Here is a 144,179-nt window from a genome sequence, read left to right as displayed (position 1 = left end):
TCCCTGTCTAGGGGCGGTGCGTCTGCCGGGAGCGAATATAAGGAGAGCTCCGGCAGCGCGCCAGCAGTCTTCTTTTACTTGTTACTATGTAAATAAAGTTGTTACATGTATCGAGCTGGTCACGTCTTCTGTTCCTGCGCCTGATCCAACAGTAGAGATATGGTTTTCTTTCACTGGGGTATTGTTTTCTGCCTGATGGTTTGTCTGGTGTTAATCCCTGCTTATCTGGCTGCTGGTAAGGATATGTTTGGGTCTTTTTGTTTTCTTCTTAGCTTTTTTATTGACTTTTTTGAATAGTGTGTAAATAAAAATGGTGTTTAAATATCTGTAAGCACACCAATCTTAGAGTACTAAGGATTCCACAGTTCAACCGTAAGTCACATATATTATCTTCTATTAGTGTTGTTGTTAGTCGTGAAGTCATGTCCGACCCATTGCAACCCCATGGATAACGTTCCTCCAGGCCTTCCTGTCCTCTACCATCTCCCGGAGTCCATTTAAGCTGACGCCAACTGCTTCAGTGACTCCATCCAGCCACTTCATTTTCTATCGTCCCCTTCTTCTTTTGCCCTCAATCGTTCCCAGCATTAGGCTCTTCTCCAGTGAGTCCTTCCTTCTCATTAGGTGTCCAAAGTATTTGAGTTTCATCTTCAGGATCTGGCCTTCTAAAGAGCAGTCAGGGTTGATCTCCTCTAGGACTGACCGGTTTGATTGCCTTGCAGTCCAAGGGACTTACAGGAGTCTTCTCCAGCACCATAGTTCAAAGGCCTCAATTCTTTGGCCTCAGCCTTCCTTATGGTATTATTAGTAGGAGCCTCCTATAAGAAGTAGGAAGTTGAAAAGCCCATATTTGGGTCCTTGGCATCTATCACTGGAAAGAATTGGAACATTAAGGTACCTAGATTTTAGGAAAGTTGAAGGTAATTGGAAATGGAGATATTCCAAAAGGAGGGAAACTATCCCATCATTTTTATCCCATCAAATCGGGAGGGAAGAGACCAACTTTCATTAAGGTCTTGCACTTGCAGACAAGGCAAAATTTCTTTTTTAAAAAATATATTCTCTTTTAAATTCCAAAACTATAGCTGAGGCCTCTCTGTCTTTGCCTTGCTGCACACACCCTTTGGCATACAAATAAAGGCTTTTGCACATTACTTGTACATAGGTAACCTTTACATTAGTAAGACAATATAAAACCAAGGAAAAGAAATCATAGAAACAACGACAGAGGGAACCTCCTGATGAGGTCAAAAGGTTGAGTTATTCATAGCAATCAGGGACATGGCTGGATTCAACGCCAAATACTTATTGAGATATAGGCACTTAACAAAAGCCTTGAGGAATGTAAATAGAAGAATAGGTACACCTGGTCAGGCAAAGGTCAGTCTTCGCTGAACTCCATCGGAGAGGCTCAATCTCTTTGGTGGCAGGGAAAAGATTTAGTAAGACTGAGGCTGCATTGAAATGTCTTTGGAAAAGCAGGGAGGGAAAATGAAGGAGAGAGGAGTAAGAGGAAAGAAAATATGGAAATAAAGTTGTCTGTTTCTAAAACCCAAGTTGGCCATGAGCAAAACAAGGGGAAATGAGGTCGAGTCTTGTCTCTTAAAGCTGCAATAGCAAAATGTAATAGATCGTAACAGAGTGAAATAGAAATATAAAATTGTCATAGTATGAGTAAAGGAGATAAAAGATAAAACATTCAAGTTAAGGAATTCAAACTAAGGAGCCAGTTTGGCCTAGTGGTGAAAGCACCAGGTTAGAAACTAGGAGACTGTGAGTTCTAGTCCTATCTTAGGCATGATAGGTGGCTGGATGACTTTGGGCCAATCATTCTCTCTCAGCTCAACTCACCTCACAGGGTTGTTTTTGTGGGGAAAATATAAACGACAAGAAGTATTTTGTATGTTCGCCAGCTTCAGTTACTCATAAAGTAATAAAGTATGATAACACTCTAATAAAACAAATAAACTCTGCATTGGGAAAGGAATAATAATTTCAGGACTAACTAGTGGACACTGTGAGAAAAACAGAGCTATCTAGGAATTCCATTGTCTTGATGACGGACCAAAGCTCAGTGAGCTTTCCCAATTGAGGTCTCAGTTCACAAAGTCACAATTATTCATCGCCCACCTGCATGCACCACACTTCACCTGGTAGACAAAGCTGCTGATCTGGAATGTCCATAGAAGAGCAGTCCAGATGGCAAAAAGCCAACGAACCTCAGGATGGCCTTTGCAGCCGTTACTGAAGCCCAAGGTGCAAAGCTGCTGCTGTCATTCATTCCCCCACTCCCAAGGAGGCTTCTGCTATCATCTTTCCTCAGGCAGATAGTTCACTTTTAAGCCTAGGGGTGGGGAGAGGGGGTTGTATCCAGCCGAGAAGCAGTATATTTCTTTGGACCTGCTATTGTGGCCTGTTGGCCGCTGGCCCCTCCAGCAGCTGAATCAGATGGTGAGAGTCAGGGTCAGCATCAAGGCAGCCTGAGAGCTCCGAGCGGGAAGAGGGAATGGAGCTGGTAGAGAGAGAGAGAGAGAGACAGAGGTGGAGCCTGGCTCGTCCATCAACCCTCAGATAGAGGGTCAACAGCTCCCAGGTCTGGAGATGGCTGATGAGGAAGAAGAGGAACAGCTGGGCCCAGTGCCTGACATGCGGATGTGGAGAAGAGAGCAGGAGAAGGGAGGAGACCAGTGGAAATCTGTCGGCTGATCCTTGGGATGGAAGAGCCACCACTGCTAGCGAAGTCCCACCCTAGCTCTGGGGATAAAAGGCATGGGGCAGAGATGAATAGCTGTAGCAGACAACTACAGCTACAACTACTATTCATCTCCCTGCCAGACAGACTTGTTAGTCTGCATTGAGAGAGAAACTTTTTGCCGGGGCTGCTGGCGCTCCTAATAAAGGAATCATTGATTTAAATACAGAGGGTTTGTCGTGTTTGGGGAGCTGGGTCAGAACACCTGCTCAGAGTTAGCTGGATTGTTTGCAGAGAAAGATACAACCATCAGGCTGCTGTTTGCTCTTTCCCGGTTGTGTTGTTTCTTGATTTATATTGTATTAACATTCTGGGACTACCTTTATTCTAGTTTATCTTTTTTTCAGACATTTTGAGGGCTATTTTTGGCAGAAAGCAAGGTGATAAGTTCAATAAGTAAATAACACAGTTTCCAAAACAATTGCCAACTAGCCAGCCATCAGTGGAGAAGTGCTCCTTTCAAATTGTGCTATGCCTGCAGTTGCTTACAATCATTTTGCTCTGCAATTAGTGGCCAAACAATCCTAAATTAGCAATTCACCAGCAATTTCAAGGGTTTAATCTTCAATGGTTTACATCTCGACTGATGCTGGATTCATAGAGCTCATTAACTGCCATTTGATCTTACATGCAAATGAGCTTCTAATACATTTCTTTTAGAGTAACTGAAAATAATGATGCCTATATGCTAGTAGCCTTACGCCATAAACGTGTGTTTGTAATGTCAAGACCAAGAAGAAAAATCTTAGAAATATTTTTTCCAGTATCCTTTTTTCCCCCAGTCACACGCAAGATACCTTGTGTTCCTTTAAAGACACCCACATATTTCTTCAAAGTCAGACTGATCTGTTCCTCAAGCTGCAGAAAGATAACAAGAATTGTCAAAGATCTGACGAGAAGTAATACTGTATGAAAAATTACTTGGAAAATCTCACAATTTTAATTGCAACTCTCCTGGGAATGCAACAGTTTCTATGTAGACATTCTATGAGTAGGTACCTTTGGCTATTACAGAAGAGGAATAAATGCAGATGCGTGATATATGGCATGTATATTTCCAAGCGCTTTTCAAGATCAGGCCAATGAATGAATGAATTGCATACATTCAGTCAATTAATGATAGGATAAATACGACATAATTAACAGAAGCACATACCAATGGCAGAGAAAACAATAGCAATAGCACTTATATACCACTTCATAGTGCTTTACAGCTCTCTCTAAGCGGTTTACAGAGTCAGCATATTATCACCCCCACAACCAACCTCGGAAGAATGGAAGGCTGAGTCAACCCTGAGCCACTTAGAATCAAACTCCTGGAGTGAGCTAATAGGTCTTGTACTTAAAAATTCTTTTCAAAATGGATTGCTGGAGCAATGAATGATGATGGGTGTTGACATAGCAACCGATATGCAGTAGATAGGTCCTGAATGATCTATCTTCAATCTGATACTTCCAGTTGGGTGTCACTTGACAACTCAAGTGACACCCAAGCAGGGGTCAAATCTTAGCAAACCACATTTTGTACCTTTAAAATTGCAAGATTCTGTTAAGGTAACCTTACAATAAATTAGCTCATCTAGTTGTGTTTCTGATCTGGTTTACCTGGGATGGCCAACATCAATTTTGAAAGTATGAAAATACAGACTTCCCACCGACATTTTTAAACTGCTTTATCTATCCTTCTTATATTTTATTCTCTGACTGTGGGAAAGAAAGCACCTGGGGGTCCCTGCCTTTCTTCTCTGATTGTTTCCTAGAGTGCAATTCTTCCCCCTCTTTCCCCAGGATCATCCACAGAGTCCATCACACCTGGGAACTCTCCTGACTTGCCTGGTGACAAAGCATGCAATGTCTGATTAGCCCATCACTGTACTCTCCATTGTCTACGACAGAGGTCTTCAAACTTGGCAGCTTTAAGACTTGTGGACTTCAACTCCCAGAATTCTCCAATCAGCATAGCATAGCATAACTGGCTGGAGAATTCTGGGAGTTGAAGTCTACAAGTCTTAAAGCTGCCAAGTTTGAAAACCTCTGGTCTACGGGCTATTGCTCTTTCAGCCAGTGGCAGAAAACAGAACTTCTCCACCTGCCTTCTCCACTGGCTCGGTCCTATTTTCACGTTCTTCAGCAGGGCCTGGTGAGCTCCCTTTGGCAGATGAAATTCTGCTGTCTTGCCATGTTCACCAGATGATCCCAGGGTTGTGTTCTGACCCAGAACCCCCAATCCTGGGCCAGTGGCAGAAGGAAGAAGATGGTGAAAGTCTTCATGGTATGGGAAGGGTAAGCAGTGGAGTGCAGGATGGGCAAAAAGACAGACAAGGGAGTGGGGGACTAAGTAGAGACAGTTTTCCCAGGGCAGGAGAAGAATGAGGTCCTTGCTTAATAATGACTCTGCAGCCCTTGTAATTTGAGACTACCAGAACTGTTATTTCTAAGTGGCATGGTCACGCTATGTTTCACTTAATGACTGCTTTGCTTAGTGACAGAAATCCTAGTCCCAACTAGCGTTATAACCCAAGGACTGCCTGGAGCAATCAAAATCACTGGCTAGAGACTTTGCATAGTTAAGTATTGCCAAATAAATACTTGAATCGTGAACATTGTTTCATTTCTGTGAACACATCAAACCACATACAATTACTCCCCCCTCCTGAGTAATTAAAGAAAAGGATTCTCCCCCCCCAATTCAATATTTCCCATTTGTAATTAATTTCTTGAAATCCCTTCTGCAATCATTCCATTTTAAATGAGCATTTGCATTAGCATAAAACCAAAATTGTTTAATTAGGTGATAATCTATTCAAATAACAGATGAATATATTTGGGGTGGGGGTGGGGATAACTTTATAATCTTCATGGGAAACAAACACCTTTTGAGATGTACATTTGAGGAAAAGGATTTGGGAAAGAAGTCTATGGTGTTAACAGAGCCAGTGATGAAGAAAGCAGACAGAAGAGGGTCAGGATGTCATGGAGGAGTCTAGGGGGTGCAAAAGCTTTGGGGAAGAAAGCTGCAGGCACCAAGGGAGGTCAGGATAATGATGCTTTGTGTTGGACTTCCAAAAAAGCAAAGAAACCAAATGCTCCAGAAGGCAAATCAGTCGTGTCTACCAGCTGAGCTTTGAAAAAGAGGAATGGGCCAGGAGAATTACTGCAGCTCTCCCAGAAAGAACATTGGTGGTGACCGAGAGACCAAACCTCAGGAGAACTTGACTGGGTGATTTGACAAAAGGAAGGGAAGCATCGAAAGAGCCACCAAATTTAGACTGGTGCCAGCAACAGGATACTGAGCCAAATGGGAAAGGGCTCGTTGATGATGCTGACCAGGAATAATACCCAAATAAGGAAGAAGGTGAAGATGTCCAGCTAAGAAGAGTTTCAACAGCCATTTAGCCCAGGCCATCCATCCCATCCCATCCATCCCGTCCCGTCCCGTCCCGTCCCGTCCCGTCCCGTCCCGTCCCATCCCATCCCATGCCACGCCACGCCACGCCACGCCACGCCACGCCAAGCCAAGCCAAGCCAAGCCAAGCCAAGCCAAGCCAAGCCAAGCCAAGCCAAGCCCAACCCAGCCCAAGTCTCTACCTTTACTACTTACCTCTACACGTTAGTAAACAAGAGTGTAAATTGGTTTCAGGATCCAATCTGGATTGGTCACCAGGACCAGAAGTTTAGTTCTGAGGATGAGCTCCAGCACGAGTCCAAAAGCTCAGAAAACAAAGCCTCTGGCCCTTTGACCAACCCAGATTGGATCCTGCAACATTATTCTGGGGACATGTATATTTGCCTTCATTTGTGAGAGTAAGTTGATTTATTCATTTATTGATTGGAGTTGTTATGGTTGTCCAACTCCAAGAAGACCCTGAGTATCTACAATAGACCCAAAGAAATTTCAGCATGTGATCTAGAACATGGAGACATCCCAGATGTGATAGAAAGTGGGAGTCTCTGTTTCCATAGGATATTGGGGGAGGGGGGGAGACAAGAAAATAAATTTGTGATATTTAAGCACTGCCTAACATTTTTGTTTTAATATTGGGCAAGGTAAAATGACCCTTCCTATCTATCGCTCTCCTGTTATATCTTTTTAGACTTTCAAGAATCCTAGTAAATATCTTATACTGAAAGGCATCAAGAGACAACCAAGAATATTTTTGGAGTCAAATCACCTGAAGAACAGTCAAGAACATGGCTGCGGGATTTTTAAGGATCATAAGCACATCCAGCTTTGTGTATAAAGTTCTGGAAAACGCTAGGTAGATTTATTTTTTTTAGCTGACGCGTCTCTGCTACTTTCTGAATATCCTTCAACAAAAATAAGTGATGACTAGGGACTCATATTATGCTACATATGTATATACTTCATACATATGTATGATATGAAAATGATGTCCCAGATGATATGATATTATATTAGTCTTGAAAAGGTTTTTTGTTGTAGCTTTGGTTGAGAGAGCACTGGGTAAAAGAGCTGTGATTAGATATTCTTAAGATCATTGAGGACTTTGTATAATCTTGGCCTACAGCATGCGTTAGTATTTGAGAAGAACCAGTATTTGCTGTAGATCACAAACACTGAAAAGCACCAAGAACAATATTTTAAAGGGGTTCGTTCAAATCCACCAAACCACATTTCAGATTTCAGGCATTTCTAAGTTTAGGAGCATTTATTTTTAAAATTTGGTTTGGAGGCATCCAAAATTGTATGGATGCTGAGAAGAAGCGAAATGGAGGTAGAATGCTGCCAAGGCAATATTGCCAGGGTCTTTCTCTTCTATTTTGGTAGAAATTAATGTCTGGAAGATCTTATGCAAACTTTTTGCGCTCTTTACTGTACTCCACATGGCAGCTTGTATAAATACACATACACAATACACACACATGCATGGACACCCACACCCTCAGTTATTACATAGATGAGTATTTCAGTCTCGTTTGCTGTTTCCTTTCTGAAATTGGCATAATACTTTATTTTTAACAAGAATTGCATCATGAAGGAAAGCAGGAAGAACAAGAATGGAGGCTTTCCTTTCTTTCCCCCTTCCGCCTGCCACCTGCTGCCTTCCCTTCCCTTCCCTTCCCTTCCCTTCCCTTCCCTTCCCTTCCCTTCCCTTCCCTTCTTTTGATCCTCTGGGACAAACTTTCCAGATAATATCCTTCCCTTCCCTTCCCTTCCCTTCCCTTCCCTTCCCTTCCCTTCCCTTCCCTTCCCTTCCCTTCCCTTCCCTTCCCTTCTTTTGATCCTCTGGGACAAACCTTCCAGATAATATCCTTCCCTTCCTTTCCCTTCCCTTCCCTTCCCTTCCCTTCCCTTCCCTTCCCTTCCCTTCCCTTCCCTTCTTTTGATCCTCTGGGACAAACCTTCCAGATAATATCCTTCCCTTCCTTTCCCTTCCCTTCCCTTCCCTTCCCTTCCCTTCCCTTCCCTTCCCTTCCCTTCCCTTCCCTTCCCTTCCCTTCCCTTCCCTTCTTTTGATCCTCTGGGACAAACCTTCCAGATAATATCCTTCCCTTCCCTTCCCTTCCCTTCCCTTCCCTTCCCTTCCCTTCCCTTCCCTTCCCTTCCCTTCCCTTCCCTTCCCTTCTTTTGATCCTCTGGGACAAACCTTCCAGATAATATCCTTTTTTTAAAAAAAACAGTTTATTTTTAACTGCAGGGAATCCCTACCAGATCCCGTAAATATGTAACTCAAGAATTAAATTAGCCAGCAGCTATCTTAAGCAAATAACCTACAAGGAAAATTGTGTTTTCAACCTGGCCAGCTGATGGCTGGTTTTCTCCAGCCTTAAGAGAGAAATTAAGGAGAGGACCATGCATTACTCTCTCATTTCAAATCCTCTGAAGCAGATAAACATTATCATGAAACTGGCCAAGGATGAAATTTAAATAAGTAGTGATTGGAAATGATGACAGGAAGAATTCCCGACCCACAAAAACAGACAAATTAGTTTAATTAACTGCAAATCTTGGAGTACAAAGATATGGGGGAGTTATTTAGTTTGTGCAAAGCATTCTCAATATTTCTGTAAAGAGATTAGGCAAAAAACACTGCCATATAATTACTCTTTTTTAAAAAAATATGAAGGGAAAAAAATAAGTTAGCATTACCACACATTTTTTCTCATTTTGAGCTTCTGTCACTTTATAATTCCACTGCAGTTTACAGAGTTATTCCATTTGTCTTGTGCTGGCTAGCAGTGGTAAATCTTTCTCTGCTGAACTTCTTTAGAGCAAAATTCTGCTTGCAGCAAAATCTCATACGTGACAGCCATGTGTACAAAATTATGAACTTGCATTGGGCATATAATCCAGTCTTTGAGATTTCTTCTGTGCAAAAAGAATGCTGTTTATAGACATTATAACACAGACGAAACATGTGAAAAGAGCATTTCCTAGTATATTTGCTAGAAATTTATTGTACAACTGTAAAATTTAAATCTCGTTGTTCCTTGCAAGACTCTTCCAGTTAGCCTTTTATTAACTTGAGGTCACCTTTTGCTTTTTCCTGGTTTCCTGAAATATACCCTGTTTTCCCCAAAATAAGACATCCCCTGATAATAAGCCCAATCGGGCTTTTGAGCGCATGGCAATAAGGCCAAGCGCTTATTTCAGGGTTCAAAAAAATATAAGACAGGGTCTTATTTTTGGGGAAACACGGTACTCAGAAAGTTGCTAGTTTAGTTCTGCATCTTTCTGGTGTAGCTATAAAGGTCATATTGGAAAGGTTGAAAGTGAAGGGTGACAAGAACATTTGACCCATATTCTGTGTTACTGAGGGATGTAAGTAGAAGAGATGAGGAATGTGTAGTTTTCCTGAAATTGCTCTAAACTACGATTCTCAGTATTCTTCCTCACCAGGGTTACTGGGGCTGCTACAAGTTGCTGTTCACCAATGTTCCATCACTCTTTCGTTCTCATAGCATCCAGTAATCACGATCCCTATAGCAACAACGGTAAACAAGAATCGCCTATGTAACATCCAGTTCTCCATACTTATCTTCACAGAGGAATAATAAAACATGTTTATTGTAATAAAGGAGGCTGTTTTTGTTTTTATTATATTTTATTCATTTCAGGCTCAAATAAAAGGAAAAATTAAGGATTAAAACAATTGCAAATTCTTTCCAGTCATGGATAGAGCAAGCTAAGGAACATTTAACTTCAGTGCCATGTATGCAATAATGTATAGGTAATCCTCAACTTACAACAGTTCATTTAGTGACCATTTGGAGTTATAACGGCACTGAAAAAAGTAACTTATGACCAGAGGTGAAATCCAGCAGGTTCTGGAGAACCGGTAGCGGAAATTTTGAGTAGTTCGGAGAACCAGCAAATACCACCTCTGGCTGGCCCCAGAGTGGGGTGGGAATGGAGATTTTGCAATATCCTTCCTCCAGGAGTGGGGAGGGAATGGGGATTTTGCAGTATCCTTTCCTTGCCATGCCTACCAAGCCACGCCATACCCACTAAGCCATGCCCACAGAACAGTAGTAAAAATATGGATTTCACCACTGCTTATGACCATTTTTCACACTTACAACCGTTGCAGCATTCCTATGGCCATGTGATCAAAATTCAGACACTTGGCAATTGGTTCATATTTATGACGATTCCAGTGTCCTGGGGTCATGTGTTTCCCTTTGGTGACCTCCTGAGAAGCAAAGTCAATGGGGGAAGTCAGGTTCACTTAACAATCAGATTACTAATTTAACAGCTGCAGTGATACACTTAACAACCGTGGCAAGAAAGGTTGTAAAATGGGGCAAAATTGACTTAACAAACGTTTCACTTAGCAACAGAAATTAGGAGCTCAGTTGTGGTCGTAGTTTGAGGGCTACCTGTGATCTGCAGATTCACAGAATGAAACATCATGCATTTATACTTTCAGCTCGTTTTTGAGCCTAATCTTCATCTGCAGATTGGAGCTGATGTCAACATTTTATAACCTATACAAGTTTTTATATTTATTGCCCTTAATAGGGATGGTGATTTCAATTTTGCATTTATTGAACAGAAATTCATTTCTGCCCTCATTTGATGTAGCAGGCTATAAATGTTTAGGAATGTGTACAGTTGGCTCTAAATTGTGCATTGTGATATTTTGATGCAGCAGCATTATCAACCTGTGTAAACTTAAAAAGATTTCACTTTTATTTTCTTGTGGAATTTTCTGTAACATACATGTTTGGTTTGTAGCTTTTGAGGCACAATTTGGAAAGCTGCATTTGAATCTTCTAGACTGAGAAGTACCAACTAGCTTTAAAAAAAAAAATTGGAGCTTGAACAAAATTATCTCACATGCTGTTCATTGTACTGCAATAAGTATTTGTAATTGTAAATGTTATTCTGCAATTTCATATTGTCCTAAAGTTGACAAAAATATTGAGAAGATTGAATGTCTCACTAGCACATAACTTTCTACTCAGATTCATTTTCCCAGTGACACCAAATTAAGATATCACTTCTCTTCTTATCACTCACAGTTAGACCTCTTGCCTTTGGATAGTGAGTGACAGATTTCTTGAATTTATTGTTATGTATTCATTCAGAAGTATTCATTAGCCTGTTTCTAGGTTAAACTTTCTTTGCACATTTTTCAATAAATAATTGAATAGCGTCTTCTCAGGGAATTCAAAGATCTAGACCTATTTTATCTCAGAGTAATTTCACAATAACATTGACTTGATTTCTGAGCTGAGAACAAATACCAAATTTGGAGAAGTGAAGAATCTCAAGGCCAATGTCATTCTGACCCCCATGTTATTCGAAAGACACAGATTAGGTCATTCTTTCAGAAAAGCAAACTGAATGAAAGTTGGTTTGAATTTTTTTTCTTTATATATAATGGTCAAGTAATTTGTAAAGTTTATAAAATATTTATTGAAGGGGAATTTTGAAGTACGTATGTTAAAAGGAAACTTAAAAAGTAAAGTAAAAAAAGCTGTATTAGAACTTTAGAAATGTTTTTAAAGAAAAGTTTAGTTTTAAAATTTAGAAAAAGTGTTTTTTTTCCCCCTTTTAGGTTAAAAAGTCTGAAAGCATGTAGTGAATTTTGTTAATATAAATAATGACAGTCTATAAAGATTAATGAACAAACAGAAATATATAATATTTCCCACAGCAAGCAAGAGCAGAGATGGTTAAATTGATTCCTTTATCCAAAGAAAAGTATATATTTAATTTTGTTTCTATTTGGAAATCGCTTCCAGATTTTGTGCTTGTGATGGAAATAAGATGAAACTTTGATTTTGTTTTTGCTTTTTTGCTTAGGGCTTAGTTTGGGGACTGAAAGTTTTCCATTTTATGCCTACCGGGATGAAACTCTACTGTGGAAGAAATCTTTTCACCAGCAGCAAAATCCTCTGTCCTAGCAGCTGTAAAAACTTGCTCATTGTTTATTCCACCAGACTTGATCAAGGTATCTTCAAAAAAAATAAGAGAGCTCGTGGTTAAGGTTAAAAAGTCGGAGGCCATAAATTCTAGTTCTGCCTTAGCCATAAAAGCCAGCTGGGTGACCTTGGGCCGGTCACTCTGTCTCACCCCAATCCTCTTTATGGGGTTCCTGCTGCGGGAAAAACAGGAAGAGGGAAGAGTGTCGGAAATATTCCACCCCCTAAAGGCAGCATACATACATATATATGTACAAAGAAATAATTATCTCAGTTAGGCTATTATAGAAAGGCAATTGAGAGAACTACACTGGGTAGGATCTTTGAAGTTATAAAATGCTGTTAATGTACTCTACCTGGGTAGCCTACACACCTCCAGTGAGATAGCTGCTGAGGACAACTTTTCTAGGTGGTTCCTATGATGCAATCACAGCCTGTTTTGTTGATAAGTTTTCTTTCAAAGGCCTCAACTCACTGCATAAAGCTGCACCCCAACAAAGATCATGGCCATACTGGTGGGTTACATTTGTTTAAATGCCCCATTGAGTGTTGATGTCTCTCTCCCACTCCCTCTGACTCCCTCCGGCAGATTATGTTAATGTCACATTGGGCTGGAATATTACAGTGATGGTGATGAGGGCTTTGGGCCTCAATAAGGCATTTGAACTCTTTTCTTCTTTCAACCGACTGTTGATTATTAAAATGTTGCAAATCCCAGTGCGGGATGGTCTCATTGTGCTGAACTGCTAAAGGCCAAATTGGACTTCTCTAATGGTGGGTGACAAAAAAGAAGGCAAAAGAATTCACCGTAGCCGTTTCTCTTATTTGGTCCCACTTCCATTTGTTTTCACACTGTGCAAAGAAACGATGCAGGAAGCTCGAAGAAATCCTTGCTTGAGGCTGATGCTGCAGTTTTACGTCCGCGTGGAGGGATACGCTGAAGCCTTCCGGATGATGTGGAGCTCCCCGGTGTCCAGATGCTGCTCAAGCAGAGTGCGCCAGCTGTCTTCCCAACTGGTGATCGAGGATCTCCTGGATAAAGGCAATCGGATGCAAATCTGCCGTGAAAATGAAAAGCTGGCCGTGTGCAGCCACCTTTCTCCAATTACTTTCTCAGCTGATGGGTGGCTGAGGCTTCCAGCAGGGATCAGGAAAAATGCACCGGGGAAGTCCTGTTGCCAACCCAAAACCCTCCCAAGGAGAGTTTTCCTTTCCCTTCTAGGCTAATTGAACAGCATCTTCATGGTCTAGAAAATGTGCAGCATTCTCCTACTATTTTTTTTTTTTTAAAAAATGAGAACAAGTGGCAAATCAGGATGAGATTTTTTGCTTGATTAGAAGGGAAATGGGGGTTCCTCGCTGCCTATTTATTTGAAAAGTTTTATTATTTTTGCTTGTGTCGATGTTCTGACCTATGCATTAACTTTTGTTTTACAGTTGTAGCATCTACGTGACATCCGACGTGTGATGAAACACACATATGAGCTGGAAGACACCAAAGTTTGTAATTTTTAAAACTTTCAAAGACAAATATAATGTGTCTGTTTCTCTAATATTTGAGAAGCTTTGTGTTTTTTCTCCCCAAGAGGCAGGCAGATAGTCTTCTCAAGTTTGCTATAATCTGAAGCCTGCTGAATTGCACATCAGCTTTTATGTAGCACGTAGCATGCAGTCTGCTACACTGAATTGGACTGCAAATCCATAATCCCCTCCTATTCTGATGAATACTGGGATTTATAGTCTAACACTGTGTCACCCAACTTCAGCAGCTTTGAGACGTGTGGACTTCAGTTTGTGTTTTTAAAATGAGTGGGTGATAGCACCAGTCTTTTAAATTAATACATAAATATATTTCTAGAATACTTAGCAATGACTATGTTGGCTGGGGAATTCTGGGAACTGAAGTCCACACATTCCAAAATTGCCAAGGTCTAAAATATTTGAAAGATCCCTAGCTGGAAGAAGGCTGGCTTAGGTTTTCAACTTTCTTAATTTCTAAAGTGGAAACAGCTATCAGTAGCAGCAGCTTCTATTTATCCTACAATCTGTTTAGTAAGAAGTATGGAGGTTTACTTCATGTCAGCGTACAGGACCATGATGAAACCTGACATTTCTTAGGATTTTATGAGTGCATTTTGGGGGGAAAAATCACAGTGCAAGGGTTCTGCTGTAGTCAACAAATATGGAGGAAGTATTTGCAGCCAGGTCACTGAGGAATGAGGAAAGTTGCTTGGTTTAGCCACAGCATTTGGCCATCTAGATCAATGCTTATGTACTGATTGAAGTTCTTTCAGATGAAAGTCTTTTTCAGCCATCCCTATAGATGCCAGGGAAGTGGCCAGGTGGGCTTTTTATCAGGTTCGCCTGATACGCCAGTTGCGCCCCTTTCTGGACCGGGACTCCCTATGCATGGTCACTCAAGCACTCGTCACCTCTAGTCTGGACTATTGTAACGCTCTCTATATGGGGCTCCCCTTGGGGTACACCCGGAGGCTCCAACTGGTGCAGAATGCGGCCGCGCGGGGGATTATGGGAGCGACGGGGTGCTTCCATGTGACTCCTCTCCTGCGCGAGCTGCACTGGATTCCAGTGGACTTCCGGGTGCACTTCAAGGTGTTGGTGATCACCTTTAAAGCGCTCCATGGCTTAGGGCCGGGGTACTTACGGGACCGTCTTCTGCCACCAATAGCCTCCCACCGGCCGTTCGCTCCCACAGAGAGGGCCTCCTCAGGGTGCCGTCGGCCAGACAATGTCAGCTGGCGACCCCCAGGAGGAGAGCCTTCTCTGTGGTGGCACCTACCCTTTGGAACAATCTACCCCCAGAGATACGAGTGATCTCCGACCTCCGGACTTTTCGTCGGGCCCTAAAAACTTACTTTTTTCAGTTAGCCGGTCTGTCTTGATTTTAGGGTTGGTTTTAAAACTTTGATACTGATTTTAAATTGACAAGTTTTAAATTACGGGCCAAATTTATTAATTATTTTAAATCTATTTTTAATTGTAATGTTATGTATAAATGTTTTTATTTTGGCTGTTCACCGCCCTGAGTCCGAAAGGACGAGGGCGGTATAGAAGTTTGAATAATAAATAAATAATAAATAAACATCTCTTGAGCCTTGAATAATGGGTCTTCTACTATTTGTCCCTAACTGAGGATCATGGCCCAGATGATGGTCGCAAAATTTTATGCTTTTGCAAATATCAACATAGTGAGAATCAAAAATGTAGGCCAGCTTGTTGTATTTTTCTTTCTTTCAAGGAACAGGGCAAGACCATCACCCAAAATTTGGTGGAGGAAAAGTTGATAAGAAGCTTAAATCTTTTTGCATTTAAAAAAAAAAAAACCCAACCTCTCTGAATGCCTTGCTAATAATATGCCAGATTTACCAGCAACATTCTATCCCAAGGAACCCTTTGGGCTGCTTTGGAAACCAAACTGCCAAAGAAACAATAATAATGGGGTTCTTTAAAAAAGGGTGTGCATCAGAGGTGGCATTCGCTTATCTTTGCTACCGGTTCGCAAATGTGAGCGCGTGTGTGTGCATGTTGGCTTCGCTCGCATGTGCCACCTCCGTGCGTGCGCAGGGACTTCCGTGCATGCGAAGATCGCCAAAAATGGGACGTGATGACGTCCGGGTAGGTGGGCGGAGCCTGCTGAATTCCACCACTGGTGTGTATGAGCATAAAAAATAAATAAAAGAAAAAAAAGAAATATGCAGTCATACAGTATTATATTTGAATGTAAGACCTTTTCCCCCTCTGCCCCCCGGTGTTATGTGTACATTTCACCAATCTCCTCTAAAATGCTTGAAATTCTTGTTCTGTACAAAAGTGTGCGGGGGGGGAGGGAGAGAGCGAGAGAGAGCGCAAAAAGGACCCAAATGATTTAAATTAGCTTCTATCATAAATTGGGACAGGAAGACCTAGGAGTCAACCCTGAAAGAACCACCGTAAAAATTAAGCCAGCCCTTGCTAGTGTCTTCCTCATTATTATTTTTTTCTTATAAATGTCAGAAGCATACCTTAATTAATACTGAATTGCTATTAGTGCTTTGCCAAGGGTCAAGTGGGATTTTAAAGGTTTTGACATTCAACAGTTTCCAGTCTCATTCATGTCCTCATTCTCCTATTTCATTCACCATTGATCCTTGCGACCTTAACTTATTCTCCTGGTTGTTTGTTTCCAGTTTTAGCTCTGTCCCTTTTTAAAGAGGTTTCCTCCTGGCCAGTGATAAAATCAACGTACAGTAGTTATGATTTGGTGGGAAATAGAAGTCGAGGGAAGCTACTGTTTCATATTATAGTATGATGTGGGAGCATAGACCTTCAATATGAGTTATTGGGGTGACAATCTATCCCACTTCTCAAAGCAACTGTTTACATATTTCATTCAACTTTATAATTCTGTGTTATAGATAATGTGACACTGAAAAATAATGCAGAAATCAGGATTGTATAAGTAGAAACAGATTTATGATATTAGATTCTGAAAGAGAACTGGGAATGTTACCCAAGTCCAAGTTATGTATAGCCTCAAATGTATAGCCTCAATTTAACAGACCCCCACATTTAGTAGACTTCAAACACAACAGACATTTATGTGAGACTAGACAACCTGCAACCCGTTGGATCATTGTTTCAGAGAGAGTTCCTTACCAGATTCTTCAATGCTTTCAGCAGTGGCAGAGCTTCTAATATGCTGGAAAAGTTCTTAAAAAATCAGAGTGATATTCAAAGATGTATCTGCCTTGAAAATAGCCCAGGTCGAACTGCATAGCAGTTGACTGCAGGAAGTCTTCTATGATATTATTATTATTATTATTATTATTATTATTATTATTATTATTATTATTATTATTATTATTATTATTATTTTATTTATTTATTTGTATCCTACATTTATTATTTTTTTTTACAAATAATTCAATGCAGCAAACATACCTAATACTCCTTCCTGCTCCTATTTTCCCCACAAAAACAACCCTGTGAGGTCGGTTGGTCCAAGAGAGAATGACTGGCCCAAGATCGCCCAGCTGGCTTTCATGGCTAAGCTGGGAATTGAACTCAGTCTCTCAGTTACTAGCTTGGTGCCTTAACCATTATTCCAAATGGGCTCTCTCATCTTACATACATCACCCCCAAATAGAGAGAGAAAGAGAGAGATCACTAGTAGCCCTGAGGATATCTGCTCCAGCTTATTCAGAATTGAAGAGAAGGCAGAAAATGCCCAAGCCTTGGCCAAATGGTTTTCCTTCTTTCCTTCAGTAGTTGGGGGACCAACTAGCCTTCAAACTAACTAGGCTCATCTGCAGGGATATGAGAAGAAAAGCCAAGATGGTGGTTGGGTCTGTGCCATTGAAACCCTGCCTACTTTAAGGTGTGTTGTACATAAAGAGAGCAGGATCTTAATCATGTATTTCTTCTGACCACTATCTTGTCTTTTTGTCTCATGGGCCTGAAGATAATCCTGAAACCAGCCTTTTTTTTACGAAAAGCTGGGAAGAAAGTCTGAAGTGTTGATTTCCTTCCCCTAAAGGAATGGAACCACAATGTCCACAACTCCTCCGTGAGCTGCACTGGCTCCCGGTGGTCTTCCGGGTGTGCTTCAAGGTTTTGGTCACCACCTTTAGAGCGCTCCATGGCTTAGGACCTGGTTATTTACGGGATCACCTACTACCACAAGCAGCCTCTCACCGGCCGGTACGCTCTCATAGAGAGGGGCTCCTCTGGGTGCCGTCAGCTAAACAATATCGACTGGTGGCCCCCAGGGGGAGGGCCTTCTCTGTGGGGGCACCCACTATCTGGAACGAGCTCCCCCCAGAGATACGGAGGATCCCGGATCTGTGCACTTTCCGCCGTGCTCTTAAGACTCTCCTATTCCAGCAAGCCAGCCTGGCCTAATTTTCTCCCCTGTTTTAAAATTCTTTTAAATTGAAATTTTAATCTGTTTTAAATTATTGGGATTTTTTAATTGTCTCGGGCTAAATTATTTAATCTGGTTTTAATTATGTCTTTTAACTTTTGTATCTATGTATTTTATTTTGTGTCTGTTCACCGCCCTGAGTCCTTCAGGAGTAGGGCGGTATATAAATCTAATAAAACAAACAAACAAACAAACAAACAACAACAAAAAACATTTACATAAAACAAAACAAGGCAAACACATAGCAAACTAGTTTTGTCATAGCTTCACAATGCTGCAGTGGAGAAGGATCAATCAGCGCAGCTCCTCAGCATTGTAAGAAATGTCAAAGTCCAGAGCTCATTCCAAATGTAGATGTGTCCTTCATTTGTAACTCCTATCTGCCACCGGAATATGCAATTTTCACTGTCACTTTGTCTTCCAGTATATGCACTAAGTGGATCTCCAGAGACTTAGTGCATATTATAATGCTGGTAAACAGTGGAAGGCAACTACTAGTTTAGCTTTTGCATTCCCTAACTGTTCTGCCCCAGCTATGGACCCCAAAGAATGCAGCACACACGAACTCTATACACAGCTTATTTACTCAAAATAACTTGGTCTTTATCATTCAAAGGCTGTTAATGAACTGTCTTAACAGCCTACCAGAATTCTAAGATAAGGTAATCACAGTCTTACTAGAGTTCACAGAAAGCCCAGAAGCAGTTTTGCAGACACGAAAGAGAGTGAACTAAAGTTGTTCTCTACAGCTTGTTGCAAGCGGCATTCCTCCTTAAATAGGCTAAGGGAGTGGCCAATTAGCCCCAAGCCTTACTCTCGAGGAGACCTCATTCTGAGGAGCCACTCCTGCCTTTTGGCAGCTCTGCGTGCCCGTGCATTGAGAAGAGGCTCCTCCTCTTTGTCCTCTTCACTTAAAGGAGCTTCTGGAGGTTCTGAAGGTCCTGGCTGAATCCTTGCCTCTGGCACCACATCTTCTCCAGCCTCCTCATTGTCCAACTCGAGCGCCAGCTGCACAGGCTGCTGGTGCAGCACCACACCAGTCTCCTCGTTGTCGGAATCAGCTAAAATCTGCACAGGCCGCTGATGGGCCACAGCACTAACAGAAGAATATTGAGGATACTAAGCCCACCGCGCACATTTGTGCAACCTGTCAGCAATTTTTTTTTTTAAAAAATGAATCAATTCACCACCACACTGAAAGACACCCTGATAAGTTCCTCTACATCTTACTGGCACTGCCAGCTCTAGCACTGCCCCAACTCTACAAATTGTGTATTAGCCTATTCGGAACATCCATTTCTATTTTCAGAACTTGCACTAGTCAGCTTGAGACTTATTTTGGTCTAGTGTTTAATGCAGTAGTGGGGAATGATGGTCCTTTTATGACTTGTGGACATGATTCACTTAACAACTATGGCAAGACAGATCGTAAAATGGAGCAAAACAACTGTCTTACTTAACAACAGAAATTTTGGGCTCAGTTGTGGTCATAAACTGAGGACTACCTGTATATGACATCTTCCTTAGATGCGATGCCTGCATATTACCCCCCACCCCTTCTCTCTCTCTTCTCTCTCTGCGTCTATATGTGTGTTTGGGTGTTTTGGGTGGTGTGACTCCATTGTGGATCAGTGGTGGGTTGCCCCCGGTTCGCACCCGTTCTATAGAACTGGTAGTAAAACCGGTGGGAGGCTCTGCCCACCGACCCTGATGTCATCAAAACGCTTCTGCGCATGCACAGAAGATTGCATATGCGTGTGAGCGAAGCTGGCGCATGCACGGCCTCGCTGTGAACCGGTAGTAAGGGTAAGTAGAACCCACCCCTGTTGTGGATCCTCACAAAAGAGGATCACATGAACCTGAGACACTGCAACTGTATATAAATATGAATTAGTTGCCAAGCATCTGAATTTTGATCATGTGCCTAGGGAATGCTGCGACAGCCGTGTGAAAAATGTTCATAAGTCACTTTTTTCAATGGTGTTGTAACTTTGAATGGTCACTAAACGAATGGTTGTAAGTCGAGGACTACTTGTAATTAGAAAATATCTTTTCCTAGAGATGAATCGAATTGCATTTGGCAGGTCTTGCTTCAGAGTAACCTTTCCGAAAACCTCTCTTAGTCATTGCAGCAAACTCATTCAAAAGGCTCCAGGTATTTTGAAGGCAGACACACCAGAAAGTCCAGGATTTGCAGAATCTTCTCACGGGACATCTGGACATCTAAAAGCTTTTATTGGAAGTATAGGGAGATTGACAAAAAGAGAGTTGCGTAAAGGCTTTCTTTAATCTTGCATCATAATTAGGTTTAGAAGAGGGCAGTTCCCCACTGATCTGCCCTTACAGAAACCTGTCTCCTCTTAACCATCAAACACTTAAACTATTACAGTAGGTGGGAATTCTTAGAAGCAAAAATGCATACAAGCAAGGGGGTTGGATTCAAATACCCTGAGGAAACAACTCTTTACATCAACCGGTTTTGCATCTGCTTTGTGCAAAAGATGTAGCATTTTATTTTTTTTCAAGGACAAACCAACCTTAAAAGTGCAGAATTATAGCTAAGATGGATGCATGCACAGTATTGATAAACTGCTGTTATCAATAAAACTACCTTCACCAAGAAAACAATAACTATTTGTATAAGTTAAAAAAAATCAAAATCAAACAAAAATTTGCCCTCACAAACCACACTCATGACTTGATTACCCTAAATTTAAGATCTTTACTTGTCGTGGTGACCAAAATTTGGTCCTGAGCATGTATCAGACATATGTAAATTATTCCAGTGACTGAAACAACAGCTTGTTAATTTGAGCTAGTTGAAGTCTACCTTTTTCAGATCAAAGTTCAACAGTAACATCTGCCCACTTCCCAGAACACATCAGGAATATGCAAATTAACCCAATGAGCAAAGTACAGTATCAAATTTAGAAGTATAGCAGGGAGGAGCTATTTAAATGCCTTCCACTGGCATCATTACCTGACTGAAATGTTCACTATGGTGGATCTTGTTCAGTCAAACCAATGAGATAATTTTGGAGGATAAAATCAGAATTCTGTAGACTGTTGTGGACACACATCATTCAGAAGACATTTGGGACATAAATTTCATTCCCTACTAGCTAAAAAGTAAATTGTAGGAATCCACAGTGGTCCAATCTGAACAACTTTGAGACCTGTGGATATCAACTCCCAGAATGTGAATTCCACTAGCATGGCTGGCTGGGGAATTCTGGGAGTTGAAGTCCACAGTGCCAAGGTTGGACACCTTGTATTGGGAGGCTTTAGTTCCCCGCCTCCCTAAAAATCTGTAATACATTATGAAAGCAACTCCATAAACATAATAAATTCCTTTTTCTTTTATGCAAACATGTTGTGGTAGGAGAGCAAATAGTACTTTCCTTTCAATCACTTCCTTATATCAAATCTATTTTTGTAGGCAGGACAGAGAGATTAAGGATTATTTCCTCACGCTAAACAACTCTGTCATTGTGTATATCCGGTTAGTTCACAATAATAGGCCACATTTGAACCTGGTTTGGTCAAATAATAGGAAGAAGAGCAGCATATTTCAAAACTGGGCATAATGAGAAATCATGGTTCCTTCAAAACATGATCTTGTTTAAACCTCTGTCTTTCTTAAACAAAAGGAAAAGGGAAAAAAAAGGAAACCAGAACAATGACATGAAAACTCTTAAATCCAGACCTGTTCTTTTTGTTTTCTGTGTATAAAACAAACTGGAGCTAAGGTGTGTGTGTGTGTGGGCAGGGACGGAGGACGGGGACGAAGAGATTAGAACATATGAAATTCCATTACTGATGCTAATATTTCATAGTTTGTTCAATTACAGTTAGCAAAGATACGTGTTTCCTCGCCAAACAAGATGACACTGGAAACCTCTCCCCCCCTTAATTGTTTTTTTAATCAGAAAAATTTCAAGAAGCATTCGTTTCCACTTTTGTCTAGGTACATCACTACTAAATAAATAATAAGCAGCTTTGAGCTTTTTGAGATAGCATTAATGCATTAATTGCTTAGTTTAGCACTGCATATTTATGACTCTGCTCCATCGGCGCCTGCATCAGACTGCAGAATTAGCTCATATCAGCTGTGCAAAGCCCCCGTTTATTTAAATTGCTCGTTTTTGTTTCCTTCTGAAAAGGATTGGCACCAAATGAAAGTGACTGCATGAAGTTGCCTGCCCTTGTGGGGGGATTTCTTTATTTTATTTTGGGAAGGCCATTCCGTAGCCATTCTTGATTTAAAGCCATGAGAGAAAAGCAATTAGAAGTTTGTGCTCCTAATTATGTTCTAATTAGAAAGTTTAATGGAAGTATCTAAATGAAGATATATGAGGCCTTTAAATGAAAGAACTGATGACCAAGTAGCTAGTTAAAAAAGAAAAAAGATAATCCTTAATATTTTATGCAAGCGTGGTAAGAAACTAGACCTTTAAAAAAGAAGATGTGGCAATTTTCCAAATGAATCTATTCTGGGGAATAATTCTCAAATTCTGACTGTGTTTCTAACCTGCATCAGTATACGCCATGCCCTATCCTAAGTGTCAATACTTCCATGTGGAAAACATTTACTCTAAAGTCCAATAAAAAGATAATACTAATACTAATAACAATAACAATAAACACCACAATCGCCTCTACACAATGGAATGTTTGTTAGTCAGACATAACTGCTTGAAGGTAGAATATCGTTTCTGCCATATGAATAATATAATCCAGTTTGACAAATCTTATCTTCCAGTTCAGCACCAGTTTATATTTCTCTAACAGCTTTTATATCCCATTTCTGATATGAAATTCTTCTTCCTTTCGTGAGCTTGCCACAATTTAGCTCTCACAGTTGGGCGCCGTCATTGCCTATGTGAAATTATTATTGGAGTCAATTAGCTTTCAACTAGCTACGACTCCGTGAATGTTGCCCTGAAGTGAAGGAGGTAATAAGTTATTTCCAGGAATCTGCCTAAAAATCTGTGAGGCTGATTTACATATCAGATGTTCTGCTATTGGGTTTGGCTCTGATGAGGTGAAAAGGTAATGGCTGAATGCGGCATGATACGGAAGCAGTGTTTTCAGATCTTGGAATCTTCGGAAAAGTGTATCATAGAAAAACAAGGTCATTGCATCAATACAATTAGCCTTTTCACAATAGACTATTCTGACATTGATTGTATTCCACAAGGGACAATGGAAAGGATTGGGAATAGTTATATAGGACAAAAGAAGAAAAAGAGACCAACTAACTGTCTTTAAATATCTCAAAAGCTGCCATGCAGAAGACAGAACAGCTGTTGCTCTCTAGGTTTTCAAGGAGAAATGCAATTACTAATACTTTAAGAAAGCAGATTTTGGCTAAATGGTATAGACATTTTCAAACTGATAAGGCTTTCCTTATGATCCAGTGATTTCCTAAAGTCCCGGCCGTGAGAAATAGACTGGATTAAATTTACACCAGGTCCAAAATTCAATCAAGACTACCTTCTCTTTCTAAAACCCTATAACTCTGGATATGCCCTATTTAGAAAAATAAGTGAAATAAATCAATAAAAATAAAATGCATTAAGACTGAAGAACTATATTAAAATGATTATTCCTTGCGTTTCTGCCCTTTATGTCTCCTGTTGTTGTGGGGAAGGGGAAAAGCCCACTTAAATAAGCCTTCAGAGAGAGATACAAACAGGTATCTCTTATTGGCATGCAGAACTAAAGTGATCTCTGGGCTCCTGGCCAAAAGAATGCCGAAGAGCCTCAAACTCATCAAGGTTACTGACTTTATACTGTACAAAATGTTGCATCGGAATGGTAAAAAACAACAACAAACCACAGTGTAAATCATACTGTGACTTTTATAACCAGAACATAATAACTGAGAATACTACGGGGTGACCTTACTAAGGCCATCAAAACACCTTTCCATTATAGGGGCAGATATTGGACTTAATATTTGCCATGATTTCAGATGGTAGTTGACATAATAACATTTATTGTGCCCATATAGTGCTTCCTTTCATTCTGAAAGGAAGTCAATGGTCTGGTTTGTATTACTCAGAATAATCAATCAGAATAGAGCTGGAAGGGACCTTGGAGGTCTTCTAGTCCAACCCCCTGCTCAAGCAGGAGACCCTGTGATGAAGCACCCACAACTTCTGAAGGCAAGCTGTTCCACTGGTTAATTGTCTTCACCGTTAGGAAATGTCAAATTAGTTCCAGGTTGCTTCTCTCCTTGACTACTTTCCCTCCATTGTTCCTTTTCTTGCCTACAGGTAAATAGGTTGATCCTCTCCACCTTGTGGTAACCTCTCAAATACTGGAATAGATGTGTCCTGTCCCTCCAGAGACATCGGTGGTTTTGATTTGCTTGCTCCATGTTCTTCAGTGTTTTCCCTCAAGCTTATGCTATGTACAAGTCATCATATATGACATTAACCCTCCCATTCTGCCATTTCTCCCCCTCCCTTCAGATAGGATGGAGGGAGGCTGGTTTGGTAATATGCAGACCAGCCTGGGAGGTGTTGGTCTACAGTAACTGGTCAACATGGCTTGCAACAGGAATTGCAAAAAGAACAAGCAGCCTCATAGCAGGAGGGTTCACATATTACACAGGCATAGAGTAGCTTCCTGATGACAAAACCAATAGTCCAAGGAGAAGGAGATCTTTCATCTTCCATCCATGTCCATATGGAGGAGACGTTATGTGTATTTGATAGAAGATCAAGACTATTTTCTAAACCCTGAACTTTTGCTATTTTCCTCTAAGTTGTGTGTCTGCTTATGGATCAGTGTAAGCTCAGTTTCAATACGAAGATGCTGATTGCCCCAAACACAACAGGAGTTCACTAACTTAAATGGTTTATGTGATGCTAGGGAATTGTGATGGGTTAAGTCAACTACAAGAGTGCAGCTTCCCTTGAAATTACCAGTTAGAGTTATATAAGCATGTTTTCATTTTTGTTGCCATGTATTTTGAGAGCCAGCAAAGTCTACAGAGTAGTCTGGCTGCCAGCAGTTGCAGCCGTTGTGTTATCTAGGATGTACCATGAAGAGATAAACTAGCTTCACATCCACAAGTACCCACAAGTAAACAAGTATCTATCTTCAAATACCCACATTGCAGTTGTGAAATCCAAATTCTTTTACTACTAGTTCTCTGGGTGTGGCTTGGTGGGTGTGGTGTGGCTTGGTGGGTGTGGTAGGGGAAGGATACTGCAAAATCTCCATTCCCTCCCCACTCCTGGGGGAAGGATATTGCAAAATCTCCACCCCCACCCCACTCTGGGGCCAGCCAGAAGTGGTATTTGCCAGTTCTCTGAACTACTCAAAATTTCCGCTACCGGTTCTCTGAACTGCTCAAAATTTCCGCTACCGGTTCTCCAGAACCTGTCTGGACCTGCTGGATTTCACCCCTGACACATTGGTATTCGAAGATATATCTCTTTAACATTTATATTTTATTGTGTTTCTTCTGATCTAGATGAAATGTTGATATATATTGCTAAGTCCATGTGTGATATGCCAAAAGCTAAATAAATAAATAAATAAATAAATAAATAAGCATGTTCTCCACAGATGCAGAAGGAGCATTATTTTAATCTTACATAATACTTAGGATGATGATCTGGAAATCTATCTGGGCCCTTCTGGAGGCAATCGCTTTGTTATTTGTTTTATTTGTTGCCACCCTGGTTATATCAATTTGATCTGGAAACAATATTCATTTAAAAAATAGTAACAATTCCTTATCTTCTGAATCACATGATTATAACATTGCAGTGGTGTGGAGACCAGACCCTTCTTGAATTATTTTCTTGACACAGATCCAGATGCAATGTAGGCAATTCAAACACAGCATTACTAATCGTAGAAAAGTGCAAAGATGTACTGACATCACAAATGATGCAATCACAGGCATTATTGTCCTTACAAACAATTAAAGGGTTGGACTGAGATGGGGAGAGTTGGAGGTGAACAATAGGAAGGAGGACTGCAGTGAGCAACAGGGAAGCTGAAAAGAAATATGAGAGCAATTCAGATGAGAGAATCTTTTAAATTATTGGAGATAAAGAGGAACACAAATATGAGCGGTAACTGTATATTCAAGAAATAGTTTTGTGGTTGCCTTATATTCAGCAGTGGGATGGATTACTTGTGTATTAGGAATCCCAGTTTGCCTTCCGGCTTTGTAAATTTGTCTTTTTAGAGCAGAAAACTAGACTCAAAAGTATCAGCTTGTATTTTGGCAGCCATTTTGTGAATGGCCACCTCCATTGTATCTACCTTGTAATGGCAATCACGATGCTTTATCAATATTCAGATTTTGCACTAGCTCTTAAGTATGCTCCTTATCACGATACTACTTGTGTAATAGTATCATTCAGATGTGAATTTTTAAATTTAAATTTATTTATTTCTTGCCTTTATTATTATTTTTTTTTACATATAATTCAAGGTGGTGAACATATCCGAAACACTTGCCTCCTTCTATTTTCCACACAACAACAACCCTGTGAGGTGGACTGAACTGAGAGAGAGTGACTGATCCCATCTAGCTTTCATGGGAAAGGTAAGAGTAGGACTCATGGTTTTCCGCCCTCTAACCTGGCCCATCACATTGTTATCTTTCAGAAAAATTGTAAAAATCTGAATTTTCGACAGGCCAGAGACCAAGATGATTTCTGATTCTGTCTGGGGAATGATGGGTGAATGGTATTTAATAATATATTCTCCCAATGTGCTAAATTTGTGTAGGTGGTCTTATATAGCATTGTTATGCTCTTCTGATCTGGCATGCCACCTAAAGTCTTTGATTTGGCGGCTGATAAATCTAAATAAAAAATAATCCTTGAACTCCTTTACATATCCGTATTTCCCCCCCTCTCTCACATGAAAAACTTTTGTACAAAAGAAACTCTTTTTTTTTATGCTCTGGCAGTTTGTTCCGCAGCTTGTATCGCTGTGGGCACCACTTCAAATCCTCTTTAATGCTTCCAATTACTTAATTTGTTCTGCTTTGATTGGCCACTAAATAAATTCAGACAGGCCCATCTATACAAGAGCTGAACAGTTTATGCCATCAATCAAGGGTTGTGGGGGAGGTGGTTGTGTGTTTCCATTTTATGGGATACTCCCTACTGGTCACTACTTGGTAGCTCCATCCATGATTGCACACATATTGGATGGTGGATTCAACTAGTTAACAGGCTAGATAGATTATCAACATTAACACAACTGGGTTTTTTTTTTCCTCAAGCACTGAACAGAATCAAAGTCATTCATTATACAAAACAATTAAGCTCATTCTTTCAGCTTAAACTTTGCTAGGTTTTTTCCTCCTTCTTTCTTTCTTCTAGTAGAAAAAAAGGTGATTTTTTTAATTGAAGCATTTGTCTTTTCCCAAGAGGGTAATACCAACACAGAACACTGTTCCGGCATTTTTTACCAATATAGGTCTAGTAAAATAGTCATTGTGGCTAAATGTGGGAAATTCCTACAGAGAAGATATTATATAATAAAATAACTTAGACTGTCTTTTTTGGTTAAGCCTTTACTAACAGCTTCCATCATTTAAGAATCCCAGTAAAAATAAGACCACCACAAAACATAACAAACTCAACAGCAATGTAAAGGCAGAAGCCAAGCGGTCATAAGAACCAATAGTAAGGACACCGCAGCAAAACACCCAATAGCTGTCAATAGCACTGTCTGAAGTCCAACAGCGTACAAACAATGTGATACTCTTATTTATTACAAGAGCCTACTGTCATTTCCCCCCTGCAATCTCCCGATCTTCTCAAAATCTTCTCCAATGAATGGAAGGTCCTTGGGGAGAAGGCATCAACATGCCCTCTAAGTTTCATGAATGGAACAATTTGCTCAATTAAACGAGTGGTTCATTTTCACCCAGTATTATTGAAATTAAATACAATAATTCATCACTGAATAAATGTTTTTGTAAAAATGTCTTAATTTCTCAAATCTGGGACTAGCATGACTAATCTTAACTTTCAATATGGTCTCTCTCTCTCTCTTTCTCTCTCTCCCCTTTGTCCTTCTTTCTTGCTTATGTAATTCATACTGCAAATGCTTGTTAACAAAGAGTTAAGATCTCTTGCACATGATATACGTGACTTTGTTCCTCTTTATTCTGTGTTGGGGGAATTATAATCTTGGTGAACAACGTATTATTATATATGTCCTTTTCCTCTTAACAATCAACTAAAGAGATAAAATTGCATGCTCAGTTATCCTGTAATTTCTCAAAATCATTTTAGGCTGATGTTTTTGAAGGACTTGGAAATATATTTAAATAGAATTGACTAATTGCTTAAAATATCAGGTGACATGCTTTAATCAATTGGAATCCCTTTTAATTACCCGTCACGTTTTAGATGTTCTTGGCCTTTCATAAAAATCACCTGCTGGATTTCTTTTACAGATTTGCTGCTCCTATTCACGTATCTTTGCAAGTGTCTTTACATTAGTTGGACCCAAGAGATTCTTTGCAACATAATCCAACAGACTATAGTGCTGGCTTGTTCTTCATCAATCTTCTTGCTTTTATTCTCTCTCTCTCTTTTTTTGAAACTCCCCAAGGCAAGTTAATGTCTTGCTTTTTGCAGAAAGAATAATTGCAACCAGCCTCCCTTCCATAGAAGGGAGTCTGGTTGCGCGGGTCAGAGGAAGGCTGAGAAGTTACCTGCAGAGTGCAGACCCCTCACATCCTGAACACAAACTGTTTCAACTCCTTCCCTTGGGATGGCACTATAGAGTATTGTATGCTAAGACAACTAGACATAGGGACAGTTTTTCCTTTGTGCCATCATGCTGCTGAACACAGCTAATTTTCACAGTTGACAACCTATAGGGACTACTAAATTCTGTATAATGTGTGTGTGTATTAACCCATAGGGTGTGGCTGTAGTATTATTTATCCTTTTTATTACCTATTTCCTCCTACTATTGGTTGCACACTTTTAGTATTATTCTTATTTCTCTGTTTTGCAAGTACAGAATGTTTCCATATGTTACCATAATCCAGAATGATCTGTTTCCATTTAAAACGTCTGGATTCTCCTGTTTGTCCATTATCCAAATGTTCTCTTGCCCTTCTTCACTACAACATCTAAGCTTGGGTAATGTTTGGGTTCCTTTCCCTAGGTGAGTCTGGTCAGCCATTTCTTTGGGTTGTTTAAATTTAAATGTTGAACTGAACAGTGTTAGAGTTGATGGCCTAAATGGTCCCTAACCTTCTTCTTTTGCTAAATTTTTAATTTCTTAGACTCCATACCTACACATCACATTTTACCCACATTTTCTGTTGGATATGAACCACTACTATTGGTCCTTTTTGATCTCAAGTCTGCCACTTGTAGAGGCCTGGTGGATTGGTCCAGTATTTAACTTCTAGACTATATGTTGGTTTTGTTTTTCAATTATATCTGACACTTGTTGGGAAACTAAAGCTAATACTATACTGAATATTTTTTACATGTTTTCTTGATTATCCTCACTGAATCCTCACTGAATCTGGTGGAAAACATATTGCTGTAGAAATATTTTTCAAAGAAGGAAAAAATAGGTGAGATGGTCATGGCTTGGTTGCATTGAATTTAATGACGAGATGGCCAAGGTAAGTGTGCGATGACCTGTCTTACATTGTATGATTTTCTTTCCAGCCTTGGTGACTTCTCATACTTTGAGTAATTAAAAAAAAATTATTAGAAAATTTATATTGCCACCTATTTGCACATGGTGACTCAAGGCAGCTTACAGGGATATAAAAACAAGAATAAGAAATTAGTCAAATAATATAATAGCCCCCCAACCCTCACCTGGCAACAACACATCACACCAGCCATTTAATGGGCCTCATCCCGCTCTGGGTTCCCCAGGCCCGCTGGCAGGACCAGGTCTTCAGCGCCTTCTGGAAAAGTGTTAGGGTGGGGGCCGTTCTAATCTCTGGGGGAAGATGTTCCAGAGAGAGGGAGCCACCATGGAGAAGGCCCTTCTTCTGGGTCCCACCAGGTGTATCTCCCTAAGGGATGGGACCTGCAACATTCCTTGCCTCCCTGCTCTGGTGGGTTGAAGAAGAAATTGAAGATGGTATCATGAATGAATGTCATACATGGGACTTTTTTGAATCAGGAAATGTGATCAGGCCAAAAAAAAAAAAAAAAGCAGAGATTCATGTTTGTTTTTCAACAGCAATCAGAGTCCATCAAAAGAAGAAAACAAAACAAAACCCTCCAAACACCTAGATTATATTGAAACTGAGATGGAGAAACAGAAGCTACTTTCAACAAAGAAAGAAAATCTTGGGCAACGTGAAGAACAGTTGAACTTGGCACTACAATAATTCAAACATTTGAGAAAAGCAGATTGTGGTGAATTCCTTCAAGTGGTTCCCATTTCCCATAGACAGTGCATCATCTGTCTTAGTGCATAGAGCAGTAAAGCAGATATTATTGAATGCAGATTCTGTTCCTGTGTTTGGGAAATGAATGCTTACTAAAGGCTTGAATTGAAGTGAGACTTTTTACTCTCTGAGGCTAGAATGTATCTTGTACATTCTTACATCAACATCTCTTTTTTTCCCCTTTTCTGAAAGGCTAAGGTCCAAGCAGCTTTAGAAAAATATTAATCTGTTGGCAATTTCTCAGAACTACTGTGACTTAGTCTGCTAGGACTGCCTTGTTGAAATCATCCATCTATTTTTTCATTCTATCTTTTTATCCCACCTATATTACTAAGCAACTCAAGGTGCTAAATAGACATAATACTCCTCCCTTCCCCTATTTTCTCCACAACAACAACTCTGTGAGGTAAGTTGGGCTGAGAGAGTGGCAGGCCCAATGTTCACTAGAACTCACCGTCTCTTGGTTTCTAGGCCAACATCTTAACCACTACACCAAACTGATTCTCAATGTTTAGTACTGAAAAGCAACAGGAATCTAAAATAAAATTCAAATAAAACAAGTAACATGTTGAAACATGAGACCAGATCATTCACTTTCTTCCATTTACAAATGAAGTGTGTGTGTGTGGGGGGGAAATTACTGGACATCCATGAATATTTTCCCCCAAAGACTTGCATAAATCTTTGGATTTGGGAGCCTTGCTTGGGGGACAATTGTTTGTCGAAGCACACAACAAGTTGCTTTTGGGAGACAAAGTAGCTCGAGCCGGTTCGTTCTTTGACTTTGATTGTTCTTTGACTTGGTTGTATGAAAGCTTTTCCATGGCTCCTTTGGGGCTCTCTGCACCAGCCATCACTTTCGTCTTGGAAAATAACAAGTGGAACCGCAGAGCCGCTTATTCTGCACTGACAAAATGTCAAGAAAATATAAACAGATGTTTTGAATGGTCCCCATTGGACCAAGGGAAAGGACGCAGAGTTCAGTAATCAGTTTTTCCCAACCTTCTCCCTGTCCACTTACAATATGAAACAGGGGCGCTATTGTTGACTTGTTTCATTCTGCTTTATTGACTCTGCCAGGGAGATCTCTGTTCCACTGCTGACAGGAAGATGATGGAGAATCTGAAAATTATTTCAGGCAGAGCCATGCTGGGTTGTATGCCATGATAAGCTAAGTATACATTTAGAAATAGTAGTGAGAATTCTTTCCCTTTCTATCGGCTGTTGATAAAACAATGGCACACCAGGGCACAATGAGCTGCGTTATTACATTCTTTATTGCACCAAGTTAGTCGGTAGATTTGGGCTGTCAATACACAGCTTTTATGCTAATTTTCAAAGTTCTTACTTGGAATACAATGATTTAATTGGCCCCGCAGAGTAAGGGCATGGACGCTAGTGAGATTTTACCATTAAATATAATAATTTCATGTGTGAAGGGATGGAGAATGATCAAAGATGCTCAATTGAAGGAGAATCTCTATAGAACAGAAGTGCAGAGTTTCCTTATGTGGTGGTCTGTGACAGAGCCGGATTTAGGTATCCACTAAGCAAACTACAGCTTAGGATCTCACAGTCTGAAGGAATCTCTCAATATTTTAGATTCCCCCCCCCATTTGTTATACTTTGGTTATTAGTTCATATATGAACATCGCCATAAATTAAGCCCTCCTCGCTAAATTACCATATTTTTCAGAGTATAAGACGCACCTTTCCCCCCCCCAAAAAAGAGGGTAAAAATCTCAGTGCATTTTATACTCTGAATGTAACCCCACCCAGCCTTTCCAATGGAGGTTTCAGAGGCTTAAAAAAGCCTCAGAAATGAAGCTTCAGAAAAAAAGCCTCCAAAAAGAGATTCAGAAAAAAGGCCTCCAAACCAGGGGTGAAATGCTCTGGTTCGGACCGGATCGCCTGATCCGGTAGCGATGGCGGCAGGTGGTTTGGAGAACCAGTAGCAAAAATCCCTGCGCCCCCCCCACCATGTCCAGCTGAGCCGCAGGATCATCAGAGGCTTTTTTTTTTAACTTTTAAAAGCATTTTTTCTACAACTTCTTCCACCAAAAAAATGCTTTTAAAAGTAAAAAAAAAAGCCTCTGCAACCTCTTCCAGGGAAGAAGTGGTTAAAAAAATGCTTTAAAAGTTTCTCTGATGATCCCACCTGAGTTGCCTGATAGTCAGAGAGACTTTTCAAAGCATTTTTTAAAATGATCAGGCAACTCAGCTGGGATCATCAGAGAGACTTTTAAAGCATTTTTTCCTGCAACCTCTTCAGCGGAAGAGGTGGTTAAAAAAATGCTTTGAAAAGGCCCTGATGATCCCAGCTGTGTTCCTAATCGGCAGAGGCTTTTCAAAGCATTTTTTTGCATTTGCAGAAAAAATGCTTTGAAAAGTTAAAATAAAAAAAAAGTTGGCCACATCCACCCAGTCACATTACCCCCTCATCAAGCCACGCCCACAGAACCGGTAGTAACAAGTTTTACATTTCACCCCTGCTCCAAACAGAGCCTCAGAAAAAAAGCTTCAGAAAAAAAGCCTCCAAACAGAGCTTTAGAAAAAAAAAAAAGCTCTGAAGCTTTTCGGAGACTTTCTGAGAAAGAGAAAAAAGTTTTTTTTTCTGAAATGGAGTTTCAGAAGTTTCAGAGACTGAAAAAAAGCAAGGCACAGAGCTCACAATCAACAAACCTGTTGCTAAAATTCACCTCTAGAAACAGCTGATTGGGGGTATTCCAGGAGGCTGATCCACCCGCCAATCAGCTTTTTTCTTATTTTCCTCCCCGAAAACTAATGTGCGTTTTATACTCCGGTGTGTCTTATACTCTGAAAAAAACGGTAAGCTTGAATGTCCTTCATTAGTTGGTTAAAATATGCTTTTGTTTCTGCTGTGTATTCACGTCCTTCTCTACCCCATCATGGTCTCATTACTCATGTTGGGCATGTTTTTGCCAAATTTAGTTACTGTATGATTTTATTTTGGGTTAAATTTTGCCTGATAGAGGCTTCCAGCAGTTTAAGGCCACACCATGTCTGAACCCAGCTCTATCTTCAGCCCTCTTAATTATCTTGGACCTCAGTTAACACTTTAAACTGTAAGCCTATAATGAGGCATATCCCAGTCCAATTATATATATATAAAACCCTCTTCCACAAAATCCATGTGATGTACCTCTATCCATTTTGAAACCTTCACAATTCAGGTAGCCATCAATTTACAACCATTCATTTAGGGACTGTCTGAAGTTACAATCCCCCTGAAAAAAGTGACTTATCATTTTTCCACATTACGATTGTTGTAGCATCCTTGGGCCACATGATTAAAGTTGGGATGCTTGGTAATTGGTATGTATTTATGACGGTTGCAGTGTCCTGGGGTCATGTGATCAGCTTTTGAGAAATTCTAACAAACAAAGTCAATGGGGAAGCTAGACTGACTGACCCGTGTTACTAATTTAACAACTAGAGCAGTGGTTCCCAACCTTTTTTTGGCCATGCCCCACCTAAGCATCTTTAAAATGCTTAGAGGGTAGAACAAGAAGCAATGGGTGGAAACTAATCAAGGAGAGAAGCAATTTTGAACTAAGGAGAAATTTCCTGACAGTTAGAACAATTAATAAGTGAAACAACTGGCCTGCAGAAGTTGTGAATGCTCCAACACTGGAAATTTTAAAGAAGATGTTGGATAACCATTTGTCTGAAGTGGTGCCTGGGCAGGGGGTTGGACTAGAAGACTTCCAAGGTCCCTTCCAATTCTATTCTATTCTATTCTATTCTATTCTATTCTATTCTATTCTATTCTATTCTATTCTATTCTATTCTATTCTATTCTATTCTATTCTATTCTATTCTATTCTATTCTAAAATCCTGATTCCCCCACCCCCAAGACATATAATTCTTACTATTCAAAAAGTGAACTCCTACTAACATGGAGGAAGTCTAAAAGGCCATTAACTTGGTTTAAACAAGGTTCCAACTGTCCCCATTAAAAATCAAATCCCCCCCCCCTTGTGGGGCATGGGCCCCACTTTGGGAACCACTGAACCAGAGTGATTCATTTAACAACTGTGGCAAGAAAGATCGTAAAATGGAGCAGAACTCACTCTTGCTAAGCGATGGAAATTTTGGGCTTAATTGTGATTGTAAGTTGAGGACCGCCTGTAGCCATTGGCTATCAAAAATTTGCCAGAGTAATTTTCTTCTCCTGCTTAGCCTGGGAATTAATACCCTGAAAATGCTACTATTCCTCTTTTGCTAAAATCTTTACTGCAGAACTAGCTTTATTTTTCAGTAGGTGTCAGAAACCCTGTTCTTTCGAGAGGCTTAATTTGCCTGGTACAAAGAAGATTATGCTTCCAGAAGTGGGGAAAACATGATACAAAGCAGTAAAGAGAAAGGACTTTCTTTCTTCTGTTTCAGCTGTATCTGAACCTTGTTTGATGGCTCTGTGCTGCATTTGTTTTGCCCAGTAATAATCCCCTCTTTGATGTTGAAAGGCAATCACAAAAACATTATTTTTAAGTGGATGAGGTGATTGCAATCAGATCCATTTCAGATATATAGAGCTTCTTTTACTAGTTTCTGGCTTTGGTGATGTATGATTGCTTTTCCATTTGCCTCAAATTGGTCAGCAGTTTGATTGACTTAATTGAACTTATGACTAACCTCAAACGCTTTATTCCAGCATTTTCTTTAAGGCCTTTGGTACTCAGTCTGCTCTGGTGCAAGTGTGACCAGCAGTAAGCAGTGAATGGAAAACACAATAGAAATCAGACTGAGATCAAACCATGGGTATGGTGACTGATCCAAGGCAGAACTCAAAAGAAAGTCTGGCGCAAGGGTATCCAATTCTGGCAACTTTAAGACTTGGGAACTTCAACTCCCAGAATTCCCCAGCCAACATGGATGACTAGGGAATTCTAGGAGTTAAAGTCCTCAAGTCTTGCCAAGGTTGAACACCCCTACTCTAGAGGTAGCCTAAGCAGAGCAACAGGGAGTCCAGAGAAGAAGAATCAGGAGCCCAGGCCAATCTCAATTCATCCATATTGTTCCATAATTTTAAAATAGACTTCTGAAGCAACTTCTCAAACCCATCAGTGAACAAACCAGGTCCTCCTGGCAAGTCAACTGTCATTCTGATATACTATCTCCTCATAAGGAGGTCTGTTTCTCAGACAAGTATTTTGTTATGGATCCTAAATGGACAACTGTCCCTGTTCCATGAAGTTAGCTGGCCTTTTGGCCTTAATCTTCTGATTTAGCTGTAGGGCTATGAGGTTTGCAAAAAGCTAAGATTTTCTAATTCATTGTTGGGTCTTCTCGGAGCCAACCATTTCTTTGAAATATCTAAATTTGAGGTTTAGGGTTTATCCTCAACCATGAATCTCTCAATGAAGACATGACACCATCTCTCAACTAAGTGTGCCACTGCCATTTATTGCTACCAGAAAAACTAAAATGCTCCACTTAAATAAAGCATCAGCGTGAGAGTATAAAATGTATCCACTGGATGATTTGCTTTTTCCTGACAGGGAGGAATGCACCCAAAGTTAGATAAAGTGGCTGAGCTGCTGATGGCTTTTAACTCCCAGAAATCACATTTAGGAAGAAATAATATTTTATACACTTTCTGCTAAGACTACCCAAAGGCAACAGGCAAAAATAAGAAATCAGCTGGTATAAAAATAAAAAAGAAAACCCTTTTTCATTACTGTAGCATCCCATTTCGCCAGGTGGGTCTGTTATTTGAGATGACATATGTGGCCTGCAAAAATCTGTATAGCCACTAGGTGACAGCATCTAGCAATTTATCACTATCTGGTAAGCGTCCAGATTTTTGGAATCAAAGTACAATAGCCCTAGTAGTATAGTTCTGAAGATAATGGATTCCCAGTTTGGGAGCAGCATTATATTCTGTATTATTTCTTTCATGTGGAAAAGCCAGTGCAAATTGAAAAAGCAACATGTGCTATGTTATTGGAGTTTAGATACTTTGCTTTGCATAGGGCCATTGATTTCTGAAATGTCCTAATGGCCAGCAGGCATAGTCTTCAAATAAAAGCCAATGATTAAACTACCGGTAGTACCCTCTAAGTCTACAATACGTTTGACGGTAACAATTGAGTTGCCAAATCACAGTCATTATCTGGAACCAAATGATCACTTGGTCTCATTTCTTTGGAAGTAAACATCATAGAACTCAATAGAAAGTAAACTCTATTCATAGTTACTATACAGGAAGTGAAAGGGGAGGGAGTAAACCCAGCTCCCTCTCACCTGTACCTGACCATTTCAGGTTGTACTTCTTGGGAGAATATATATATTTCTGGGAGCATGGGCCACTGTGGGAAAACGATCCTTTGACTTGTATTTTTTTAACCTATTGGACCACGAGAGGCCCTGAGACTAGAGATAATAAGCAAAGAACTTCCATATTGTTCTTTTTGTCTCTGCTCTGATTTCCACTGATTGGAAGATTGATGTTTCCCTTGCATTCTGCTTCCCATAGAAGGAATTCCTTCCTTCCTTCCTTCCTTCCTTCCTTCCTTCCTTCCTTCCTTCCTTCCTTCCTTCCTTCCTTCCTTCCTTCCTTCCTTCCTTCCTTCCTCCCTCCCTCCCTCCCTCCCTCCCTCCCTCCCTCCCTCCCCTCTGTTTCTGGATAACTCCCAAGTGATAAACACACTTCTGCTCTGCTAAATATGGTTCCCACTGAATGAACTGGAGGATTCCAGTCAGGATTATTCCTGTCTTTTCCTACAGTCACATTCCTACCCACTGTGGGAAGAAAAATCCAGTCTGATTCCAAGCCGGAAGAAAATAACTGGAAATAAAATGGAGGCTGGTTACAAGGAAAGAAGGTCTCTGTTTATTTGGTTTCCAGAAACTTCAGTGACAACAGCATGTTTCTGGGGTGGCTGACAAAATGGCTGATTGAGTGGATGGATTTTTATAGGGTTCTGGGGTTTGGTGACTGAGATGCTCCAGGGGGTTGTGCAATGTAGTGAGCCTTGTGTCTTTTACTATTTCAATGGTGTTGGGTTAATCCTATTATGTCCTAAAGGTCATGTCCTGTCTTTAGAATTTGGGTGGGTGAATGTAAATTTTTAATCCCATCAGCTCCAGCCTTCTGTTGGAGCTGTGGCTGAAGGCATTTTGTTTATGAATAGATTGGCCCAGTCTTTCTGAATGGATTCAAAATCTGCATTCCCAAAGACCAGTCTCTTCCACTTGAGGCTGTTTTCCTATGGCAGGAAGGCTGGGGCTATTTTCTGCCTTTGTTAAGATTTTTCTCCATTTCTCCTTTGGGTGAATATAATATTCTGTCTCTTTTAATACTCCCAGAAATATTTCATTCTCTGGGGCAGGGGTGGGAGGGGTTCCCACACCACTGTGCCCAAGACAAAGTGTGCTTATATTTTTATCCTTTCAGAGAGAAGTATCTTAAGGGAGCAGCAGGTAGTTAAGAAGACATTTTTGAGCGTTTCAATTGTTTAGCTAGACATTGAAGTTTTCTAAAACGTAGAAAGGAAGCTCCATGATTTGGAGGGCATGGACCAGCTGCCTCTTTTATGATCCTCACCCTTTTTGTGCAAGAACAGCTGGAGCATTGCGTAACTTCTCAGTAAAAATGCTTACAATGGATCAAGGTAGAAGTAGGTGTGCAGATCAGAGGGCCAGGCCAGGTTTGAAGAGGCACTGGACAATGTTCCTGTTATACAACTGCTTCTTTGCATTGTGGTCTAATTGCTGTTTATTGTCAGCAGTGGGGGAGATTTACCTGGATTTGGCTATTCCTTACATTTCTCATATGCAATGGAATTAATTACATTTATTTATTGCATGGAAATCTTACTTTGCCTCTAGAAGCTCAACATGACACTCTGCCTTTTTTTCTCCATCACAGCCCTACAAAGCAGCTTGGGACAAGACAGAAGGAGCAGACTCAAGTTATTCAGGAGCTCCAAGGTTAGTGAGGGCTTGAACCTGAGTGTCACGAGTTTACTACCTTAAACACTGCACTGCCCCAGCATCCAAAGACAGTTTAGTATGTAGAGGAAGATACAGTATTTATAGTTCAGTGATGGCTAACCTTTTTCTCGTCATGTGCTGAAAGTGCGTGCAAGCACGCGCAACAGCACACACATGTGCTGGCACCCATAATGCAATGCACGCCCCCTGTGCATGCACACACGTTCCCCCCAACCCCGCTCATTCACACGCGACTCCCCCTGCCCCTCATTTTGGGCCTAGCAGGCCTCCCTGCAGCCTCCTGGGCCCAAAAGTGGCCCGTGGGGGATTTAGGGTTATCACTCCCCTCACCCCCTTGCATGCATGCGCAACCTTTCCTGCACATGTGTGCGCATCTCTCACATGCACCCTTCCCCTCGCACAGCTGGGTGGAGGGAGGTACACGCACGCATGCGCGGTGGAGATGAGCTGGGTGATGGCTCGCATGCCCGCAGAGAGGTCTCTGCATGCCAGCCACACGTGCCATAGGTTCGCCATCACGGCTATAGTCTATCCTAAAATGCTGTATGTGGGTCCAAATTCTCCCAGAGGTACTTTTGTTTCACCGCTCCTTCTTCTACCAGGAATGGATGAAAGATTGAGGATTCTTGATCATTCCCAAATTTCCTCCCCTAAAGGTGGTGAGAGCTTTTGAGTCCCTTCTTCCTTTTCTTCAAACAACACTTCCTCAGGGGAAGAGTTGTCATTATTAAATTCGTTTAAGCCTGTAATGTGGACACACAAGAGAGCTCGGGGAATGTTGGGTTTGGAAGTGATCAAACAGTTAAAATCATCGGTGAGAAAGTTGAGGCGTAAGCACATTCCTTAATTGTTTTTTCCTGCCGGATCAATAAGGGCTGGGGGATCCTTGATGTAAAGCCTCCCTGGGCTTGGAATAAAATGTAGGTATATCGACGAAAGGAGTAAAGGGCTAGAGCGTACATGCAGCTTGTCGGGCTACCATATCTCATCCTTTGACTTAGTGTACATTCAGACAGCTTGATTTCAAGGGGCTTCTGCTTGAACTGAAGCATAACTTTGGCTGTCTGCAAGCTTCACTCGCTTGACAAACCTGTTCTTCTTGTGAGTTTAGCCCCCCCCCCAGGCACCTGCTAGGAAAATAAAGTGATTTAAAGGAAAGAGTGTCAGGATTGCTCAGTCATTGTGCCTGAATTTGGATCCCAGTTATTGAAAAATGGTCTGACTAAGGTTTTAGGGAGGACTTATAAAAAATCACGCCGCTTGGACTGATAGGTTATCCTGTCAAGTGAGACTTCTTTTGAAAATCCAGCTGCAAGGTTGGGATGTCTCGCTTTTGTGTCTTGAACAGTTTTAATTTGTCTGAGGCACAACTCGCCATTGTTTTGAGTGTTGCTGTTTCTGCCTATGGAATTTGAAGAGAAAAGGTAGAAGGGAACGGAGGGAGGGAGAAGACTTACTCCATCTGCAGTCTCCTTAATTAATAATTCTCCTTAGAAGTTGATTTGGAGTGGCTCAAAGAACATTAGCTGGTAAGAAATTAGATGGAAGAATATAAATTGAAAGAAAGGTGACTAGGGATTTTCTGTTTTTTTTTAATACCTGTAGATGCACCAGTCACCTGGGAAATGACAATTATTCACACAAAGCAGAAATAAGCGGTTTCCCCAGACTAATCATCACTGGTTGACTAATTTAGGGCCCCAAGAAATTAAGGGAAAGTATGTTTTACTAAGGTAGATTTTTAATATACCTAATCACATTTAAATGCACTTACCACTTGCTTCAACTGCTTTGCATTAATAGTTATAATACCAACCTGAATAGAAAGCTGGGTAGTCACATCATGCATGTGAATGCATGGATGTCTTTAAAAGTGTCATAACTGGTGGTAGACATCTGTGTACAAGTAGCCATTGCTACTACCACCTTTTGATTTTTATGCCGAACAGTAGTACCTAACAAGTCTGGCATAAACTTTAGTATTGTCTTTAAAAACTACCAACTGTCCTGTTTCAGATTTCAAATACAAACTCACACATAGTTGCTATGGTAACTCATAGTTCACTCAAGGTCAAAGAAATAACCAAAGTTAAAGCATCCAAACCATAACAAAGTCCCTGACAGGCTTGAATGATTTACTTTGAAAAGGAATATGCAGAAGAATAGTCCAAAATCAGTCCAAAGCCGAGTGCCAGGTCAGGATTGTCAGCCAGTCTAAAGATTTCTTACATGAACAGGAGTCCTAGGAATATCATTGTTTTCAGCAAAGGGAAGGTGAGTCAGGGTTGCTTCTTAAATCAGGCTGCAGCCAACTGTCACTAATCAAGATATTTACTCCCTTGCTTTGTAAGGTGCGTTAAAGAACATCTCTGCTCTCCTTTCTACTTGTCAGGCATGGGAACTATAGGGCTTATGTCATCTTCATTTGACTGTTCCAGCTGTCTGTTTTTTTTACCAGCTGCCTATGATTCTTGGCTTGGTGTCTTTTGAGACTGCCATTCCACAGGTTCAGCTGAAGCAGCTTCCTCAGAATCAGATTCAGAGGCTGAGTCCTGGGCCTGGACCATGATACCGACAAAGATATTGATGGTCTGTCTGTCTATCATATTGGCCTTCAGATCCTTCTCCTTCTTCTCCTTCTCCTCTGCTCCCCCTCCTTTTTTAACACTTTGGGTGCTGAGGGAGATGTCAGTCATAGATTGGCTTGTGATATTCACAATAAGACACTGAGATAATATGTCAATGGTCTTTTCTGAACTTAGACTGAAATCATAAACACACTTCTCAATAATATACTAAGACAATTTTCTTAGAATGAAAGACAAAAAAAAATGGACAAGTAGAGATAAACACCAACATACACATATAAATACATATGTATACATAAACACACTAAGATACAATTTAAAAACGTGGATTACAGCTAGTAAAATCCCTGTATGAATTATCGGAATTAAAATGAACAGAATTTAAATGTCACTGTTTTACTGATGTTAGGATCCAAACCAAGAATAGCACATGGCAATTCTTCCAAGCTGAGTTCTTTATTGTTTCACACTTATTTACAGAAAAAAAATCTTGACAGATCGAGAACTGCATCTCTTTATCTATCTGCATCTAGATTGCAAACTATTAGGAAGGCCCTGTCTTCACCCTCTTTCTCTCACATCCAGACTGAGTTGCCTCTTACTTCTCTGGAATGCAACCCCCCCCCCCGGCATCTACCTCCTTACTGCATTCCATCACATCTGCTAAAAATCTTGAATATTTCTAGCTAGCCATGAAGTCTACCACACATGGGGAAAACCCTAATTCTGTAACATGACCCCCCCAGGGGTGGGTTCCACTTACCTTTACTTCTAGAATGTCCATGATGATGTCCGGCGGGTGGGCGGAGCCTCCTGCCGCCATTACTACCGGTTCGCAAGAACCGGACCGAACCAGGAGCAACCCACCACTGCCTCCCCCACAATTAAAGTCCCATTTAACCTTTATGAACCAGATTTGGGGATGCCTGAAAAGATGTTCCTATATATTTGCTTGCATTTGTCCCCTTTCTCTGGTTTGCATTTCTCACTGTAGATCCACCTGGCTAACCATGAAACCAATCTCTCCCTTCCTTAGAAATTCTCTAATGTGGCTGCAACTTGGTCCACGAAAGAACATAATAAAATTGGAAATTGGGGCTAGTGAAGACAAAACCCCAAGCAAGGTGGGGTTTAGGTGAGTCAGGGATACCTGACACAATGATTTGTAATGTGCAAAGCTTGTGCTGCAGCTATGTAAAATGTGTGGCCTCACCTGTCTTCCCTGCTCAAACAAAACAAAACAAAACAAAACAAAACAAAACAAAACAAAACAAAACAAAACAAAACAAAACAAAACAAAACCCCAAAACAATTGAAAATATCAAATGTGAACAGAATAGATTTTCTTGGAAAATTATAGAGACATTTTGCTGCCTTATATTGTCTTTAAACAAAGTGTTTACTTTTGACTAGATTGTGCCATTATTTCTGATTTATGGTGCCCTATGGATCAGTGGTGGGTTACTCCTGGTTCTGTCCAGTTCTTTAGAACCGGTAGTAAAAGCGTAGGGAGGCTCCGCCCACCCGCCTGGATGTCATCATTGACGATCTGTGCATGCGCAGAAGCGTGCACGCGTGTGCAGTCCCATTGAAAACCGGTAGTAAAGGTAAGTAGAACCCACCCCTGCTATGGATCCATGGAATTGCCTTCTTATATATTTATATGTGAGTATTAAAAGTTTAAACCTCACTGAGTCAAATTGGAATAATACAAATGTGAGATTCTGATATTAGGACGGGGAGCGAGGCGCCTGCTTTGCATTCCTTGTTGAATCAGAGCTATTGAGTCTTCTTCTGATGTGAAATAGAAATACTACCATTTTTATACAAAGGTCGGAAAGGTGACTAAGTGGAACTGAAAAGGCATTATGTTCTGTCAATTTCTGCCACCCACTTGTGGAACACCTGACATGGAGAGCTGACCCCTTTCTGCAGGGGAAAGCAGAGAAAAATTCATTTCTCTGTGACTGCTTTAAGGACAGGTGTTCAGGCAATATGTTTAAAGTTGTAGCGTGATACGTTTTGCTTGTTGAATGCTGCTGTGGGAAAGGCTGCACTGTTTGAGCATAGAGAGAAATTCCACTTGTGGAATTGCCTAAGAGGTATTTACAAGTGCTTCAGGGACAAGATTGCCATGTGAAACTTCTTAGGAAATGGCGCTAAAGAAACAGAAGAAACATACCGATGATGTCCCGAGCATCACTCATCTCCCCACTCTGTGGAAAACATTTCCTTCCTTCCTTCCTTCCTTCCTTCCTTCCTTCCTTCCTTCCTTCCTTCCTTCCTTCCTTCCTTCCTCCCTCCCTCCCTCCCTCCCTCCCTCCCTCCCTCCCTCCCTCCCTTCCCAGGTGCTGGCAGAAAACAATTGGTTGTACCTGCAAATCCACAGGAAGAAGATTGAGTTTTCTTTTTAAGTTATATACATGGCCATATTTGGATACAATGCAATAGCCCAAAACATGTGGCTCCTCAATCATCAATTACTTCCTGAATATTGCTTACCACATCCTACTAAACAATAATTGTGTTATGGAAAACTGATTATACACAACATGTCTTGTGTGTGTGAATGATATTTAGGTGATAAGTAGAATTATGAACTATTCCTTCCTTTGAATCACAAAATTCCTCTTCTTTCATATTTCCTAAGATGCCATGATCTGCTCCTTATCCTATCATGGCTGACAACGCATATATGTTGAATGGTAGAATATTCAGATGTTGCATGGCATGTTTCCATCACCAACTATCTATTTATCCTTACAGAGAATAACAGAGTGAATAATCTGTTTCTGTGCCTTCAGAATAAACTGCTCTTTCTTTTTGTGTACAGATGTGTTCCCTAATAATGTCCTAAAGTAATCTTACAGCTCTTACTTTGAACTCTATTCCTATTGTTATTATCATTCTCAAAGAGTTTGTTCTTGTACTCATGTCTAAGTAAATTAACATCTACGTTCCTTCACATATCCCCCTGGGCCATTCCTATCCTTAATCTTATTGATTATCCTGCTTTGTTACATTAGACCTGTTTGTCTTTCATTTTCAATTTCCTACTGTACTTGTTTTTTCAAAGAGGGGAAAGAGGGAGAAGAGAAAACCAGGAAGGCCTACTGATTATTTAATTTACTGGAAACTACCATTCCCTTCTTAACCATCATCCTGGAAAAGAAGCATCTTGACCACTTTTTTCGGCTCTGTTTCTTTGGGGCCAGGGCCGTCTTTTCAATGGGACGACTACTTGGTTTCTACATCATTTGGCTTGCTTCTCCTTCACACCTTCCAGATGCTGCAAGAATCCCCCCTCTTTGCTATTGAGTTGGGAGGCTGCTGTGGCACACCATTTTCTGGAAATTCCTCATATTCTTCCACTCCACTTTCCCCCCCCATGTCTTCCATTGTTCTACATTTCATGAAAAATGGACAATAGTTGCAGAAGACTTAGGACCTGGCCCTTTTGAAGTCTTGGCTGCACATGAAGATATACATGCTTCCCTGCAGAAGATCTAGCCAGGATCTTTTCAGATGTGGCCACCTATGTCTGTATGTCTGGCAGTCATATCTAAGGGGAAAAAAACTAACTGGCATGGAGAGAGAGAGAGAGGGAGTAGGAGGGAGGGGGAGAGAGCGAGCGAGCGAGAGGCAGAGAGAGAGACACACACACAGAGAGAAAGACACACACAGAGAGAGACAGAGAGAGACACAGAGAGAGAGAGAGACAGAGAGAGAGAAAGAGAGAGAGAGACAGAGAGAGAGAGAGAGCAGAGCGAGCAAGCGAGCAAGCGAGCAAGAGACAGACACAGAGACAGACACAGACACAGACACAGAGAGACAGAGAAAACCCTACAGTCTCAATCATGGCAGTTCATCCTGCCAGAGATATCTTCTGAAAATCAGTTACTGATAATTTGTTTCTCTTTCCTTTCCGGATGTGTTCTCAGAGGTAAATCCTTCACTTCAAATCCTTCATCCTGTTTACTTCTGCATTTCAAAGGGATTGGTATTGGCTTATTGTTACTCTGCAAATAAATACAATGATGCAAGCTAGTGGAGGACTCTAATCTTTTTTTAACCCAAAAATGCTTGCTATGTGTGACAATGACATGTTTCATTTAGAAAAATTGTACAAACCAATCATGATTTATGTGAATGTAGTAATATATACATGTGACTGAGGAGCCGAAAAGGAGAAAGACGTACAAATCAGGTTTTCAGGATATTTTCAGTCTTTTCTTGTTGAAACTCGATCTTCCTTCCTTCCTTCCTTCCTTCCTTCCTTCCTTCCTTCCTTCCTTCCTTCCTTCCTTCCTTCCTTCCTCCCTCCCTCCCTCCCTCCCTCCCTTCCTCCCTCCCTCCCTTTCCTGCTTCCCTCCCTCCCTCCCTTCCACCATTTTGTTAGATTGTTCATTCAATACTGGAGCAGTCTTCTTGCAATTTCACTAGTGGCTTCATGCATGAGTTTATTACTGCTTATAGAAAATGAGACTCCTTCTTTAATGGTGCTTTACTCCATTATAGGATAAGAGGCATTTAACTGCTTACATCACGACAGAAACGTTGCTATAAAGTGGCCCGTGAAAAATACTGTTTGACCTGGACAAAATTGCAACAAAAGTGTTTTGAGAATTTGTTATACTTAGAAATGAGACTTGATTAGCATCCCCTAAGAGAGCGAAAAATAATCAACTGTGGGAACACTCTTGAGCAGCAAAAGGCCAGATAGAAAGTGCAAGTGGTAGAAAACTGTAATGAATACGATTGAATACAAATGAGAATCATTACTGAATCTATTGCATGATAATGAGCTCCATTACCTGTGTCTCCAAACGTCACACCTACAGGCACCAATGAGTAAATGAAGGTGATCTACAAGATCCCAATCTACCTAAAATGCAATTAAGAAGCACTACATGGAGACAGCTTCAAAAGAAAACAGGGGAAACAGCTTGACTGGATCTAAGCCAATTACCGGAATTTCTTTATCTCCACCGAGAAACAAGTTCTTAGCATTTTTAGAAAGAGGACATTGCATATGCACTATTGCCAGAGACCAAAGAAAGCTTCTTTTAAAAAATATTCTGGAGTCTTGTGTTTGGATAGAGGATGGCTGTCTATTACATTTCTGCCAATGGAGGGCACCACATTTTAACTTAATATCAAAACTTTGATTGGAAGCAGTGATACAGACATTTTCTCCATCACTAAGTTTCAGATCATTTCACTGTAATTTGCATGGATAAAATTTGGGTTTTAAATTGATTAACATCTCAGTTTAGTCCACGAGATATACATCTTTGTTTGAATTATGAATTTTCTTTCAGTTTTCCTCTAATTCTGAAATGGAATTAACCCCACATATTGCAGAAGTCAGTGAAATCCTTCCTCTGCCCCAGAGTTAAGCTGTAAAATAGCCAGCACATCAATTATGTCTGTAAACTTCTTCCATTTTGCAATCATCACCTCCTGGTATCATTCTTTCCTCTTCTTCTACTGGCCCCATCAAGAGGGGAAAAAAATAGTATGTGTAATGCTCCAGTTACATTTATTTAGGATTAGAATGAAACAGTTTTCAATTTGTGGTGTTGGCAAGTACTTTTGGTTTTCAAAGCTGACAATGTCAGACATGAGTCAATTTAAGGATGATGGATGATTACAGGTAGTTTCTGCCACACTAGCTAAAGTAAAAAAAAAAAAGAGAACTTAACTCCTCATTCTGTATTCCAAAACAGTCTGATGATATTGCAGCAGCTGGATCAAAAAAAAAAAAAAAAAAAAAAAAAAGAAAGGAAAAAAAAAAAAAGGAAGGCTAGAAAGCAAGCTATTAATAAGTGTCAGAGAAAGTTAGTGAAGCATTTTTATAACAGGCTGTTTCTGTAGTTTGGTTGATCTTTTAAGATCAAAAAAAGTAATTTTTAAAAAGGAGCATTAAGAGCAGGAGGCCTTGCCCCAACATGTGACAAGCTACATCTAAATCATCAATTTTTTCCTTAAGGCCTCCTTGAGGCGTTTGTTTTGTGGAACATAAAAAGACACCTCCCTCCAATCAAGATGGCAGGGCTAGTTGGATGATGTTCTGGGTGATCAAACTATTGATGGGGCAGATGCAGGGGTGAAATGCAAACCGGTAGTAAAAAATACTTTAAAAAGGTAAAAAAAAGGTTTCAACGCTGTGCTGCGCGATCCTCAGAACCTTTTAAAAAACTTTTTAAAAGCATTTTTTATTATCTATTTGCTGGAACCAGTAGTAAAAAAATGCTTTAAAAAAGAAAAAAAGGTTCCGAGAATCGCGAGGCACAGCTGATTGACACAGCTGTGCTGCACGATCGTCGGAACATTTTTTTTCTTTTTTAAAGCATTTTTTTACTACCAGTTCCAGCAAATAGGTAGTAAAAAAATGCTTTAAAAAAGTTTTTAAAAGGTTCCGACAATTGTGCGGCACAGCTGTGATGGTCTGAACCTTTTTTTCCTTTTTAAAAGCATTTTTACCACCTATTCACCTGAACCGGTAGTAAAAAAAATGCTTTAAAAAAGTAAAAAAAAAAGAAGTTGGCCACGCCCACCCAGTCACATGACCCCTGACCAAGCCACACCCACCAAGCCACACCCACAGAACTGGTAGCAACAAATTTTACATTTCACCCCTGGGCGGATGTCCAGATTTATTAAACAGATAAGCCAAACTTGGTTATCTCAGGGCCAGGTAGAGAAGTGGATACAAAAGCTGAGTTTAGTGTAAAAAACAAGCAAACCATACAAAGAAGCATGCCAATGCTCCAAAAATAATATAGGTAGTCAGCACCAAGGGTGCTTATTTCAAGAGGCAACTGGACTTCCTTGCTTTTCTCTTTTTCCTTTGAAGACGCTTTACTTCTCATCCAAGAAGCTTATTTGGCTCAGACCTGATGGTGGGGAATGGAAGGATTTATGGAAGGTTTAGCAAAGGGGGAAAAAAGTCCCTATACATCATATGACGCTGCCATGACGACACAGGTTTGACACCCCTGTACTAGAGAGTATCCTGCAGGAGGGTCCTATCTGAAAAACAGATGTTTTGTAAGTGGCGAAATCTCCTGTGAAAGTGATTCTTTGATTGGGGGAATCTTCTCATAGCCTACAACTTCTTTCAAAACTTGCAAAAATGTCCATCAACCCCAAAGGGAATTTAATATATCGCAAGGAATCTTGTAGCCTGTGCTATTTAATAAGCTTATGCATGATTGAGATGGCATAGTGAAATAAATAAATAAGATTCTAAGCTGCTTCAAGATTGGCAGGAACACAAAGGTAAAGATCTCTTTAAAAGTGTGGTCCTGAAAACATATGCACTAGTGGTGGGTTACCACCGGTTCTCTTCACGGACGTGCTTTGCAAGTGCATTAGGTTTCTGCCCAGCTGAGGTACGGCAATCCACTCTGCTGTGCCTATTGGCTGGGCTAAAAAACGAGAAATAAAGGTAGGAATAACGCGGGGGCTGGCGGGAGGGCTCCCAGTCAAAGAGAACCGGTTCGGTGACGTCACATCATCACCACTACCGGTTCGCCCGAACTGGCCCGAACCGGGAGCAACCCATCACTGATATGCACCCTGTTTCAAGGAGTCACATTAAAGATATAGCTACTTTAATGAGCCAACTCCTTAAAGCAGGGGTCCTTTCCCTCCCACCAAACTAGTTCAGAGGCCTGAAAAAAGGGCCTGCTGGTTTAAAGAGGTGAGGTGCACATACGTAGCGTTGTCAAGTATTCTATCCAATTTCTCTTTGAAATGATAGAAGTAGCATTGAGTTGGCAAATCTCTCCCTTTTGTAAATGTATGTGACATCTTAGTGCATCTACTGCAAAAAAGAGTCACAACCTCTCTTCCCCTTGCCAAATGCTGCTGAGCTGCATTAAATTGCTGCAGAGATAATTTGGCACTTTGGAAGGGGGGGGGCGCCATATAATACCAAAGAAGCAATTGGTTCTGTTAACACGGATGATCTCAGAGACCATTTTTCTGTAACAAAACTATGAAGCTAGAGATGCCCTTCTAAAGATGCTTTTGCGCTCAGGGGAGCATTTATTTGGCACGCAAGAGAGGATTTTACCTTGTATTACTGCAGGCCATGGAGTGCCCTCCCTGAGGAGTTCCCTCTACTCTCCCTCTCTTAAACAGAATGCCGAAAATGAATTTCCTTCGGCAGATTTTTAATTGTTCATTCATGCTATACAGTATACAGTGTGTGTGTGTTTGTGTGCGTGTGTGCAAACTTTTTAATTTATATTTGCATTTTAGTTGGAGCTAGTGGCCCTGAGCACTGTACCTGATTGACCAGAAACATACATGGGAATGAAATAAATGAAATGAAATGAAGTCACTTTTATTCTGCCCATTTGCAAAAAGCCTCTTTAATTCTGGCTATATAATATAGAGAAGAAATTGAATCAAGGCTGGATTTCTGGAAGAGAGCTGAGAATGTATGCAGTCAGAAGATGCAACATTTGGGCTGTCAAACTCCTGGTCCGCGGGCCAGATGCATCATACACTGGCCACACCCACATCCCGTTTAGTGAAGGGAAATAAGTCACGACACATCACGTGACGATGCTGTGACGATGCAAGTTTGACACCCTGTGCAACATGATTTCCAAAAGTGGGTAATCGCTAGTATTCCTGCTACCTGCACTTTAAGATTCCAATAAAATTGAAACACATTATTACATGAAACACATGTAAAGGATACTGAGTGCCAGGGATTCCTTGCTCAGCAGATACAGTTAGTCCTTGATTTACGATCATAATGGAGCCCATGATTTCTGTTGTAAATTAAGACACCCACATGACCAAACCAGATTATGCAACTTTTTTTGCAGCAGCAGTTGTTAAGCAAATCAATCAGCCATGGTAGCGCAGTGGTTAGACTGCAGTACTTCAGGCTATTTCTGCTGACTGCCAGCTGCCCGCAGTTTGAGTCTGACCGGCTGAAGGTTGACTCAGCCTTCCATCCTTCCAAGGTGGGTAAAACGAGGGCCCAAATTGTTGGGGGCAATATGCTGACTCTGTAAACCAGAGAGGGCTGTAAAGCACTGTGAAGCAGTATATAAATCTAATGCTATTGCTATTGCTATTGCTATTCCTATGAGAGGTTTTTTTTTTGTCAGTAACTGGCTGAAAACGCTGTAAAATGGCAAATAGATCATAAATCCCTGGTGGCACAGCAGACTAAAGCACTGTTATTAACATCAGCTGCCTGCAATTACTGCAAGTTCAAATCTCACCAGGCTCAAGGTTGACTCAACCTTCCATCCTTTCTAAGGTAGGTAAAATGAGGACCCAGACTGTGGGGGCAATAAGCTGACTTTGTATAAAATATACAAAAGTATGAAGGCTATTGCTTAACACATTGTAAGCCACCCTGAGTCTCCGGAGAAGGGTGGCATATAAATCAAACAAACAAACAAACAAAAAAAATATCCAGATCATCAGACTGCAGGATGCTACAATGGGCCATAAAATTGCCAAACACCCAAAACATAGTTAATATGACTATAGGTGTGGGTGTGTAGCCATCAGGACTGCAGAACTGGGTGGTAAGTAGATATTTTTTTGGGAAGGGAGTCTGTTGAAACTTTGAATGATCTTTAAGCAATCATTTGCTTAACAAGGACTACCTGTATCTGAGTTTAGAAAGTATAGCTCAGCCTTCCCCTCTACGGAAGCATTAGTTGTGTTGGACACTCTTCCTCAAATTCCCCCACCCTTTTGGCTGAGAAGTAGGGAAATCACATCTTATGCCTTATCCCAAGAGACCAACATGTTAAGGAGGGCTGATGTAGAGGGGCCATTCTCTTCACTGCTGCAGATTAAGTGTCATTCAGGGGTATAGACCAGGCTAACTAATGTTGTGTTACCTGACTATGGATATTCTCAGTCATCCAGGTCATTGTTGCCCCAAAGGTGCTTTTCCAAAGGCCAACATGGTTGGACTTTCTTGGGTTTTTTTCATTGAAAATGTTTTGCTTTTCATTCAAGAAGCTTCTTCAGTTGGTTGGTAACTTGTATTATCTGCTAAAACCGCAGTTGAAATGTTTGGCTGAATGTTTTCAGGAGAGTTTTTATTAAGTCAGAAGCTGAGCTTTAATGCACAGATGCAAACAGCCAACTCTTAAGACTGCTGCATTGCGTCGTGCTTTCTGGCTACCCAAGTAAACTTCCCTTTTCTTCCATCAATTATCTTGGCAAAAGAGTTTCCTGAAGTTCTATATCTTTCAAATAAATATTGAGCTCTGTCTTCTTCCCGCTACCACTGACTCCTTGAACTAGACCCCATCTCCAATTCTCAAAGTGCCCGAATTAGAGTAGAAAGCATTAAAGAGTACAAATTTGGAGGAAATAATTCAACTTCTAAAGCTGCCCTGAGTTGGTTTATTTGAAAAGAATTTATTTGGATTTTCTGGGAATGTGAGATTTGTGTGACTGCATTATCTTCTTTCCCACCTTCAGGTTTTCCTTAGAGCAAATTTGGATTATTTGCAATGTAAAGCCTTAAATACAGACCAACAACTTCCCTGCAGAATTTGATAGCAGATTTTTTTTTTTAAAAAAATCTGTTTGAAAGACATAGGCACGTGATTAAAAGTGATCTGGAAACAACTCAGCTTTTCGAAAGCAAAAGTGTTTCAGGTTATTAGGAAAGAAAGGGACAATTTTGCTTGATGATGGCAGATTTGACAAAGCAAGTTTCACAGCAAAGATTTCCCCTAGGCCCGTGATGGCGAACCTATGGCACGCATGCCACAGATGGCACATGGAGCCATATCAATGGGCACACGAGCTCAGCTCTGGCGTGCATGCCTGCGCCGGCCAGCTGATTTTTGGCTTTTTGGACCCACCGGAAGTCAGGAAAAAGGCTGTTTCTGGCCTCCGGAGGGCCTCTGGGGGAGTGGGGAAGGCCATTTTTGCCCTCCCCAGCCTCCTAGAAAGGGTCTGGAGCCTGGGGAGAATGAAAAACAGGCCTACCTTACCATCGCATACCAAAAGTGGGGGGAGCACGGGGGGTCGCATATGCATGCGCGGGGGGCGGGTGCATAGAATTATGGGTGTAGGCACACGCACAAGCGATCTCCCCCGCACTCCCCCCACTTTTGGCATGTGATGGCAAAAAGGTTAGCCATCACTGCCCTAGGCTAACAAATATTAGTACAGGTAGTCCTCGACTTACGTCCACAATTGAGGCCAAAATGTTTGTTACTAAGTGAGACATTTGTTAAGTGAGTTTTGTCCCACTTTATGACCTTTCTTGCCACAGTTGTTAAGTGAATCACTGCAGTTGTTAAATTAGTAACATAGTTGTTAAGTGAATCTGGCTTTCACCATTGACTTTGCTTGTCAGAAGGTCACAAAAGGCGCTGGGACACTGCAACCATCATAATCGTGAGTCAGTTGCCTAGCATCTGAATTTTGATCATGTGATCATGGGGATGCTGCAATGGTCGTGTGAAAAATGGTCATAAGTCACTTTCTTCAGTGCCATGTAACTTTGAATGGTCATTAAATGAACTGTTGTAACTTGAGGACTACCCGTAGTAAAAGAGGCTTCAACTAATACAATACAAGTCTAGATCCACCAAGCAGAAAAACAACATACAAGTTACCCAGAGGACTGAAACATTTTATAGATGTTTTATCATAGACATTATGGAAAAACTATGTCAGATTGGATACATTTACAGTAACAGGCAATATTGCGATGAGTTAAAGAATAAGGTAATAGAAACATAAGTTTGAATGACTTTGACGAGCAGGAAACAGGAGAAATGGTGGACATGACAAGGAAAGTCTGAAAAAAAGAAAAACTGATCTTAGTCATTTTCTTCTCCAAAACCCAATTTCTATTTCCAGAAATGTAATGGAAAAATAATTACTTTTTAAAAAGATAACTAAACAACCAGCAATAGAGGAGCTTGTGTCTAAAATACAAAATTATTGAATATTAGAAGTAAAACATATTCTGTAATGGCATTTCGGTATTTAATGGGATTTCGGTGTCCTTCAACGTTTTTCAAAAGGCCTTTGGATCAGCTTTCAAGCAGATGCTGCTAAGTGACATAAAAGTTTTTGAAAGTCCGTAACCAAGGGCAAACAGCATGGTTTCACATTAAGCAGCATGATAAGGTATCTTTTTATTTAATGTATGGCATGACTGGTCTTGAAAGAGCTGGGAAATAAGAATGTAAGAAAATTAAAAATTAAGTTTGAAATCCAAGATGTTGCAAGTAACAATGAAGTAAAATAAATGCAGTGACCAGAATCTAAGGACATGAACGATGTTATTAAGGAGTGAAAATAAACAACACCCCCCCACACACTCTCCAGTATTGTTTTATTTTCTAGTCCTGCATGTGGACTTAATGAAAAGAAAGCAAGGAATTATGGGAGATGATGGCCAGAATATATATAAATATAAATATATATTTAAAAAAAACACGTTACATTTTTTAAAAATAAATTTTTTTGGGTGGTGGTGTGGGAGCCATATCCAACTTGAAAGTGTAGGAAGGAAAACAGGGAGTCATTAGGTTGCTTGATCATAAAAAAAGGGACTTTGTAACATCTCAGGTGATATTTGTGGTTCTGAATCCAGAGATTCAGGACATGAGGAAATGAACTTAGGTTTACAAGCTGTATTGACAATTGAATCAAAATCATCAGTCAGTCACAGTCAGTCAGTCAGTCAGTCAGTCAGTCAGTCAGTCAGTCAGTCAGTCTCATGCATGCAACTCAAAATCTAACCGCTGAGGTAAATTTTAAATTCCAGAAAAATCAATCAGGTTATTATCATATGTGGCAACTTGTTCCCCATTCACTGTTATAACTTCCAATAAGAGTTGGGAACCTCTGTTCTATCTCTTTTTGAAGACAAGAATCTTCATTCTTGTATCTTCTCATGTCTTCAAATAGGCATATCCTAGAGCAACCCTTCTGCATTTATGACCTGCTTTGTAGGAGTCCCATGTACTCCATTTTCATACGTACACATCCAATCCACACCTTCATACAAATGCATATCGCAAAATTACATAGGGAAACCATAGTTTATCATGTAATGAACATTTTGGGAGCAGTATACTGGCATTGCGAGTATAGCATACATATTTAACTACATGAGAACGTCTTTAAGTTTGGGATTTGGGCAGCTTCAGTCACTTTTATTAGCTACCAAGTATTTCCCTTTATTTTGCATTATAAGGAACTCTTTCTACTTAGTTTGTTATTCTTTTTCTACCTGGAAATGAGTTTAGTAAATTGCAAGTGGAATTAGTATGACTCTGAGGCCACCTCTTAAAGAATTCAGGGATTGAATGCGAGGCTGTTTTTTTTTTTAAGTGCCACGAAATAACTAGTTTTTTATTCAATGGAACTCACGAGTGCTAGCTTGTGTCAGGTTGATGAATTATGTAAAACCCGATTTCCTTGTGTATTATTAATCACCCCAAACAAATGAAGGCATTCTAATTAATTTCTGATTTTTTTTATACTCACAAAGCTGAAGGCAAGTTACCCAAACTAAAGCAGGAATAAATAAATTCTCCACAGGCAAATGCAGGGCTAGTGTTAGCAAACCATTGGTCAAATGAAAATAAACAAACCAAACATATGTACACATTCCCTCTCAGGAATATTTAGCTTATCTTTGCCAGAATGCTGTTCAGAGACATTTGGCTGAGACAAAGCCTAAATTTGATAATTTGCATTTATTGTAGTCACCATCTAAATTCCCTCCTCTCTTCCACTTTTCTTCTTTCTTACCTTCCATTCTCATCCTTGCATTAGTGGTTTTTTTTAAAAAAAATTATCTAGTCACAATATTGTTGCCTGTCACATCTGCGTGCCAGAGGTGGACTTCTTCCTGATGCCAAGGCTCCAACTAACGAATTCAAGCAAATCAGAACCCTGAGACTTCTCAAAGGTCTTCTTTAATGAGTACATCATATCGGCACAGCTTCAATGGAAAACCAAATCTAAATCTTTCCTGTGGTTTCAGTATAATTAAACTAGGAAAAACCCGATTCCCAAGTGTCACAGGTCACGTTGGGCAATTGGGTTAATTGGGGGGCTCTTCAGGCACTCCTTTCCCAACTTTATCTGTTGCCAGTAGAGATAACTTCAGTGTTGTGGTCCGCCAGCAGCCTGCGGAGCTGGCAGCGGAGTCGGACAGTGAGGAGGTTGGGGAGGAACATGGGCCAGTCCTGGAGTCTGGGGAAGGCCCGGATGAGGGCTCTGTGTCGGAGGCAGAGATGGGGCCAGGGCCATCTGGGAGTGATGCTCTGGAGCTTCCAGAGTTGGACAGCAGAGAGGCAGAGGAACAGGAGGAGCTTGTTCCTAGTGCACGCATGCGCAGAGCTGCCAGAAGGCACGAACAGTTAAAACAAAAGGGACAACTCGGGAGTAAGGCCTGGAGATGATTGGCCCCTCCCATAAGGCTTAAAAGAGGAGCAAAGGCAAGTGGCACTTTGCAGGAAAGCAACATTGTTAATTCTGTTCCGTCGGCATCTCTGTTTGAGTCTGGAATCCGTGTGGCTTTGCCAAGTAGGTCTTTGGCAGAGTGTCAAGGGAGATAAAGGTTGGTGATTATCCTGAAGGACTTCTCCTGAAGGACTTTTTGCAACTAATTGGGACTAAGCTATGAAAGAACATAATTCACAGCTGTTGCAATAAAAGAGGTTTTTGGGACTACTTGTGTGTTTTAATGACTCAGGAAGCCTAGGTCACAACATTTGGTTCTCATGAGAAAGCTCTTTGTTGTATCTAATAAGGCATTCCAACTTCCTTCTCCCCTGTGTGGCAACTGCAGAACAGAGTGTGGCCAGGTTCAGCTGGAAGTTGACACCTGAATCATCTGACACACTTGGACATCTGAGAAGATGTAGGAGATATTCCCTTCAAACAGCTGCCAGAGTGCTACAACTAGCCATAAAATACCGACTTACTGTGCGGGTGGACCAGCTGGGAGGATCATAGAGACACAACCTGGATTGCAATACAAGCATGACTGCTTTGCTACTTATGTTGTGATGTTGCACTATGGCCCAAAGGGGTGGAACCTGCGCACTGTCACAATGCTGTTTTTTGTCATGCCGATGAAAAGCAACAAGAACCTCTGCTCATTGCTGCTTATTTATCCAAAAGCAACCAGGGAGCTCTCTTTCATGCCAGTTTATCTTCCAAGTAAAATGCAATTTACCTTTGCATTTTGGTAAATGCTTGTGGAGTTGTGGGGGCCTAGAGGCATCCTTGAAAGTACAGACTATGCTGGAGTTGGTGCCTGCCTCTGTTTGCACCTAGGCCCACTTCCCACTTCCTGAAATGTAGTTACTTATTTTTAAATTAAAGGCTATTAAAAGCCAATTAAAAGATGGGTCGGAGGGCTCAGGCTGCTGATCCCTGCAAATCACAGAGGGAGAAGTCACAATGGAATTTATAACCCGTTGCTGCAAAATCAGTTAAGAGCTTCTTAAATGGCACTTAGCAAACCACAAACAACACAAGTCACAGCAGGTCATTCGGTGCCTCCTTGCTTCACTCCTTCTGCCAACACTGCCAGGGACCATGAACATAGCAACAGCCAGCTTCTCTTCTCACCCAACAAAATGACGCTGTGTGTTGGCATTGAACTTGCAAACTTCCTTAGCCCATTGTTAATTCAAGCTTCATGTCCATGCTGCATTTCTAGGTAAACTTTATTTAACTCTGCATCCCTCATCCTCATCCCGAATGAATGCCTTCCACGAAAAGATGTACCATGTGATTCTGCCAATCAGATAAAATGGATTACAAACATGAAAATCATGAAAAGCTTGCTTTGATACAGGCAATTAAAAGACTTGATTAGAACAGCCATTTCGATATTCTTTGAAATATCAAAGGGAATTATTGAGAAAAAAATGTGCCAAGGATTACAGGCATAGTGATAATGCATCCTACCCTGTTTAGTCAGGATGAAAACTCTTAATGATGCTCTCTTCTTGCCCATTTCCTCAATGATATTTTTATTTTTATTTTTTCTTTCTGAGTCTACATGGCTACCTTGTCGGAATTTAAAGCCTACATGGCTTGGAACTTGGTTACTTGAGGGGCCATCTTTTTCCAAGATTGCCTACCCATCCAATTCAATCTAGCAGATTGACCACGCTGCAGATCCCATCAGCCAAAGAGTGTGTTGACTGGTGGGATCTACAAGACGGGCCTTCTCTTGCTGCAGCCAAGTCACCATGGCCAATTTACAGTGGCCAACTCACTACGGCCGACTTGCTGCAGGACAACTCGCCCTGGCCAACTCGCTGCAGACCAGCTGGCTGCAGGATAAGAGTTACACTAATATCAAAGAAAGGGTGGAATAGAATCATGAAAGAAAGGGGGGGCAGGATGAAATGTGAATGACAAAAATTAAAATATTTTATTTAAATTGCTTAACGCATTGTAAGCTGCCCTGAGTCTCCGGAGAAGGGCGGCATATAAATCAAATTAAAAAAAAAAATTAAATAGGATTGTTAAATTGTCCTGCAGCTAGTCGGCCACGGCGAGTTGATTGCAGCAAGTTGTCCCATTCCTCTCTGCTGTAGCCCCTGAAGTGTGTAATATTCTCTCCTTGGAGACTAGAAAGGCCCCAAACCCTGTTGGCCTTTTGTAAGGCTTTAAAAATTTGGCTGTGCCTGTGGGTCTGGGGCTTGGAATGTATTAAGGGCTCTCTTTCTTGGCTTTACTCTTAGATAGTTAAGTATCTCAGCTGCTGTATGTATTTATTTTTTGGACTTTTTTCGTTTTTAATCTTTTTAACTGCTTCATCGTTTTTAGCATTGTAAACCACCTAGAGTTATTTGGCGGAGATTGGCAGCTATATAAACTGAATGAATAAATAAATAAACCCAAGTAACATCAGGTTTTTATCAGCACTGCTGAAATAAAAATGTATAACAAATAAAACATGTAACAGATAACAAATAAAAGTATAGTGGTTGGAACCTTTATTCCTCACAGAAAACTGGCTTAAAACCCGGCAGTAAAGTATTTTTAATTCTAGCCTGGAGTAAATAGAGATTATTAGAAATTTCCCAGCCTCATTTATAATGCATTAATGAAGTTAGAGTTTTGTGGAATATTTTGGAATGTTTTTTGCCAATTCTTTTTTTTTTTATTTGGGTGAAGTTACTGTTATAGGTTTTCAACTGACTTGCCCTTGTTTATGTCTGTGTTCTCAGATGTGGCCAGGCTGTCTGAGATCTGGGGGTGAAACCCTCTTTCTCAAGTGAGCGCAAAACATAGTAAACCCTTGGAGTTATTTACTTTTTTCAAAAAAGTCCAGAGGTAACAAACTAAGTAAAAATTGTAATGAAAAAAGCAAACAGTTCATAGGGTTTCAAACTTAGTAACTTTCTGTATTCTAAAAAAAGCCTTAACCACTATGCTATTTTAGTATTGCTACCAGTAGTAAAAGGGCTTACCACGCAAAACTCAAAAGAAGCCAAGACCAAGGTGACTCTAACCTATACATCGACTACTGTGCTGGCTGCATAAAAAGTAAGACCCACAATCTATTCCCTAACATCCAACCCTCCATCACCCAAAACATCCAACCATCCATCATCCAAAACTAGGTATGCACGCCCCTTACTTCCTCAATACCAACTACTACTGACCTTAAATGCAAACTAATAAACGCAAGAAGCATCGTAAACAAAATGCCCAGACTCCTCCTCTTATTAAATCCTGTTATATTTGACATTATATTTGTCAGTGAAACATGGCTAAATGCATCCCTCCCTGACTCCATTATCACAGTAAGAGACTATCACGTTTACTGGTCTGGTCGCGAAACCTGAAGAGGGGATGGAGTAGCTATCTTGTACAAAAAGTCACTAAACCTAAAAAATATTCAGGTTGCACATGAACTCGTTCTTCCGGAAACTATTGTCTGTGAACTGTCCTTAAACACCACATCTCGCTTCTTACTATGTTACAGAGCCCCTGACTATAACATCGCCCATGCGAACAAGTTAACTTCACTACTAAGGTGGGTAGCCTCCTGCCCATACCCTCTCATCTTTCTTGGTGACCTCCTATTAATTGGCCAATAAATGAATGTACAACTGAACCCATCCATATAACCCTATACAATGCTGTTACTAATCTAGGTCTAGATCAACTAGTAACTAACAACATTAGACTCAATAACTGCCTCGACCTCATCTTCTGCAACAGCTTAAACTCAATTTATGGACTACAAATAAAAGAACCCTTTTCCAACAGTGACCACAGCATGACTGACTTTTGTCTCAATATACGCCCTTACAAAAATCACTATAATAATGGGTTACCCAACTACAACTTCAAAAAAGCCAACTATGACCTCTCATCTCTTGATTGGCAAATTCTATTCTCTGGCTGTAACACTGCTGAAGACCGTTATAACATTTTCTTGCTTGAAGTCAATAGAGTTATTAAACTATATGTACCACTAATCACCACCAAAACCAGGAAAAACAAATTACCTATATCAATAAGAAAGCTCCAATCCAATAAAAAAATCTCTCTGGCGAAAAAACAAAACTGACTATGTAGCTAACTTTAAAAGCCGCTACAAAACTATATGCCACCAAATAAAGAATGAATGCACCAATTACCACATCAAACAAGAAGAAAAACTTCTGTGCACAAAATCCAACCACGTCTTCTATAATTTTGTAAACAATAAATTTAAAGTCTCAAGATCCATCCCACCCCTAAAAGGACCTAACAGTAAAGAATGCAATGATGAAGCAGTTAAAGCAAACCTCTTTAACACATTCTTCGGCTCAGCCTTTGTAAACAGCAATGGCTCATGCCCAACATTCCCTAGTCATACCACAAATAATTACAACGATCTAACACAAATAGATTTCACAGAAGATAACATTGAAAAGGCACTATGCAGACTAAAACCATCTCTATCTATCGGACCTGATGGGCTATGTGCATACTTCTTAAAAAAGCTGTCCATTGCTATAGCAGAACCCCTAACAATAATCTCTGAAAAATCTTTCAGGACCAGCTCCCTACCCAACCTATGGTCACTAGCCACGGTCATCCTTATCTTCAAAAAGGGAGATCCCAGCCTAATTGAAAATTACACATCAATCTCTTTATGCTGCGTCACCTGCAAAGTCATGGACTTTGCAATGGAATTAACCAATCCATTAACCTCCACCTAGAAACAAACAACCTACTCTCTAACAAACAATTTGTTAGAGAGGTTTCAGAAAAAAATTATCCTGTAATCTCCAACTTCTACACTGCAAAAACATATGGACTACAGTCTCGATCAGGGCAAAGCAATAGACGCAATTTACATAGACTTCTGTAAAACCTTTGATTCAGTGATACATGACAAACTACTTCTAAAACTAAATCCTATGGCATCTCCAGACCCCTACATAAGTGGATAACCGTGTTCCTGACAAGTGGTCAAAATAGGGAGCACCCTATCAAATCCTGCACCTGTTAGTAGCGGTGTCCCACAAGGCAGTGTTCTAGGACCAACACTCTTTATACTATACATAAATGACCTTTGCGATCATATTATAAGCAACTGTGTTCTCTTTGCCGATGATGTAAAACTATTTAACACCACCAAAATGCTGCTACACTTCAAAAAGACCTTGATTTTGTGTCGGAATGGTCAAACAATTGGCAACTCCAAATCTCAACCAACAAATGCTCTGTCTTACACATTGGCAAAAAGAACTAGAACACAAAATACAAGCTGAGTGGACACGATGTTGTAGATAACCATCGCTCTGTCAAGGACTTTGGAGTACTCATATCTAATAATCTAAGTGCCAAATGCCACTGTAACAACATCACCCAAAAGGCATTAAGAGTTGTAAACCTAATCTTGTGTAGCTTCTTCTATGGTAATATTACATTACTAACCAGAGCATACAAAACATTTGCTAGACGAATTCTCGAATACAGCTCATCTGTCTGGGACCCACACTGCATATCGGACATTAATACAATTGAGTGTGTCCAGAAATATTTCACAAGAAGAGTCCTCCACTCCTCTGCTCGCAACAAAATACCTTATGCCACCAGACTTGAAATTCCAGGCTTAGAAAACTTAGAACTACACTGCCTTTGGTATGACCTAAGTGTAGCTCATAAAATTATCTGCTATAAAATCCTACCTGTCAGTGACTACTTCAACTTCAACCACAACAATACACGAGCACACAATAAATACAAACTTAAAATGAACCACTCCAAACTCGATTGTAGAAAATATGACTTCAGCAATAGGGTAGGAGTGGTCAATGCCTGGAGTGCACTACCTGACTCTGTGGTTTCATCCCAACCCCCCCAAAATTTTAACCTAAGACTGTCTACTGTTGACCTCACCCCATTCCTAAGAGGTCTGTAAGGGGCGTGCATAAGAGCACCAGCATGCCTACTGTCCCTGTCCTAATATTCTCTTTATTTGTATTCACTTTATGTATTCAGTTCATGCTTATACTTATATATATTATCTAATACATACTTGACAAAATAAAATAAAATAAAATAATAAATATTATTGTGCAGAAGAAGCATTGACTCAGTTAAAGGCGTTGTCTTTCCCTTGCAACAAACTGAAGCACTCACATTCAAATAGACAGGACCACTCAAAGCAACATTGCAAGGAAAAATGGACTTCTGAAGTGGAGCAGAGACACATGCCTTGAGGTCTCTTCGTAGGTGAGCAAGGGATTAATACAGGGCAACATTATCACCTTCTGCCCTCCAGAAATAGTTGCCTCTCTATTCTGGCAACAGGGCAATCAGGTAGAGCAGATAAACCGTGTATCTTGCCTGAGTAAAATTTCAGTTTATTCAGTCAACCATGAGAACAATTGAGTTATTATAAGATGGACTTTTACTATTCTGCCATTGAGTTTCTGAAAATGTTATTTATCATAACATTTAAACATTATCTTTTACCTCTCTCAGTTAGAGAGATCCAGATAATGGCCTTTGTTTGTACAACTTGTTAGGCTATTTTTTCCCCCTAGTTTATGCACTTAAACAGGTGGCTTAATTTAGAATTTAATGAGTTCAGTAAATTCAGAAGATTGGATTAGTTAAATACTAACCCTGTATTAACATATTGTATAAATGCAGTCGTAAAGCAGTAGATCTTATATCCTCAACGATCCAGATTTGCTTCTGTGTGTCTGAATTTTCACAAAAAACAGACTAATATCCATCCCCTTTTTCTGGAAACATTTGTAGGTGAGTTTTACAAGGTTGGGAAAATAACTGGAATTCCTTTAAAAAATTTGGAACGTTAACCAGAATTGTGCTTCTATATTTTTCTACCCAAACCAGTATTGATCAGTGTAAATCTAATGTGAATAACAGACCCATTTTAATTCTAATAAAATTAGGAATGTATGTATTTATTTATTTAGTCAAATTTATATGGCTGCCCATCTCACACAAAGTGACTCTGGGTGGCGTACAATAAAACCAGGAATTAAAACATTTTAGAAGCCTTTTAAAACAATAAGAATAGATCAGAGGTCAACTTTAAGACTTGTGGACTTTAACTCCCCGAATTCCCCAGCCAGCATTCTGGGAGTTGAAGTCCAAAAGTCTTAAAGTTGCCAAATTTGGAGTCCCCTGGAATAGATAAAGCAAGATCACGAGAAGGAAAATATTACATATAATACAACTGCATGACAATTAAAGATTTCATGCATGCTTAATTTCTCTTTGAAGTCAGCTATGAAGTATTGTGGCAAAAAACTCCCCAAAAGTATTTGTAGAAGAAACTTCAGATGACAGAAGCAGGAAAGCGCAGGGTTTTTTTAAAACTACATTGTAAGGAATGGAATTTTGCACACACATACACATAAAACAACTGTACACACATTATTCACTAATTATTCCACCCGATATGCTGATGAACATTTGTTTCTTGTATTTTGAAAATTTCAAAATCTATTTGATCCTGTTTTTTTCTGCCTGGAGTGGTAAGATTGAGTCTATGGATTAAAGCTGGGTCCTATCTGCCCCTCCTCTCCTAAAAGTCCCTCTAAAGTAGCTGATGTGGACTCCCATCTGAGAGGTCCTAATAGGTGGAATTCAGCTTTGGCTTACTAAAAAGCCTCTCTCTATAAAGCCATGTAAGCCCAAAGACCACATCTTTGTAATTCCACCGAGGGTCATTAGGAAGATAGGCTTAATCTCTGGATAACTTCTGACTTGCTGGCTAGACCCGGGATGTTATAAACCAGAGGTCTTCAAACTTGGCAACTTTAAGACTTGTGGACTTCAACTCCCAGAATTCTCCAGCCAGCATAGCTTCTGGGAGTTAAGGAATTCTGGGAGTTGAAGTTCACAAGTCTTAAAGTTGCCAAGGTTGGAGACCCCTGGTCTAGATTACCTGTACTGGGGAACTCTAGGAAGGAAGGGTCTTCAAGAACGATTAAAATTATCCCCCCTACTGTGTTGTAATAAAAAGCTAGAAAGTAATAGCAGGCACAAAGAACAAACTTGGTAATTCATTATTTTATGGTTGATGGAGTATGTACGGACAATAGAAGTTTGTCTAGTGCAACTTTTTTTGAAGCTTCTCCTGGCATGTTAGTGACGGCCAATTATCTAGATTTCAGATTTCATATTCCAGTCCCAAATGCCTATTTATGCCCATTTGCAATCTGTTCTTTATCACACAGCTCCAATAAAGGCAACGGGACCATGCTAATTATTTTAATTGCAAAAGATCTTTTATAGCTTATTTGGTGATAAAGCTCGCTATACATAGCAGGCATACTTTTTGATCTATCTGCTGACACTGTTGTCTGTTAAGATAATTTAAGTGAACAGCAGTGATATTTCAAGAACTCTTACAGTCTCAAAATAAAACAGGTCACAGAAGCGCCTAAAGCAGAAGACACCTGGTTTGGGCACGGAGGAAATTGCTGTTTGGGATTTGAAATAACCCTTTTGAACTCTTCCAGTTACGCTAATTTCTTTGCAGGCTTGACTTCACATGCCCCTTGAAGTGGCTTGCCACTTTCAAGGATAGGTTTAAAAATAGTAGTTACCAATCCATAAAATGCTTTCAATGTTTGCCTATTTCTGTTTAGGTGTAACAAATTTAATCATTATCTCTGCTGCTGGAAGGTTATCTATCTCTCTATCTCCCATCCATTCATCTATTCATCCATCTATCTATCTATCTATCTATTGTCCTTATTATTTCTACAAACAACTCAATGCGGGAAACATATCCAGCACATCTTCCTCCTCCTTCTTTTCCCTGCAACAACCCTGTGAGGTGGAGTTGGGCTGACAGGGAGTGACTGGCCCAAAGTCACCCAGCTGGCTTTCATGGCTAAGGCAGGACTTGAATTCATGGTCTCTTGAATTCTACGAAACCATAATCAGTTTATTTTAACAGTCAGTAAACAGTCTACTATTTTACATTCAGTTTGGGTTGCCATGATATAAAAAAGATGTTGAAACTCTGGGAAGAGTGCAGAGAAGAGCAACAAAGATGATTAGGGGACTGGAGACTAAAACATATGAAGAAAGATTGCAGGAACTGGACTAATGAAGAGAAGGACTAGTGGTGACATGATAGTAGTGTTCCAATATCTAAGGGGCTGCCCCAAAGAAGGAGGGGGTTTAACCTATTCTCCAAAGCACTTGAAGGTGAGGCAAGAAACAATGGATGGAAATTAATCAAGGAAAGAAGCAACCTAGAACTAAGGAGAAATTTCCCGCCAGTTAGAACAATCAGTCAGTGGAATGGCTTGCCTTCAGAAGTTGTGGGTGCTCCATCACTGGATATTTTTAAGAAGAGATTGAACAGCCATTTGTCTGAAATAGTATAGGGTCCCCTGCTTGAGTAGGGAGATAGATTAGAAGACCTCCAAGGTTCCTTCCAACTCCGTTATTCTATTCTATTCTATTCTATTCTATTCTATTCTATTCTATTCTATTCTATTCTATTCTATTCTATTCTATTCTATTCTATTCTATTCTATTCTATTCTATTCCATTCTTCTGAGAAACGTGTTCATAAGTCTACATAGGGCTGCTTTCCAGAAGCTTTAGTATGTACAGAATACTGTGGCCTGACTGTTGACCAACAGCTATTTTTATTTATTTTTTTATAAAATTTGTATGCCACCCTATCTCCGAGGACTCAGGGTGACTCACAATGACAATCGACCAAGCGACTGTTAAAACCAACAAATATACATAAAAAATCAAAAAAGTATTTTAAAAAATTAAAAAATACCACCCTATCAGTCCAAGCCGGGGGACATAAATAGCTAGGTTTTTAATTCACGGCGGAAGGTACGAAGGTCAGGGGCCAACCGGAGCTCCAAGGGAAGTTGATTCCAAAGGGTGGGGGCGCTCACAGAAAAGGCTCTGCCCCTGGGTGTCGCCAGCCGACATTGTCTAGCCGACGGCACCCTGAGTAGGCCCTCTCTGTGAGAGCGTACCAGGCGATGGGAAGTTGACGCTGGTTGCAGGTGGTCCGACAAATAGCCTGGACCTAAGACATGAAGGGCTTTATAGGTTAACACCAGCACCTTGAATCTCACCCGGAGGGCAACTGGCAACCAATGCAAGCCGCGCAGGAGTGGTGTAATATGGGAGTATCGGGTCCCTCCCGCAACAACCTGCGCGGCTGCATTCTGCACCAGCTGAATGGGGGCATGTGAACAACTGTAGTATGAACCAGCACAGCTTGCTGATTAGCAATTTTAAGTATTGTGCTAACCCATACAAATTAGTGCCCAAGTAGTTGTACGACCAAATCTCTTTCTTCAGAAGTTGGACTGATCATGGTGACTATGCTGTGGGAAGCAGCTGATTTTCCCCCACATTGGAAAGATCAGGAAGACCAACACTTCTTGATGGTACCAATCCTTTGGAGTGTCATTCGGCTTGAGATTATATCTGCTCCTACCTTAGCCACTTGTAAAAGTTCTTCCAGAAGGATTTGGGTGCCTCTTTGCTTGGAATTGTATCATTTTTAGTCCTTTTCTATATTTCTGGATTTATATATAATACATATATATATATACACATACACATCCATATATTTGTAAATTGATGATAATCAGTGGGGATGTGAGGCTTCACCAATGGTACTTTGCTGTAAAGCCCATGCAGTTTTTGCCAAAGGCCAATTGCTTTTCCATTTTGTCTCCCTTGAAATAACACATTTCCGATATTTGATACAGAATACAGCTCAGATAATACATGTTTCTGAGCACAAGAAAATAAGTCAGTTTGCAAAGTCTATATAGAGTAATGTACAAATACATTTTACCTACATTATATCCAGTGGATATAATGTAGGTAAAATGTAGGTAATATTCACACACATAAAGGCAGATAAACAGAGATGTAGATCTGCACAAGATGGATCAGTTAGATATCTAGCTAAATGCTAGGCCCAGCTCATTGCTCAGAGCCTCTATTTATTGTGAAACTTAGCATTTGTATGTATAAGAAAGATTGTCTAAGGCAATTCCATAGCCTTAAATTCAGTGGTGGGATTCAGCCAGTTTGCACCACTTTGGGAGAACCGGTTGTTAACTTTCTGAGCAGTTTGGTGAACTGGTTGTTGGAAGAAATCTTTAGGGCAGAGAACCCGTTGTTAAATTGTTTGAGCTGTCATGCATACATTTGAATAGAAGGTGGGGGGCTAGATGGGGCTGATAATGTATTGACAGTAAGGTATAAAACTAGAAATGCAGTGCACATACAAAAACATCTAAGGTCTACACAATATATCCAAAGGCTACTCATGTAAATTCTGTTAGATTAGGATAGAATCAAGGCAGATCTGAATCTTTATCCCAACCTTAAACTTTACAGCGTAGTAAAACTTCCATGTTCTAATAAATAATTTTCACCATGCTAGAAAAAAAAAAGAAAACATTTATTGGGCTTATTGCAAGTCCATTAAACTTTTTCTACATCAGTGTCTCGTGTGTAAAATTTGATTATGTTTCACAATTTGTTCTTTATTAAAAGGATGGTACCAGGCTGCTCTGATCTGCAGATTACTATGGCGTGCCTTAGAGATTGATCCTTATGATTACCTTCACAGTACAACAACAAAATAAGCATTCATCAGAGAACTACGTAAATGGCTGTCTCTCTACCACATCGGCCTGGATGTTTTCCAGGATGAATATTCGGAGCTGCTCAATTTGAAAGCATTTTATATTGCTGAAATTGTTTCTAATTGACAGGCATGATATATCGCGTTTCATATAAATAACCAAACAATTCAAAAGAAAATCATCAACTGGGATGCATAGTAAACTAGTTATGGGTAATGTCAATTACCAGTCCCATATCTGTACATCACGGTATCAGTTTCCTTAAAAAGAAGACCGTAGCTCTTAACTGACTATTGATTATGTTCTACAATTTATTTTCTTTGTTACAATTCGAGTACAATAAATATATTAAAGAAAAACTGTGTGGGGAAAAATCAATAGTCAGAAGACAAGTCGCTGATCAAGTGGCAACATTTGCTTGAAATAATGAGACACACACTACTTAGAAATTATTAAAGCAGCCAACTCCGCTGGGTCCCTCAGCCAGTTAAAAGATAAATCCATTCTCTCCATCTTTAGATTGGAATTTGCATCCCTCTGAGTAACAGTAAGAACAACAGGACCCACTGGTAACATCGGAGAGCCAAAGGCTGGCTTAACACATAGTTTTAAGGCATAATGTGGTTTATTTGGTTGGGGTTCATCATGTGTGAATACAAGCATTGTAGTCTGTATGCTGAGATTTATAGCTTAGTTTTTATTTGGGAAGTGGGCGATGTGGCTTGTGCAAGAAACTATACTTAAAACAAACCAAGCTTAGCACAATATTTGAACTCAACTGTTATAGAAGCACTGAATTGTGAGCAGATAATATGAACTTGATATTGGAGCCTTTTGCTCCGGAGAATTTTGAGCGGAGCATCAAATTTTATTACCGTACAGATGAATGACTTGATAAATCTTTCTATTGCTGGGAACTAAAGGCTATTTCTTAGATTATTGGTGCAGCTGGCTGCTACATTTGTCTGACTCAGTACTATACTGGGCTGGAAATGTTTGCATTGAGAACTGTACTATCTGTCCAGACGATTTGGGAATTGTCAATACAAGGCCATTGCCTGCTTCCCGAGACAAAGAGCACTAATATGCAGAGAAACATATCATCAGGTCTCTCCACGCTGTAAAGTCTTTTAGTTACAATCTCTCTGCTGTGGGAGTTCGGTGTTGATAAGGACACAATCAGAGAGCAAACAGTGACAGGTTATATTTGAATTGATTGTCAGAAGGAAGAATGTAGAGATGTATCTTTCTCTGTGTTCCTCTGTCCTTGGAAACAAATCCACGGAGAAGGACCTTTAGATCATAACGGGGTTCCATGCTACATTATCTGGGGCATTTTATGCTCAAGGGTGTGACTGTGGCATCAGAATTCTTCATTAAGCATTGTTTGCCATCATTCTTAAGGCATAGTCTCTCCGCAAAGCTCACCTTGTGATTGAGTCTGTCATATTTTTCCTGAGCTTGAAAAAGTCTAAGTTTGTTTCCCTCTACTGAAACATTTTATTTTTGGGATCATTAAAAAGTTCAGATCATCTCCTTTCCTGGAGGGAAGAATTGACTGTTGTCAGGTTCAAGGTGATTTTTGCTTCCATCCCCCCAAGATTCTTTTCTTTGGTCCTTCAACTTTGTTGCAGCTTTGCACTTCTTTGCCTTCGTTTCTGTCCTCTGTGGGTGGACCAGTGGTGGGTTGCTCCTGGTTCGGTCCGGTTCTATAGAACCGGTAGTAAAACTGGCGGGAGGCTCCGCCCACCTGGCACAACATCATCATGGGTGATCTGCACATGCGCAGAAGTGGGCGCGCAAGTAAAACGTGTGTGTGTGTGCAGTCCCATTGCAAACTGGTAGTAAAGGTAAGTAGAACCCACCCCATGGTGGACATTTGTAGACTCTCTTCTTCCATCTCCATCCCTTCTCAAATTCATCTGTAAAACTCCAAGCTAGGATTCAAAAGCGGTGCACTTTTTCCTCTCTTGTCACTTCGGGCTTTCTTTGCACATACATGCTCACCTCCTTGACTGCAAGTCATTTTCAATAGCTTATCACTGTGTCAGTGCACATATTGACAGACAACATTTAAAAACCATGTTTGCTTAGTGACGAGGAAAAAAATTGTGAAGGAGTGGAGAGAGACAACTTTCTGTTGATTCAGTTAGCAAGGAGGAAAATCAAGAATGTTGGGCATAACAGAAGGAAACAAAGCTCAAGGGGACAACGATCACACTGGTGGAGCTTTTACTATACAAAATATTTGCTTTTTCAGCCACAACAGCCTGGAAAGAAATATATTTGGATAGTGTAAATAACTCTTTTGTGACTGTAATTCTTTTTTTAAAAATAATAATAATATGTAGGATATGTTTGCCAGGAATCAGATGGGAGCGTGTGGTAGCTTGCAGCATATTTGGACCTATTTAGAAAGTTAGTTTGTGACTTTTCTAATATATTGACAAATTTTAGGATTTAATATAGTAAATATGGACCTCTGTTTCCAGCTTTGAAGTTGATAGGTCTATTAATATATACAGGTAGTCCTCGACTTACAACCAGTCACTTATTGGCACCCAGTGGACACCTCCCCCCAAAAAGCTACTTATGATCAAATCTCAAAGTTATAGCTGCTGTAGCATCCCTGCAGTCATTCGCTCTTATGACCAATCTCAGGAACATTGCAGTTTTGAACCACAAGAAATTGATCATCATCCTCTTTTAACAACCCCATAATTCCTTGCAGGGTGGAGTCTGGGCAACTTAATGGAGCTAAGGACTTACTGGCCGGATGCCCTTCCTGTCACCAATGCGGAGTTTTTTTTTTCAGCAGATATATTCTCAGTGTGCCCAGAGAGAGAAATACTTGCCTCTACCTAGGATCGAACTCACAGCCTCCTGATTGTGAGGTGAGAGCTCCACCTCTAGGCCACTGTACCAAAATACAAGAAACTGATGCTGTGGATTAATCCAGAAAATAGTAGGAAAATATTGTACTAGGAGTGCCTAGGATATACAAGGGATAAATACCTTAAATTAGTTAATTTATAATGATTGTTGTAAAGTTTTTGAGAGATAATACTCTTAAACTTGATTTACCTATAGTATTTGCTTAGCAAGCTATACAATTGAAATGTACTGAAAAAAAAGCATGGCCTTGATGCTTTAAACCTCAGAGGTGCCCAGAAGCTTAGGCTCTTTAAGAGATTCAGTGTTTCAGGTAAAATAAACAACTCAATGTTATATGGTGTTACAAATAGAATGAAAGTTAGCATTATTTACATATCTAAAATTTGGAACAAAGAATTGGAATTTGCAATCTTGAAAAATCAAATGGGATTGTAATTTAATAAAATGTAAAACATACTTCTAATGATTTAAGAATTAAGTCCATTCATGACAACAAAATATGTTATCTGTATTAAGCCCATCAAAGATTGTTCCAAAGAGATAGGCCATCACACTATTTTGTTCTAGTTTTATAAGAAGTTTGACAAAGATCGTATGGTTTAGTCTTCGCCAAACATACTGTAGTTAGGTTTTGATTTCAAACCATAGCATATTGATACAATTTTGGAAAGACATATAATAAAGATATAAGTACGATCTTATGGTTAAAATATGGATTTTGTTATTTTCTTAAAATCATTGGTCTACCATGGAGCCTGTCAAGAAGAAGAATCTTATATAAATGGAAAGAAACATATCCTCTTAATATTAAAATATGGGTTGAGTTTATGAACCTGGTACATGTTTTTCAAAAGTCTGTATTAATATATTTGTACATGATCTAGATTTAATATAAATTTAACCATGGATTTAATCCCACATACCAAATAGATACCATATCGATTTTCTTCTTTATTCTTTCTTCCACTTTCTTTTAGGTTTAATTTGTTTTAATCACTAAAATGTATGTAATTTTTTTTTAAAAAATCTAACCACTACTGTATTGTTTTGTTAGTGTTGCAGTTATTTGTATTTCACTGCAGCATTATTTTTTTTATATCGGTTATTTTTTTTTTTTTTTTGCTGAGAAACTCATTATTCAAAACCTTATCTTACACTTGTAGTCATACTGTACATAAAAAGATTTAGGTTTTCTAGGGTTTCACAAACCCTAGAAATAACTTGTATAGATGTCCTTGCCTTGTTTTTAAAAAGGAATTTCAAAAGCAGCTTTTAAGCACCTGATACTTTTACTAGACAGACAGAACACCAGTGGGTATGTGGATTATTCAAAAATGAACAATATATATCCTCCTATGGTCTATCCAGGAAAAAGAAATGAAGATGTTCTTCCTTCCTTTATTTCAGTGGTGGGTTTCTACTGGTTCACCCTGGTTCGGGCAAACTGGTAGCGGCGGTGGCGGGAAGCTCCGCCCACCTGCCCGAACATCATCATGGACGCTCTACGCATGCACAAAGTTTCTATGAATGTGCAGAAATGCTGCAGGTGAGCAAAGCAAGCGTGCATGCATGCACACTCACAGTTCTGAAACGGTAGCGAAGGTAAGTGAAACCCACTACTGCTTTACTTCTATGATTTTCCTTCCTTTGGTTACAAATGAAACAAAAGTTTGTGTGCTGCCAAACAACCTCTCCAGCTCTGACTGTTTGTCGGAGAAATAGGAAAGTAATGGGTCATGAACGCGGTCCCATTCCCCTGATACAGATTCACAATTGGGAAAAATGCTTAAAGGAGCACCCCAGCCCTATCTCTAGGCCAGTGTTTCCCAACGGTAGCCATTTTAAGATGTCTGGACTTCAACTCCCAGAATACTCCAGCTGGCTGGGGTATTCTGGGAATTGAAGTCCAGACATCTTAAAATGGCTACCATTGGGAAATACTCTCTAGGGTTATCAGAGCATTGAGATTGAAAAGACAAGATATGGCAAGTGTCTAAATTGAATTAGAGAGATGCTTCAAATTCAGATCTCATTCATTGGGAGTGAATTAGATTGTCTATTCTTGCAGGGAAAAAAAATCTCAAAAATTTAAGCTACCTGTAGAATATAGTCTCCTATGAATATATCCAGTTTGAATCTCAGAATGTTTTCTAAAATATCTTGAACAATAATATTTATTGATTAAATTTATATGTTGCCCCATCTCCAGTGACTCCGAGTGGCTCACAGTATCATAAATAATAACATAAAACAACCAAAAGGTTAAAGACATTAAAACATTGAGCAGTGAAAGTCAAAGCATTATGATATAAGTATACATGAATTTCAGAGAATAAACATTACACCATTCAGTAGAATTTACTTTTCTTAGATTTGCTGCATTTTATTGGTGGTTTCTGTTTTTCATATTTATTTTCTTACCAGATTAGGGTTTGGAAGAGTATGACCACCTTGGGAGAAGCTAGAACTTTAGGAGTTAATACTTATTTAAATATTATTCATATACCTTGAATATTGCAAGTTTTCCATTGTATTATCCATTTTCCTTTAAGATAAAAGTTGAATAGGTTACAAATATTATTTATGTTAAATCTACTAATACTAATACCACATGCAGTGATACAATCCTAACTTGTGTGATGAGAAAAAAAGTTAAATTACAATGTTATTGTCATTTATCTTCCACTGTAGGCATAAATTAGCTTTTATTCCTCAGCTGTTTTTAATGTAACTTCTGCTAAGAAGGCCATGGACAAAGAGAAACATCCTGGACATTTCTACTCATTTTTGTTAATCCCATAATTTATTCCCAGCTAGATTTGTATTATTTTTTACCCTTCACCTTTATTCACTATGTAGGAATGTAGGTTACAGATGATGGAAAAATCTTTATTTTATGCTGGGGTTTTCTGGTGGAAACTGGCAATGAGTTGAGGGGAGGAATAAAATGGCTATGTAGCCTTGAGTCCCTTGTGAGGAGCAAGAGGCTGATGAAAGATCCTCCCTAAAACTTTGTTGTAACTTCTGCTAACAAGGCAATGGACAAATGTAGTAGTTATGGACATATAACTACAGTGGACATATCTAGTAATTATGCAGTTGTTCTTTAATCTGGCAAGATTCTTGTCTATAGGCGAGCAACAATAAAGATACCATTCTGGTCAGCTCCCTGTTATCGTTTCTGGTTCTTCACATCTGACATTGAGTTTTAGGGAGGATCTCCGTTCAACTCCTTCCTCCCCAAAGGTATTCAAGGCTACTCAGTCATTTCCCTCCTTCCCCTCAACTGACTGCCAGGGTCTGTGATGGCCCCCTTGGAAGCCAGTTCGGAGGAGGAGAAGGTGGAGCTGGAACTGAGACCATTTGACTGTGATGGCAAGGCTCCCCAGGAATGTCCAGAAAGCCCAGGGACTGAGGATGACGCAGTCCAGGCCCATCCAGCATTGAGGAAAGTGGTCAACATGATGGAAACCACCCGCCCTAACAAAGGCAGTGGAGGATCAGCTGCCAATGGTTAGCAACAATGAAAGGCAACAGATCACCCCCAATGAGGAATGGCTGCCTCTCCTTCCTGATCTGTGGGCGTAGAGAGCAGAGGAGAGGGAAGCACAGAGAAGATCTATGAGGCTGTTTGTGAGGAAGCAGCCCCCCCCTCAGGGGTGGGTCCAAAATCCCGTCGCTACCGGTTTGCTCATGTGCGTGCTCACTTGTCCGAGCGGGTGGGAAGAGCTTCCCGTCACCGCCGCTACTGGTTCGCCCGATCTGGTGTGAACTGGTAGCAACCCACCACTGCCACCTTCTCACATAGAACATATGCTTGGGCTGATTTAGCCAAATGCAGGAGGAAGGTGCATTTGTTGGGAACAACCATTTGCTTTGGTGTCCACTTTCCTGGCCTTCATAAACTCTGCTTTGTGCATTTTGGATCATGTTTCAGCCTTGTGGATCTCAGACCTTGCTTTGTGAACTCTGAACCTTGTTTGTGGACTTTGGACTCCCCCCCTTGCCTTGTGGATTGACTCAGGTGACTTTTGGCCCTAGTTTGTGTGACCAGTTTGCACTGACTTTGTGTGGCTGGTTTCAGGAAAAATTGGGACGGAGCTTTACCGGGACCATTGGAGGGCCATCTGCTGTGGTATAGCTGTGCAATAAACAGAATTTATTAGTACCTACACCTGCCAGTGTGACCCAGGTCAGAACAGATTCCACCACAGGTTTCAAAACATTTAATTTGTGAAGCAAATCCAAATCAACTGTGAGATTGACACATTCTCTTGTTTCTGATTATTTAAGACACAAACATAGATGATTTCATTGGATTTTTCTTCTTCCCTTTGTTTCCCCATGTCCCCTAAATGAAAACCAGAATGGATGAACTCACAGCAGGGAAGGAGGAGGAACTGAAAGGAGGCAAGGAGATGGAAAAGCCAGACGGTGTGAGTGAATCCATTGCCACGCTGCTGGATGAACCTCATTATTTATCTTCTTAATTAATGCAAAATGTTACTGAGTGGAACATCTTAGCTTCCCCACCTTCTCATTTTTGACTGAACTATTTCATTCCTCCCCCCACAACTCTTTTCTCTCTGTCCTTTATTAGAGCAATTCTGTTCAGCTCTTATCTGGGCTTCTTCAGATCCTCTTTGTTCCTATCTTTGCCTCCAGCACTGATTTCATGGCTGAGCTATGGCATGTTTTCTGCTTCTTCTGCTTATTCACATTCAATTCTCCCTCCTTCTCACCACCACCACAGCAAAAAGACAGCTTTTTAATGCTCTAAATTTTCCATTTCTCTTTCAATCAAATTCAAGAGATTTTGTTTAATACAGAGACAGATTACATATTTGTGGGCATCTTCTGAGACATCAGATCTCCTGTGCCAACATGTACAGGCAAGGAAAGCAAGACCTATCTCCAGCCATGCTGCTCTATTTTATATGTGTGTATGAATGCATGCATGCATGTATGTGTACAGTATATGTATATGTATATGTATATGTATATTGTGGAACTATACTATATGCATATTGTTGATATATATATACATATACATACATACATACATATACATACATACATACATACACCCACCCACACCCACACCCACCCACACATACACACCAGTGGTGGGTTTCAAAATTTTTTACTACTGGTTCTGTGGGTGTGGCTTTATGGACATGGCATGGCTCGGTGGGCGTGGCTTGGTGGGCGTGGCAGGGGAAGGTTACTGTAAAATCTCCATTCCCTCCCCAATCCAGGGGAAGGATACTGCAAAATCCCCATTTCCTCCCAATCATCTGGGATTTGGGAGGCAGAGAATAGATGGAGGCGGGGCCAGTCAGAATTTTACTACCGGTTCACCGTACTACTCAAATTTTCCGCTACCAGTTCTCCAGAACTGGTCAGAACCAGTGGTGGGATTCAGCCAGTTTGCACCACTTCGGGAGAACCAGTTGTTAACTTTCTGAGCAGTTTGGCAAACTGGTTGTTGGAAGAAATCATTAGGGCAGAGAACCGGTTGTTAAATTACTTAAATCCCACCACTGGTCAGAACATGCTGAAACCCACCTCTGGTACACATGTATGCACACACATTCTATGTCTTAATGGTTAACATTGTCTTCCGAACTGACACTGGAGATCAACAAATGGCCTAAGAATCTGTCATACAGAGCAAGCTATAGATCATATATTTGTTGCTGTTTCTGGGGCTGTTGTTTTTCCAACCTGCCCACCTAAAAACTCAGTTTGTGTACATGGAGATCTTCCCTCATCTTGTCCTCATAAGCATAATCTACAGTATGAGGTTAGTTAGGCTAGGAACTAATGACTGAGCCAATTTCTCTCTGGGACAAGACAGTCAAGTGGAGACTTGGAGCTAGTTGTTTTGGTCTAGTCCAACATCTCACCATCATTCAGTACTAGATCTGCATTGACAATTGCAGAGATACCTCACATTTCAAATATAAAAAGAGAATGGTTTCTTATATGTACGGGGTCTGTTTTTCCTTTCCCCTCCAAAGTGCTGCCTCCTTTTACAATTCCTTCCAATTTGCCCATGTTGCTACTGCAGTTCTTAACTCTAAGCTTCACTTAGGAAGACAGCAAAGAAACTTGAAAGAAAACATTTGAATAGTTGAGCATGGGCAGAAAAGTCTCTGAGTTTATTGGGAAAAAGTTGCCTGGGGATGTCAGAAACAGTTTGCTGTGACTTTGAAACCCTCAACATATGTCACTTTGGTAGGATACTACTTGTAGGAGTGCTTGCTCCCCGTCTGCTCATCAGTTACATTTGCAAAATTCAAATTTAATACAAAAGGCACCATACATCTCCATCACTCTCTTCTCACAAGGAAAATGATTTTGTAATAGCCTACCTTCAAAGTGCTAACTGCTTGGGGAGGTGGGGAGCAAGAAGCAATATTATTCTTTCAAACCTCAGTGGCCTGATCAGAAAGGACTTAGCTGAGCTTCAACAGATTATGGCTTTATGGTTTACTCAAAGATTATTGGTTCAAAACTAGACATGTGTATAAAATGAAGAAAACCCATTCGACAATATGAAGAAAAATATCTGTTTGAAATCTGAGGGCCTTCTCAATTTGCCCTGGAATCTATCCTCCCACAGCGTGATATAGTGGGTAGAAGCAATGATCTTGAGGAACAGGAAGAAGAGCTCCCACTAAGGCAACAATCAGATAAAAGAAATTTGAGTCCAGTCCTCGGCAATTGTTCTCTTGATTTCACCTTATAGTCTCCAATTTCTTGTTGCAACAACCCTTGATAGGTTAACCGTAACAATGCTATTTCTTTCTTTTAAATGCTTCTTGTACTGACAGCCAGAAACTTTTAGGCACAGTCTGGGTTTATACCTATTCCATATTCTCAACACAGTACATTTGACACAATGTTTTCTAAAATCTTAACCTTAACTTTATTTTACTTTAGAAAACCATGCCATCCAAACTTCAGATAATTCTCTTTTAATTCTAAAATTGTTTTATTTCTCAGCAGCACCCACTCTTTTATCCAAACCAAACAGCTGGTTACAAAATACAGTTTTAAATCAGGAAATCCCAATCCTCCTCACACCTTTGCATGTTGGAGAACTTTATATTCAACCCTTGGCTTTCCCCCATGCCAGTCAAACTTAGATATATCTTTCTGCCATTATTTAAATGGTAGATTCATTCTCAAAATAGGTATTCTTTTTTTTTTTTATTGCAAAAGTTTTACAATTACATTTTCACGCCTTTTTTTCACCCCCCCCACCTCCCTCCCCAAACCCTCCCTAACCCTCCCTAACCCTCCCCCCCCAGACTTCCCTATTATGTACTCATAACTAGTAACACTAATATATAAGCTTGAACCCATCCCTCCCCCTGTATAATTTTTCCTCTTTGTCTCTTTACATTAAAATATTTCTAATACATTATTTTCAAATAAAAGCTATTTGATACTTTCTAGTTTGGTATTTGTTCTGAACATATTCTATCCACCTTTTCCATTCCCATTCATAAGTCTCTTGTGAACAATCCTTTAAGTATGCTGAAATCTTCGCCATCTCTGCAAAACTAGCCATCTTCAAAGTCCATTCCTCGATAGTAGGCAAAGCTTCATTCTTCCAATATTTACCTATCAACAATCTTGCTGCTGTTATCATATACAATATTAGTTTTATTTCACCCCGTGTAAAACCCTTAACTATACCCAATAAAAACAATTGTGGAGAGAATTGATTTTTTTTCTTCAACACATTCTGCATAACCCACCATATTTTTATCCAAAAAGCCTTAACTTTCCTACAGGTCCTATAGGTATTCTTTGAAAACAAAAGAAAACATCATTTTAGGTGATAAAATCACTTTAGAACAGAGATTCTTCCCAACAGTGACAATTGTAATTTCTCCAATCTTAACATGTCCTTCTTAATTTCATTCCATGTCATAACATAATTGTTTTGAATTAACATACAGTTCATATTAATCATACTAATATCCAAGTATTAGTAAAATAGTAAAATGGAATTCTTCATTTTTTGTAATGGTTGCAATAATTTATCTTCAAATATTTATAATAAGTGGCTGGTTCACTATCTGATCCAGGAGCTTTCCCTATTTTTGCCCTTTTTTTAATGACTTCATAAGCATCCCTTATTGTATGTCCATTCATTGTTTCTTTTTTCCTGCAATCTTCAGTAAGTTTTTGTTTCTTTAAACATTTGTCAAACTTTATCAGAACAACTTTACATAATTTACAATAATATTGATGGAATTTTTTGCATCTTTGAATTGTTGGTTAATATGGTGTTTCCATCTTGTAAATTTATTTATTTTTCTATTTTTCCCCTCAATTTATATGACAACATTTCCCTGGATTATTTGCAAAGTCAGAATTCTTTTGTTTTGCAGTTTTACTTCCATTTCTTTTTACTGCTAATCTGGACAATTTCCAGGGTAAGAATTCAAGTAAATCTCCTTTTCTTTTATCTTTCTTTTATCTTTTCTTTTATGTACACTGAGAGCAAATGCACCAAGACAAATTCCTTGTGTGTCCAATTACACTTGGCCAATAAAAAATTCTATTCTATTCTATTCTATTCTATTCTATTCTATTCTATTCTATTCTATTCTATTCTATTCTATTCTATTCCATTCCATTCCATTCCATTCCATTCCATTCTATTTTCCAATGCCGCTATAACTTCAAATGGTTGCTAAACAAGCAGACAGTAAATAAGGACTATCTGTAGTTGATCTTCCCCAATTCGGATTGGATCTAAAACAGGATGGGAGGGAAAGTTACCTATGTGCAACAAATAATATTTTCACAGATATAGTGGCAGAGGATCCTAATTCAGATTCAGAAGCTTCCATCTCATATTTTTATACTTTTTAAAAATGCTGAAACGTGTAAGTTACAGAGCCTTACAAATCGACTGAACTAGATTCTGTTCATAATTTCAAGCCTTTTTTGGCAGTCATATGGGCTGGAAAGATTTCTTTTCTTTCAAGACAAAGGCTGGAATATCGCACCTAATGCAAATTATGGGCTCTGTTCTACTCATAATCGGAGAACACAGAATCCTGCTTTTTAGGCACTACTTTGGGGGTTAAGTAATTAACAAGAAAGACCTTCTATGTCAGGCACTCAGCGTGATACACTTTTTCTTGTAATCTTTGAAATGTATTCTGATTCAAAATGTAATGGCCTCAAGCTGAGCATTTATTCTCAGTATGTGATTCCTCTTCTAATAGGCCATTAATTTCAAAAGGCCCCCAACTACTTGAAAAATTCATTTAACCATAGTAAAACTGTGAAAGATACCTTTTATATGACATTAGAATTTTCATTCTGCATTACCTTTTCCAATGCCATTCAATTAAATTCACAAAACCACTACACAGCGCTGGATATTTTTGATCTCTAGGGTAGAGATTAAAAAGGGATGAAACTAATTTGCTGCAACTGGTCAGCTGCTAGGTAGAAATCAGCCACTCTTTATGCAGAGAATGAAACCTGAAGGACAGTACAAAATGCTCTCTATGGAGAAATGTATATAATATTTTTCGGGATTTCTTTCTAGAGTTTAGATGTCAAATATCAGGTCAGAATAATTCAGTAGAATCCAAAGGTCTTTAAAAATGAGCTTCATTATCCCCACTTGAGTTTCAATCACTTATCAAGTGAAAAATTACTTGGAAGGCCGCTCCTCTTACTGCGGGGAAAAAAAACAAGAGTAGTAAAATCAAAGCATCTATGATCTAACTTAGTGGTCTCCAACCTTTTGGCTTTGTGGGCTTTGTGGGTGGTGATGATGGGATTGTTCCACGCAAGCGGTGGGTGAGCATTCTCACATAGTTCCATTTGTGCACACAGCATGCACCAGTGGTGGGTTCCTCCCGGTTCGGTCCGGTTCGGCCAAGCTGTAGCGGTGACGATATGACGTCACCGAACCGGTTCTCCCCCCCAACCTCCCCCCCACCCACGTTATTCTTACCTTTTATTTGGTCCCATCCCCAATCTATTGCTGCCTCCTGAGTCCCAGCTGATGACTAGAGGGAAAAAAACTGTTTAAACTCTTGCCGCGGGGCTTCAAAGGGCCGTCCTACAGCTGATCAGTGTTAAAAGCAAACAAATGAGTCAGGTCGTAAGTGCGAGGACCTTCCAGAAATGACTCTGACCAGCTAGCCATGCCCACCTAGTCACATGACCTCCAAGCCACACCCAAAAAATAAGCCACTTCCACAGAACCGGTAGTAAAAAAAATTAGAATCCACCCCTGGCATGCACATGTACCCACCACTCACACAAATGGAATTGCACATGCACTTGCCCACCTGCTGACCGTGCAAATGGAACTGTGCACATGTGCGTGCTCACCCGACCCTTCTGAGGTCCGGTTCTGAACAGGCCACGGCTCGATAATGGGCCATAGTCCGGGGGGTTGGGGACTCCTAATTGCATCATCTGCTAAAGCAGGGGTCGGCAACCTTAAATACTCAAAGAGCCACAAAGGTCCTAACTGGAAGCCCATGTTCAATTCTGGAACCAACTGGAAGTCCAGTTCCCCCATCATAGAGTCTCCTCCTAGCATGGCATCCTTTTTCCTCTGCTGACTGGAAGTCGATTTCTTCACCATAGAGTCTCCTCCTAGTGTGGCATCCTTTTTCCTCTGCCGACTGGAAGTCGATTTCCCCATCATAGAGTCTCCTCCTAATGCGGCATCCTTTTTCCTCTACCTGTCCTAATTGAAAGCCCTATCAGTTGTGGAGCTGACCAGCAACAGGGAGCCGCAGCAGAGGGATGAAAGAGCCACATGCGGCTCCAGAGTCGCGGGTTGCTGACCCCTGTGCTAAGGGATTTTATTTTCAAATATGAGTTCCTCTAATACTTAAAGTCACTGTATGAAAGAAGACCTTGGGAGAGTTATTGTAAAGGAAGGCATATATTTATTTGTAAGATGCTGGAATGATGGCCCTCCCAAGTGAAGGAGGCCAAATGAAAGATGCTGGGTCCAAAAGGCAAGGTAGAAGTTACTTTTTAAAATCAGGGATGGGCAATCTTTGCCTATCAAAGTTCCCTTACGGAAAGCCTCTTGCAGTAATGATCAAACTGAAGCAAAAGATAATTCAATTAATGTCTCACTTTTTCTCTCTGTGTCTTTACTTTCTGGAATTCTTCTTCCAGAAAATAAAATAAATAAAGGTTGAAAGCTTTTCTTTCTGCCTGCATTTCTTTTTTTAACTTTTCCCTTTCTTTGCAATGTGTAAGTAACGATTAATTCTTGACTACAGCCCTTTTAAATTACAATTTCAAGCTTGCTTTGTTCAAACAGGGGAGGGGCAGATCGTCCTTCCCCTGTGAACGACAGAACTGGGAGTGAGGAAGTAACTGAGGTCCTGAGGAGTGAAGTTCCTAGAAGGGAATGGCTGAGTTTGAAAGACTCTATGGGCCTCCTGGTCAGAGTTCCCAGAGGCTAAATAACTACATGATCTTTCCTATATATCTAAGATGGGGCAGGTCTGATAGGATGCAGAAATGGAAAGGTACCTTGAGTTGTCATAAGCATACAAGTATTTTAGTAGACCCCCCCCAAAAAATAGAATAAAGCTTTAAAGCAAACTGACCGGCTTTGTCACCTTTTCTTTCTGTTTGTGCTGTTTCTCTTTTTTTCACTCTATGACAGTAGAGCTGCTTGGCTACTTTAAGCTGGAGAATTCTGGGAGTTGAAGTCTAGACAGCTTAAAATGGTCAAGGCTGAGAAACACTGCTCTATGAGCTGTAGATATAGATCCAAATTTAAAAAGATAATGGGTCACATGAGTAAAATGACCTTGCTGTCAGGGTTCCAAGTAACACCCCCAACAAAATAACACTCTGAGGCTTGAAGTTCCTCAAAGTTCCATTTTATTAGAGATGTCATATTGGCACATCTGGGAAATCTGAAAGTTTCCAGGTTTTTCCCCACCCAAAGTAAAGTCCAAGACCCTGCCTAGCACCCACATGTCCATCACATGGTCCAATCAAAGTATTGAGCCGCTTGGAGATGCCTCCTAGTTCCAGCCTTCCAGGTGCAAGGCAAGATGTCCTTGACTCTCTGAGAAAGGAATGTTATTATGACTATATATCACCCTGGCTCCACACAATTCCCCCCTCCCAGTTTCCCACAGTAGTAAATGTGGCAGGCCTGAAGATCCAACGAAAAAGATGGCGTCCAGGCCTGACACTTGCCACATTTTGTATTTTGATGAGCATCTTCTTTTAAAGTGGTACCACAATGATGACACATGGCTGCATCTCTCTTTTCTCTCAGCACCAATTTAGTATCCAGATCTATTTGTTTCATCACCCTTGCCAGCTGTAGAAAGATATTTGTATGTTGGAAAGACACCATGACAATTTAGGAGAAGAAAAAGTACTGATAGCCTCTCCATCGGTGAATTGTTGGGAGCCACTGACAATATTGTAGATGTTAGTAATGGTTCCTGCGATGGAGGCTTGCCAAGAGATAGTAAATTCTTATGTCACAATTCATAAGGCGGTTTTCAAAGGATGGAAGAAGATTCCTTTTGACATGGAGTTGCCACTAAGATTTTGCTTCAAGCAACCAGTGCTGTGAATGTTAAAGTTTATCCTTAGGCCAAGCATCTGAGATTTGACAAATATTTCTTCATTGTAGAGACAGAGAAATGTTGGGGGTTTTCTTTTTGAATTAGTTTTCTCCAGAATATCCATGAAAATGAAAAGCTGTTTTCTGTTACAATGCCTTCCTGGTATTTCTCTGTTCTGCTTTATTTTCAGAGAGTGGTTATATTTTTATTGTAATAACCATCATTTGAATGTGTTTTCTCTTCTCTGATGGAATGTCCAAGAAAATTCTGTAATGGCTTGTGAATAGCATAAACATGCCAGCAAAAGGAATTTAAATTTAAATTTCCCATCTTCTGAAATTCTAATGACAGAAGAGAGAGTTTCCTTTTCAACAGTTTATTTTGTTTCTCAAAAACAAAAAAACAAAACAAAAAAATAGCACTGGAAGAAGTTCATGCTTAAAGCTGATTGAGATCTTTCTCTTATAGCTCATCCAGACCAGCATAGGGATGTTCCACTTCATGGAGGACATGAATGTATGCTGCCTCCACAACTTGCCTGCAGAGCAACAAAGATGATTAAGGGATTGGAGGAGTGGTGGGTTGCTCCTGGTTCAGTCCGATTCTTGTGAACCGGTAGTAACGGTGGTGGGAGGCTCCACCCACCCGGCTAGATGTCATCACAGATGATCTGCGCATGCGCAGAAGCTTTTGCACATTCACACACGCTCCTGTTGTGAACCGGTAGCGGAGGTAAGTAGAACAAACCCCTGGATTGGAGGCTAAAATATATGAAGAACAGTTGCAAGAACTGGGCATGGCTAGTCTAGTCAAGAGAAGGACGGGGATACATGATAGCAGTGTTCCAATACTTGAGAGGCTGTCACAGAGAGGAGGGGGTCAACCTATTTTCCAAAGCACCTGAAGGCCAGACAAGGAATAATGGATGGAAACCGATCAAGGACAGATTCAACTTAGAAATAATGAGAAATTTTCTGACAGTGAGAACAATCCACCAATGGAACAGCTTGCCTTCAGAAGTTGTGGGTGCTTCATCACTGGAGGCTTTCAAGAAGAGACTATGCCATCTGTCAGAAATGGTGTAGGGTCTCCTGCTTGGGGGGGGTGTTGGACTAGATGACTTACAAGGTCCCTTCCAACTCTGTTATTCTGTTAGATTCTGTCCACTACAAAATGACTTCTGGCCATCTGTATGTATTTCATTTCTTCTTTGTTTCCCCCGCCCCCCCAACCTCAGTTGGCATAGTCAGTGTGCTGCACTTCTTCCTGATGTGGGCAATGTGTGATATGGCAAGCATGCTCCCTCCCCTTTCTGATTGCTGTCCTTCACCCCTGCTGAACCAGAGCTGCTGAAGCAGTGAAAAACTGCACATTCAGGGAAGGGAAGGGGAGGGGGGTAGAGAATTGTACTTCAAAATAAAAAATAACAACAACAACAAAGAAACAAAAAAAAATCTCTACTGCAATGATTCTCAACCTCGGCAATTTTAATGTTAAGATGTGAAACTCTTACCCAACTCCTAGGATTTCCCAGCTAGCATGGAGAAACCAGAGAAAAGAGAAATGAAGGGGGTGAGGAGGAAGGAAAAGAGCCTGTGCAACCCTGTTTGTGTGTGTGGATGTATGTGCCATGCAGGTGAGAGCAGCAAGGAAACCAGCAAGCTCCACACCTCTTGCTAACAATCCCAAAGAAGAAGGAGAAAAACAACAACCCTCCCCTCTCAGCACAACTGCACCTCCCAGTTCACTTGCTTGGCTTACAGGTAGTCCCCAACTTACGACCACAACTGGGACTAGAATGTCTGTCACTAAGCAAGTTGGTTATTAAGCGAGTCATGCCCAATTGGTTTTTTTCGCCACATTTGTTAAGCGAATCCATGCAGTTGTTAAATGAATCACATGAATGTTAAGCAAATCCAGCTTCTCCCATTGACTTTGCTGGTTGGAAGCTGGCTGGGAAGGTCTCAAATCACATGACCCTAGGATGCTGGAGAAATACATCAGAAATACATGCAAGTGCCCAAATTTGGATCACGTGACCATAACGATGCTGCGATACTTGTAAGTGCAAGGAACAATCATAAGATATTTTTTTTCACTGCCGTTGTAACTTTGAACAGTTGGGCTGGGAAAAGGCATCTCTTTAGACCAATGTCAGATCAAGATTGTGTGGTACCCCCAGGTCATATTGACTGATGATGCTATCTGTCACCGATACAAATATTTGCATTTTTAGAATGATTCAGAAGGAGGGGTGGCGTTGGCTAAGCTTTGGTGCTCCAGGCCAGTAGCTACCTGAGCTTAGTCTAAAGCACACATGTTAAACACGTGGCTGTCGAGCTGGATCTGGCCCATGATAGGCGTCAGAGTTGGCCCGCGGGGCCAACTCGAAGATGGCGAGGGACCGGTTCCTGCTACCCCAGGCCCAGCCACATCCACCCAGTTGGCTGTGATGACCAGGCCTTGCTCACTCCGGTCGCCAAGGGCAAACAAATTCCTGATGCGGCCATGACGGGATTGAGTTTGACACCCTTGGTCTAAAGCCAGCTATGCTATTCACCAGAATGCCAAGCTTGGCAACTTTAAGACTTGCGGACTTCAATTCCCAGAATTCCCTAGCCAGCCATTGGAATTGAAGTCCACAAGTCTTAAAGTTGCCGAGGTTGGACACCCCTGATATAGACTAAGCACAAAGGCTGGGTTGAATCTGACAACAGTTAGTCAGTTTCCCTTTTATAGCTCAAATGATAACAACAAGGGTGAACTAATGCTCTCCATCACTGGTCCACTGCTCATTGCAAGCAAGGACTCCAGCGTGGAACAAGAGGTTGGACTAGATGACTTCTAAGACCCCTTCTCAACATCTGATTGAATGACTCCTCAATGAAATTACTCACAGTATATGGAAAAATAAATTGGAGCTGTTTGTAGAAAGAACATGGGACAATTTTCATTGTCAAAGATAGAAACCTGGAGAGTGATTTCTTAAGCTGGTATGAGTATGAAAAGCAAGCAATTTAAGGCTATGGAATTGCCTTAGACAATCCATACAAATGCTAAGTTTCACAATAAATACAGGTTCTGAGCAGTGAGCTGGGCCTAGCATTTAGCTAGATATCTAACTGCTCCATCTTGTGGAGATCTAGATCTCTGTTTATCTGCCTCTATGTGTGTGAATGGACGCATCCGTTCACTCACCCACACAAAGGTAAGCAGGTCTGTAGCATTTTTCCCATTGCAGAAAGCCACGTTGTACTTCTTTTTACAAGCTTGACATTTTGGCTGCCCAATTTGTCTTGCTTCTCTTTGAGAGATGGAAATGAGAAAGACACTTCTTTCCTAATTGCACAATCAAAATAAATTATGGCTACAAACTGGAAGGCGTGGACAATTGCGGGTGCATTTTGGGTTCCAAGATAATGTCCAAGGGTAAATTGTTTTCATATAAATTGCATACTTAAATAATTGCTTTTAAAATGCCCATGTATTTCTTTGTGCAAAGGCCTCAATGTTTATAGTCTGTTTTTCCACTCCAAAAAACCCAACCGGGGGGAAAAATATCACAAACTGCAGCAACAAATTAAATTGCCCAGTTACATATTAAAATGTTGCCCTAGGTGTATGCTGGCTGTGCTCAGTCATCAGCTCTTTACCCAAAAATGGCAATAAATCTGGATGAGATCTTTACATTCTGAATTGCTATTGGGTATCCAACTGAACAAATGTTCATTCTCTCAAATTACCAACAAGCTATGTTGTATTGTCTGCTTAATTTGAACATAATACAATATGTCTAATGGAGTTCTTCTTTTCCCCCCACCTTCCGAAGAAAATAAACACCTTCAAAGAAATAAATGACTTCGCTGACAGAAACACAACTCCTGCTGAGATTTTACATTGCAGGTACGCATGACTTGAATAACCGATAGGTGGGTTGTATCCGCAGATAATTCATATTGTATAACCAATCCAATCTATTTAATTTGTCACAGTGAGTATGTCACGCAGTCAGTGGGCTACCTTAATGGTCTACAACTGAGCCAAGTTTCTCAAACTTGGCCACTTTAAGAAGTGTGGACATCAACTCCCAGAATTCCCCAGGCCATCATGATGACTGGGGAATTGTGGGAATTGAAGTCCACACATCTTAAAGTGGCTGAGGTGTTGAAATACTGCTATAGGGAAAGAGGAAAGGCATAACTTATATGAAAACATACCTCTCTTTCAAGGGAAACATAACTCTGTTGATGCCAGCAGAGAGGCTTAATCCTGAGGAGGCAGAGAAAAATAAAATCTAAAAGCAAATTTTTCTTCCTGTGGTTAGCATATGGAAACTGGGTGATTAAAATAAACCAAAGTGTTCAGATTAGAAAGTTGGCATTCTTCATCTTCAGATTTGCTGTCCAAATAGATAAATATTTGGGTTTCGCCTCCTGTCTGCTGCTTTGGTACAACATCTCTAAACATTGCGTTATGCTGCTGCTCCAGACCGATCTGGCAGCATATATATTTAGGTTGAAAATGTCACTCACTCTGCAGAGCTAGATCCCACCCTGTCTTGATTTCGTTTTCAAAATGTCTAGGAAAGAGACATTTTTCTGAGGTGCTGATTTCCTGGCATCTCAGTTGTCTAGTAGGCCTTTGTGATGGAGAGCCATTTTTGTTAAGAGAAAGCAAAACAGAGAAAGATAGAGATAAAAAAGAGAAGGAAAAAGAGAAAAAGAGAGAGCGCGAGAGATAGACATTACATTTTACAGTATTCAGAAACCAACCTCATTCATAGATTTAGAAATGAAGCTGCAGAACGTTTCTTTCCTCTGTCCCCTCTCTTCTATCCTGTTCTATTTGTTCCCTGAATTCCTCTCTATAAGAGTATGATGAACACACATGTACACCAGTGGTAGGTTTCAAATTTTTTTACTACCGGTTCTGTGGGTGTGGCTTGGTGGGCGTGGCATGGTTTGGTGGGCATGGCAGGGGAAGGATACTGTAAAATCTCCATTCCCACCCCACTCCAGGAGAAGGTTACTACAAAATCCCCATTTCCTCCTGATCAGCTGGGACTTAGGAGGCAGAGAATAGACGGGCATGGGGCCAATCAGAATTTTTACTACCGGTTCTCCGAACTACTCAAAATTTCTAATACTGATTCTCCAGAACTGGTCAGAACCTGCTGAAACCCACCTCTGATGTACACTAAAGAAAGCATCCATTTTCTGCTAAAGAGCAGCATGTATTTGCTGACTGGGGAATTCTGGGAGTTGAAATCCACCCATCTTAAAAGCTGCCAAGATTGGAAAACACTGCCTGCATCCAGCTGCTATCTTCACATTTTCCATTGTTGTTTTGCACAGCTAATCTTGCCAATAGATCCTGGCCCCGAAATACAGTCACCCAGCCAAATACTTTCTAGATTTAGTTCCTTAGGACTGCTAATGAAAACATGTAAGTGTTAATAATAATCAGCTCTCCATCATGGTCATGATGTGTAAGCGGAGAAACTCTACAATGTTGCCTGTGCAGATGTATGCAAGACTTGATTTTTGAGAGCTTCCTTTATGAAGAATGATGCTTTGGACCAACTTCACAACCCAGCATCAGTCAGAAGGAAGTGTGGTGTTTCTAGCCCTAACCTTAATTCGGAGAGTTCTGAGTTGTCTAACCTTAAGGTGTCCTCCAAAATGGTTCTACTGATCCCCACTCAGATAATGGTTGAATATGGATCTCGATAGAATGTTTAATTAAAATTTCAACGGAGTTCCAGTTTCAGCTGATGTCAAGCTGCAAATTTCTGAAGCATAAAGTCGTTTCTGCCACTGTTAGATTTCATTGATTGATTTTACACAGCATAAACTTGTCCTGCAGCAAAAGCGCCACATGGTCTGGATTTCATTGTCCAACTTTTTCTTCAATCATCTCTTTTAAAGGCAAAGCCACCTATTTCTCCAGCTGTCAGGATTCACTGATATCATGGCTGGCAATTATATCTAGGAGCACAACTTGGCCCTTGTAGTACACATTTTGCTATAATAGATGGATGTCAGTTTAACCTGGTTTTTTTGCTTTCAGATAGGATTGCTTAAGGCTGGCAGGACCTAGAAGCACACAGTGACCCTGTTGTGACTCATTTGCCTTGGTTTTACAAATGGTGTTGGTTTTTAGGGGCATCTAAATGTAGAAATCACTGGGCAGCAGACATCTCATTCCATTGCTACATTGCCAAGCATTTAAACTTATAGATGGGCTGCATTATTTCAGTCAGCTTTGTATGATGGAAAGAAAAACCCTTTAACCTACACTTTCCACCCATAAGGAACTATAAAGAGAAATGCAGCTGCTTTAAAAACGATTATCTCTCTCTTTTATATCCAGTCTATATGGAAGTTATTTTTTGAACAGTGTCTGCCCTCTAGAGCAGGGGTCTCGAACCGTGGCAACTTTAGGACTTGTGGACTTCAACTCCCAGAATTCCTCAGCCAGATGGCTGAGGAATTCTGGGAGTTGAAATCCACAAGTCTTAAAGTTGCCACGGTTGGAGACCCCTGCTATAGAACATGATACCGCCCAGATTAATGGGCCCCCGATCTTGCTTGCCTTTCATAGAGCACTGAAGATACAGAGGTGCTCCAGGATCTGGAGCTGGGAGGTTAGATTGCCTGTTGAGTGGTTTTTGTTGATGACTCTGTCTGGGTTTATCCTTTGGAATTGTTATACATGTTTACCCTTTGTTAATATTCTTTGTTACTGTTGTATAGTATAGTATAGTATACACTAGTATATAGTGTTCCAAATCAGGGATCTCCAAACTTGGCAACTTTAAGACCCGTAGTCTTCAACTCCCAGAATTCCTCAGCCAGACATGCTGACTGGTGAATTCTGGGAGTTGGGGTCCATAAATTTTAAAGTTGACAAGTTTGGAGGCCCCTGTTCCAATAATGCAAAGGTATTCTATTGTGCTTCTTACGCTCTGAAGCATTTGTAAAGTGCAGAATTGCCCCACTGTAAGTATAGTAATAACTTTCCAGTTTAGATTCAACAGCCTGCTGAATCGACATGGCATCAACATTCCTGTCAATTTACTAAGTGTTTGATGTAACAGTTTAGTAACTAGGAGGCAATGGAATTCTGAATGGAAAGGGCCACTGGTACCATAGAGATCATTTACACATCAGTGACCCCTTTCTTTGCTCACTTAAGGGGTAAAAAATGCTGGCACTAAAGTTCCCAGCATCTACCAAAAACTAGAGTGTTACAATGATGCATATGTATAATGATTTCTTGGTCTCCAGAGGTCCTTGCTTTGCATTGAGGCAAAAGGTTTGCTCTGCTATTAAACTCTGCCCCTTACTTTGGGCAAGATATTCAAATGCCAGGACCTTGTCTACACCTGCAAAGATTAAAATCATGCAAGCCACGATAGTATTGAAGAAAAAAAAGGCTGGGCAGTATACAGCCAGGTGATAAGCAGAATGTCGCTTGTACGGTATGCGGCCATGAATATTATAACACATTAGCGTCAAACTGTTTTGTTCTCATATTCCCCCAAGCCTTCTCCAGATAGCACACAACAGAAATTTGTAACTAGGGAAGGAGCACTGGCATGCAACCCATCATTACAGAAAGAGCCACTGTGTTGGCTGAATAGCCTCATTAAGGAATAGCAGCACATCACTCCCGATGAACAAGAACAATAGCAAGTACAGAAACCAAGCTGGTTTTGGTAGGGAACACAATCTGTGAAGGGAAAGAATTTATGCTTTCATCACCAGGTTGTGGAATTAGCTGGAGGGATGGTGGGAGAAAAATAAACATGACGGCAATGTTTACCCCTCAATGTGTTGCGTTTCTAAGGATTAGGAGTATAGAAATTACTGGCAGCGCTCCAATGTGAGAAAGGCTGAGGTAGCCTGGGGAAACTGAATAGAAACATGTTGTATCTCTGTGATTCTTTATAATATGCCCCTTGCCTTTCTGTTCATTCGAACATTTCTGATAGTGGATCAGACTACCGAGCCATGTTAGCTATGTCCAAGGATTGATGTCATCTGATGGATTGCAGTGTCCTTCATTTTTGCATTACCAGCATGAATTTTTTACACATTTTTGTAGTTAGATTTGCATTTTAAATTTTCTTCAAATTTAGTAAATTTGCGTTAAAAATGATGAAAGGGTACCTGAGACAAATATTTATACATAATACATATTATGTGTATTCTCAGAATGGCTTTCCGAGCTATATTGAATATTTCTGAGCATTTTTTAAGAACAGCTTTCAATGCATTACATGGTAATAGATCAAGGAGGTCCATTTGCTATTCTACTATTCCCTATATAAGGACACCAGACAGACCCTTATATATCCTGTCTTGAACACATTTTCAGGTAGGGAGTGCAATTTCTATTTAATGCTACTGTTCTCAGAAAGGACTCAAAAATAACCTTTCAAGTCGCTCAGTTCTGTGCCTCCATTTGTACAATATACCATATCATTGCTTACAATTGGAATTTCTGATAATAATATTTTATTAATTCCAAACATTAATCTATGTTCTCAATTATTTCAAGATTCTGTTATATATGTTGTTTTTCTCTTATAAGCATATATGTATATATAGAAGGACGTAATACTTCTTTTATTAAATATATTCTTTGTATCTGGCCTCAGGGCTATAATAAATACGTTTGAATTTGATAAAGAGGGTGGAGGTGCTACTGCACCTGAGAATAATATGCCTGGATTAGGTTATTTGACAGCATTACTAAATTGTTGATCAGGTCTTGGTCCCTGTTTTTTCATGCTATGGTTCAACTGTATAACATACTACAATTTTGTGAGACCCTGTAGCATTATTGATAGACTAAGGCATGGAGGTGGGAGACATGCTGGTTTATGACATTATGACTGGGTATTTTCTCTGAAGCCAGCCTACTTCACAGAGTTGCCATCAAACCTGAATAGAGGATACGCAGTCCTGAGTACTTTCTGTGGGTATAAATGTAACAAATACTAAATAAGGTTGAATAAGTAAGTACAATATGCATTTCCTTTACAGAAAGATACCTTATCTAGTATCTACAAAAGTTTTGGGAAAAGTCTTCAAGAGGCAGAAAGAAATATTTCCAGGCAGATCTGAATCTTGTTCATTTCTTTCCAGGTAGGACTTGCCTGAAACTGGTTTTTTTTTTTTTTTTGCATGACTTGAAATATTTAGACAGTTTAGCTTAAGAGGATATAATAATAAACATCAATGAGCAATAAAGTGAGATTAATCATCTACGGGGAAAAGGCAGAGGCAGTTATCAGAACTCAGTGTCAGACCTGGAAGCCATATTTCTACCTTTGTGCCTTCAGGCTTCAGGCTTGCCACAAATCCTACTGTGGGAAATTGGGAGGGGGGATTGCATAGAGAGAAGAAGATATGTAGTCACAATAAAATTCTTTATAGAAAGTCAAGGCCATGGGGCCCTGCAGCTGTGTGGAGAAGAAATGAGGAGGTATCTTCTGGTCTGGACAGCAACTGATTGGATGTGTGGTGGACATGTGGGAATGGGGCAAGATCTTGAACTTTCTTTTGAGTGTGGAAAGCCCAGAAGCTCTCAGATTCAGGTTTTCCCAGATGTGCCAATATGACATCTCTAATAAAGTTTAGCTTTGAGGAAATTCAAGCCTCAGAGTTTGATTTCGTTGGGGGTGTTACTTGGAATCCTGACACTCAGGAGAAGAATATGAACATGATGCATTAACAGAGACGGTCCCCAAACCATAGCAAACTCTTTTTGTATATATTTATCATTTATTTATTAAGTTCATATTTTCCCTTTGAACTACCTAAAGTGCTCAAGGCAGCTAGCAGCAATAAAATATATTTTAAAAAGCAAATCAATGTAAAATGTACCCAGAAGATAAGGAATAAAGTACATCCACAAGTTAAAACCTACTTTAGTGAAGAAATCAGTTTAAAAAGCCTAGTGGTTTTTTGAATGAAACCATTTTTGCTTGTGGGTTGTGAGACATGAGAAGTAGAGAAAGCCTTTCCTTCCCAATTTGACAGGATGTTCCAATGGGAGCAAGATTTGACCAGACTAGTCATAAGTCATTATCAAACATTAGAATCCATTTGAATACTTGGCCTCCACCTATTCCATACTGCTTCATAACATTTGAATGCTGGTCACACAGAACCTGGTATTGTGTTAATGGTTGTGATCTGTAAGCCTTGGAGTCTTATAGTTTGCAAGGTTCTCACTAAAATTAATAGTTACAATGCTACAATGGGACATAGGCCGCAGACTAGCACTTGGTACCACAGTCATGTGACATTCTGCAGGAGCTCAGTTTAAAGAAGCAGGGTAGGGAGAATATTGATGCCTTTGAACTTGGTATTGGAGAAGACTCCTGGGAATACTGTGGACATCTAAGAAAACAAAACAATGGATCAATGAACAAATCAACCCAGCATTGTCTTCAGACTCAAATTATCCTACTTTGGACACATTATGGAAAGATCTCTGAAAAAGGTGCAGTGCTTGGACAGGTGGAAGGAAAGAGAAGAGGGTGACAGCAGCAGGATAGATGGACTCTAGTAGTGATGCAGACACCATTGAGAGAGACTTAGAAAAAACAGATTAGTGATAAATCATCTTGAAGAAAAATCTATGTGGTTGCTAGGTGTTGAAAATAACTTGATGGTATATAATCAAGAAATATTAAGAAATATGAAATGGAAATGGAAATGGGCTGGTCACATAGCAAGATGAATTGATGGCACGTGGACCAAGGCAGTCCTAGAATGGATCCCACTTGATAAAAAGTGCGCACATAAGAGACCAAAACAAGATGGATTGACGACAACAGCAGGTATTGTGAGCCCAATTGGCAAAAGAAAACTCAGGATCGTATACCCAAAGGTGCTTTTTCAAGAGGCAACTAGACTGTCTGGATTTCTTTGATGAAAAATGTCTTTCTTTGAAGATGTTTGCTTCTTCTTCAGCTGAAGAAGCTTCTTGGATGAGAAGGGAAACATCTTTAAAGAAAAATCAGAAAGTCCAGTTGCCTCTTGAAAAAGCACCTTTGGGACAACCATGACCTGGATAACTGAGAATCTTCATAGACATTCAGAAGTCTTCATCCTGCAGTGAGTAGACAATGGTTCAAATGATGATGATGAATCAAGAAATAAATCAAATGTAGGTCTAATTCTGTCTGGGGCAATTTAATCCCACCTAGATTTAAAGATGGGAAATCTTGGATTGGACAGCCAATCTCTGAACCCAAAGACACTCGGTCTTTGTAAAGCTTAACCTGACCCTCTTCCTCTCCACTGAGATCTTAACAGGCTCAGGAAACTAGAGCAAAATCACTTGGTGGGCCAGAGTTGAGATATGCAATTGACCCCTTGTCATCAGATTATCCACCCTAGCCATAGCATTTAAATGTTAAGTTGTAGGGAGGAAACTATCAGTAGTTGGGTTAGGCAAAAACCTAATGTAATGTCATCCTCCTCTTACAAGTAACACATACTAGCATATACTATAGTACAAGCTCCAATGTGATTACATTGCAGTAGTTTTTGGCCGTGTGTTTGTGTTTGTGTGTGCAGAATGCTACTTTTCAGCTGCAATTGGAGAGATCTGACTGTTGAGTGGTAGCTCCCGAGCGCTGAATTTAGTCCCAAACGTGCAGCAGTTGCAAAAATAACATCATATACATTATTCAAGCAGCCCTTGATTAAACCTGAGTTTTGCCGGTGGTTGGTTTATAGAGCTGAATTGTCAGGGCAAGCAAACAATTGAAGACAGTAATTTAAGAAGCATCACAGATATTTCTGGGGGTGAAAGAGACACTAACAAGGTTGGGCAGATATTTAGAGCACTGAATCAGTAGCTTGAAATGTTCGAGTGTGGGTGTGTAACAGCAAATGTCACTGAACTCATTCAAATTGTGTTCATTCTCTTTCTGCAGGCTGCCTTCCCTCTCATTCAGTAAAAGATCCTGAGCATTGAGCAACAGAAGGTTGGTTAAAAGAGGTATGTTTTTTTTAAAAAAATATCCAATATCATAAAATTATACTATAATATATAAACCAAAGGGTAGGGGTAGTGGGGGGAAACACACGCATAAGTACAGATGTCAGAATAAAATCCATGCAACAGACCATAAAACTAATATCAGAAGAGGGCTAAATAAAACAATCTGTCACCAGTCTCTTTTTAAAACTTGCTGTAGCAGAGAAAAAGGAAACCATTCATGGGAGGGAATTTCCAAGGGCTGGAGAATGCCCTCCCTGTGGTTATTTGTAGGAAGAATCCCTCCCAGACAGCATATACAATAGGCTTTGGCTACAAATGCTGGACTTCAACATATAAGGATCACTATTCCTTTAAGCATGTAAGGCCCAAAGTAGAAGGAGATGTATACATAATAACAAGCATTTTAAATTAAGGGTGGAAATATCCTGGGAGCAGAGGTGGGCTTCACATAATTTAACAACTGGTTCGCCCAGAATTGAAAATGTGAGTGTGTGCGCACGCTCGCTTCACTCACGTCCATACTTGCATCGCTCGTGTGCGCGCGCCTTGTGCACTATGTCAAAAACACAGCAATTGTATAGGATGGGATAGCTTCACTCATGCGCCTTGAGCATGTGCGTGCTGCGTCAAAAACATAGCAATTGTATAAGATGGGATAGTGCCAGGACTGGTGGGCGGGCCCAGCTGCTGGCCATAACTACCAGTTCTCCCGAACCGGCTAAATCCCACCCCTGCCTGGGAGCCAGAATAGAACTTAGCCAGCATAGGAATTTACAGTATATGTTCCGTTGTGAAAGCATGACACAAAAAGTCTTTGCTCTTTTCAGTCAGGATCCAGACCTGAGATTTTGTTTATTTATTTCATGCATCAGTGAGGCCATCCAGCTCAAGCAATATGACTCCAGGTGGAGTACCATAAAATAAAATATTGCCAAAAAATAAAAACACCCCATACATCGTTCAACAACAACATATAAAATGGGAAACCAAATTGGATAATTAAAAATTAGAAGAGGATTCCGCTTAGGGAGGCGACTGGACCTAAGTGCCTGAGGGAAAAGCCATACCTTAATCTCAGGCTGGGGCCAGTCATATATTGATGACTATGTACGGTTTGAAATGGCAACTATGCATCCAACCTGGCCCTTTTTGACCTTTTGGCAGCTTTTGATACCATCAATCACAGTATCCATCTGAGCCAACTCAAAGGGATATTTGAGTGCGGTAAGTATTAAGGGCTGAGGGCAAGGTTTTGTGATGTTTTTCCTCCTTCTTCCAGAATCAGTTCTTGATGAAGCTGGTAAAGAAGGGAAAGCTCCTGCTTTGAGGAGTAGCTTCAAGTCTCTGTGCCCTCCCCACTCCTCCTAACTCCTACCTGAACCCTCTGTGAAAGGTCATCTACAGACATGGGGTGAGATGTCATCAAAATGATGATGAAGTTCTGTTGTCCATCTCCAATCCTGGTCAATCAAGTGATGCTACAAAAGTAGATGCAATTAGTGCACAAGATGGAAAGGCATATATAGTAAATTATGGCTGTTATTTGCTCTTCAAGAGGAGCCATGAGTCTAGAGGACCCCCAAATTCCACATGAGGTCTGTCAAGGCAATGTAATCCCATCAAGAACCAAAGAAGGAAAACCTCTGCATTGTACAATCCACCACAGCCTTAGAAGGGCTGAAATTTTGCCGGTTTTCCCCAATCAAGAACCCGAGAGCCCACAGATACTGAGACAAAACCTGAAGGCATTAGTTGGAGAGCCTATGGTTGATATGTAAAACTATTATCACATACTGATGATAGCTAACTCTGTTCAAACAGATGGCCTTATCTATCATTCTCATGTAGATGTTAAACATGAACAGGAAGAAAATCCAATCTTTAGGAACCTCACAAAACAAGGTAAATCTACCCTCCACTCCACCTTGATCAACTCAAGTGATACCAGCTCCAGAAGAAGAACAAACACAACCATAAGAGTGCTTGTCCCACTATTAACCCCTAGAGCCAGTCTATAAGGACACTATGATTGATGTTATCAAAGATTACTAAGAGCTCAAGGAGGACCAGAATGGTTGTACTACCTCCATCCTAGTCCCATCACAGGTCACCAACAAGTGACTTGATCTATGCTGACTTCATATTATGCACATATCTGAAAGAAATCCAGGCAATGTGTTTCATTCCGAAGACTTTGAAGCTTGGCATGACCAGCTTCTCCACAACCTTCAATGTTTAAAATCTATCCATGCCAAATATTTTGTGGGTATGTATAATTCACATTAAGATAATTGCTGGAGAAATACACTACATTCCTGAATTTTTCAATTACACCCAGCCCTTGATATTCTTCAGCATCCCTCAAGCTTTCTAAAACAGTAGTTGAAGGACTTTCACTCTTTTAATCCCCTCTTTTTTATATAATTGAATTAATTCATGTTCAATACCACAAAGTGTTGAGATTACATCTTGTTCACCGAGTCTCAGAGACCCATTGTGACATGCTGTAGATGCCTCTTTGTATGGAAGAGTGGGGACTTCCAATCAACCCTTATTACAAAGACACATTTGTTTTACAGTGAATCAAATTCTGCTAAAGTATTTCTTGAATCTAACTTAGCATTTTCTGTATGGCTATTAAAATGAGCAAGCAGGCATGAATTTGCAAGACCGAAGGACAATTTGCTGAGTTCTGAGTCGCAAAGCAAGAAATTCCTCTAGCTACATATAGTATCTGCTACATGAGGATGACTTAATTGAAGCAGCCTGAGGTCTGTTTTGAACATATGCTTCTGATTTGGGAACATTTGCTTATTTATTGGAAGAGGACTCTATGCTGAAGCCAGATGTTCAGCTGCAGGGGACATTTTGAAGAGCATCTGGTGATATTCCAGCAAGGCCCTTCCATAAGGCCAAGACATCTCCTACCCCGCAGATTCTTTGCTTCGACCCCAGCTGTCTTCTGCTTCAGAGCAAGTTGTCATCACATTTTTCCTACACAATCAGAAGAGTTTTTATTGTGGAAGTGTAAGAAATAGGATCTCATCCTTCTTCCCTGCAGTTGTGAGAAATTCTGGAAGTTTTGTGTCTTAGTCTGCTTTTGAAAGGTAAATTGATGGCATTCTGTAACTTTAGATGGCATTCTGTAACTTTAATTTTATGTGTGGATTGATCTCAGTTTAAGCATCTCAACAGGCAAATCCACTTGGGTCCTTCAGAAAAAAGGCAACTAGAACCTTAAACATGTGAGGTAGCCCTGGGTAATGTACTGAGGCAAAACAATAAAGCCATTAGTACAAAATGGTACAACAAAAACAAAATGCTAAACACAATAAAATAGCTTTACATTTTAAGCTAAATAGCCAGGGAAGAGATAAGGATCAAAGGCTAGCAAACCAATGATTGAGATGTTTAACAGTTAGCTTTCCCATTGGTCTTCAACAAGCCTTGAATTGGCAGAAACTGTACATTTTTGACCTCATCTTGCCTCTTTGGCCTCCATTCTCAACCACTGCAGTTACCTGACTTCTCTCCTTAATAAGAGGTAACATAGCTTGACAGATTTTGCGAAACTTGAGGTTGATCTCGGAGAGGGGAAAATACCACATCTACAGATGACCTTAGCCCACCTTATTTATGGGCTCTGTGCTTGCTTGTTTTCATGTCAGAAGCACTGAGGCACTTCTGGATTGAAAGGGGACACCAGGTTGGGGGTTCTTTCTGTATCCCTGTTAAATTGGCTGCTGAAATGATACCCATCTATTTACTTGCAGTTGCCCACTTTTGAACTTCTGGATTGGCAGGAGCTGGAGCGAAAGATGGGAACTTGCCCTATCACACGGCACACTCGGGTTTCAAACACAGGCTTGCTGATTGTCAACCCAGTGCCCTAACCATGTGTTCTGTGCAAGATATGAAGAGCATTGCCAGGACACAGTAGAAAAAAAATGTAATTAGGTGAAAGTGGAAAAATGGACATTAAAATGTTAAGGTTCTCTCCTGGCAACAGTGAGGATAAGGGGAAAAAATCCCAAATCACTATCTTGAGCTAAAGAGAATGCATGGTGGACAGTGTAATCTAAACAAAATATTCATTTTAGTGTGTTAAGCAGTAACAGAATGTCTAGGAAAATGGCCATTGTAGATTTTATTGTTTTTCATTCTCTCTCTCTCTCTGCACATTATTTTCTAAAGAACAAGGAAAATCAATTGCGTCTCTGAATTGAATAATGGTATGGATGCTGTAGCTATCCTTCTACATCTGTAATGGGGCTATTAATGATTGTGAAAATTGATAGTGACAGAGAGAGTCAGACCAAACACTTGTAATGTCATGATTCTGGCAACAACAGGAACAGCAACAAAATCTTTTTCTCCCCTTAATCTGTTATTGTGATACTGTTAACCCTCCTGTTTAATTCAAGTCAGCATTTAAAATTATGCTCTGCAAGGAAGCAAATATCTGCTTCCTGTCTGCATTGCTTAGGATATACCAAACTCAATCTCAGCCACTGTGTGTTTGGGAGAGATAGGAGAAGGAGAAGGAGGAGGAGGAGGAGGAGGAGGAGAAGACGGAGACGGAGACGGAGAAGGAGAAGGAGAAGGAGAAGGAGAAGGAGAAGGAGAAGGAGAAGGAGAAGGAGAAGGAGAAGGAGAAGGAGAAAGAGAAGAAGACACCTGAAGCTAGAATGCAAATATAGTTAGATTAGATTTTATTCTTTTTCCTCCGTGGTGTGAATCAGACCCTGGTAGATTGGGGGCCTGATCCAGCTTGTTTGTTTTTCTTTTCTTTCCTTTTTTATTTCAAGGCAGAAATTCATTTTGCCTCATAGGCTTCGACAAAGCAGTATTTAAAAGACAGGTCAAGTGGTGCCAATAGCCATATTGGTTTACTACCAGGCTATAACTGGCACTGAGAAACTCATTACGGTGCAAGAAGAGATAAAAGGGCACTCCTCAAGGGCTCAGTTCTGGGCACACAAGGTGCTGATGCAGAGGCATTTGCCAGGCTCTTGTGGCTATGGAAATTTTGGGACCCAAGTTTAATTTGCTACCCCACCTGCAGCTATGACCATGGATGATTCACTAATTTGCCCCTTTAATTGGGAATCTTTTTCTTGCTTAAGAACAGCTTGAATCTCTTTTTCTCTTTCATTGACCTCTTTCTTTGACCCTTGATCTTCTGCATTCAGTAGATGGGCTTCCAGTTGGATGTATCCACCTATAGATCCAGCTTCTGGAGTAGTTCATTTTTCAACTAATAAGGGACGAGGGGCAACAGAACCTGGAGCTGGGGGGAAGGTCCCAAGCTGTGCCTTCCTCAGCCTCTCTAGTTCCTCTTTTGTTTAGCTGCTGCTAGGAAAAGTTAGAATGGCAGGAAGAGGAGCTCAGAGCAGATCCGGAGACCTAAAAGACCAGCATTTCTCCCTTCCTCTCTCTGCTTTTCACAAGAAAAAGAAGAGACAGAAGAAATAAAAAATACCAGGATCTTTATTCTGTCATGGGAATTGTATTCTTCTGCAGGCTGTTTCCAAAGGAGGGCCAGCTTTCAACTGAGCATTCTTATAACTTCCTGGTTCATGAACACTGCAATGATCTGGATGCTGTCCATTTTAATTTGGTCAAATCTGATTTTCGACACATCCAAAACTTCATTTCATTGAATATCACTGGAAATCAACACCAGATGCCAGCACAGAAATTTAGAGACAAACCTCCTGGATTTTTGCAACCCAGATCTGGTGGCTTAATATTAACAATAGTAACTGTGAGAATCTTTGGACTATCTTGTATTGACTATTTCTTTGTAGGTTTTATTATTTTTCTTACTTCTTTGGACCACTTCAGTTTAGATGAAGTTTATTTACATATCGTGATTGGAAGACAGATTTTCCTCTCAAAAAATGTCCTGTGAATTCCAGGGAAAGTGCTACATTTATCGATAATAATAGAAATAAAATAAAAATAAAGGCAAGGGCAGGAAGTGCAAAGTATTGCAAAAATTGCTGTTAAAATGTGTGGATGTCTGAAGATTAGCCTGAAGAGTACTAGTTCTTTGGAAATGGCTGGTGCTTTAGTGAATTTAAACTCATGATGGGTAACAAAAACACTGTCTTTGTTTTCTTGTTCAGTTACTCTTTTCCCTTGCCAACTCTTCATCCAATTCTGTTCCTTCCCTTTTCCGGTCAGCTACACTGTTCCTTCCTCTTCTCCATCCTTGTTTTCCTTCTTCTCTTTTGCTGTTTCTGCTAGAAGATGAGAGGAAGATGTGCATGTCCTTATGTTTTTCTGAATATGACAGAACGTTTGATATCTGAAGTGAATTAATTTTGCAAATGGGCTATTTTGCTTTCCCCCAGGTTATTTATTTTATTGTTCTGACCTTATTTTAAAACATATGCTTGCTTCTGCGTATACGTCCGAGTGTGTTCGCTCACTCATTCTTACCACACACCTGATCACAAAAGTGATAGGGGCACACTTTATTGAGACAAGGAAAAACTGCAGAAGTGTTTTCTGCTGGAGAGAGAGAAGAATCTGGACATTGAACACAGAGGCACATATTCCCCCCCCCCTTGAAGGTCTCTATTACATTCATCGCCATCTTCCTTCTGAAGAAATTGTTATATGCTGTTTGACAAACTCTGATGCATAATTTCAATTACTTTAAGGTTTAAACTTTTTGTGGTACATATTTGTGTGTGCGTGCATGTGTGTGCGTTTGTGTACAAATAGAAAAACAAAGGGATGTTTTTCTCTTTCAAAGAAAGATATATTTTTCTGCCCTGATATTTCTAGCTTTGAATCCCATTACTTACTGCAGAATAATCAAATCAACGCTGCAGTCATTTGGGCATAGTAATTAGATGCACAACTATCTCGGCCCTTCCCCCTTCCCTTGAAAGCTTTCCTCTCTAGTATACATTTATTGCGTAGTTACCACAGTTGTTGTGTTTGTTTCTCAAGCATGAAGGCTATTAAGCACTCTTATTCACAAACAGAGAAAGAAGGGAGAGAGCCAAAGACTTGGAAAAGAGAATTCTAGATTTCCTTTCATGCAGGTGTGTGCAGCTTCATTAAAAACGTATTTCTAGATTGTGCGGCATCTTTTTGCAGACCACTTAAATATAATCCAGGTATTCGCTAGTTCTAGACTGGGACAAGGGTAAAAATAAGGCATGGGAGTAAAAAGAAAAAAGAAAAGAAAAGAAAGAAAATTAATGACTAAGTAGAAAGCAACAGAAAGATGGGACAATTAGTGGGTGAGGTGCAGAGGAATGAATGTGAGATACTTCTCTTTGCTGGGTGACTTTGGGTCAGTAACTCTCTCTCTCTCTCTCAGCTCAACCTACCTCATAGAATTGTTGTTCTGCAGAAAATAGGAGGAGAAGGGAATACTAGGTATGTTTCCTGCCTTTTATTTATAAAAAATAATATAATATAAAAATAATAAAGGCGGGAAAATAAATACATTTCTATACACTTCACAAAACGAGTGTTTGTCTAGTACGTGTTTTTGGTGAGCTGTGGACCTGACCAGAATTCAGCCTATGAAATATTAGATGTTCCACATTCAATGTTCATGTTGGTCAATAAATAATTAAAAAGTATAATTTCCTTGTTTTAACAAAAAATACGCCCACTCCTAATTGATTTTTTTTTTTGCTGTTTTGAATGAAAAAAACCTACATGTCTTACCTAAGTGCAATACAATGAGGAAAATCATCATCAATATTTTTATTAACCAAACAATTTTTTGTTTGTTTGTTTGTTTTTCTGACTGGACAAAACTAAACCAAACTATTTTTTGGGTTTGATTTTCTCCTGTCAGAAAAACAAAATTGCCTTGCCATTTTCCTGCCCAAAGTCAAAAAATGAACTCACCCATAATCTCTCTGCCTAACATTATATATATATATATATTTAATCCTGAGAATCATATGAAGTGACTCCAAAGAAACAGTCAACTCTCCCTGGCCCCAAAAACCCTTTAATTAATCTATTGGGTAGCCAAGATGATGAGGGATGGAATCTCTCTTTGTGGGATAGACCAAGAAAGAAAACCACGAAGGCTCAATGACCCGATTTCTTTTTGTTGCTTGAAACAAATGCAGTTCAAATTGCAGTGCTGCCTCTTCCTGGGAGCGTGACCTTTTGAGAAAGAAAATTCTCTCTTGCCAAACCAAAATCTTTTGGCGTTCCCTTCGACGCTATTTGTTTAGCCACTTGGAGGTTTTCTAACAGAAGTGGCTTTTTGGTGCACTTTGTCTAACTTTCTCTACAACCAGAGTTTCACTGCAGAATTATTAATAGTGTTAATGGACACAGTAGGTGGCACTCTTACCTCTAAACATGACTTAAAGTGACAAAAATCCCCTCTTGCTTTATGGTAGCTCAGGCAGGAGAGAGAGTGAGACAGAAAGCAAGAGAAAACAAGCAGAATGCATCCTATTATGATAAAACAAGAGCAATTGTTGCAGAACGCTTCTGATCGGATTCTTGAATTAGCCGTTGTTATCTTCCTTCCTTCCAAACATCTCTTTATTTCATTCTCTGACAACAAGATTTCCAAGGGAGAAGCTTGTATAAAGACGTACTATGGTTCTGTGCTTGAAAGCAACTATTAAAATCTCGGGTTTTGTGGGCTCGTGATGAGACATTAACGTGCCTTTCTTGATGCCAGCGTCCTGCCTTCAAAACAATTGTACATTATACAGTTTTGTGGCATGCAAAGTTGGTGGTATTTGGGGTACTCAGTACCAATCTCTGCACAGTCACATTTGTAATACTATGTATCCTTTGTACATTGCTACTAAGAACCCCGTTTGTGGTGTCTCAGCTGGTCTAACCAAAATATAATTTTTAGCAACAACATGGGCTCGGTGTTCCCTTGCATAGTTCAACCTCCAATAAAACTGTTGAAGGCTTTACATATGCATGTTTAAGAGTACAATATCAAATAGTTTCAAATTATGATATCAAACAGTAATTTAGACCACTACAGATGAAACATTGGATTACTATGATGCACTTGAACTGCAACTGAAGCTCTAGTTGATCTAAAATGTGGCATTGATACTGCTGGTGGATTCCACTATAGTAGGGTAACATATTCTAATGTCACTGCACTTGCATTGGTGATCAACAGTCTTCTGGATCAAGGTCAATGTTCTGCTTATGGCTTACAAAGCACTATGTAGAGTACTACTAGATCAGATCAGGCACTGCCATGCCAGAAATTAATCTGCTCATCTAGTGAGACCATTCTCAGGAATGCCGTGCGAGACGCAATCAAAACACAGCTACAGCCTTATTCAGCTCAAGAAGGTCTGCTTAGAGTCTCCCTCTTGTAAGGTCCTAACCCAAGATGAGAAAGCAAGATCCAATTGAGTCCAATCCTTTATTTTTTCTGCTTAAATGACAGAATCTTGCCAATCTAGAGTTATAACCTTCTAACCTAGTAAATATCTCCTGAAAGATTCTAGGATGTGGCTACCTTGAACCACTTCCCTCTTCTCCCATCCAGCTGTGGACTGTACAGTTTCTTAATCCTGGCCTTTCTTTAGGAAAGGACTGTGTTGCCAAAATTCCCTCCAAACTCACCGCCCACCCCGCTTCTCCAAGTGGACATAAAATCACATCTCTATCAAAAGTGACAGTGGCATATCAGGTCTTTTCTATGGCAGTTGCCATATTTTGGTGCTCTCTACCCCAGATGTTCATAAAACTCTTTTCATCATGGCATTTAAAAGATTTCTGAAGATGGTTTTATTTCACTGAAATGTCAATCTTGTCTCTGACACCTATCTAGGAAGGGGAAGGAATAAATCTATTACAGTCTCTACTGTTGTTTATTTTTAAAATGTTAATGTTTTACACTCACCCTTTTTGATTTGGTTGGGCTGGAAAAAGAAACAAATCCTACTCCACTAATCTCTTTTCACTCCATTTCAACTCAGAGATTTTCAATTAGTTCAGAAAGATAGCAACATTACAATTTTGTAATATGATCATGGCATGTGTATATGATCATGGCATATGTAAAGAAGAGGAATCAAGTCATGTCAGATCAAAAAAGGACTCAATTTCTGAGTGTTAACTGGGTCTAGATCTGAGTATTAGCATAATTTATAGAACAGGCAAATAAATAAGGATATTGTATTTAGAATAAGCAAATCTAAAATAATACAGGAAACAACACATCTCCAAGTATCCAGGGTGTAATTGTCAAAATCTACTAACCAATGCCCTTATCAGCCCAGATTTAGTAGTGCATACATAGCTGACTAACCCCTAATTAATAAATTAATAATCTCCTAAATCTATGCATTCAGCTCAGAAGTGCTGGAGGCTGAAGCACCCAAATGAGGAATAAGATCAGAGCTTTAGATTAAACAAGCGTGCAAAATTTATTATCAAAGGAATAATAAAAAGCAACATACACATGAGCTTATTGAAATGGAATTTATACGTTACTATCTTATATCAATTTCACAGCCATTGCACTGGCTGCTAGTATAGTTCTGGAGTGAATTAGAAATGCTAATTTTAAATTCTAAAGCCTTTATTTGGACCAGGTTATATGAAAGCAGGAAAAGATGAGAAATTCAGTCCACTTCTTTTTTTTATTAAGGAGGATCAACAGTCAAGAGATCTTTTCATGAAAAGAGGTAAAACCTTTCAGATATATATTACACAAATCTGCAAGAACAGAAAACAGATAGAAGATCTTCTTCACCATTCCTAGTAGCAAACACTAATAAATATTCATCAGCTACACACCCTGAACTCTATTTGTTGCTCATTTTTGAGCGATTCTCTGCAACATACTATCCTTCCCTATGCCACTAGTAAGGTAGAAGACTAAGGTTGAAGAAGAAGAAGACTAAGATCTAAGACTACCTTAGATGACTAAGGTAGAAGAAGTATAATACCATCAAAAGCATCCTAAACTATCCTTAATATGACAAGGCAGGTTTTGTCCTGTATCATATCTAGCCATTTCCTCTTTAGAACTTTTCCAGCCAAAGATTTTATTGCTCTATTGCCCTACCCATTGTAGAATTCCACAGAAAGTTTAGATGTCTTTATCTCCCATTTGTATCCTATCTAGTTTTTCCCCTATTTTTTTTTCCTTACCAAGAAAAAACAAGGAATATTTTAGAAGAAAATATATAATAATTTCTAAATTCTAATAATTTCCAGCTTTTGGTTGATAAGGCTGGGAGCCTTCAGATGGAAGTATTTAACTTCTCATTTTTAAAAAATCATAAGATTGATTCACCTTCGTTTTCTGAAAATTATTTATTTTAAAAGCTAGTATCAAAACTGTGTACTACTGTATGAAGTTTTCTCTATATTGATCCCCAGGCATATATCTATATTCAGATGCATTTACCTAAAATATACATATTTTGTAAGCAATTTTCAGAAATGCATTTTTTACATTATCTTCACTAATACATGAATTTTCGTGAGCATTATGTCCTAAACTGTTTTTATAAACATATTTTGACTAGAGGACTGCATTATGGAAATAACTGAAGAATGATAATTGAGTCTCGGTACTGAAAAAATGAGGTGAATTCACACAGAAAACATATTTCCTCATTTCCTAATAATATCTAGAATTACCCCAAATCAACATACTCTCATTAATGCATTATTTCAATTGGTAACACAAATATGCTAACTTCTTGAACAGACCCATAAGACACCCACTATTGCAGTTTTCCCATGATTCTAGAGTTTCATCACAAACAAATGACCTCCAGACCGGTTGGGGTTTAAGAAGAAAAATGGCAAAAAGGAATAATTTTAAATGGAATTTGTCTGAACCAAGAACTCAATTAAGAAGTATGAATTGAAACCCTGTTGGTTTCTAAGGGACTTAGACATAAATAATTAACTGAACTAGGCAGATTGTCTAATCTGCAAATATCACCGAGACCCAAAATTGGTCTACTGTCACTTCAGCTGTCTAACCAAACCAATTGAGAGGGAATAATAAGCATGACACGGAACTGCCACAAGTTAAAAATTTTATTTTATTTAATTAGATTTTCTGAGAACCTCGAATTGAGTAGTAAATGATCATTAGGCCCTTTGTGGGCATAACTCATAAACCAGGTGAAGTGAAGATATTCTTCTGTGTTATTGTAATATTGCCATCTTTATTGGGGATAGGGATTGTTTCCATTAGATTTTCCAGTATATTTGCCACCATATGGAAATATTCAAATCCTTTTCTATGACATACAGAATCTATGACATAACTGATTAGAAAACAATCAACTGTTTGTGATTTGGATTGTCCTTTGGATTATCAAAGAGATTTAATAAAGCCAATTTAAGATTTCATAGAATGGCAGGAGTTCTGATTTGTTGTATTTTAATGAAAAATTTAATCCCCAAAACCCTGAACAACTTTACAAGAGAACCACACATAATATGAACCTATTTCTTTGGATTCTTTTCAACAGATGGGGTTTATACTGGAGTTTATCAGGTTGAATTTCCTTGGGATTATTTACCATCTGTAACATACTTTCACTGAGCTTTCCCTACTTCGGGCTGAAATCAATTTCAATGGTCTCTTATGCCAGAAAAATAACATGAAGTTAAAGATAAAGGAGTAAAAGTAAAAGGTAAAAGTAAGAGAGTAAAAGAGAGCCATGGTGGCTCAGTCGTTAGAATGCAGTATTGCAGGCTAATTCTGGTGACTGTCAGGAGTTCGATCCTCACCGGCTCAAGGTTGACTCAGGCTTCCATTTTTCTGAAGTTGGTAAAATGAGAACCCAGATTGTTAAGGCAATATGCTGACTGCTTGGAGAGGGCTGTAAATCACTATGAAGCAGTATATACGTGTAAGTGCTATTGCTTTTTTATAACTGATTTCCAAATCGCTTTTAACCTATTCAAAAAGTTTGCCTTCTCTGGTAATGCAAAGTTGTAAAATCTCCCATTTTCTTTATTAGTAGGTGAATTTAGACTAATTTCAAACTTAGTCATATTGTACTTCTAGTTGCTTGTGTCCTAAATGGTGCAACTGTAGTTAAATGCAGAATTTTGTTATTTGAAACCAAGAATGAGCAGAATTTCCTAAAATTGTTTGTAATCGTTCTTCTACTTTAGGGAGGTCCATTTCATACATTTTTCAAATAATAAAGTATTTTCCCAATCCTACAATATTTAATTTAAATTTTATCTTATCTAAAGACATGCATGAAAAATAATATTTAACTGATAATTTGTTAAAATTTGTGAGATTGTGCACAATTCTACAAAATAAGGAAATTAATACAATTAGTACAATATCAACAAACATATTTTATAGTGTGCCCCACTATTTATTTATTTATTTGTTCAACTTGTATGCCGCCTTTCTCCAAAGACTCAAGGTGGCTTACAATGCATTTAAAAACCATATATAAAAACATTAAAAATTAAAACTGTTAGGATATGGTGTAAGTCTAACAAGTTGTCCAGGCAATATATGTGTTCTATCACTTTAAATGTATTCTATAACTTTAAATGTAATGCTGAGTAATTGTACTGCTGAGTCATTGTAATGACTAATGACTGCTGACTGAATGCTGACCGCAATTATCATAATTGTACTGTTGAGTCATTGCACTGCTGACTTCACTTATCTTAAGTGGATAATTACTAGTGTAAACTGTATATAAGAAGGAAGCCGAGCTACAGTCCTTGTTGGACCTGCTCTCATCGTTGTTGGACCTGCTCTCATCATTGCTTGACTTGCTGCTTGACTGGAACTGTTGATTGGAACTGTTACTGTCGTGTGTGAAGACGTGGATGGATCTGCTATCATCGTGATTTGTTACCAGCGTTGAATTGCTGTTTGTATGGTAAGAAGATATCTGTAACTTCGGATTGATTTGAATGGCTAAAGACTTGGATTGACTAAAAGACTATGCAACTGTTTTTTCATTACAAAGTAAAAGCTTTGTTAAACCAGTTTGTATGTATTGTATTCAGTGCTCTCAGTACCGTTTCTCTGTGCACTTACTCTGCTGGTTGGTAACACAACAATATCCTTAAGAAAAACATTAAAAACAATTTCAATTCACACCATTCATGGCCGGATCTCGCCAGATCGCAACAGCGAGATCAACGGCCCCAGGCCTCCCGGAAAAGCCAGGTCTTCACCGCTTTTCGGAAGGCCAATAGGGAGATTACGGTTTCTAATCTCTGTACATCTAAATGTTCTATTATTCCTTTTGCACATTTCACGACTAACTATTCATTTTGATTTCAGTACGAGGCAGCAATGGTCCCATTGTGCATTTGTTTGGCAGAGACCATGAGTTCAAGTCCTGCTTTAGCCATGAAAGCCAAATGGTAACTTTGAGCCAGTCACTGTCTCTCAGCCCAATCCACCTTAAAGGGTTGTTGTGAAGAAAATAGGAAGAGGAAAGTGTGTTGGCTAAGTTTGCTTCCTTCAATTATTTATAAAAGTTATAAAGGCAGGATACCAATTTAAAAACAAACAAACATGTGATCACGTAGCTGAAGGGAGGATGCCTGGCAGAATTTTGAAACTGGCTCTTGATAAGTAACTTTGAATGATCGCTAAGAGACCAGTGGCAAGTCCAGGACTATCTATCTGTATGCCCTGTGCAGTTTCTTCTTCCATGAAATATTCCAAATTGAGAAAAGATATTACTCATCCTCTCTTGCAACTGTCATACGAATCAGCCCATTGTGGAGAATTCTTTCCATTACAATGTTTTTATGTAGGGAGCATTAAGGTTGAGCTGTAAAAGTTGTTTTTCAGGGGATAATTCCCATAAGTCGGGTCATTATCTTATTTGCTTGGCATCGTAAGAACAGAATATTCCTAATTTCAGTAGGTAGTCAGATTATTTGGGATGTGTGGGACAATCTCAATTATTTTCCAATGCTTCAGGGACGAGGGCAATTCTTTAACGAGGCACCTGACTTTTGCATTAACCACAATTCACGCTTTACTCAGACTAAGAAGTACTTTTCACTCCAGTTTGTATGTAAAAACAATTATGAGAGCAGTTATCTGGAGATCAAAATGATTAGAATGGGCATTGACTAGAGAGGAAAGATTTCCATGGACCTTTTGATTAATTACCAATTCACTTTCTCCAAAAGCTCTATAGAAATCTGTCCCCAGAAATGAAATGCAAAATCTATAATGATTTTAAAAAATTGTAACTCTATTGGCTAGATGCAGTGATTGGATTAGCAACCGGTTCTCTGCCCTATTGATTTCTTCCAACAACCACTTTACCAAACTGCTCAGAAAGTTAACAACTGGTTCTCCCGAAGTGGTGCAAAGTGGTTGAATCCTACCACTGGCTAGATATATTTATTAATAGTTAGACCTGGTTAGGGTTTACCCAAATAGGATAATATGGTACAGCAGTTAAGATATTGGATAAAGTTTCAGAAGACCGAGATTCAAGTCTTCAATTGGCCATGAAAAAATCCCTGAGTAATTCAGACCAGTCATTATCTCCTGTTGTCTTCATTTTTTGATTTCATCTTATTGTAACTAGTCCTCGACTTACAACCGCAATTGGGCCCAAAATTTCTATTGTTAAGTGAAACATTTGTTAAGTGAGTTTAACCCCATTTTACAATCTTTCTTGCTACCGGTGTTAAGCGAATCACTGCCGTTGTTAAGTTAGTTATACGTCTGTTGAGTGAATCTGGCTTCCCCATTGACTTTACTTATCAGAAGGTCGCAAAAAGGGATCACATGACCCCAGGATTCTGCAAACATCATAAATATGAGTCAGTTGCCAAGCATCAAAATGTAATTCACATGACCATGGGTATGTCACAACACTCATAAGTGTGAAAAATGACTGTGACTTTTTTCAGCGCCATAGTAACTTGGAACTGTAACTTAATGAATGATTGTAAGTCAAGGACTACTTGTATTTCTTAACATACACCTCCAATCTTATTAGAATTTAGGAGAAAAGATTGTCAGTCCCTCCAATTCTTTGTAGGCCTTATATATTAAAATTATATTACATATTAAAATACATATGAATTTTGTTAAAGCATGTATTAAATCAAAATGCTTCTTCCTGTACATGTTTTCTCCCTCTACAGGTTAATGTCTTGTTTTCAGCAGTTCATAACTCGACCATGAAAATATTCTGGTCTCCACTTTATCAGAGTTTGACTGATTTCCCTGTTATAGTTATTACAGCAAAGACTTAGAGCCTCGTAGAACCCCTCATCTTATTGAAAAAGTCCCCTGTTCTATTTTCATGGCATTACAAAGGATCGATTTATTTCGTTGTACCTGCTCTTCAAACAGAAAGAGGTTTTTCTGGGTTAATAAAAATAAAATAGTCTCTGGGCTGAGATTTATAATTCAGAAAGGCACAAAGATAGTAAGAGAGCTGGAAATTTAATAAATAAAACAAACAAATAAATCAAAAATGGAAATCAAAAACAGTACTTGATCGGGCTTCAAGAAGCTTCTAAAAATAGCTTGGCTACCTTCCTCAAAATGGCTGTGGTGAGCAAGATGTAGTACACTTAAAGAGAACAACTACAATAAACTCAAACAACAGATAGCGACAGACTTGGCAAAGTGGGAAAACTTACTACTATCATTAATAGGGAGAATATCAACAATTAAGATGAATATATTACCTAGAATCCTATATTTGTTCCAGACAATTCCAATTAGGTTGGGGAGAGAGTATTTTGAGGAGTCAAATAAAATAATGTTGAAATACATTTGGCAGGGCAAAAAAGCGAGAATAAAACTAAAATTGTTGCAAGATGCTAGAATACGAGGAGGATTTGGCTTGCCTAATTGGGAATTATACTATCAAGCGACAAGTTTGATGTGGATCAAGGAATGGATAATGCTAAGAAATACTAGATTATTGACTTTAGAAGGACATGATTTGTTGTTGGGATGGCACGCTTTTTTATGGTATAAGGGAACAAAAATGCAGGGGTATTTTAGAAGACATTTTATATGAGAGGCTTTGCTGTTAAACTGGGAGATTATAAAAAGACAACATTATTTAAACATTCCAGCCTGGTTATCAACTATTGAAGCATTCTCATATTCAATAACATTTAGGAAGGAACAAATTGTTAGATATAATGAATTATTGAATGAAAAGGGTGAACTTAAATCTATGCAAGAATTAGAAGAACAAGGTATAAAGATGAATTGGTTTTCTTATTTGCAAATACAATCTAGATATGATAAAGATTTTAAGACAGAAGGTTTTTATACTAATTTGACTAATTTAGATAAAATTTTAACAGGTACTGATGAAAACATAATTAAAAAACTATATGGATATTTATTAGAGGTTAAGTTGGAAGAAGAACAAGTTAAAGAAACAATGATTGCTTGGGGAAAAAAATTTGGACTTGGAATTGACTTAGAGAAATGGCAAAAATTATGGTCGCAAAATTATAAAATGACAATGTCAACTGCATATAAAAAAAAATTGTATAAGATGTTTTACAGGTGGCATCTACCCCTGACGAGAATAGCCAGATGTTCAAGAATAAATCCGAAAAATGTTGGAAATGTCATCAGATACCAGGTTCATATTACCATATGTGGTGGACATGTGCAGAAGCCAAAAGATACTGGATTAATATCCACACATGGTTGGAAAAAATGACAAAAAAGCACATAGATTTTAAACCAGATTGATTGTGATTATTTGATTGTGAATGTATTAACAGCGGCTAGGATTGTGTTTGCTAAAAATTGGAAAAATGGGAAAATACCAACAAAGGATGAAGTTATTAAGAAAATAATGGAATGTGCTGAAATGAGCAAATAGACATTTGAAATTAGAGAACAAGAAGATAAACAATACTATAAGATATGGGACCTATTTTATCAATGGTTAGATAAAAAAATATGGAAATGAAATATGGTAGAGACTTTCACAATACAAGAACTGTAGAATTATGTGAAATATAACATATAGATGTATTATTATTGGATAGATTCAAGAGGATGAAATGAATGTTATAATAAAAATTAACTCAAATCTTAGAATACTTTGAATGATAATGAGGGAAGAAATAGCCATAGTTAAATAAATGATTAATGACGATAACAATATATAGATATATATTAGGTCGATGATATGAGAATCTAGGTAAATTGTAAATTGTAAGCTAGGAATTCGGTGAATGATGCACAAAAGACTTGTAACCAACCGACACACTGTTTGTAATTGAAGATGGTTTTATGTATGTTTGTTTAAAAATTTAAAAAAATCTTTTAAAAAAATCTTTTAAAAAAATGGCTGTGGTGCAGGAAGGGGTCTTGGACTTCTGAACCTCATGGGCCAATTGCAAGACTTTAACTATACATGAAATGTTCTTCATACAATACAGAGACCTATCAAATAGTCTGCAAGCAATAGCTCACAAGAACCAATCGACTGACACAGGCAGAAATATATTGCAGATCATCCACATGGGGTTATGTAATGACTGAGTCATAAGCATTGACCACAAGTGGACATACATAGCTCAGCACTAAGAGTCCTTGAAATACTGTTTTACCATTCTTGTATTCTTTCCTGAGCCATATTGGATCATAGAAGAAAAAATTAAAATTGCCATCCATTTGAGATATCCAACCCAATGTACATTTTTCATTTTCTAAATTTTGTCATGAGAAAGATGTCTTTGCTCGAAATATATCTATTTCATATTGAAAATATGCTTGGATTCCCCCCCCTTCTGTTCATTTGTGTCCAATTTTTGGAGACCGTCTGAATTAATCCCTGCCCTGTAATTGGCTGGGCATAGTTTTTCAGAAGACGTTAGCCATTGCCTCCTTTCTAGGGATGAGAGAAGGTGACTAACCCATCATCATCCAGCTGGCTTCATCCCCAAGATGGGACTGGAATTTATAACCTCCCAGTTTCTAGCTTGATGCCTTAACCAGATTACAAATATCTTGCATCTTTTATTATTTTTGAACAGTTTAGGGTCAACTATTTACAGCAAAGATTAGTAATCTGGTGCTACCCATCCCATAAAGTTCAACCAACTAGCCAAAATATCAGGGATTAAGAGAATTATATTGCTGAGTGGTGTGATGGGCTAGAAGTGAAGATGCTTGCCTCCCACTTGGAAGGTTGAGAGTTCAATCCTCGGTAACAGCAGATGTTTCTCTATCAAGGCACAAAGAGAAAATATCTGCTGCAAACTCTGCGAAGGCATCCGGAAGGGCATCCGACCAGTAAATGCTCAGTCCCTGAGTCCACCTCAATAAAAGGGATTATAGGGTCGTAAAAAGAAAAAAAAAAAGAGAATTATATTGCAAGTGAGCAGTGAGTTATTGACTGTGAGTCTAACTCAATCAAGGATTGAGTTGAGATATTCTATTGGGTAGCCAAGTCGATGCTACTACGTGAAGATATTCATTGCATAGCTCTTCTCCCGAATCAATAAAAATGGAGTGGGAATTTCATACTCATACTTGAGTTTCCAGTTATACTTTACTCTCATATATTTAGGCCCTTTGTACTATCTCCCCAATGGATTACATTGTTTTTCAAACACTATTCCTTTAGTGAAACATGAAAGAGGTGTCACCAACTAAAGGTGGTAATGCAATACATACACTCTTTTACTATTTTTCTACAATAGATTTTTCTCATCCAGTCTTTGCGCTTTTATTCTAACAAGGGAAATAGCCTACTTAATCAATAAGACATGGCAGGATAGGAGCTGCTTGCCCAAAACAAATCTTCTACTTAATAGTCTAATGTAATTTACACATTGAGCATGACTGGAATAAAGTTATTTTATTTTTAAATGCTATTTTTTGACAAAAAAATTAATAGGATGGTGAAAATGCTCAGATGATCCTTTGTGTTCTCCTGCAGCATTTCTTAGGCTGTTTTGGCCAATCAGTTTATCATGCTTATTTTATCGTGGAGATTAAATGAATGTGTTACTACTATAAAAGCCGATTTCCTCTTAATAACATCCACTTAATCCCTTAGGAGTGACAATCATATCATTGCTAAAACCTCTAATGGGGTAACATTTAGCTTAATTAACATAGCAAGTGTCAAAACTTGGATGAAATAAAATGTATGTTGAAAATAATTTTAAGAAGAGATAACTGAACTATTGCCATAACTGCAATTTAAGTAATTTAAAGTTATTTGCAGAAATTGTCCACTGACAGTTATTTTCATGGCTTTTTCATTCATCAGACATGAGTAAGCTTAGACCTACTGTCAAAATTAGCCATGTGACGTTCGTGAAATATTCAAAATATCTGAGAAAACAGTAAGAAGTAGATAGAAGTAGAGGCAGCTAGATAGCTCTGCCATTCTAACATTACTCAAGTCCTGCTCATTTTGCCTCTGGACTACTGCAGCATGCTCTACATGGGGCTACCTTTGAAGAGTATTTAGAAGCTGCAGCTGGCAGAGAATGCAGCTGTGTGGATAGTTCTTGGGGCTCTTAGGGTGGCTGATGTAACACCTTTGTAATGCCCAAGATGCACTTGTTGCCAGTTCATTTCTGGGTCCAATTCAGGTGTTGGTTATTACCCTTTAAAACTCTTTATGGCATGGGTCTAGGTTACCTGAGGAACCATCTCACCCCAATTTGATTGTCCCACCCCACCCACACCAGTGGAAGGGGAATGTTGCAGACCCAGGAATCTGGCTGGTGGGATACAGTAAAAGAGCCTTTTCTGCCATAGCTCCCATTCTCTGTAACATTGTGACCCTCAATGGGTGTGGCTTGCTGGGTGTGGCATGGCTTGGTGGGCGTGGCATGGGCATGGCAGGCGAAGAATACTGTAAAATCTTCATTCCCACCCCACTCCAGGGGAAGGATACTGTAAAATCCCCATTTCCTCCTAATCAGCTGGGACTTGGGAGGCAGAGAATAGATGGGGGCAGGGCCAGTCAGAATTTTTACTACCGGTTCTCCGAACTACTCAAAATTTCCACCACCGGTTCTCCAGAACTGGTCAGAACCTGCTGAAACCCACCTCTGCAATGTATCTGAGAGGATTGTTGTGATTTGGGGGAAAAATTGAAGGAGTGTTGTATATCTTATTTTGAATTCCTGGAGGAAGAGCATGATATAAATCTGAATAACAAATAAATATCAGGGAGAATCCTATATGATCAGGATTGTAATTGTGTGGAGACTTTTTTAGAGCACAATATACTTTCCTGCTGTATATATTTGCTTTCTCATGCATGAAGGGTAGCGTGGCTGCCAATGAAAATGCAGTAGAGGGAGAAAAATAGTACGGCCATGCTCTTCCATCAACACAAAAAGACAAAAGGAACAATAAAAGGAAGAATTGTTTGATTAGGGAAATATATGTATGCTCAATACACTCTAGTATAATCAGCATATAATTAAAATGGATGTGAGCAACCTGTACCTATAGATCCACCTGTACTGTTTCAAAGCCTTGGAATACGGCCACAGAGCTCTTATAAAATTTATTAGCTGTAAAAAATTCATAGAACTAGTCCTTGGCTAGCACATTGCTTCATTTATGTCCTTGGAAATGTTTTATATTGTGCAAGCAGAGAAAGGGATATATAAAACAAAGAAAGAAATCAGTGTAAGGAAGAATATATTCACCAGATACATATCAGTTCTACTTAATCCAAAAGAGCATGATTCAGCCCTCATTCTCCTGCCAAACTGTGTCTAGTTATACTGTAATTTTTGGTTGATTTGAGTCTACTGTGACCTTGACATTATGTTGATTCAGCCAAGGGTTGCATTGTCTATATTTATCTATTTGTTTGGCTCATGTTTAATGTGTGGTCTACCAGGGCACCTGATTCGACTCACGAGTACTGTTATCAAAACAGGTACTTCCTATCTTTTACCTTTACAAATGTTTTTTTTCCTAAGTGCAGAAATGCATTTCTTGCCAGGGAATAGCCTTTTGTTGGCGAGGTACCAAAGTTCAAGTTTATCAACTTGGAGATTGTTCTCTGAAGAACACATTAGCATGATGTCATTTGGAAACTTGTTGAGAATCCTTTCTATTCCATCAGCAAAGTCATTTGTTAAAATGCTGAAGAGTATTGGACCTCGGAAGAACCCCAAAATACCTTACCATGCACCTCGTTCCATGTTGACAATCATCCATTAAGGACCATGGATTGGATACATCTGCTTAATCAACTGTGAATGAATCCCACTAGTAGTAGACCTACATTGTTCCATTTTGTCAAGAAGGAGGCAATGGTCCAGTTTATTAAATATCCTCTAGATCACGGGTGTCAAACTCGCGGCGTCATGTTGCTGTCACGTTGCCGTTTCATGACATTTCCCCCACAGTGGTGAAATCCAAATTTTTTTACTACCGGTTCTGTGGGCGTGGCTTGGTGGGCGTGGCTTGGTAGGGGTGACAGGGGAAGAATACTGCAAAATCTCCATTCCCACCCCACTCCTGGGGGAAGGATATTGCAAAATCTCCATTCCTATCCCATTCTGGGGCCAGCCAGAGGTGGTATTTGCCAGTTCTCCGAACTACTCAAAATTTCTGCTACCGGTTCTCCAGAACCCGCCAGAACCTGCTGGATTCTGGGGTGGGCTTGGCCTGCGCATGATGCATCTGGCCCGCAGGCCACCAGTTTGACACCCCTGCTCTAGATATATTACATCTGCAGTACAGTATTTCTTTACTAATCTAGTCTCTTCAACAAGATTTGTCTAGCATGACCTATTTTAAAATCTGGTAATCATCTTGTTCCTTTCTAACCTGTAACTTGATGATCTTTTCCAGGATTTTCTCAGGTATTAATGTCAAGCTGCTGTTGTTAAAATTTATATACAGCCTGACTTCCAATGACTCTGGATGATTGAGTGGTTGATCTGTAGTTTCCTGGCTCCATCTTTTTCCCTTTTTAAAAAATTATAACAACGTTAGCTCTTCTTCAGTCCTCTAGCACTTCCTTAGGGCTCCAGTAGTTTTCAAAGATTAAGTCAGTATTTCTGAGATATAATCCATTCAATCTTGGATACAGTTAGTCCTTGATTTATAACAGTTCATTTAGTGACCGTTTGACTTATGATTGTTTTTCACACTTACGGCTGTTGCAGCATCCCCAGGATCATGTAATCAAAATTCAGATGCTTGGCAACTGGTTCATATTTATGACAGTTGCCTAGGTGTCCTTGGGTCATGTGATAAACCTTTGTGACCTTCTGACAAGCAAAGTCAACGGGGAAGCCAGATTCAGTTAACAACCGGGTTATGAACAATTGCAGTGATTCACTTAACAACGTTAGCAAGAAAAGTTGCAAAATGGTGCAAAACTCAATAAATGTCTCTCAATTGTCGTTGTAAATTGAGGACTACCTGCATTTGAATTTATTCAAAGAGGGATTGATGGATTTATTTATTTATTTATTTTTGCCCTGGGAATTTTGGAATGCGAATTGCGTTAGTAGTTTTGATTTTATTACTTCACAAGCCCTACCAAAACCTAGTCCTGGCCACATCCATTTTTTTGAATGCCACTCCTTGCATAGCACCATGGCAGAGTTTAGCTGCCAGTCAAAACAATATTATCAACCCTTGCTATAGACACGAGACTGTCCAGTGCAAATGTCAATCAATCAATATTGCTGGAACACTATTGACAAAGAGTTAATTGACCTTTTTTTTTTGTTGGCTACTGCTTTCCATGTAAAACGATCTGAACGAAAGAAGGCATTTTCTGCATTTCATCTTTAGGCATGAATTCTAATCTGTTAAATACTTAACTTAATGCCCATAAAAAGCATGTTCCAACAATTACATTTCTCTATAAAATATTTAGCTGACTTGGATGTGTTTGCTTATGAATTATGCAGCTTAGTATCTGGCTTTCTCTTTTCCATTGCTTTTTGACCCACTGGCTTCTGGCACTTTCAACCTGGCTATTCCTGGGGTAGCTATTCAATCAAGAGGCAAGGCCCCATTGTGTTTTTCAGTGTTTCTGCGGTGTGAATCAGAGAAATTAATTCTTTAACTGGGACTGTGCCTTCAACAGGTGCTGCTTAAGTGGGCTCCAGTGTGCTGTAACGCAATGTAATATAATTCAGCAAGCAGCCTGAAGCCACTGATTCTGGGAATCATTGTTTTACTAACAAGGTGTTTGATGCTTTCTGGCTTAGCATGCCTCCCACCTTTTACTTACATTAATTAAGTGGATGGGAAATGTGGATGAGAAGGACGCTCCGGGGACAGAAGAGGTACTGTAGTTAAGGGGTATCCTTTGGTGCATACAAAAATCCTTCCTGAAAACAACAGTCCCCAAAGGTAGGGTTAAGATGTTTGGTTGGATGTGGCCATAAATGTTTACTTTGGTTCATAGGATGTGTTCTTTGATATATACAGAGGTGTGATCATCAGCCCCCAGAATTCTCAGCAATGGCTATGTTGACCGGGTAATTCTGGAGGTTGAAGTCTGAAAGCATCTGGGCTGGAAGTGGTGTCTGCTAAATTAATGATCAACGGGAGAACGGGAATTAGAGTAATCACTAGAAGAGATAAATATTCTAAAAAGCCTCATGAATGCCACTTTTTATGGGTGCTTCCAACAGAAATCTCTTTGTGTAGTATGGGGTGTTTGTATTCTACTAATGTTAATAAAAACAACAATAAAAATCAAAATAAAGATAGCAACCTGTCCTGTACCCAACTGCACAATTAACCCTCCCAATAAAATGAGCCGTACTGGTATTCCTTTTATTTTTTTTCCTCATGAACAGAAGTTGCCCAATAGGAGAAGGGGAAAAAAAAGCAGTGGATTACAGAAGCAACCCTGTAAAAAAAAAAATCACTAAAATGCTGTGTGCGAGGCAATCAGATTATTCAATAAAAGCCTCTTTTTTGTAGGATGTTTTGTAGTATCCTCTGCTGCTTTAGGAAAAGTGGAGACTGGGCCTCCATAATATCAACATATTTTTTTCAGCAGACAGATTTTTCTCATGCTTTACTCTTATTGGAAATAGGATATCTGAGTTGTCACTTAAATTTCCAATAATTTTATTAGAATTTCAAATATATTTGCCTTTTTCAACTGTAGTTCATTTATTATTATTATTTTGCTTTTATCTGGTACGTAGTTTAACTGCTGCTTTCATGGCCCCTTTCAAATTTGTGGAACTATGCATGTAGGCAAAGCTAGGCGAGAAGCTGCAATGCAGTGTTCCCATAAGGCCCTATTGCTTTTCAAAGGGTCAAAGGCTTTAATGGATGGGGCAACAATATGAAATTAGGGGACTCTGAGTTCTAATCCCGCCTTACCCATGAAAGTTGGCTGCGTGACTTTGGGCCAGTCACTCTCAGTTCATTTCATTTCACAGGATGATTGTGGGGAAAATAGGGGAGGAAGGAATATTAGGTATGTTCAGCATCTTGGGTAATTTATACAAAGAGTAAAGACAGGATAAAAAGGATCTTTAAAAAATTGCTTTTAGAAGACAGAGGGGGCTGGGGTTGGAACTTTTAAAAAATAGGTTTCAGACTATTTTAGAGTGTTCTTATAGTTTTTAGAAATTTTCTATCTGAAAACCTTGAGAAAGCATACCATTAATTTCCAGACATCTAATCATAAAGAACTCTGAAAACCATTCAAATCAAGACTGAGATCCATATTCCATTCTAGGCTTTATCTTTTTTATCATGGCTGTAAATACATCAGAAGGATTTAGATCAGGGGTGCTGGAATCTTTCCACCATCCTCCTATTTCTTACTCATGACCACAAATGGCCCCTTTGCCATTTTTGCCTACACAGTCACAATGTTCTTTTTTCCTTGAATAAAAGGAGCCATGAGGAAAGAATAAGGAGGAAGGCAGGGCACTGGCTGTTGGTGAGTTTTTCTGCTGCCCCCCCCCCTGCCCCTCACTATCTAGGCAGATGGCCTCTTTATCCTGCCATTTCTTCCCTGCCACAAGTCCAGGCAGCAATAGAAAAATGCTCATTTGGAATGAGCCGATGGCTACATGGAAGTAGCCTCAGTCTGAGCAATGTATTCCTTTAGAACACATTTGATTTATTTTAAAAGCTCATATTTTCTTTTGAGGCATTGTTCAGGGATCACTAGTTCTCCATCTATTCTGCCATCCTTTCCAGCAGCGTTTATTCCCTTCAGCTATTTTCTGAAAGCCCTGTGAGGTTGGCCAGCCAAGAATCAGACTAGAATATTTTTATTCTACTTTAGCAGAATCTTGCAAGACTGCATCTCTCCTCTCCTTTCCCCCCAATCTAAAGAGGGTGCCTTCTGAAATATTTCCCACATCCTGCTTCCTTCTGTGGGGTTGACATATCTTTTACACCTCGGTCCTCCAGTCATCTGTTCTCCCTCCTATCTCCCAAGGTCATTCCCACATACCATTACATCTTCTTTCAACACTTTTCCAGAAAGCTTTTTTTTCCCTGCAGCCACAAACTATCTTTTCAGGATTGAAATCGTTTACAAATTAGTTTTTCAAAGAATCAGAATGGCAATTAGAGGAGGTCAAAAAAGCAATTCTCACAGCTATTGTAAAACACCGCTAATACCGCCTATGCAGATTTAATGGGAAATTATAACAGAAGACTGAAAATGGTGATTATTGTTTGATTCGGGTTTCTTGGCCTTGCTTTTTGGATGAACTGATTATTGTGCAGCAAAATAGCAAATGCCTACCAAAATTAGAGAGAAATAGCTAGTTCCAGTGATCCTCACCCCTACAGGTAATTGACAGGAGTCAAGGCTAGCCCACACAGTCCACTTATGGTGAAAACAGTGCTTAAAACTGCTGAACTTGTGGGACAGGTGATTTCATCTAAGCATATATTTAATAACTGTTTGGAAAGCTGCAAATTATCTCATCAATGTGTACGCTATTATAAAAATATTTTTCTTTTTTTACCCAATACATAACAAAATGATTTGTTTTGTTTCCCCAATGTACAGATCTGCACATGGCTCACTGCATTGTACTGCATATACCATGTTGCTGAGTTTGTGTCTGGGTGTTTTATCCTTGAGGTGGACAAGCTTCTGCCTTAGTGTATTCTTGGGTTTGAAATGTGCACATATGTTGTGTTGGTTCAAGATCCTCCTGAGCTTTTCCAATATTCCTGCAATGTATGGAATGATGACGTTGTTTTGTTTAATGTTCTCTTCGTTGTCTGTTATGGAGGAACTCCTGTAAGGTCAGTTTTTTTTTTTTAGATTTGATAAGGCCCACTTGGGATAATTGCACGTTCTGAAGGCTTTTTTGATGTGTTTTAGTTCTTTTTCTTTGCCATCTTTGCTAGTGGGCAGGCCTTCAGCTAGATGGTGTAGGGTTCTGATTAGTCCCATTTTGTGCTCCAGTGGGTGGTGAGAATCAAAATGTAAATATTGATCTGTGTGTGGGGGTTTTCTGTAAACTTCAATGTTAAGGCTTCTGTCTCTCTTAATGTGTACTGAACAGTCCAGGAAGGCTAGACTATTTTCCTTAACATTTTCCTATGTGAATTTGATGTAGAAAGAAAAACCAGAAAGTCCAGTTGCCTCTTGAAAAAGCACCTTTGGGACAACCATGACTTGGATGACTGAGAATCTCTCTCCATAAATATTTCCCTACAGTTTTCTTGACAAGATTTTTGAAATAGTTTGCCATTGACTGATTCCTAGGGCTGAACAAGAGTGACTGGCCTAAGGCCTCTCAATTGGATTTATGCCTAAGGCAGGAGTAGAAGTCATGATCTCTTAGTTTCTAGCCCGATGCCCTAACTACTACAGCAAATCACCAAAAATATGAGTTCTTAAGAATGAATCACTATTATGACTACAGGCTTTTAGATAACATAAAAACTTTCATAAATATAAAAATGAAGGCAAATGCATCACAAATTAAAACCAAACATGAATATTATTATATTTATCATTTGGGAAATGCTATGTCTCAAGAAAACACAAACCTAGGGGACAGAATGGATATGGCCTACCCAGAAACATTTTTCTGCATCAAGCAATGAAAATGCATTTTTCAATGCTTTATTGGACCTAGGTAGGGTTACTTCATTAACTTATCTTTTTAAAAAGTTTTGTACTCAACATTTCAGGAATTTCCAAGCATGTCAACATTTGCTGGCTTTTCAGAGACCTCATCTGGGACCTAACACTCTCCAAGTAATCAGCTGAGTTTGTTATTAAACAGATTAACATCTGAAAACTTCAAGAATTGCTTTAACATTCTGGCAGATAGCAACAAACAATTGTAAAGAGAGTCTATGGGACTTCAGGTTGTCCTTTCAAAAGTGACAAAAGCAAATACATCCTGGAAATTAGTGGGTGGGCAGTCACTGTGGGCAGATAGAGATAATAGAAAATAGCATTCAGCATGAAAAAAGTGGAAAAAATACATTCTGCAGACTCCTGCAGACTCCTGCATCCTTTGGCCATTCATTTCAGTTTTCGTGCTCTGATTAAAATTGTCATATGCTGGATCTTAAAATTTAGCAGGCCTGCTATAAGTTACTAAAAAGGCCACAGCTGTGTAAACTTCTGTGATTCCCCTTCTTGCCCAGTTTTCAGTATTTGTCCTTTCTCCTCCAGCTGGACTTGTTGTCTGATTTTTTTTTAAGTCAGAAAAATTAAAATCCCCTGCAGTAGCTGCCATGGGCATTACAGTATTATGTTTTCTTTATTAGTTGGCAAATGTGCAACTGGTACTGAAAATAAAATGTGGAACTAAAATTGAGAGAAGAAGGTTTTCGTTCCAAACAGTTTGATGCTGTTTACAAAGGCCTAGTAAATCAGATAGGGCTTTAAAACCCAGGACACTAGATGGGAGTAGGCCAGAGTCAGTCAAAAGGAAAGACTGGAATCAGTTCTCACAAGATTTGATGATAGCCAACTGTTGCTATTAAAAATTCATACAAATAATGAGGCTGTTACTGGCTATCACTCATAAGTCGTTTTGCAAGATTAAAGACAATATTCTGCTCTCCTATAGATTTTTAAAATCCAGGTTTTCTGATTGTATGTCTATATGCGCACAGGGTTTGTTAAGCAATTGTTTTATTTTCTAGTTTAGAAAAATATCTAGCTTGGATATAAACAGCTCTTAACATATAAAACGCTATGAAGAACTGATGTAAACTATATTGTTGTTGTTGTTGTTAGTTGCGAAGTCGTGTCCGACCCATCGCGACCCCATGGACAACTTCCCTCCAGGCTATATTAGGAGCAGGCAAATTTCATATTTAGAAGAGAATATCTGTAAAGTTGAACTGGAAATCAGTCCTTTGTGCTCTCTGAGCTTGGTGGTTTTCTTGTAGACGTTTCATTATCAAACTAGGTGACATTATTAGTGCTTCCAAACTTCACATTTCTCGGATCTATTTTGCTTTTCAGGTACTAAAGACATATTCTTCTGAGAATTATCCAGTTAGATGACCAAGAGGATTTCTCAACCTTTTAAAAATATTCATTTTTAATCCCAGAACTCTTTTTTAAAAATTTGATTTATATGCCGCCCTTCTCCAGAGACTCAGGGCGGCTTACAGTGCGTTAAGCAATAGCCTTCATACTTTTGTATATTTATACAAAGTCAGCTTATTGCCCCCACAAACTGGGTCCTCAATTTACCTACCTTAGAAAGGATGGAAGGCTGAGTCAACTTTGAGCCTGGGGAGATCCGAACTAGCAGTAATTGCAGGCAGCTGAATGATAATAACAGGCTATTAGTCTGCTGCGCCACCAGGCTCTTATTTATTTATTTATTTATTTATTTATTTATTTATTTATTTATTTATTTATTCATTGATTGATTCATTCATTCATTCACTGATTCATTCATTCATTCATTCGTTTATATCCTACCTTTGTTATTTAAAAAAAAAAACTCAAAGAGGAAAACATATACAGTATACTTCCTCCTACTATTTTTCCAACAGCAACAACTCTGTGAGGTGGGTTGGGCTGAGAGAGAGTGACTGGCCCAAAGTGACCCAGCTGGCTTTCATGGCTAAAGCATAAACTCATAGTCTCTTATTTTCTAGCCTTGTGTTTTAATCACTAGATAAGGGATCCCCAACCCCCGGTCGGTGAACAGGCACTGGTCCGTGGTATGTCAGCAACCGGGCCGCACAAACAAGCAAAGCCCTATCCTCAGGATACAGGTAGCATGCAAAAACCACACCCCCTTCAGTCCGTGGGAAAACCTTTCTCCATAGAACCGATCCCTGGTGTCCAAAAGATTGGGGGCCACTGCACTAGACCAAGTAAAACTTTCTTCACCTCAATAGCTTTATTTAGATTATTTTTAATTAAAAAAAAAACAATTTGGCAAGAAGGTTCCTAAAAGGCTTTAGATCCCTTGGAGCCTTCAAACACAGAAAATAGCCTAGGCCAACATTCTCCACCTAGAAAAAGTCTTGGCCAACTTTCCCAGAAATGCTGGACTACAACTCCCATCACAAGCTTATGAGGCTGGAAACTCTTGACTTTACAGATTTCTTCAAGTTGTGGAAGAACAACAGGTTTGGGAAAGCTGGGTTACCCTATTTGTAGCCGGTCCGGAAATAACAGATTAATCTGAGTCTGTGCAGTAAATGCCTAGGTGGTTTGTACAATTTTCCACATATTAATTACAAATAGGACAAAGCTAAATGTCTCCACCCATCTCTAATATATTTCAGAGATTTTATTTAATGTTCTGTTACCTTCCAGGACCACATCCTCCCAAATGAAACACAAGGGTATGTTTTCTGAAGGATAGATTTTTAGTTTTGTAGAGTTATTGCTTTTCAGTCACGGCCCTTAGAGTTTATGAGTACATAAAATCATCATACCTGGTAATTATAGCTTGAAAATAAAGCCCCTATGAGAGTTCAAGGCATTTGGCCTGTGCCTTTCATCTGTGCTGTGACAATGCATTTGCAAATATATTTAGCAATTTAACTGCATCTCTTCATTATGCAGTCATACAGTTCATAACACAGCCATTGTTTAACAGAGATCTTATATTCCACTGCTCTAAAAGGAGAACAAATTGTGCTGACCCACCTCTACAAATAGCAACCCCCCACCCCCCACCCCCAAATTATTCTCCAAATACGTCTTTCAACTAACATAGGTTTTATTGACTGAACTGGCTTAGTAAGTTCCGTTTTTCTATGTGAAGCTAGTCTATACATTCTGGATCCAGAATAGAATAGAAACATAACTTCTCATTGACAGGTTCATATATTTCCTTTCAATATGGTCTGGTATAACAAAGAGGGTTTTAGTTCTTCATGCAGGCCTAATGGAAAGCTATAAACCTGAAGGTATTTCATTGGAAAATACAGCATTGTCAAGTTTCCATTTCTAGTATATTCTACAGTGGTGGGATGCTGCCAGTTTAACAACTGGTTTGGTGAGCACGAGCTACAAAGCAGGAAATAAAGGAAGGGATAGAGTGGGGGCAGGTGGGCAGGGCCAACTGATCATCAGTGCTAATGAACCAGCTGAATACCACTTCTGATCTCCTAGTTCCATTATATCATATTCATAACAAGATCAACTAAAGACTATGGTTGTATTTGGGAAGGGAGGGAGGGAGGGAAGGAAGGAAGGAAGGGAGGGAGGGAAGGAAGGAAGGAAGGGAGGGAGGGAGGGAGGGAGGATGGAATTAAGGAAGGAAGGAAGGAAGGAAGGAAGGAAGGAAGGAAGGAAGGAAGGAAGGAACTTAATTTCTTGTGAACAAAATATCCTAGCAACAATATCTCTGCAGAGTAATACTATTGAATGCCATAAATTAAATGGCATGATATGGTTCCTCCCTCTCTTGTTCCTTGATTTACAAAACCTCCATCCAGGTCTCATTGAAATGAAAACCTGAATAAAACCATATTTTCACCCCAAAATGCACACATGCTCATTGCACTCAATTGCCACATTTCAAAGCTAAAGACTGTCTACCACTTTGGATGCAAAAAGAAGGGAGAAGACTACAGTTTTAAGAGTAACACTATTTAATTTATTTGTTTGTTTATTAAATTTAGGGACCACCCATCTTATGTTTAGTACTGTATCTACTGCTCAGCGATGTTCATTCATCACAGAGATCATTTTTAGTTTGCTTTCTTGACAAATTTTATCTAAAAAAATATAACCATAATGTATATTTGCAATCTGAGAGTCTTTATTTATCAACTCTTATTTGTTTATCTTAGTAATTGATATCCCTGGTTATGTTATAAATGGACAAAGTGACAGATACTATACACTAAAGATATAAATAGGAGCTAATTTCTTACTTATTTTCTTGTTGTAGACAAGAAGCCGTTCTGGATTTTTTGCAAGTGAAATACAATAAATAGGTTGTTAGCAGATAATTTAGAAGTTTAATTTAGCTATTGGTTCTACCTGTTAACTATTGTATATTTTCCTATACTAGATAAAAGTCAGGCTAAGTAGGTTGAGGTTGAACTAGAAGACATCCAAGGTACCTTCCAAATTTGTTATTCTGTTGAAGAAATTTATAAATTGTGTGCCTACTTTGCAAGGGGAAGAGGAGTTATTTATAATAATAAGTAATAATAAATAAATATATTTGTCACTATTCAGATAGGAGGGATAATTTATGTATATGTCTGTTTTGTTTTTTCTTTTTATGCACTTTTTGGTGTAATCTTGTTTGACTTTTATTTTGTATTTCTTTTCCTTTTTTTTGGCATTTGTATTTAAATTTTTTGTGCAAAATAATTTTTTTTAAAAGGAGCTAATTTCTTACTGGAATAAATTGTATACATTCCCTTATATAATTTCTCTCTTGGATACTTCCTCTGCCTCGGATACCTTCTTTGACATATTCTGTGTATATTTTCTATTTCTTTGTGTTTTTTTGTTCTCTTTCTTTCCCTTTAACTCTTAAGGCTATAGGTGCATAACAAAGTGAAGCTGCAGCCAAATCTGCACTTTTCATTTTTTTTTTAAGAGCTCTCAGCTGAGGGGGAAAGAAGAGACTGGCTAAACAGGATTTCTGCTTTTTAAAAAAATAATGATTAAATACATTAGGTATTGAATCTGGGGGGTCTTTAGACCAAGGGTGTCAAACTCAAGGCCCGGGGGCCGAATCCGGCTCGCGTGGTGCTTAGATCTGGCCCCCTGGGCTACCCTGAAAACAGCAAAAGACTGGCCCACCATACCTCTGCCAGCAAAAATGAAGCTTGGGAGGGCTGCAAGCAGTCCTCTTGAGCTCCATTTTCCCTGGCAGAGAGTTGTAGAAGGCCGTCACATCCAAAAACGGAGCTCACGAGGGCTGTAGGTGGCCATCCCGAACTCCATTTTCGCTGGCAGAGGGTTGTTGGCAGAGCGCTCAGGCCACCACAGGGCCCCTGATACAAGTGACATTGAGCTGGCCACACCCACACTGGCCATGCCCCCCATCCCCCCAAAGTCAAACACAACCCTGATGTGGCCCTCAGTGAAATCGAATTTGACACCTCTGCTTTAGACTATTAGTCTCGGATCTTTTACCCAGTGATCCTGTTCTAACACCACTGGTCAGGATTAAGGGTAGAAAAATAACAAGAAAAATAAAAATCCCAAAATGTATAAGTGTCTGATTAAAATTAAGTCATAAACATATTTTTTTAAACTCAATGGGTCAGCATGGTAGGCTTATAGCAATTTATTTGTTTTTTCATTTAAAAAAAAGAACATTGATGCAATTTTGCTCCCTATAAGAACAAGGCTACCAAGCTAGAGAATAGGTCAGTGACAAAAGCATGAATCATATATATCTGAAACTCTCTTGTACACACTTATAAGTACCACCAATAACGAAATAAACAGTCCACTCTATGTCAACTAACTTTCTTCAGGGTAGTTAGAGTAAATTGCACTTTTAAATCTTCATGCTATCCTATCCCAAATTAGATTACTGTTCTATTTACAAAAGTGATACCCATAGTAACATATACATATACAGTAGTGGGCTGCAACTGGTTTAACAATGCGCACTTCATGCACACACACGCACTTTGTGTATTCACGTGTCTAACACGCTTGCGCACAGCTTTCAAATTACAGCAATTTGAAGCTCAGCTGCTTACCTTCTAAGGCAGCCCCGGTAAGTAGATCAGCGGAGGCATAGAAATCAGCTGTGCCGCGCGAATCAGCTGAGCCATAAAGAAGGAAATATAGGACAGGGCGGGGATGGGGGGTGGGGCCAGCTGATCATTGGAATTACCAGTTCTCCTGAACTGGTCTGAACTGGCAGCAGCCCACCACTGTACATATATAACATGTATGTCTGGATAATCTTTAATGGGTCACTGAGTTGAGAAAGAAAGAAAAAATCAACCACCTTTGAAGAATGCTAATCTCAGTTCTAAGATACATAAGACCACAAATATATTAGGATATTAACCCATACAGGAAAAACAAACTCTCCTTCCCCTTTAGATTATGATTGCTGTACCGCTCCTATCAGATTATATGCTTTTAAAAAGGATCTATTCCAAGGATTTGGCTTCCCTCTTCTAAAAAACGAAACACTCAGAACCTGTAATATTTCTGCTTCAGATTTTAGTCATGAGGGGCCATCAGTATACAGGCAAAACCTGCTTTAACAGGGTTCACCATATGCCTTCCTTTGATTAAAATAATTTTATACAGATTATAAATGCAATTATTAGGTACAATAATAGGCACAATTATGATTTTTAGATACAATTACTAGGTACACTTATTTGCCCTGTTTAACTTTGAAAGATGTAACATTTTTTTTCTTGAAACCAGGTTATTAATCTCAATTTTATAATATTCTAAAAACGGATTAAATTTCACAACTATGAAACCAGATTGTCAAGGGCCATTAGGGAGATGAATGGACTGGTTCGTCCCTTTTTCAAATATTTTTAGGCTGACTGGATATATGTAGAAATGACTGTCTTTATGTGTGTGTGTGTGTGTGTGTGTGTGTGTGTGTGAAAGTATGTGTGTGTGTGTGTGTGTGTGTGTGGTTTAACTTTACATGTAAAGGCAGAACTTGGAAAATAGATGGAGAAATTAGCTACAATTATGTTTCCTTAACTTTTTACCATGTCTTTCTACATAATAATCATCAAAAGCAAAAAAACACAATCCACTTTAAAATGTTAAATTTGAATGCAAATAAGATAAAAAAGCTTGCCTACCCTACCCACATACTACAAAAAAACAAAGCAAGGCAAACCAAAAGGCATGGAAAAACAGAAGAAAGCATAATACTTCTGCTAAAAATGAAATTTTGCAAATTTTGATTAGAGCATCTAACAGTAAACAACAGCCTAACCAAGGAAACATCAAGAAAAACCCACCAATACTGATAGGGCAAGCCACTAGTACAAAAAAATAAGAGCAAACCCCCCTCCCTTCTAGCACTGATGATACCATCTGGTTTGGTAATGAAATGTCTTTAATAAAACCACCAAGCTCAGAGAGCATCAAGGACGCCACAATTCAACCCCGATCTACAAATATTCTCTTCTCTTGGTACTATATTTTCCGCATTAGCTTCTTGAACTTCAAACTTTCATTACAGGGATTTCAATATATTCATTCTCATATGCCAGAAAACACAGCAGACTTAAATTTTGACCAAAAAGGTCAACCTTTAAGCTGTATAATGAATTATAATCTGGAAACATTTCAGATCTAGCATAGAAATACGATTTAGATTAATAATGCGACTAATGGTAAAGAATGCAAATGGCAGAGATTGGTTGAGATTGCATATTTGTACTATATTTTGCTGCAGATGTAGTATAAAGCACAAGAATTGTATAATATAAGAGTCATAAATGCCTTACACATTGAAAAACCTGGAGAAGCAGCTAAAAAAAAATATCTGCTGCTTTGATTGTTATTTCTTGGACAAATAGCTGAGTGAGGAGAAGCAGAGCGGGAAAAAAGAAAGCAAAATGTACCTCACATTTTGGATGAAACTTATGTGAGTCGGTTTTAAAAGCTTGACTTGGAGATGCTCACCCCATTCCCTTGGGGCAGCAAAGGTTACAATGACCCCAAGGCTAGCAAAGCATGAGTAATAGCCATGACCAAACAAAACCTGGGAATTATGAGGTAAATCTGAGTCTCCTGATAGCTCTGTGCATTGTCATTGTTGTTTCACACCTGAATGAGAGTTCAGGACAAAATGTCACTTTCGGCTTTTGAATACATAGTAGAAATTGAAAGTAAGAGTCGTGGTGACATTTTAGCTAGGAGACCTTTTTCTTTCCCGCTTCCTGGCTATGGAAAAATAGAACGAACTGCAACAAAACCGTTTTCTCATTGTCATGAAGCAGGAAAGAAAGCCGCAGAGCCAAAATGCCACCGTGAAGCTAGTTTTCTATTATAGTTGTATTGAATATTTTGTTATTTTTGCACAGGTAAGATAAGGTTAGCCATTTCTGAAAAGACTCCCTGGAAAAAAAAAGAGAAGAAGACATGCAGCAGTTCCATCCTTGATGTTATTTTTGAGCTATGAAGCTAAGCTATGATTAACTGAACAGCTCAATGACTTATTTATCTTGGATTAACAAGGTGGTCATTGGTCTTGTGTAAATCCAGACATGGGACAGAATTAGTTCAAGGTTAAGACTGCAATTAATATCCACCTGACATCCAATAAAATAAGTTGAAGCACTCTGGCAAAATACCTATCTGGCCAAGCTTTTGTTTGAGTTTGAGAACTTTTTATAAGAATAATTCCTTTCTTTCAATGGCAGCCAAGCCATTCTAGCATTATTTTAAAATGTATAAACCCAGTGGCTTTTCAAAACCAACTAAGAAGCTAGAGGCAAAATCTTCATTTGAAACTCATTCTTCTCCCTGCTATTCTGTAAAATAGCAGTAATACAACCATCTGTATTACTGCTATTTATCTCTGAATAAAAGGTTCTAAACATTACTCCTGACTAGGTGGCTCAGTAGCTAAGACACTGAGCTTGTCGATCAGAAAGGTCAGCAGTTTGAATCCCTAGTACAGGTCTCCTGCGTGAGCTGGGGGTTTGGCTAGATGAGCTCCAAGGTCCCTTCCAACTCTGTTACTGTTATAAATATCTTTTTTTTAAAGTGTTTTTGGGGTTAGCCTGTTACAGACAGGCAGATGGATGGACAGACACACACACACACACACACACACACACACACACACACACACACACACACACACAAATACTTTTAAAAAGGATTTGTAAACTGCCTGAGTGTACAAGACTCTACAGATATATATCATCTGCAATTGATGAATCTATTTTTTTTTATACATCCGTGTCATGAATGCAGTGCAAATTTAAAAGGAGACCTTTAATCACTCAGTTGCATCTTTTATTTTGATGCTATTCTTCCTCCACAGGGAGTTTGCAACCAAATATGCTTTCCGCATCTTATTTTTAAAGAGCTGACAATATTTTAATCATCTAGCATTTTTATATGTATTAAAAGTTGTGGAGACAAACTTGGGAGAGTTTCAAAGAAGTCACTCTATCCCAAATCTTAAAGACAAAGATATTGGCACATTTCACTTCATGCATGTACAACATACAAATGTAGGATCTTTTCTGTATTGATAAATTGATGCAGAGAAATACAAAGTAGAGTACATTCTTAAATTGCTCTCTATCTTGGCAGATGCTAATAAAAATATTTTACATTGACTTTAAGTTCTTTCATCCACCACATCATACTTTTAAAAATCAGACTGATCAATTTATATTTTATTCATGGTTTATTCACAAAAAGGTGCAACATCATAACATAAACCTTTGACTTAGATTTAACTTCAGGACACCAGTATAGGGCTTACCATACACATGTATCCTTCCTTCTTTATCCTAGTTACTTGCAAATGCCTATGAGATTTTTGAGGTCGTTAGATAATCGAGACACTAATTCTTTGTGGTCAATACAAACAAGAAAATGGGTTTGTATAAGCCTAAATAAATTATGATTATTTTCTTCTGCTTTCTGTTTAGAGGTAAGCAGTTTTTATGTCTGTGATTCAGCTATGGGGAAAGTTAACTGCACATCTAAAACATAAAGTTTAATTGGGGATAAATCTGCTCCAAGCACAACATTTTAAGAAAGACATTACATGACATCCTGGTATTCCTATCCGTAATAGGAGAGAGATTAATGAACTTTATCATAGTTTATGGGCATGATATTTTGAAATTTAAAAAGATCAGGAACACTGCCAAAGATAGGTTCTGTCTTTCGGAAATAGAGAAAAAGAAATGTCTGGAAAAAGGAAAAAAAAATGATTATTTATATTTTGTCTTAGAGCCAAAGAAGAGAATTCTGTTAATCTTGTGTTTCTAAATTTACTCTAATAGCAGGGAATTTATAGATCCAAGATTGGCAGGCTGTTACTCCCTAAAATTTCAAATTCTCCAGTTCCTGCTCCAAACTCCTAAGGGAAGAAGGGACAATTAGACTATGACAGAGTGGAAACATGAAAGTAGTTGGCAACATCAGAGGATATATATATTTCCTCTGATATATTTCAGTAGCAGAATGTAACAGTAACAGTAACAGTAACAGTGTTGGAAGGGTCATCTAGTCACAGAGTTGGAGGTTATCTAGTCCAACCCCCTGCTCACGCAGGAGACCTATCCTGAGGATTGTTATTTTAAATCAACCCATTCTGTACTTTTCATGATCCAGCTTTTTGGATATGCACTTAGTAAACTACCAAAGAATAGTAATCTTGTCTTCGTCTTTGCTTTCCCTTTTCTGCTTTAGAATCTCTTTATGAATATTTTCAATTCACTTCCTGCCTACCATTCCATTTAGGACAATTTTCTGTTCATGGCTTTCATTTCCATCAGTCTCTTTTTCAGTATTTTTATGTGATTCAAAATCATGCCAGCATTTTCATTTCTAACCAATGTAGTTTCCACGATTTAAGTTATAAATCATGATCTTCTATGGCCTAATCATAAATATTTGAATAATTAAAAAAATGCTTCAACAAACCAAGGCAAATCGTTATATAGTATTTGTGTTTGATTCTATATTATGTATTGCTTTAAAAAAAAAAAAATTGGAAGCATCTGGCATGTGATCATCACCTTCTCAAGCAATGAAGAAAATATTTATGAATTATTTAATGCCAATGGTGGCTAAATACTAAACATAATTGACTAGTATTTGCTAATTGTTATTTGACCATCTGTAGAGCAGCTTGCCATGAAAATATTTGTTGGAGAATAAATGTTGATGTGAAAAATCAATCTGATACATGAGTTTTATAAATTACATGATTGCATCCATTTTATATTTTATTTTGAACCCATGTGCTTACGGAATTCATTCCCCCAAGTTCTTAAAAAACATTTTTCTAAACATTTGAGCATTCTAATCTAGCTCCAGCAGTTTTTTTTGACATTTAATAATGTATATCTTTTAAAGTTGTTTTAACGAAATGTATGTCATACTTTTCTTTCGTTATGCAGATATCTAGTTTTATGGAAAAGCTACCCCCAGTGATGTAAATATATAAATAAAATAATGAAGAAGCATTTTAGGATTTTCAGCGCACAGTTTTTTTTGTCTGGATAGAAAAGGTAAAATTTCAGATTTTGAGACTGAATATCAAATGTATGAAAGAAGTAGTATGGATCCTCTGCCTACTCAGGTTTTATTGCATTACTCCTGGCTTGTGAGTGATGACATTCTGACAAGGCAATGTGAAGAGCATAGTCTAGAACAGTGGCCCCCAATCTTTTGGTCACCAGAGATGGTTCCATGGAGAGAGGTTTTTCCACAGACCAGAGGGGACGTGGTTTCGTGTGCTGCCTGTATCCTGTGGATGGGGCTTTGCTTGTTTGTGCGGCCCGGTTTCTGACATGCTGCCGTCTATGGACTGAGGGTTGGGGATCTCTGGGTTAGAACTCAGTGATAGAACAGAGCAAATCTGGAATCTCATTGGATAAAAAAACTGGTGGAAGTTAGGTCCCTAATTTTTTTCCAGAGCTAATGCTTTACCTACTCATTTGTATTCAAACTTAGTTGAGTCTACTAGCAATTATACAGTTAATTTTCTGAGCATTACTGATCTCCTCGCTTGTTCATGGACTTGGTTGATATCAGAGTTTTCAAGGGTCAAGGCCACAGAGATACTACTAAAATCCTTGCCTGTTACACAGGGGTGGGTTCTACTTACCTTTTACTACTGGTTCGTATCACTCCCGCACTCTCACTTTGCTCACACATGCGTGTGCACTTCTACGCTTGTGCAGAAGCTTCTGCGTATGCGCAGATCACCTATGATGTCCGGGTCAGTGGGCGGAGCCTCCTGACGGTTTTACTACCAGTTCTTGCAAACCGGTCCAAACTGGGGGCAAGCCACCACTGCTGTTACAGAGCTGATAGCACTGGTCTGAAATGCAAATTGGAACATGGTAGTTGTTCTACCCCACATCATAGATGAGTGGCTTTAAGTGGCACTGATGGTAATGCTATAGTGGGTCAAGTAACTAAGGTAGATCCTTGTTCCATTAATGGCTAGAGTAATCCAGATATTGCAAGACATTAGCAATTGTCCCATTCCATTGCTGTAAACATTGAAGATGTGTGTGCAATTACTAATTAAAAAAATAGGTCCAAAATGGCATAAAATGCAGAACTTCTCATGAATGGTGGAAAGTATACTGGGTCTTCTTATATGAAATAATTTCTCTTTATAGTGTTCAACATTCCAGCCAAAGAATGATGCAGGTCACCAAAATGGAATTCTGGAATCAAGATATGCCTTCTTGGAATGACTAAGTCTTTCACACCAACAGTTTTTCACAATGCAAGTTAAAACTAAACTGTGATTATTCAACATTGTCCACTGTTATCTGCAGATCCCAAACTGTTTTAACAAGATATTCTCTATATGCTTGAAAATCTAGAGCTCACTGAGGACACCTCCACTTAATTGTTACCCAGGTCAGAGTTAGACAATAGCTAAGCATAGAGTACACACATCAATCACCTCTGTTTGAAACTGCTCAACTGCTAAATGTACTGTGCTCTTCAGCGATCTGTGAAACAACAAATATCTTTTCACAAAAGAAAAGCAAATAAGTTCCTAGTTTTCTCCATTCCTATGTACCTCCATAGCTCTGTATCACCTTTGTGCAGTTTGTGATGATCACAGTCTCATTTCCCATCCTATACAGGTAGCCCTCAAGTTAAGACCACAACTGTGCCCTGAATTTATGTTGCTTTGTGAGAAATTTGTTAAGTGAGTTTTGCTCCATTTTACGACTTTTCTTGCCATGTTTGGTAGGCGAATCACTGCAGTTGTTAAATTAGTAACACGGTGCTTAAGTGAATCTGGTTTCCCCATTAACTTTGCTTGTCAAAAGATTGCAAAAGGTGATCATCAGTGGTGGGCTGCTACTGGTTCGCTCGGATTGGACGAACCAGTAGCGGCGGCGGGAGGCTCCGCCCACCCGCCCAGATGCATCTGCGCATGTGCAGAAACATCGCACGTGCACACTAGTGCGCGCACCCACAAGCAAACTGGTAGTGACGGTTTTTGAAACCCACTACTGGTGATCACATGTCCCCCGGGATATGGCAACCATCATAAAGGTAAGTCACTTTTCAAGCATCCAAATGTAAATCACGTGACCATGGGAATGCTGCAATGGTCATAAGTGTGAAAATGGTCATAAATCACTTTTTTTCAGTACTGTTGTAACGGTCACTAAGTGAACTGTTGTAAGTCGAGGACTACCTGTCTTCTTTTCCTTCACTGCTCAGTTGTCCCCAATTAAATATAATGGGCGGAACCAAATCTAAACATTTACAATAGTCATTTTTCTCCCCATGTACTGAGCAACAAGAGCAAATGCTGAATTTGTTTTTTGTATGATGCAACAGTCTCCTTGAGGACAAAGAAAACATTGTGGCACCTTTTCTATTTCTGTTCCAATTTCTGCCGTACAGTGACATTAACCAACAGGGCTGAGCAAAACATTCAAAAAGGTGCTTCATAAAGTGAGTTAGTGCAAGCTAAGTATTCTTCCTAGAAGTACTGAGATTGCCATATTTGTTGGAAAGCTCAGTGAGTACGTCACTAGAGACAGAGAGAGATGGGCAGCATATAAATTTAATAAATAAGTAAATAAAATGCACGCAAACAAAGTGGGAGAAGATTTTCCCAACAGCCTGCCATCCGGATGATGGAGCTACCTCAAGGTTTCAAGGAGAAGTTCTTTGTTCATACCAAGTGACTCTTTCAATGTTATGCAAGAGTCTATTAACCTGCTTTATTAGCTTTATGAGGAAATTATACTCAGCTTTCTGTGTATTTTGTCATCCAGCACACTAATTTAGGAAATCTTTAACTTAATTTTCTGTCATGCAGGGTGTTTGTTGAAGTTCTATCAAAGCCTGTCTTTGGATTTTTAAATGTGTTTGTTTTTCCTTTAAACATTTTTCTAGGCAGTTCCTGGCTTGACACCTCCCTTTGAAGGTCTCCAGGTAGTGACTTAAACTCCTGACACAGGAGACCCAGGTGTAAATCTTCTGAGAGGTCAGCTGAAATCATTTCCTCAGAACAGTGCACTGGAGGCAGCTTCATTCATATTCCCTTGGAAAGAGATTTCATTTCATTAAACTCTAGACTTGACTTTTTCTCAAAGAGGTCAGGGAAAATGCTACATGCAGCCCTTTCTCTTTCAGTAATGCCACCACTTGTTTGATTTATAGCAGCCGTTCCTTCATAAGCCACAAAAAGGCCCTGGAGAGACTCTTGCTTCCCGGGAAAAGCAAATGAAGGCTGGATTCATGTGTTGGGGGCTGACTAGGTAAGAATACTCGTGGAATTGAAGCAATTCATCATGGAAATCAGTGAGACCATTAACGTTTTACAGATGTAAATATTTTGTCAAATCATGGGAAGGCTGCATGGAATGTATTTTTGGCCTATAAATTTAAAAGCAATTAAAACCCTGATTTTGAGGTCACAGTAATGTTTTAAGTATTTCTTGGAACGATCAACCATTTTTCACCTTCTCAAGTTCTATTTCACTAATAAAAAAATGGTAAATTTATTGAAATACTTTTTTTTTTAAAAAAAAATTTCCATGTAAACTTTTTTTCTGTTTTTTTTTTAAAAAGCACTTTCTGTATAGTATGGTACAATATTCCACATACCAATAAATAAGCTTATCCCAGGTTGGTTACAGACAAAGCTGATGCTAGGGTTGAAGAGGCAACTGCATGTAGCTTTCCACCTAAATTTGTTGATGTCAACATGACAGACACAGTTCATCTTGTCTTTCTCTCCCCTGTTTTACAACTCACTTAACTTACTGGAATCATCTATGACAGTGATGGCGAACCTATGGTACGTGTGCCGGAAGTGGCATGCAGAGCCATCTCTCCGGGCATGCCAGCAGTCGCCCATTGCTCTTTGGGTTCCAGTGTGCACATGCGCACCGGCACGCTGGCTTTGTGTGTGCGGGGGTGCCGTAAACCAGAAGAGCAGCTTCCTGGCATGCATGTGTACGCCAGGAACCTGAGCTTCCTGTTTTTGGCACACGCATGTGCACCGGCCAGCTGGTCTTCATGCATGCATGCATGCCAGAAGCCGGAAGCTCAGCTTCCCAGAAGAACAGCTCCCCTGGATGCACGTGGGGGAGTGCCGGAAACTGGGAGAGCAATTCCCCTGCATGCATGCATGCCAGAAGCCGGAAGCTCAGCTTCCCGGTGCATGCAGGCATGCAGGGGAATTGCTCTTCCAGTTTCCGGCAGTCCTGCATGTGCGTGCAGGGGAGCAGTTCTTCAGATTTCCGGTGCTCCGTCCCCATGCATGCTCCCATTTCAGCACTTGGTGCTGAAAAGGTTCACCAACAGTGATCTATGAAGTCACTTTCAAATAAACCACTGGCCATTTTCAAGTCACCTCTTTATAGTTGTGCTTTTAAGTTAGGAACCATGCTGCAATTGGTATATGAAATAGGAATGGGAAAAATACCAAAGTGAAAGAAGGGTATACAGCCATAGGAATGCATAAAATAAAAGGGAAAATAGAAGGAAAACATATAGAAAAAGTAAAAAAATAGAAAGTAAAAGTGGGAAAAAAATTTTCTATTGGGAACGATTTTATGTTGGCTTCTGAATGAGGCTCTATGGTGGACTATAGGCCACTGAAGGAGCAGAGACAGCACTGCAGAAGGAAACAATTAACAGAAATTTTGGGCTCAGTTGTGATTGTAAGTCAAGGACTACCTGTACTATGTTTAAATGTTTCATTAAAACCCAAACTTTTCTGAGGAAAACCAGTCTTATCTGATTGAACATCAACTGTTCAAAAATCAAAGGTCAAAAAAGGATTGATAAGCTAAAACAAGATAGACCTGTATTTACTAGTTAGAGCTAGTAATGCTCTTTTTTCCAGTCCAGTAGGGTTGGGACATAAAAACAACCACACCAATATGTGTATTTAAGAATTTAGTCCAAGGCAGAAAAAGAAATCATAAAACGTGAAACAACAATCAACAATATTCAGGAATACTGAAACATATAACCCAAAGAACATTAACATAAGACATAATATAGCCATGTTAATATTCAAGAATATAATAAGACAGAGCAAGACCTTACCTACTCACCTACTCACCACAGGTGTTTCACCAAGGAGAAGTGGAGAGAACAAGGAAGATGACCATGATGGAGATATATAGGAACTGTTACCTAGGAAAAAAGGGCTGAAATATTTTAGGGGTAGAGCAGGGGTGTCAAACCCATGGCATCACAACGGCGTCACGTGATGTATCGTGACTTTTTTCCTCTTCGCTAAACCGGGCGCGGGTGTGGCCAGCGCGGGACCCATCCGGCCCATAGGCCGCAAATTTTACACCCTAGTGTAGAGCAATGAGATAACACTTGGAAGTGGACTCAGGACGATGGTTCTGTTAGATAGGGCGATGGAAGAGGCAGGACAATTCTCAGTAACAACAGCTCTTTATTAATATAACAGTGAAACCCAGCAGCCGGTTCATTGGACATCTTGCCCTTTTATAGGGAGCTGTCAGACGGCTCGGCCAATCAGATTTGAGTATTTTCCCGCCACCGGAGTGTAACCTATGCCCACTCCTATTTAATATGTAACAGGTTCTGTGATTCACCTGACTATTAGAAGGGGAAGGTGGTATAGTAGAATCAGATTTGCAAGATTCTGTTATTATAGCTAATTTCAATAAGTCTTTTTAGCCCTCCTGTGGGATTAATTTCCTGATCTGATCTACCTGGTCAGGTTGACACAGGACAGAACAAGTTATAACTGAAGCTTGACCTATTTGTGATGAGTGTAAATGCTTGCTTTATGCTACATTACAATACTAAACCATTACCTGATAAAATAAAATCATAGAGTTCTAGGTTATCATATACCTAAGCAATATACAACACTATTCCATTTATTTTTACAAGTTTTCCAATAAACGTGCCAGTATTACGGAACTTAACTTTGAATTTGTACCAATAACATCTATGTTTTAGTTTTCTTGAAACATGCTCCTGAATGGTTGCTATAAGATGAAGCAGCTAGCTAGCAACTCCTTTCCCAGTTATATTTTTTTCAATGTCACAAGTCTTAATTCTCTGCAGCCCTTGGAGTATTTTATCTATAAATCATATCTTTTATGCATATTAACAGAAATATTAACAGATTATCAGAGTTGGAAGGGACCTTGTAGGTCATCTAGTCCAACCCCCCCCCCCCCCCAAGCAGGAGACCCTACACAATTTCTGGCAGGTGGCAGTCCAGTCTCTTCTTGAAAGCCTCCAGGGATGAAGCTCCCACAACTTCTGAAGGCAACTTCTGTTCCATGGGTTGATTGTTTTCACAGTCAGAAAATTTCTCCTTATTTCCAGGTTGAATCTCTCCTTGGTCAGTTTCCACCCATTATTCCTTGTATGGACTTTGGGGGCTTTGGAAAATAGCTTGACCCCCCTCCTCTCTGTGGCAGCCCCCCAAATATTGGAACACTGCTATCATGCCTCCCCTGGTCCTTCTCTTCACTAAACTAGCCATGCCCGCTCCTGCAACTGTTCATCGTATGTTTTATATAACTGACTAATCCTAAAACCATATCTTTGGTTACACATGGAAGAATTAAGTTTTATTCATCCTTGTTCCTGAGTAGCTGTTTCCTAAAAGGATTCCTTTACTAATCAGTATGTATGCTTCAGTTTTGAATCAAAGATTAGAATCATTCAAAAGTTAAAATAAAAAATCTTGTAGCAAATATTTTTGCAAAAAGCTCTGCCGTGCTGCCAGTTCCTTGGTTCCACCAACGTGACCTGCTGTTTTGATATAAAGTAGAAGCATCCTGACAAAAACAAAGAACATCTTTTAACATTGTACCTTGTTAGTCTGTTTTCTCTTAACCTATGACAACTACAAGGATAGCTTTGAAAAGAGGATTTCTCTTTAAGCCCTGCTGATTTTTCCTCCTTCAGCTGCTACTCATTCTGAACAAACTGGAACACTTGTGATTTCAGGAGCCAAGGAGTAACCACGCCTTATCAAGTCAAGTGATACTGCTTCATAAGGCAAAAATATCCAAAATTCCATCATCCAAAGGAGAAATATTTGATATGTTAACATTCCAGGTTTTAGCAAAGAATAAATGATTGTTACAGTTTATATGATTTTGGTAGTGTTTCAATGATTGATATTCTGAAGCCTGAAGTTTATTTTAAAGTGCCATGACCAGAATTGATTTTTTCAACAAAATGATGAAAGAAGTATCATGTTATCATAAGAAAATATCTGTCCCTTTTGAATGTTTGTATGATGTTACGACATACATACAAATGAAAAAGTGGAGTTTGCTTTCTAATGACACATCACTGTGTTTGTTATCTATGCCCTCCCTCCTGAGGGACACCTCAAGTGCATATGCTATATCAGCTGATATTTGCTATATTAGCATACATATTAGTTGTATGAAATGTGTTTGAATATTAGTAGCTCGGGTTGGTAGTTAGGCTGTTGGTTTGAGCTCCGAGCTTGGCGATTTGGTTGCAAACGTTTCGTCACCATTCGAGGAGACATTGTCAGTGCATTTTGAATTGTGCTCGTCTGTCAGAACACAGGTCTTTAAATACCTTTTTTTATTCTCATAAAAAGGTATTTTAAAACCTGTGTTCTGACAGCCGAGCACAATTCAAAATGCACTGACAATGTCTCCTCGAATGGTGACGAAATGTTTGCAACCAAATTGCCAAGCTCAGAGCTCAAACCAACAGCCTAAATATTAGTTGTATGTTATACTTTTAGTTTTCACCAGACAGTTTTGTTCTTAATGTCACTCACTCTCTCTTTCTCATTCATTCATAATCAGCTAAGCTATTATTCTGCATTTAAACTGAGTTGTTTCCTGTGACTTCTCTGAGGAAATGTTGGCTTTATTGGCTGAAAATTATTAATTTAGCTCTATGTTATACTCACATTCTACTTTCAGAGATAAGACAGCTTGCTTATTTTGATTATTTTGTTGCTAAATTCTTCAACATCCTGGCGTCAATCTCTTTATTTATTTAGTAGATTTGTGGGCCTCTCACCAAACGCCTCTGGGTAGCTTAACACCAAATCCCACAATAAAAAGGCAAATATGCTGAGGAGGAAATTCAGTCCAAAGCCTCATACATAACTGATGGTTACTGGGGCCATATCTCATCCTAACCTAGCCTACAGATACTGTCAGGTCCTCCGTAACTTCCTAAAAGCCATCAAGGTTGGGGCTGTATTCAGAGGTTGTGTGATACTATTCCCAAAGTGCAGCAACTGAAAGATCTTTTTGTTCTTTAGCTCAGCTGAGTTCTCAAATATCTCCTCAAAAGTATGACCCCCCCCCTTGAATACATACAGAATAACAACCTAAGAATGTCTTTGGGGCAATCTTATCTGCCATCGTATTTGAATAATAGAAGCATAAGCAAAGATCCTTTGCCACGTACTAACACTCATTGTGAGGATCCTGGAACTGAAGTGGAACTAAATGTAGAATCCTAGAAATCTAGACCTCTTCTTATACATTCTTTTTTTAAATAGTTTATGTATGTATTAATAATTCTTATACATTCTTGCAGCCTCTTCTGCAATTGGGTGAGAGCTTAAAAACTCACCCTCTTTCAGCAGACTATGCTAACTGGAAGAATGTTTGCGTTCCTAATTATTTTCTTCAGTGGGGAGAGAAGGAGCAAAGCATTGATTTTCTCAAACACATTTTATAGGTATTTAATGCAATTGCAATAAGGGGGTTGTTTTATTTTCTTTTTTTTTCAAAATCAGCCATGAAACTTTGGGGGACCGATCAGGTTAAACATTTTAATAAATTAAAATAAGGTGCAAAAACTGCGTAAAACAGTACAAATGGCTTCCCTCCCCCTGTGCTACAGAAGTACTGAACGGCATTGAACAGTAAAAAGGGAAGGAAATTACAAAGGCAGAAATCTCTTTCAGTGACCTTCTCGCTATGATTCCAGCTGATGTTCTCTTTCAAGTTATTATAATTAAGAGAGTACACATTAAAAGGTTTTCATTTGTGAGATGGATGATGCGGTTTTACAACATGGGCAAATAATGTGGCCATTATGAATCTCGGATCCAGCGCCAGCAAATGTCTGCAACTTTTTCTGGTCCAGGAGCTGAAACAGCAGAGCGAAGGACACTTAAATGACAATTTGGAATAAAAACAGTACTATCCTTTCTCCACTGGGGGTGTCTCATTTTAAAATCCTTAAATTGAGGTTATACTAATCCTAGTTCTCTGTTCTGAAAGTCACCAAGAGCCTTGGTGGTGCAGCAGACTAAAGTGCTGTTAAGTAGCACCAGCTGCCTGCAATTACTGCAAGTTCAAATCTCACCAGGCTCAAGGTTGACTCAGCCTTCCATCCTTTCGAGGTAGGTAAAATGAGGACCCGGTTTGTGGGGGCAATAAGCTGACTTTGTATAAAATAGAACACCGCTTGGGGGGGCCGAAAGCCCTACTAAGTAGGTATATACAAAAGTATGAAGGCTATTGCTTAACGCATTGTAAGCCGTCCTGAGTCTCCAGAGAAGGGCGGCATATAAATTGAACCAATAAATAAATAAATAAATATTCTGCTAGACAAAATGACTGTAGATTTGTTGTAAGAATAGAAGCTCAGCACTCATAGCAAAATACTGAAAGCAAACGGGCATCCAGAATATGGTTCTGTTTATGAAAAGATCATAAGGATTGATGCCTTTCATTCAAGCACTAGAATTTATCTGTTTAAAAAAAGAGAGAGAGACACACACATCCCCCACTTGAAGTTTGGGTTCCTGAATTGGGATATTGATTTCAGTGAATTAGCACAGCCAGGAAAACACCCTGATATAGGATAAAGTAGGAAATGTTTGT

The sequence above is a fragment of the Pituophis catenifer genome, unplaced genomic scaffold (assembly GCF_029215685.1).
Source record: "Pituophis catenifer annectens isolate HBS135680 unplaced genomic scaffold, rPitCat1.0.hap2 SCAF_2, whole genome shotgun sequence".
Taxonomy (NCBI): domain Eukaryota; kingdom Metazoa; phylum Chordata; class Lepidosauria; order Squamata; family Colubridae; genus Pituophis; species Pituophis catenifer.
Note: the sequence above shows the minus strand (reverse complement) of the source record.